General features: G+C 43.4%; 1 protein-coding gene across 3 annotated transcripts; it reads left to right on the top strand.

Moving 5' to 3' along the window:
• Nucleotides 1-23873: 23873 nt before the first annotated feature.
• LOC129863725 (noelin-like) lies at nt 23874-89475 on the top strand. 3 transcript variants are annotated; one of them, XM_055935922.1, is made up of 6 exons: nt 23874-23981; nt 67197-67346; nt 70939-71094; nt 73194-73413; nt 79249-79355; nt 87097-89475. In XM_055935922.1, the coding sequence occupies exons 1-6, from the start codon at nt 23955-23957 to the stop codon at nt 87769-87771; spliced, it is 1335 nt and encodes a 444-aa protein (XP_055791897.1). In that variant the 5' UTR covers nt 23874-23954; the 3' UTR covers nt 87772-89475. The 3 variants fall into 3 exon arrangements, with proteins under 3 accessions (XP_055791897.1, XP_055791895.1, XP_055791894.1); XM_055935920.1 differs by lacking the exon at nt 23874-23981 and adding an exon at nt 27490-27987; XM_055935919.1 differs by lacking the exon at nt 23874-23981 and adding an exon at nt 60086-60670.
• Nucleotides 89476-144179: the final 54704 nt, after the last annotated feature.

The following is a 144179-nucleotide window of genomic DNA, read 5'->3' as shown; positions in this document are numbered from 1 at the left end:
GAGGTATTTATAGAAGATTTTGAAACGACTATTGATAAAGTACAGCTAGAATTTATATATAAATGCCTGGACTCATTTATTTTCAGAGAATCACTTATACAATGGGTTAAAGTTATATATAGTAACCCTAGGTGTAAAATAATAAATAATGGCTACTTCTCAGAAATTATTAAACTGTCAGGAGGAGGAAAACAAGGTTGTCCACTGTCGGCATATCTATTTATTATAGCCATCGAAATGTTAGCTATTAAAATCAGACCCAACATTAATATAGAGGGGCTAGAAATGCAGGGCTTAAAAACAATGGTGTCATTGTACGCTGATGACAAATTTTTGTACGCTGAAGTTTCCTCTTAAATCCGCTATCAGGATCCCTGCATAGAGGGTCTAGATAATTATTTGAACCTCTCTGGATTACAACCGAAATGAAGATGTACCATGTTACGTATTGGTTCACAAAAAAATAAAAGTTTTACATTACCATGTACTTTACCAAAAAACATGTCTGACGGTGAAATGGACATACTCTGTATTCATATCCCTACAGGAATAAAGAAACTTACTACACAGAGATTCAAGTTAGCAAAAATAGATAAGGTCTTGCTGCCATGGAAAGGCAAATACCTGTCTATTTGTGGCAAAATCACACTAATTAATTATTTAGTCATATCCCAGTTTACCCATTTACTTATGGCCCTGCCTGCGCTGAACAACTTGTCTTTTAAATTATTTGAGCAAAAAATATTTCACTTCATTTGAAACGGCAAGCTAGACAAATTGCAACGTGCATATTTCTATAATTAATGTGACTTTGGGGGGCTAAAATTATTTAATATTAAAGCATTAAACCTCTCACTAAAAGCATCAATCATACAAAAGCTATACTTAAACCCACACTGGTTCTCCAGTAGATTAGTAAGAATGGTTCACCCCTTGTTTAAAAATTACCCTTCTCCCTTTATACAGATTACAACCCTTCACTTTCAGTTAATTGAAAATGGAACCATTTTTAAAATATCGCCCTTTCTAAAACAAAACATTGAAAAAGGAAATATCTTTGTTAATAATATTATGAATAGGAAAGGTGGAGTTACGTCACAGGACTTCAACAGAAGTCTTCTTCACCTGTGAGATCGTCTGAGACCAGCAACCCGGACAGCTGATGAAACTGAGGGTTTGCTCAACTGAAGAATTTTTGCACAAACTGTCAGAAACCGTCTCAGGGAAGCTCATCTGCCTGCTCATCGTCCTCACCGATTTCAGCGGCAAGATGCTTGACACTGGCACCCTGCTGGAGTTAAGTGCTCTTCACGAATGAATCTCTCATTCGTGAAGAGTCTTCTTCTTCATTCTTCAATCTCTTTGAAGATTTTCAAAAAGTAAGTGAATATTTAATCGCTATTTGTGAATTGCACAAAGATAAAGAGCATTCATTTTTAACTAATCCAATCAGTTAGTTGGACCCGTTAGTGAAATGGTTGTTCCAGTTTACCGTAACAGAGTTCCTAACCCTTGTAGTTATTCTGAATGCATGTTGCGGGTGAATAAAATTATGTTGGGATTTCGAAAATAATTACACATCACTTCACCAGCCAGTATAATGTGACTTGAAGGCCTGATGTGTAACACCACTGTATTACTGACTCAGCCATGCCTCCTTTCCCGTCCAACATTTCCTCATCTCCCACCCCTTCTAATGTGACTATCCCTGATGCTTCTCTTTCTTTTTCCCCTGCCCCGCTACAAAGTTTCTACCTGCAGGAAGTCACCGAGTCTGAGGTGCTAGAGGAGCTCCTGAAACTTGACCCCAAAAAAACATGTGGGTCAGATGGTTTAGACCCTTTCTTCTTTAAGGTTGCTTCCCCTATCATCGCCGAGCCCATCTCCAACCTTTTTAACCTGGCTATCCTTTCTTGGGAGGTTCCCATTGCTTAGAAGGCAGCCACAGTTAGTCCTTTATTTAAAGGGGGAGATTAAGCTGATCCTAACTGTTATAGGCCTATTTCTACTTTGCCCTGTTTATCAAAAGTTTTGGAAAAACTTGCCAATAATCAACTGACTGGCTTTCCTGATTGTCTATAGTATTCTCTCGGGTATGCAGTCTGGTTTCCGCTCAGGTTATTTATCAGATCATCAAGAATTTCAAGGAGAGTGGTTCAATTGTTGTGAGGAAGGCTTCAGGGTGCCCAAGAAAGTCCAGCAAGCACCAGGACCGTCTCCTAAGTTGATTCAGCTGCGGGATCGGAGCACCACCAGTACAGAGCTTGCTCAGGAATGGCAGCAAGCAGGTGTGAGAGCATCGGCACACACAGTGAGGCAAAGACTTTTGGAGGATGGCCTGGTGTCAAGAAGGGCAGCAAAGAAGCCACTTCTCTCCAGGAAAAACATCAGGGACAGACAGATATTCTGCAAAAGGTACAGGGATTGGACTGCTGAGGACTGGGGTAAAGTCATTTTCTCTGATGAATCCCCTTTCCAATTGTTTGGGGCATCCGGAAAAAAGCTTGTCTGGAGAAGACAAGGTGAGCTCTACCATCAGTCCTGTGTCATGCCAACAGTAAAGCAACCTGAGACCATTCATGTGTGGGGTTGCTTCTCAGCCAAGGGAGTGGGCTCACTCACAATTTTGCCAAAGAACACAGCCATGAGTAAAGAATGGTACCAACACATCCTCCGAGAGCAACTTCTCCCAAAACATCCAGGAACAGTTTGGTGACGAACAATGCATTTTCCAGCATGATGGAGCACCTTGCCATAAGGCAAAAGTGATAACTAAGTGGCTCGGGGAACAGAACATTGATATTTTGGGTCCATGGCCAGGAAACTCCCCAGACCTTAATCCCATTGAGAACTTGTGGTCAATCCTCAAGAGGCGGGTGGACAAACAAAAACCCACACATTCTGACAAACTCCAAGCATTGATTATACAAGAATGGGCTGCCATCAGTCAGGATGTGGCCCAGAAGTTAATTAACAGCATGCCAGGGCTGATTACAGAGGTCTTGAAAAAGAAGGGTCAACACTGCAAATATTGACTCAGCATCAACTTCATGTAATTGTCAAAACAAGCCTTTGTCACTTATGAAATGCTTGTAATTATACTTCAGTATTCCATAGTAACATCTGACAAAAATATCTAAAGACACTGAAGCAGCAAACTTTGTGGAAATTATTATTTGTGTCATTCTCAAACCTTTTGGCCACGACTGTATGTCAGCTTGTGTATCTGTGTTTTCGCCAGTGTGTGTGTATGTGTGTGCATCCCTGCCTATCTAGTATGGGTATGCTTCACGGTATATATGTGTGTGTATGCACATGCCTGCCTGTCTGTAGGCTACATGTTATATGTGTGTGTCAGTGAGATGGATGCTTGGTGCTCCAGAGGTATAATTGGATTCTGCAGGTGCCTCTGGGTTGGTCATTGATCTCTCCCCTGCAGCAGACAGTCCTCCGTACTGTGGGGCTATGGGGAGGAGGCTGAGAGCTGAGTGACTTTATTGATTTTACCCGTGGCCCATCAGGAGAGGATGGACACGTGATCAACACTAATCCCTGTGGTCGGCTAAAGCTGGGTGCTGGACTATAAAGGCCGACCATCTACTCTTCTCTATTTCACCCACGTCATGTGTAGGTAAGAAGTATAGTGTCGCAGCTGCCTCACAATCCGACCAAGGTCGATGTGTAACGGAGGGGATTTAGACAACCCAACCTCCAGCTCAAAACGAGCCCAGGGCATATTTTTACAGCTGAGAGATAAAGTCCTGTCTGCGTCTGCAATGAACAACCTTGCACTTGAATACTTGTGTTATCTCCCCAAGCTTAAGCATGGGCTTCAGTTCAGTGGGCTAACAAAGTCTTGTAGCGCCGGAGTCCTGTGTTCAAGCCATAGTCAGCCACATATGAACTGAGAGCCAAACTGAATATTTTTATTCAGTTAACCATGGAGAGCAATGGAAGTTCAATGTCATTTTATTCTTTGTCAGACAAAAACTCATAGGCCTATTGGATATTGCAACTTTCATTCTCCTTCTTCACCGAATAAATGTTTTCTACAGAGTGAAATACTGAACAGCGACTGTCTTAGCTGCCGCATACATCTAATGGTAAGATAAGTAAAAAAGGAAGCAAAAAGGCTGAGGTGTGAATGAAATAGAAGATAAATCAACAATCTTTAGGGTATAGAAAATGTAAAGGGGCCACTGTGCTATAAAATAACAAACAACCAAACTGCAAGGTCATTGTTCAGACTTCAAAGGGGAAAGTTCATTGGAGGGATACATTGTTTCGCCACCCAATAGCAGAGGTGGGACCAAGTCACTATTATTCGAGTCACGAGCAAGTCTCAAGTCACAAGGTTCGAGTCTCAAGTCGAGCACCAAGTAGAATGGGTCAAGACTAGAGTCAAGTCCAAGTGGTGCGTTCTAAGAGCAAGTCACGAGTTTTGTAAAAAAAAAAAATTATAATCTGTACACGCAAATCTTTGCCTATTTATCGAGGCTAAGAAATTGTTGGCTATAAAATGAAAATGTATCGTAGGCCTATCAAACATGAAACAGAAATGTCTATGTGTTGCAATAAATGGTATGGGATGGAAGGATGAAACGCTCGCAATTGTTGTAGTATTATATGGAATATAGATTTACCACATAGGGCCTATGCATTTAAATGTGTGACAATAACAGCAAATATTTCAACAAGAGAAAAAGAGCACTCTCCACTGGCGGGAGTTTGGAGAGTGCAAGTGAACAGCCACAGTACTATTTGTTTTTAACAACAAATTCTAAATGAATGCCAGCGTCATAAGTAAATTATAAATATCAAGCAATTTTTACATACCAAAAATACCAGTAGACCTATGCTGGTAATTGTTACCCCAATGCTGGTTAGCTTGCAAAGTAAACAGTTAATATTCTTGATCATCAAACAATTTTTGGAACTACATATTACTTCATTGTGCCAATCCTCTCTCCCTACAATTTGATGTTTACACTGCACCCGATCATATAACTGTACAGCAAAATCAAAAATCTGTTCTCTAGCTCACTCAACCTGTGTTGATTGACAGTTTGCTGGTCCAATCAGAGTGCTGAGTGTGCGTTTCACTTGCCAATCTGTTGCATATTTTTTTTGCAAGGACGATGCTGAGGCTACTGTCTGGCTGTGTGTAAATGAATCCACGTAGACTCTGGTCAACAAAATGAGTGACGAAACATTACAAAACCTGGACAGATCATTTCAAGTCATCAGTCTCAAGTCAAAGTCAAGTCCCAAGGCATCAAATTTTTATATTTTTGTTTCAAGCCTAGCCCAAAAATATAAAAAGCAACTTTCCAAAAACAGATGCTTACACCCATCCCCATCCACAACGCCCTAGCAAAACGGAAACCTACTTAAAGGTAAAAGCTCTCAATGTTGCCCTTAGAGGCCAGTTTCCACATCATTGCCCGACGTCCTCAGACATCGATGGACGTCGAATGCTAAATTGTATTGTGGTTGACCCTTGGGCTTGTGCAGTGGAGGAGATCTTCATGGGCTATACTCAGCCTTGTCTCAGGGTAGTAAGTTGGTGGTCTGTTGATATCCCTCTAGTTGAGTGGGGGTTGTGCTTTGGTAAAGTGGGTGGGGATATATCCTGCCTGGTTTGCCCTGTCCGGGGGGATCCTCCTCCTGTCTCAGCCTCCAGTATCTATGCTGCAAATGTCTATGTGCCGGGAGGCTAGGGTCAGTCTGTCCTATCTTGTGAAATTCTCCTGTCTTATCTGGTGTCCTGTGTGAACTTAACTATGCTCCCATCTCTCCCTCTCTCTCCCTCTCTACCGCACCTGCTGTCTTGACCTCTGAATGATCAGCTATGAAAAGCCAACTGACATTTACTACTGAGGTGCTGACCTGTTGCACCCTCTACAACCCCTGTGATTATTATTTGACCCTGCTGGTCATCTATAAACGTTTGAACATCTTGCGGAACGATCTGGTCTTAATGGACATGTACTCTTATGATCTCCACCTGGCACAGCCAGAAGAGGACTGGCCACCCCTCCGAGCCTGGTTCCTCTCTAGGTTTCTTCCTAGGTTTCTGCCATTCTAGGGAGTTTTTCTTAGCCACCGTGCTTCTACATCTGCATTGGTTGCTGTTTGGGGTTTTAGACTGGGTTTCTGTATAAGCACTTTGTGACATCTGCTGATGTAAAAAGGGCATCATAAATACATTTGATTTGATTTGACTAACAGAGCTAGCACCAATCCAAGGACGGGACTGCCCCGCCTGGGGCATCCACAAAACACACACAGATTTCAAAAGGCATCGTTATCATTCTCTGGTGCAAGGAAAAAAATATGTAATTTATTATGTGTTATGTGGGGGTGTAGAGGGTGTGGCACAAGAAAGATGGGCCACAACAATGCATAAGGATTTTCATTTCGTTTTGGTTCAGAGATTCATGTGAGTGCATGTCTGTGTTTCTTTGTGCCTTGTGTGGTTGTCTTGAGCACGTGTGTGTGCGTGATGTGTGTGTGTGTATATGTGCGTGGCCCTCTAAAGATGCATGATATTCCTGTGGAAATTTCATTTGGATTTGGTCCATGTGTGTTTGTATGTTTGTTTCTCAGTCAAAAGGAACAGCATGAGACTGAAGATCATTTCTTGAGGATACGCTGTAGATTTATCTCAAGTTTCATATCGTCACCTGCACAAGTACAGTGAAATGCCTTTCTTGCGACCTCTTTCCCAACAATGCAGTACTCAGTATCAGTAGTATGTCACATGAAGTAAAGTAGAACAGAAACATACAAGAAATAGAATAAGAAGAACACGGGAAAGTAAGAAGCTCTATACAGGGTCAGTGCCTATATCATATTCCCAATGTGCAGGGATACTAGAATGGTAGAGGTAGATATGTATAGGGTGTTAAGGTGACTAAGCATCAGAATATATGATAAATAGAGTACCAGCAGCGGATATGATGATTTTATGTGAGTGTGTCTGTGTGTGTGTGTGGAGTCAGTATGAATGTGTGTGTGAGTATGTGTGCGTTGGATTGTCAGTGTGCGTGTGCGTGAGTGTGCATAGTCAGTGCAAAAATACAATAGAAAGGTCAATGGAGATGGTCCGTGTAGCCATTTTTTGGCTATTTAAAAAATAAAATAATAATCATTTCACCTTTATTTAAACAGGTAGGCTAGTTGAGAACAAGTTCTCATTTGCAACTGCGACCAGGCCAAGATAAAGCATAGCAATTCGACACATACAACAACAACAAAGAGTTACACATGGAATAAACAAAACATACAGTCAATAATACAGTAGAAAAATAAGTATATATACAATGTGAGCAAATGAGGTGAGATAAGGGAGGTAGCAATAAATAGGCCATGGTGGCGAAGTAAATACAATATAGCAATTAAAAACACTGGAATGGTAGATTTGCAGTGGAAGAATGTGCAAAGTAGAAATAGAAATGATGGGGTGCAAAGGAGCAAAATAAATAAATAAATACAGTAGGGGAAGAGGTAGTTGTTTGGGCTAAATTATAGATAGGCTATGTACAGGTGCAGGAATCTGTGAGCTGCTCTGACAGCTGGTGCTTAAAGCTAGTGAGGGAGATAAGTGTTTCCAACTTCGGAGATTTTTGCAGGTCGTTCCGGTCATTGGCAGCAGAGAACTGGAAGGAAAGACGACCAAAGGAGGAATTGGCTTTGGGGGTGACCAGTGAGATATACCTGCTGGAGCGCGTGCTACGAGTGGGTGCTGCTATGGTGACCAGTGAGCTGAGATAAGGCGGGGCTTTACCGAGCAGAGACTTGTAGATAACCTGTAGCCAGTGGGTTTGGCGACGAGTATGAAGCGAGGGCCAACCAACGAGAGCGTACAGGTCGCAATGGTGGGTAGTGTATGGGGCTTTGGTGACAAAACGGATGGCACTGTGATAGACTGCATCCAGTTTGTTGAGTAGAGTGTTGGAGGATATTTTATAGATGACATCACTGAAGTCAAGGATCGGTAGGATGGTCAGTTATACGAGGGTATGTTTGGCAGCATGAGTGAAGGATGCTTTGTTGCGATATAGGAAGCCGATCTAGATTTAATTTTGGATTGGAGATGCTTAATGTGAGTCTGGAAGGAGAGTTTACAGTCTTACCAGACACCTAGGTATTTGTAGTTGTCCACGTATTCTAAGTCAGAGCCGTCCAGAGTAGAGATGCTGGACGGGCGAGCAGGTGCGGGCAGTGATCGGTTGAATAGCATGCATTTAGATTTTTCTTGCGTTTAAGAGCAGTTGGAGGCCACGGAAGGAGAGGTGCATGGCATTGAAGCTCGTCTGGAGGTTAGTTAACACAGTGTCCAAAGAGCGGCCAGAAGTATACAGAGGTGTATCAGATAATCACCAGCAGCAAGAGCAACATCATTGATGTGTACAGAGAAGAGAGTCGGCCCGAGGATTGAACCCTGTGGCACCCCCATAGAGACTGCCAGAGGTCCGGATAACAAGCCCTCCGATTTGACACACTGAACTCTATCAGAGAAGTAGTTGGTAAACCAGGCGAGGCAATCATTTGAGAAACCAAGGCTGTCGATTCTGCCAATAAGAATGTGGTGACTGACAGAGTCGAAAGACTTGGCCAGGTCGATGAATACGGCTGCGCAGTAATGTCTCTAATCGATGGCGGTTATGATGTCGTTTAGGACCTTGAGCGTGGCTGAGGTGCACCCATGACCAGCTCGGAAACCAGATTCCACAGCGGAGAAGGTACGATGGAATTCAAAATGGTCGGTGATCTGTTTGTTAACTTGGCTTTCGAAGACCTTAGAAAGACAGGGTAGGATAGATATAGGTCTGTAGCAGTTTGGGTCTAGAGTGTCACCCCCTTTGAAGAGGGGGATGACCGCTACAGCTTTCCAATCTTTGGGAATCTCAGACGATCTGAAAGAGAGGTTGAACAGGCTAGTAATAGGGGTTGCAACAATTTCGGCAGATAATTTTAGAAAGAAAGGGTCCAGATTGTTTAGCCCGGCTGGTTTGTAGGGGTCCAGGTTTTGCAGCGCTTTCAGAACATCAGCTATCTGGATTTGGGTGAAGGAGAAATGGTGGGGGCTTTGGCGGGTTGCTTTGGAGGGTGCCGATCTGTTGACCGGGGTAGGGGTAGCCAGGTGGAAAGCATGGCCAGCCGTAGAGAAATGCTTATTGAAATTCTCAATTATAGTGGATTTATCGGTGGTGACAGTGTTTCCTAGCCTCAGAGCAGTGGGCAGCTGGGAGGAGGTGCTCTTGTTCTCCATGGACTTTACAGTGTCCCAGAACTTTTTTGAGTTAGTACTACAGGATGCAAATTTCTGTTTGAAAAAGCTAGCTTTTGCTTTCCTAACTGCCTGTGTATATTTGTTCCTAACTTCCCTGAAAAGTTGCATATCACGGGGGCTATTCGATGCTAATGCAGAACGCCACAGGATGTTTTTGTGCTGGTCAAGGGCAGACAGGTCTGGAGTGAACCAAGGACTATATCTATCCCTAGTTCTAAATTTTGGGAATGGAGCATGCTTGTTTAAGATGGTGAGGAAGGCACTTTTAAAGAATAGCCAGGCATCATCTACTGACGGGATGAGGTCAATGTCATTCCAGGATACCCTGGCCAGGTCGATTAGAAAGGCCTGCTCACAGAAGTGTTTTAGGGTGCGTTTGACAGTAATGAGGGGTGGTCGTTTGGTCGCAGACCCATTACGGATGCAGGCAATGAGGCAGTGATCGCTGAGATCTTGATTGAAAACAGCAGAGGTGTATTTGGAGGGCGAGCTAGGAGTGCTATCATCTAGCTAGGAGTGTTATGGATTGGGGATAGAATCTGTTCAAGAGCCTGTTGGTTTCAGAATTGTTGCTCCGTTATTGAAAATGTGAAAGTTGCCCCCCCATTTACTGTAGTCCAAGATCAACTCTTTGGTCTTACTGACGTTGAGGTTGTTGTCATGGCATCACACTGCCAGGGCACTGACCTCCTCCCTATAGGCTGTCTCATCGTCGCCGGTGATCAGGCCTACCACCGTTGTGTCGTCAGAAAACTTGATGATGGTGTTTGAGTTGGACTAAGAGGGGGGGGCTAAGCACACACCGCTATGGGGCCCCCGTGTTGAGGGTCAGCATGACAGAGGGGATGATGCCTACCCTCATCATCTGGGTTCGACGTACTCATGGCGGCCTCTGCGAGCGAGATCACCCAGTGCTCTGGGTCGGCGGGGCCCTCATGCACAGATAGATGTTGTTTTTGTCGAAGCATGCATAAAATGCATTGAGTTCCTCTGGTAGAGAGGTATCACTGGGCAGATCACTGCTGTGTCTTGGTTTGTAATCCGTAATGGACTGTAGACCCTGCCACATGCGGCGGTGTATGTATGCAGGTGTGTGTGCTCTTAGGATGGAAAACATGGAGCAATTTAATATTGTTCTACTTGTATGTGTGCATGATTTTGTGTGGTGCTTGCAAAAGGCTTCATTAGTATATCACATTAGATTCGCTTTAGCTATAGATTCTGATGTGTGTGTGCCTGTATGGGTGTGCTTGTGTGGGTTTTTGTGTGTGTGTGCACAATTTTACTCACATAATTTGAGACGCATCTCTTTGGCTTGGGTGGTCACACATTTTGAACAGCCGGCTCTTACCTTGGAGTTCCTACAGGTTCTGTTCTGATTTCCTGCTTTTCAATTATGCTCTTTTGACCGACTGCACAAGTTGCCTATGGCAAATGCAGCGGGAATATTTTAATCATAATGAATATAGAAAAAAAGCAATACAGAGGTTTTAACAAGGTCTTCTACACGCTGTATTAGTGTGATTAATTCTTCCATCTGGCTAGCCTCCAGACACAGCACTGTGAAACAGGCTGAGAGAGAGAGAGAGAGAGAGAGAGAGAGAGAGAGAGAGAGAGAGAGAGAGAGAGAGAGAGAGAGAGAGAGAGAGAGAGAGAGAGAGAGAGAGAGAGAGAGAGAGAGAGAGAGAGAGAGAGAGACAGAGAGACAGAGAGACAGAGAGACGAGTGTGAGGTAGGGGAGACAAAGCTGGAGTCATGGTAATATAATCATACAGTAAATAGACAGGCACTCGTGGCTTATGGAGAATGTACTTGTTCTGAGAAGAGGATGTCTATTTACCTAGAATTCACTTTTAATGAACTCGTCTTTGGATATGACTCTGGTGTTTAAATGAATTGGATTAAAGTTAGACTGTGCCCAAACCAAAATAAGGAACTACAAATAATAATTTGCACTAGGCTTTGTTTCAATTTGTCAGTTTCAAAATTGTTTTCTAGCAAGTTTTATTTTCTATTTGCAGTTTTAATTGAGGCGTGTTCCGCCTCCTCATGAATTCACACAAGAAGTAGCCCATTTCACTGTAGCGGATCATTTATTTTTGAGCCGGACTAACTTCTCTCTTCAACGGGACCTGAAGCACTTCCTCAGTGTTTCCCCGGATCAAGTATGCAGACATTTTCTTATCTCTTGTCAGAACAGGCCTTGCACAAACGTTTTATCCCTGGCACATTTTCTGGCTGGCGCCCTTCATTATTCTTTTCCTTACAAATAATAACTTTGGACATGTGTGTGTGTTCCTTTCAAAGTAACTGCCTCATTTTCTGTATATCGTATTGTCGTTTCTACTGTAGCATAGCTGCTGTTAGAAAAGAGAAGCGTGTCAGCTAAGCTAACTAAAATTACATTTCTACCTTGTGCTCACCAGAGATATGGTGCATTGTAAACAAGTCTAGCTGTTAGGTCGCTAACTTATGTTTCGTTTTTTTGTCAGCGCAACCTGTTATTTACACTGGTTTATGGATTCAGTTTGGCTCTGGAGGTGTTCCGTTTGATGCTTGGATGATGAAATTAGCATTTATCTATTACAATAAAGGTGACATTGAGGAATAGAGTTGTGAATCCTTTATTTCCCATCAGTACAATACATTTTTAGTTGCTTTTCAGACAACAATGCGCTTTAGACACGCTTGTTGCATCATACGTTCTGTTGCTACTGTTCCAATCACATATTTGCGATGGTACGCTTCAGGGACCACTCAACAATGATCACAAATATGTGATCGTACACGTCAAAGGGCTAGAAAATACTCTATAACTGTTTTATACTTTGATGTGTTGTGCTGCAGGAAGAGCCTGTCAAACAGATCTGGATCTTTGGTCTAGGTATAATTCCTTCCGTGTCTTCAGACAGCAACACAGAATGTGTCCCAAATAGCACCATATTCATGGGGCACTACATTTGACCAGAGCCCTATGGGCCCTGGCCCAAAAGTCGTTCACTACATGGGTCATAGGATGCCATTTGGGAAGGAGCCAAAGTAAAGCGATAAATTCATCAGAAATAAACTGAGCTCTCACTTTGATGTACTGTATAACTGAACTCCGGGGCGCTGGTGTATTGTGCTGCGCTGGAAATCGTGAGCTGAATCACCAGCTGCATTCAAATCACTACCTAACTGAACCGAGGAGGCAATTTGAACTGGCATAAACAACGCAGGCCCATTTTACCTGATAAATCATCAGAAGAGGTGTGTGCGTGTGCGCGTGCGTGCGTGTGCGTGCGCGCTCTGGACCAACTTTCAACACCAACCAAGATGGAGGTGTTACCATCCTAACAAGCCTTTATATCCCCATGCACCACGCAAGCTACGATTTCGTAACGGTGTGATGTGCTGTATAGACTACTGATAATGCAACAGCCTAACAAGGCCAATTCCATCCCTACCCACCGCTGATCACAACTGATTGAGGGAATGATTTGTTTGTCATGAGAAGTAGTGATTTATCTGATGTGTGGAAGTGGCAGCCTGGTATTGTGTACAGGCAAGAAGGGGGAGTATACTGCCCCAAGTTCTATGATTGTACAGGCAATCCATACAATAGACGACACAGAGGATCTTGCTAATGAGTTTGGCAACCCATCAGAAGTAACACATTATCGCTGTCTGATGAAAACCTCTTATCTTTAAAAAAAAAATAATCAGGAAATTGAAAATATATTCCCATTAACGAACATACAATTATGAAACTTCAGTATGACATTTTGAATAGATTTTCTTGGTCCTAGAGTCATGAAATGGTCAGAACACTGCTTTAAATAAAATGTTTTTTTTTTAAAATACGTTTTTCTTTAGACAGCGAAGACGTACTCAAATAGGGCGACGGACAGCAAACAAGACTTCACCAACCAAGTCTGCAAGTCATTCCTAACCCATTCAGACCCATGGAGAGCACCCCATACTACACCAACACATTAACTGGAACACAGTTAGTTCTATCATGAGAGTGACGTCTGTGTCCTGTGCTATACTAGAAGAAATTAAGAGATCTGAGAATCTGGCAACCCAATGGGTTGAGGAGGAAATGCAGGCAGAGGGGAAGAGCTCGGAGCTTATGGGCCATAATTAAGAAATGTGCAAATCTGGCAACTCAGCAGGGAAAGGCGATTTGCATAGAAAGAGCGGCTCTAGCCTCTAACTGATAATGAGTTCTCACAACCACAGACATAGATAAAGTACATTCGGATAGTATTCAAGCCCCTTCACTTATTCCACATGTTGTTACGTTACAGCCTTTTTCTAAAATTGATAACATTTTAAAAAAAAATCCTATTCAATCTACACACAATACCCCATAATGACAAAGCGAAAACAGGTTTTTAAGACATTTTTGCAAAAGTATAAAAAAAAATTTTTTTATATAATTATTCAGATCCTTCTGCAATGAGACTCAAAATTGAGCTCAGGTCAAATCAAATCAAAGTTTATTTGTCACGTGCGCCGAATGAAACAGGTGTAGACCTTACAGTGAAATGCTTACTTGCAGGCTCTAACCAATAGTGCATCCTGTTTCCAATGATCATCCTTGAGAGGTTTCTCCAACTTGATTGGAGTCCACCTGTGGTAAATTCAATTGATTGGACATGAGATGGGAAAGGCACACACCAGTCTGTATAGGGTCCCACAGTTGACAGTGCACGTCAGAGCAAAAACCCAAGTCATGAGGTCGAAGGAATTGGCCGTAGAGTTCCCGAGATAGAATTGTGTCGAGGCACAGATCTGGGGAAGGTTATCAAGAAATTGACGGGATTGTAGGTCCCCAAGAACACAGTGGCACAAGTTTGGAACCACCGAGACTCTTCCTAGAGCTGGTCGCCAGGCCAAGCTGAGCAATCGGGGAAGAAGGGCCTTAGTCAGGGATGTGAACAAGTACCCGATGGTCACTCTGACAGAGCTCCAGAGTTTCTCTGTGGAGATGGTAGAACCTTCAAGAAGGACAACCATCTCTGCAGCATTCCATCAATCAGGCCTTTATGGTAGAGTGGCCAGACGGAAGCCACTCCTCAGTAAAAGGCACGTTAATGCCCGCTTGGAGTTTTCCAAAAAAACAAGATTCTCTGGTCTGATGAAACCAAGATTGAACTCTGGCCTGAATGCCAGGCGTCACATCTGTAGGAAATCTGGCACCATCCCTACGGTGAGGCATAGCGATGGCAGCATCATGCTGTGGGGATATTTTTCAGTGGCAGGGTCTGGGAGCCTAGTCATGATCGAGGGAAAGATTAATGGAGCAAAGTACAGAGAGATACTTGATGAAAACCTGTTCCAGAGCGCTCAGGACCTCAGTCTGGTGTGAAGGTTCACCTTCCAACAGGACAATGACCCGAAGCACACAGCCAAGACAACGCAGGAGTGGCTTCGGGACAAGTCTCTGAATGTCCTTAGAGTAGCCCAACCAGAGCCCGGACTTGAACCAGATCGAACATCTCTGTAGAGACCTGAACATAGCTGTGCAGTGACACTCCCCATCCAACCTGACATAGCTTAAGACGATCTGCAGAGAAACTTCCAAAATACAGGTGTTCAAGTTTAGTCATACACAAGAAGACTCAAGGTTATAATCGTTGCCAAATGTGCTTCAACAAAGTACTGAGTAAAGGGTCTGAATACTTATGTAAGTGTGATATTTCAGTTTGTATATTTTATAGATTTGCAAATATGTCTAAACCTGTTTTTCCTTCATCATTATGCAGCAAAAACAGTTTTATAATTAGGGTGTAACGTAACAAAATGTGACTTACCACCTGGATTCGGCCTTACGTAGCAAAATTTGAAGTTCTGTTTTTTAAATTGGATAAAAGTAGAGACTCAGAGCTACAACATGGTATATAATACACTGCATTTGAGGAAGCAATGGGAAAGTAATTCTGCTTTGAAAATTGATCAACCTGTAAACTCACATTTGAGAAAAGCCTCTTTCAATGTTTTGGCACCATCTTTGGAGAGCCCTTTGTCTACACCCATTCAGCATTGTTCACACCCTCTTGAGCCTTAGCCCCACCCATCTCTTTAAGGGTTGATCTGAGCGTTCTGTACTAACTTACCAGCTACTTCCAGACATCTAAGAGAGAGAGAAAAGCTCACTGAACATTACTAGCAGAGCTGGTTAGGCTGTTATGTTATCCAGAGCGTGGCAGCTACAACTGTGCTGTCAGATTTTTCGTTTGTAAATTCAGACCTCCGTCCCAGTTTCAAATCTCTTGAAGACTGAAACAGGTTTCCCTAAAGAATTTCCCTGTGTGTAGCGCTATCCATCATTCCTTCAAGTCTGACCAGTTTCCCAGTCCCTGCAGATGAAAAAACATCCCCACAGCATGATGCTGCCATGCTGCCATGCTGAGATGGTGTTCGCGGGTGATGAGAGGTGTTGGGTTTGCACCAGACATAGCATTTTCCTTGATAGCCAAAAAGATCAATTTTAGTCTCATCTGACCAGACTACCTTCTTCTATATGTTTGGGGAGTCTCCCACATGCCTTTTGGCGAACACCAAACGTACTTCCTCATTTTTTTCTTTAAGCAATGGCTCTTTCTAGCCTACTCTTTCGTAAAGCCCAGCTCTGTGGAGTGTACGGCTTAAAGTGATCCTATGGACAGATAGTCCAATCTCCGCTGTGGAGCTTTGCAGCTCCTTCAGTCTCTTTGTTGCCTCTCTGATTAATGCCCTCCATGCCTGGTCCGTGAGTTTTGGTGGGCAGCTGTCTCTTGTCAGGTTTTGTTGTGGTGACATATCCTTTACATTTTTTAATAATGGATTTAATGGTGCTCCTTGGGATGTTCAAAGTTTCTGATATTTTTTTATAATCCAAACCTGATCCACAACTTTGTCCCTGATCTGTTTGGAGAGCTCCTTGGTCTTCATGGTGTCGCTTGCTTGGTGGTGCCCATTGCTTAGTGGTGTTGCAGACTCTGGGGCCTTTTGGAACAGGTGTGTATATGCTGAGATCAGGTGACAGATCATGTGACACTTGCACACAGGTGGACTTTATCTAACTAATTATGTAACTTCTGAATGTAATTGGTTGCACCAGATGTTATTTAGGTGCTTCATAGCAAAGGGGGTGAATACATATGCACACACCACTTTTCCGCTTTTAATTTTTCAATTTTTTTGAAACAAGTGATTTTTAAATTTCACTTCACCAATTTGGACTATTTTGTGTATGTCCATTACTTAAAATAAAAATCATTTTAAATTACAGGTTGTAATGCAACAAAATAGGAAAAATGCCAAGGGGGATGAATTATTTTGCAAGGCACTGTGCTGCTGGCAACAATTGAATTACGCTTTGTTGCCAACGTTTACTGACTATGGACATATTCAACAGTTTTGAGCGTTCAAAAAAGAATCAGTTATTCTGCACTCTGGCACACTAAGATGAGTATTTTGTTAATAAATGTAGCTAGATATCTAGCTAGGTAAACAATGAATCCCAACGCATGACAAAATGTTAGTTAGCGAGCCAGCCAGCTAACGTTAGCTAGCTAGCTAACAGTACACTTTAACTTCTTAGGGCTGCAATACCGGGATCGATATAACAACAGCCAGTGAAAGTGCAGGGCGTAACTTGAAATGAAAATACTTTGTGAAAATTAGAAAAGCGTAATATCTGATATTGTAGCTAGCTAGACTATCTTACCCATGGTCTGAAATCGGAGTAGAAAGCCAGAGCAAATGTATGAGCTAGTAGGTCTATCAACAGTTGCAGTGACATTCTATTGAAATGGATACTTGCATAGTGGGGTCTTTTGTTAAGACATGTAGCTAACTAGCTAAACAATGGCCCATAATCACAACTCATGGCGTTACTACACTGCATGAATCTGCATATAGCTAACCATATAGGTTATATGGCTATAACTAGTCAAGCAAATGTGTCTGAGATACAAAGAATAAGATCATACACATTACGTTAGCTAGCGACCCAGCCAGCTAACGTTAGCTAGCTAACAGTACACTTGAAATGAAACCACTTTCTGTCAAAATTACAAACGTGTATTATCTGAAAATGTAGCTAGCTAGACTATCTTACCCATATACATCATGCTTGGATGTGTCTCCTGTCTGATGCCGTGCATGGTTGACCTTGGTTTGAAGATGCAATCCAGACTGGTGTTTTCTCCATCTCCTTATCTATCATACTCGAATTCCACTGATTTCAAAACTTCAGACAGTGGAGAGCATGCACATAATGTTAGCTAGCGAGCCACGTTAGCTGGCTAACAGTACACTTTAATTTGACATTAGGTTCATGCAGTTTTACTACGTGATAAAAAAAAAATGTAAAAGCTGCTTTCAACACAATTACCTAAACACACTGACCAGCTCCAATAGACAGACCAGTGCTATATGGCAGACCAATCCAAACTCATCTCTTGGCATGTCCAGCCCAATCATTATCTCAGCCAATCATGGCTAGCTGGAAGGTTGCTCCCTTCCTCTGGGGCTAAACCAACTAGGCTCGTAATTTAACCATTTTATTCGTATTTACAGATGGCATACAAGTTTGATATTAAGGCACATGAAAGTTTACATGTTCGAGAAGGCATTTCTGGCCCAAAAACGCATTTTGATTAAAAAATAATCAAACGGCTCTCCTGTGAAGTCGTGACTTGCCACATACACCTAGTTTCCTGAATCGGGTCACAAATGTGTTAAAAGGGAAGGGGTCTGAGTACTTTTTGAATGCAATCGTCTATGACACGAGAGTGAGAGTGAGAGTGAGAGAGAGAGATCAAACGGATTGCACCGCAACGACGCTCAAGATCCAACATGGCCTCCCTAAACCTTTCTCTCACTCTCTCCCACCTAACTTTCCCCTACTCTCTTTCCTCAGTTTATTCCTCTCTTTCTCTCTGTCAGTAGGCGATCACTCTCTTTTTCGTTTCCTGCATCATACTATTCTGACCTACATAAACCCAGTTTATACAATATTGCATATATCTGGATGTGAGGGACGTCCCCTGGCTACCCACTGCAGCCTGCATGTGCACACACACACACACACACACACACACACACACACACACACACACACACACACACACACACACACACACACACACACACACACACACACACACACACACACACACACACACACACACACACACACACACACACACACACACACACACACACACACACACACGAGAGAGACAGAGCGAAATGCACAAATACTATGCATATACACACATAACACAGACACTTATCCCCATTCATTAACACAAGCCCGGAAGCAAATTCATACATGCACAGTACATCTCACCCATACAAAAACACACACAAATCACCATTCAAACACAGAGAGAGGAGTATAGAAAATGGCCAAGGAAGTGGAATGGAATGTCATAGAGAGAGAGAGAGAGAGAGAGAGAGAGAGAGAGAGAGAGAGAGAGAGAGAGAGAGAGAGAGAGAGAGAGAGAGAGAGAGAGAGAGAGACCAAATTAACAACCCAGCGCTGGATCACTTAGTTGGGTAATTGAGTTATGATCCACCGGGTCAGAGCCGGTGAGAGTATATTTCATTCCGGTTCATCTGTTGTGCTGAGTTGTCGACACATGCTAGGGTTCAGCATTGACACATGTAGCCCATTGAGACTTACGCAAGTTGACTACGGCAAGTTCCTATGTGTATGCTGGGGTAGTTACAACTGTGTTATGAGATTTAAATATTGATTGTACATATAAATATGCAATGTGCAAAAATACTGAGGGGAAGTGGACAGGAATGACATAGAGCCATGACTACATGGAACTTTATTTCACACCAAGTAACTCATGCCTGCAGTAAAATTAGATTTAAAAAACAGACAAAAAACACCTTATGGAACAGCGGAGACTGTGAAGAAACACAAACATTGGCACAGACACATGCATACAGACACACACACACAATTACATACACATGGTGTCACGCCCTGGCCTTAGTATTCTTTGTTTTCTTTATTATTTTAGTTAGGTCAGGGTGTGACATGGGGAATGTTTGTGTTTTGTCGGTTTTGGGTGGTTATATGGTAAAGGGGGTGTTGGGTGTAGTGTATGGGTTTGTGTTGAGTGAACGTGTCTAGCTGTGTCTATGGTTGAGTGTAGGTTCTAGGAAAGTCTATGGTTGCCTGAATTGGGTCTCAATTAGAGACAGCTGGTTATTGTTGTCTCTGATTGGGAGCCATATTTAAGGCAACCATAGGCTTTAGCTGTTTGTGGGGAATTGTCTATGTATGTGTTTATGTTGCATGGTTTTTGCACTTAGTCATTTATAGCTTCACGTTCGTCTGTTTGTTGTTTTTGTTTCGTTTTGTCATTCTTCTAATAAAGAGAAGATGTACTTTCCACGCGCTGCGCCTTGGTCCTCTCTCAGTCCCTTTGACGATCATGACAGAATTCCCCACCAATGCGGGATCAAGCAGCGCGAAAAGCGGCAACAGGAGCAGCGCAAGGAGGAATGGAAATGGGAGCATAATCTGGACTACACTACGTGGGAGGAGATCGACAGGTGGGCGATGACCCAGGGCGAGTGCCGGAGCCAGCCTGGGATTCTCTGGTGCAGTGTGAGGAGGGATACCGGCGAATGGAGGCAGCACGACGACGCGGTAGGAAGCCTGTGAGTCAGCCCAAAACATTTCTTGGGGGGGGGGGCTTAGCGGTAGTGGGCCGAGGGCAGGTAGGAGACCTGCGCCCACTTCCCAGGCTAACCGTGGAGAGCGGGAGTACGGGCGAACACCGTGTTACGCAGTAGAGCGCACGGTGTCTCCTGTACGTGTTCATAGCCCGGTGCGGGTTATTCTACCTCCCCGCACTGGTAGGGCTAGATTGGGCATTGAGCCAGGTGTCATGAAGCCGGCTCAACGCGTCTGGTCTCCAGTGCGTCTCCTCGGGCCGGCATACATGGCACCAGCCTTACGCATGGTGTCCCCGGTTCGCCTACATAGCCCGGTGCGGGTTATTCCACCTCCCCGCACGGGTAGGGCGACGGGGAGCATTCAACCAGGTAAGGTTGGGCAGGCTCGTGCTCAAGGGAACCAGTACGCCTGCACGGTCCGGTATTTCCGGCGCCACCTCCCCGCCCCAGTCCAGTTCCACCAGTGCCTACACCACGCACCAGGCTTCCAGTGTGTCTCCAGAGCCCTGTTCCTCCTCCACGCACTCGTCCTATGGTGCGTGTCTCCAGCCCGGTACCACCAATTCCGGCACCACGCACCAAGCCTCCTGTGCGTCTCCAGAGTCCTGTGCATCCTGTTGCTGCTCCCCGCATTAGCCCTGAGATGCGTGTCCCCAGCCCGGTACCACCAGTTCCGGCACCACGCACTAGGCCTAATGTGCGTCCCCAGGGTCCAGTATGCCCTGTTCCTTCTCCCCGCACTAGCCTGAAGGTGCGTGTCCTTAGGCCGGTGCCTCCAGTTCCGGCACCACGCACCAGGCCTACAGTGCTCCTATTCCGGCCAGAGCCATCCGTCTGCCCAGCGCCATATGAGCCATCCGTCTCCCCAGCGCCATCTGAGCCATCCGTCTCCCCAGCGCCATCTGAGCCATCCGTCTCCCCAGCGCCATCTGAGCCATCCGTCTCCCCAGCGCCATCTGAGCCATCCGTCTCCCCAGCGCCATCTGAGCCAACCGTCTGCCCAGCGCCATCTGAGCCATCCGTCTGCCCAGTGCCGTCAGAGCCGCCCGTCTGTCCCGAGCCGTCAGAGCCGTTAGTCAGTCAGAAGCCACTAGAGCCATTCGTCAGTCAGGATCTGCCAGAGCCGCCAACCAGACAGGATCTGCCAGAGCCGCCAACCAGACAGGATCTGCCAGAGCCGCCAACCAGACAGGATCTGCCAGAGCCGCCAACCAGACAGGATCTGCCAGGGCCGCCAACCAGACAGGATCTGCCAGAGCCGCCAACCAGACAGGATCTGCCAGATCCGCCAACCAGACAGGATCTGCCAGAGCCGCCAGCCAGCCATGAGCGTCCAGAGCCATCAGCCAGCCATCAGCAGCCAGATCCGTCAGCCAGCCATGAGCGGCCAGATCCGTCAGCCAGCCATGAGCGTCCAGATCCGTCAGCCAGCCATGAGCGGCCAGATCCGTCAGCCAGCCATGAGCAGCCAGATCCGTCAGCCAGCCATGAGCAGCCAGATCCGTCAGCCAGCCATGAGCAGCCAGATCCGTCAGCCAGCCATGAGCAGCCAGATCCGTCAGCCAGCCATGAGCAGCCAGATCCGTCAGCCAGCAATGAGCAGCCAGATCCGTCAGCCAACCATGAGCAGCCAGATCCGTCAGCCAACCATGAGCCGTCCAGCCAGGATCCGCCAGAGCCGTCCAGCCAGGATCCGCCAGAGCCGTCATCCAGCCAGGATCTGTCCCTCAGTCCGGAGCTGCCCCTTATCCCGGTGCTGCCCCTTATCCCGGTGCTGCCCCTTATCCCGGTGCTGCCCCTTATCCCGGTGCTGCCCCTTAGTCCGGTGCTGCCCCTTAGTCCGGTGCTGCCCCTTAGTCCGGTGCTGCCCCTTAGTCCGGTGCTGCCCCTTAGTCTGGTGCTGCCCCTTAGTTCGGTGCTGCCCCTTAGTCCGGTGCTGCCCCTTAATCCAGTGGGGTTAAGGTGGAGGGTGGCCATTTGGAGAAGGCTACGAAAGCGGGTAGTGACTATGGTGGGGTGGGGACCAGTGCCGGAGCCGCCGCCGTGGACGGACGCCCACCCAGACCCTCCCCTAGACTATGTGCTGGTGCGCCCGGAGTTCGCACCTTAAGGGGGGGGGGTTATGTCACGCCCTGGCCTTAGTATTCTTTGTTTTCTTTATTATTTTAGTTAGGTCAGGGTGTGACATGGGGAATGTTTGTGTTTTGTCGGTTTTGGGTGGTTATATGGTAAAGGGGGTGTTGGGTGTAGTGTATGGGTTTGTGTTGAGTGAATGTGTCTAGCTGTGTCTATGGTTGAGTGTAGGTTCTTGGAAAGTCTATGGTTGCCTGAATTGGGTCTCAATTAGAGACAGCTGGTTATTGTTGTCTCTGATTGGGAGCCATATTTAAGGCAACCATAGGCTTTAGCTGTTTGTGGGGAATTGTCTATGTATGTGTCTATGTTGCATGGTTTTTGCACTTAGTCATTTATAGCTTCACGTTCGTCTGTTTGTTGTTTTTGTTTCGTTTTGTCATTCTTCTAATAAAGAGAAGATGTACTTTCCACGCGCTGCGCCTTGGTCCTCTCTCAGTCCCTTTGACGATCGTGACACATGGATTTAGTACTGTAGATATGTGGTGGAGTAGGGGTCTGAGGGCAAATGACATTTATTCTAATGGTTGGCCAAGGAGACCCATCGGCAATCCACGGCCACAATTGGCCATGCTTCCTGAAAATAACCTATGGATTACATTAAAAAAAGACCCATCTGCCGGGTCAACCCAGCATGAAGGTAAATAAAAACCCAAATGATGATAATTAGTGACGTTACGTTTGATACCAAGGAATGCATAGAAATTGCTAATAAAGGGTACTTCGAAGCAGTGCCGATGCCTGTATCACTTTATCAAAAGCACGTGATCGTTCAATGTCCAACGTTTCGTTTTCTCGAACTACGTTTGGTATTAGTTTGGTAGCAGACAAAAAAGACTACGCTGTGCACTCGCTACGGGGTTTGGGACGTCATCTATAATCATTTTACCAGGTGGTGCCACTAGTGTGCACTGTGTTGATCAAAGCCTTGTGTAATGAACCTATTTTACGACACAATTGGCTGGAAAACCTCAATACTTCAGAAAGCCTTGTTTCCCCATCAGTGCTATATACAACGTTTTTTAATGGCTCTTCATGGAACCTTAGGTAACTTGTCTTTATAGCACCATACAGGTTCCCTATAGAACCTTATGAGCATGGTTCCATACAGCACCAAAAAAGACTTCCGCTATGGTTACAAGCCAAAGAACCCTTATTTGGCACAACATAGAACCATTTCCTTTTAGAGTGCACACAGAGTAACCCAAAAAAACAGCGTTGCTTTCAGTGTTGATGCCTGCTAGGTGTGTGTGTGTGTGTGCGTGAGAGAGAATGCTTCTGTCTGAGACTAAATGCCTTTGTTTCATTTTGAGTGTGACCACAACACTAACAGCCCATAAAAAATCCCCATAAACATCCCCTATAATCAACAGTTTTATCGTCTGCCTGAGTGGCTTCGCGATACTATCATTCCCCCCCAATGTCCTGTATGTGTGAAAATTAAACCATCAAAGTAGACAGAAAAATAGAGACAAGCCAAAAACAAAGACATAACCCTTTAATTTCCCCTTTCCCTTCCCTTATTCCTTCTTTACTTCTTCCTCTCTCGCAGGAGAGTCTGGAGCACAACTGAAATGAGAATAATTAGCGGACTCGTTAGTACTTAGTCATATGATGCTGCCTGCCCCACTCTTCCCCTCTGGGCCTTCCGTCCGGTCCCGCTGTTCAATCAGACTTTTGTGGAGCTCTCTCTCTCGCTCTCCCTTTGTCTCTGTCTGTCACACACACTCTCTGTCTCTCTTTCCCCCCTCCTCTCTCTCTTTCTCTCTCTGCCAGGCCCGGATTGATCGTGACCCAAAGCAACGGGCTGCATCAGTGGCTGCACAGCTGCCAATTTGAATGAATGGGACATCTCAGAGGCATAAAAGGGGTGAGAATCATATTTTTTTTTATATCTGCCTCTGTGTCTCCATGGAGGGGGCTGATAAGCACTGAGAGGTGGTGATGATGGCTGGGGAGTGTAATGGCCGACTGCCTGGAGAAAGGGACGTGAATTCTATTTGGACAGAAATGTCACAGACCAAAACTCTCCCTCTGTCTTTCTCTCTTAATCGTCTCGCTCTCTCGCCGTGACTCCAGCTCTGTCTCCAAGTTAATACAGAATGTAATGTATCTATCCTTCTGTCTCTCCTCCTCTATCTCTCCTGCTCACCCTTTATTCACACTTCTCTTCTCTTTCTCATTCTCTCTCTCTCTCTCGCGCACTCTCTTTCTCACTCTTTATTAGCTCAATAGGAAAGGATAAGAGGAGTGACAGAGAAAATTATATGCATTCATTAAAGGCCCAGTGCAGTCAGAAAGGGAGAATTTCATGGCCTACGCTGTAGGCCACAACATGGTGATATATAATTCAAGTCCCATGATAATGGAGGCTCCATAAAATGTGTTTAGATTGTAGGCATATTGTATTACTGTTTTCAAGACTGAGAGTAGAGCGGCTCAACCACTCTAAACAGAACCAGCAGAGCATTACCGCCTAAGTCCCAAATTGCACCCTATTCACTATATAGAGCATTACTTTTGACAACGGCGATATTGGCCCAGGTCAGAAGTAGTGCACTATATGGGAAATAGGGTGCCATTTGGGACTTAGGCGGTAATGCTCTGCTGGTTCTGAACAACAATAGCTTTTAGGCTACATGCAGTCAAGCTTTTCCACATTAACCTCTCAGCTAATTGGAGAGCACCTACTGTAGCTAGCTTTTCCTTTCAAAAGCCCACCCGTATAAAACACTATTTTGTGCACAAAGCAATAGAGGGTAAAAGTGAAATAGGATGTTTACCCGACTTCACTATGTTAAGGAAAAATAGTTAGTAAAACTAACAACTAGTAGTCTATGCAGCATGTTACGCAGCATGTTCTCCACATTACATTACCCCACAGTATCTCTCTGGATTCATCCCGTGGCACCCTATTCCCTATTTAGTGCACTACTTCTGACCAGAGCCGTAGGCAGGCTCTGGTCAGAAGTAGTGCACTATAAAGGGAATAGGGTGCCATTCGGGAAATACACTATGTACATACGCTCAGTCCTTTTGTAGCCAGAGTAGATGTAAGTGAACACATTTAGCCAGCTACAGCTAGCTGGGTCCCTCTGTAAGCTGTTTAACAAATTAAGGCGTGTGTGTCTGATGCTACATGCCTTTAAGCTGTTAGTGTATGATACAATTCCACCGAGACGCAGGCAGCCTGGCGGCCATGGAATCGCATCAAAGACTTCTGGGGCAAGCAATTGACAGAGGAATTACTTTTGGTTTGCATCTGAGAGAAAAGAGGCCATTACTGAGGCACACAATGAAATGAGCTCGGTACAGAGGGAGAATGCTAAATAGACCACTAAAGTGACAAAGCACATAGGCTTACACACAGCGGGCCAGCACTGTGGGCTACTGCCTACACAAACAAGACCCCCTGTGCACTAATATACCCAATCCAAATAGTTAGATTCTCTCCATGCATAATATTGTAGCATAGAAAGTCAGTCACACACACTTACCTGTGGCTCGCCCCCCCCCCTCCCCCACACACACACACACATACACACACCCCCACACACACGTACCCCCTCTAGACAACACATACACACAGACACACACACACCGCCAACATATTTTCACTTTAGTTTGAGGGAGGACATGAGCCAGCTTCCAGTGACAGTCTATAAAAGTCTATAAAACCCTCGTCAAGCTGACACAGAGTACGTTAACACGTTGTACATCCCATGTGGCTACGAGAGGAAGGCATTCGGATGAAAAGTGTTGAACTGCACTTTCAATTCCATGAACTGCGATATCCCCAGCGTGCAGCTGGGTGAAGCATATCAAGAACAGGCTGTAGTTGCAGCCGACCACACAGTATGAACACGGTTAAAATGAAGTGCTTCGTAACACCAAAACAAGTGGCAACTGAGCCATAACCAATGCGAAGGAGCCTGAAACCTTAACTTTGGTGGAGTATTGAAACACATTATCCTGAGATGTTTTGAAACGTTACTTGGTGTGTTTTAACACCACTTAGTCAAGTGTTCTGCAACACCTATTTTGGTGTTTCGAGTTTGGTTAGATACTGCCTCTTTTGGTGTTGTTTCCTCTCTCTGAAACTCCTAAACATTATTATGGTGTTTCAAATCCTGTCTAGTGCATAATTAGATCACTTCTTTTGGAGTATTTTAATGTTTAACATTGATTTATGTATCTGATCATTTGCCCGTTTAACCCATTTTGGCAGGCACAGTTGAGCACAGTTCTCGATCCCCCAGGAGTAACTGCAGGTTTTCCAGAAACATTGCAGGATACAGTATTAGCCTCCAATATTACAAGCTAGAAATGTGGGAATGGGTCGTCTCATCGTTGAACCTCATTTTGCCTGACTGTTTTTAAATCTGTTCATCATGAGCAATTACGCCTCATGGCACAACAAGCTGCTTAATATAGAGGTATACTTTTCTTTCTTCAAACATGCATACAACATTGTGTGAAATAATAATGAAGTCTGAACATTTTTAATTACCTACAGTCCTCTAAAAACAGAGCCACAGGGCAAGATAGGAAGTGCAAGGAGATTAAAAAACAGACTTCCAATGAGTTCAATAACTTAATTTTCTCTATTTTTGGTTATCCTCATAAAATATAGTTAGAATTAGAATTCCACAGCAAACATTTCTTCATAGACCCTTATCATTAATCAATATTTAAGGTAGAAACCGTTTGCATTTCTCAGTCTCACAGTCTGCTAAAACATATTTATTTGTTTTGATGCTGCATTTTACATACACTGAAACTCAAATTGTTTTCAAATCCTCTCTTAAAAACACTACTATTCAGATTGAAGAACCACTTTGGGTGTTTCAGAATAATGCTATTCCATTTTTTAAAACCACTTTCTGTGCATCGTAACACTTACATTGGGTTGACGTTCAAACACCTTCCAAAAACGAGATCTCAGCACTACTTTTCATGGTTCCATGAAACACAAACAACATTACACAATCCCAGAGTCTTTCTATTTTTACAGTGAAGCCACTGTTGCCGCCAGTGTTGCTTGATCAATTTCTCAATTTAGAAACCAACACATGATTTCAGCCTTACAGACTATGATCATGTATTATTTCAATATCAATGAACAGAGGTGTATGTGAAATTAATACCATTATTTTGGAATATGAGCCAAATCAAAGAAGAAACTCCCAATGGACTAAATAGGCTATGTAGAACACAGACAGGACAGCTTTAGTTTAATAAACCTGTGACAAATAAATGAAATACTAGAATTGAGGGACATGTTTTCTTAATAATAAAAATCATCAAATATTAGGCCTCCTTCCATATCTCTCGTGCGCTCCCTGTTTGAATTTCCCACGCTCTGGCATGTCACTTCCTGGTTCAACACCGTGGACAGCTCCGCCGTCTCTCACATTTTTTCACCAATCGCTCTTCTGAGGCTCGAGGCAGGGGAGCAAAGTTTTGGCAAATTCTGAGTAACCAGTGCAGCTTTCCGTAAACCAACGTCTTCCTTCGCAAATGTTTATCAGAACCCGTAGTGGCGATTAGAGGACGAAAGGGAGAACGAAAGAGGGAAAGCAGAAACACGGAGACCGAGAGGAGCCGAGATTTTTTTTTTTTTTTAATATGCGAAGAGACTGTGATTCCACGCAGATTTATCGCTTTCTACTATTTGATTGCTGAGTGATAAACAGACGGCGAGCGACCTCAGAGCTAGGAGGGAGCGGAGAGGACTGCCGTGCGGGGGACGCAAAGGAACCGATCTGCATGTGAGAGCATTGGTACGTTCCACACACCAGAGGCAAGAGATGCAGCCCTCAAGCAAGATCCTGAGTCTTATCGTCCTCGTCTTGATGGGCACAGAACTCACCCAAGTAGGTTTGAACACACGCCATTTTCCCCTCTGTATTAGAGCTACAACGTGGCGGGCGGTTAATTGGTCCGATAAAAGATTAAGATTCTACCCAGTGGCTACTCGCTAGACAGAGCTCCGGTAAATCAGACAGTTTCCGCACTTAAACAGATTAACGGGTGGGATTACATGGCGATGATGTGGATACATTGTGCTACACGGGCGCAGATAGCGCCAGAAGCGCCCAATGAATGTCACACAGACTGACCCTACCGGGTCTCTCTGTCTAACGCGCAGGGATACAGAGATATACAAAATCCTAAACGCACAAATGTGTGTCAATATACAAATATATTACACACGTATAAATAATGAGCAAATGTAATAAATGAATGACAAATATACCTATCCAAATAATCAATGTGCGGGTTAGGGTTATGTCAGAATGTTTTTCATCCCAAATCGAATCGTTGTGCTTTGTCTGGTATAGATGTATCGTTATTCTGGATGTGTCGTTTTTTTTGAATAACAAACAGCCAAAGATGATTGCATATCAAGTAGCACAGCACAGCTGGTCTTTTGAAGATGCCCAAACGAGCAGTAAGGATTTGACTGCTGAGAGGAATAGGGAGGTCTTCATTCTAACCAACCTACATTTTATTTGTGTGGCATAAACCATTATACAACATTTTGATCCAATCACCAACGATGTATCCAAGGCTGTAATGTAGGAGTTGACAATGTGATTGAAGAATGTTGTCAAGTGTTGTTCTCTGCCTGAACCACCCACACAGCACTTCTGGGAGATGCTTATGGTGGTGCTGTCCATGGTGCTGATGGTTGGTTTATTGTTGTTAGGAAGTTGCCTTTAACTCACATTGTGCACATTTTACTCTATAGTTTAAAGTAAATTCCCTAATTTTTAGCACACATGTTTACATAAAGAGTTACACAGATATTCTAACAATTATTTATGTTTCTCAAAACTGTAGGTCTCTGTTCATTCCCAGAGACCTACAGACAAAAAACATTTTTTCTAAATAGTACCAGATTGGGGTTCTTTGTCTTGTAAGTATAGTGGAACCATTTTTAGTGCTATATAAAGAACACTTTTTTCAAGGTTCTATAAAGAACCATGCTCATGAGGTTCTAAATGGAACCCGTATGACGCTATAAAACACCCTTTCCCAAGGTTCTATAAAGAACCATTAAAAAGGTTCTTTATAGAACCAAAAAAGGGCTCTGCTATGGTTACAATCCTTTTTGGGGCTATATATAACACTTTTTGATGGTTATTTTTTAGAACCTTTATAAATAACTGTTTATTTTATGGAGAAGGGTTCTATAAATAACCTATATCAATCTGAAAGTTTCTGTGTAGATCCTTTTGAAGAACCACACTTTTATTGTCTTTCTGGTAAGCCCTATTATATTGCTTTAAATCCATAGGTGTTAGAAGATGAGTTGAATCAAGTTAGCTACCCCTGGAACAGCTGGGGGTCCACGAGGAGAGATTTGAGGAACTCTGACTGATTTAGTCAACCATTTTCAATTGACGCAAGGCCATGCAAAATCTTTCACAAGATATGCCACTGCCCATAATCATATAGAGGAGTATAACACAACACATTAGATGAACTCGAATGACACTCACTCACGGTTGCACAAAAAGAGCCCCAAAATATCTTAATGAGCCACCTCCCCTACATTTCAATTATCACTAAAATAGCAAAGAACCCTTATGTGAACAGTAAAGAACCATTGAAGAGCTCAAAGGGTTCTTCAGTCATTATGGTTCCACATAGAACCAGCACCCTTCCCAAAGAACTCTTGAGGAACCCTCATATTTGTTTTGTCTGTACACCGTCCTATCTCCCTAGGCATGAACAAGTTGACAACTGGTTAACAAGCAGAATGGACATTAGTTCAACATAATAATCCTGTCAACATGAATACATTATGACATCATGCAAAAATCAGAAGAAATCAGCCATGATGGTGTTCTTCGTCTTGCAAGCATCCCCCGTTTTCCTCAAAACATAACAATGGTCATTATGGCCAAACAATTCTATTTTTGTTTCATCAGACCAGAGGACATTTCTCCAAAAAGTACGATCTTTGGCCCCATGTGCAGTTGCAAACCGTAGTCGGGCTTTTTTATGGCAGTTTTGGAGCAGTGGCTTCTTCCTTGCTGAGCTGCCTTTCAGGTTATGTCGATATAGGACTCGTTTTAGTGTGGATATAGATACCTTTGTACCTGTTTCCTCCAGCATCTTCACAAGGTCCTTTGCTGTTGTTCTGGGATTGATTTGCACTTTTCGCACCAAAGAACGTTAATCTCTAGGAGACAGAACACGTCTCCTTCCTGAGCGGTATGACAGCTGCGTGGTCCAATGGTGTTTATACTTGCGTACTATTGTTTGTACAGATGAACATGGTATCTATCTTCAGGCGTTTGGAAATTGCTCCCAAGGATGAACCAAATTTGTGGAGGTCTACAATCTTTTTTTCTGAGGTCTTGGCTGATTTCTTTTGAATTTCCCATGATGTCAAGCAAAGAGGTACTGAGTTTGAAGGTAGGCCTTGAAATACATCCACAGGTACACCTCCAACTGACTCAAATGATGCCAATTAGCCTATCAGACGCTTCTAAAGCCATGACATCATTTTTTGGAATTTTCCAAGCTGTTTATAGGCACAGTCAACTTAGTGTAAATTAACTTCTGACCCACTGGAATTGTGATACAGTGAATTATAAGTGAAATAATCTGTCTGTAAACAATTGTTGGGACAATTACTTGTGTCATGCACAAAGTAGATGTCCTAACCGACTTGTCAAAACTATAGTTTGTTAACAAGAAATGTGTGGAGTGGTTGAAAAACGAGTTTTAATGACTCCAACCTAAGTGTATGTAAACTTACGACTTCAACTGTGTATGTGTTATTTTAATTAACTGACAAATAAAATTAATCAATCCAAACTGTGCAGCAGCTGGTTGATGAATGGAAAGAGACATCTATTACAGAAAACCGAAAAGTTGAATGACATTCGGACATTGTCAAGCCAAGGCTTTGATAGTGGGTAAGCCTAGAAGGTAGGGATGTAGTTTCTGTTTGTCGAGATTGACATTATCTATTTATTGTGGTGTTGAAAATGCAAACCGTGATATTGAATTGCCCAATGTCGACATGCTTTGTTTATTAGTTGTGTGGTCCATTAGCACAGAAACCGGTTGGTGGAAAATATGTTGCATACATTTTATATAATTATAAATGTTGAAAATGTGACTTCCCCCTAGCTGATCGTGTCTGCAGCCAACTCTGACCGTAGTGTAATCACTCAGGCAGGGAGAGTTAACTCGTCTGTGGTGGTCGGCGAACCCTCAACCTTCTGGCCCGTAGCCCTCCGTGGAATCGACTGTACCACAAAAGAATGCTGACGTGGCAAAGTCGATATCCCCGTTTATAAACACAGGATCCCTACAGTTATTGTTATTTGTGGTCGTAAACACATTATTTTGAGTTAATTCTATGAGGGTGGAGGGTGTTCAATATATTTTATAGTACAAGGGGAGGGTCAAGTGAAAATATGTTTTACTTTGGGGAGGGGGGTGCATTTTTTTTATGACACCTTGAGGTAGACCAGTCCCTCCCTAGTAAATTCCGTTCTGCCCCGAACATTAATCCAATCTGAAATTAATTAAATGTTGAGGCCTGTGGTTGAATTTTAATTAAAATAAGGTTAAAATTTGGTAGAATATTGTGTGGTCTATGTTTGTGCATTGCCAAATAGATGTCCACATAATGTATGCATGTTGACAGGATTATTATGTTGAACTAATGTCCATTCTGCTTGTTAACCAGTTGTCAACTTGTTCATGCCTAGGGAGATAGGACGGTGTACAGACAAAACAAATATGAGGGTTCCTCAAGAGTTCTTTGGGAAGGGTGCTGGTTCTATGTGGAACCATAATGACTGAAGAACCCTTTGAGCTCTTCAATGGTTCTTTACTGTTCACATAAGGGTTCTTTGCTATTTTAGTGATAATTGAAATGTAGGGGAGGTGGCTCATTAAGATATTTTGTTGTGTGGTATGCGCACAGCTCTTTTTGCGCAACCGTGAGTTAGGTCATTACAGTTCATCCAATGTGTTGTGTTATGCCATTGGATATTACGTCTATGGTTAGTGATAGGGTTGTGCGAAACACCCATGTATGGACTTCTGTCAATTGAGAATGGTTGTTTTTAAATGTATTTCTTTACTCTCTCCTCGGGGACCCCCAGCTGTTCCGGAGCTAGCTCTCTTGATTCGGCTTGTCAATTAACACAATAACACCTATGGAGTTTTAACAATATGACATGGCTGACCAGAATGAAAAACAACATGTATGGTTCTTCAAAAGGATCTACAGAGAACTTTTCAGGTTTGAGAAATGTCAATAAGTACCACCTTGTAACCTACATCAGAGAAGGCGTGTTTGGAGAGGGTCATGGTTTATATAGCTAGGAGCTACTCTACTGGTGCCCACATTTGACTGTAGTGTCTCTGCAAATAGTGCATAATTAAAAGTTGACCAAGTTCATCTATGGAAAAGATGCGTATAGGTTTCCCCTTTCATCTGTGTCTGGTGTTCGCTAGTTACTGGCGAGCTAGGTCTTCAGCTAGCATAGAACAAAAGTGGGGAGGGTTGTTCAAAACTGACGCAGTTGTCAAGTCAACACATCAATCAGTGTTGCTGTGATAACATCACAAGAGACATGCCCAAATGGGAAATGCAGTGCCTTTGAGAAGTATTCAGACCCCTTGACTTTTTCCCCAATTATGTTATATTACAGCCTTATTCTGACATTAACTGAATCTAAACTTAATACCCATTATTGACAAAGCAAAAACAGGTTTAGACATTGTTGCTAATTTATTAAAAATACAAAACTGAAATATCACATTTACATAAGTATTCAGACTTTTTACTCAGTGCTTTGTTGAGGCACCTTTGGCAGTGATTACAGCATCAAATCTTCTTAGGTATGACACTACAAGCTTGGCACACCTGTATTTGGGGAATTTCTCCCATTCTCTACAGGCACTGTCAGGTCGGTTGGGGAGGGTTGCTGCACAGGTTTTTTCAGGTCTCGCCAGAGATGTTTGATCGGGTTCAAGTCTGGACTCTGGCTGGGCCACTCAAGGACATTCAGAGACTTGTCTGGAAGTCAGTCCTGCGTTGTCTTGGCTGTGTGCTTAGAGTTATTGTCCTGTTGGAAGGTGAACCGTCGCCCCCAGTCTGAGGTCCTGAGCAGGTTTTCATCATGGATCTCTCTGTACTTTGTTCCATTAATCTTTTCCTCGATCCTGATTAGTCACCAAGTCCCTGCTGCTGAAAAACCTCCCCACATAATGATGCTTTCACCACTGTGCTTCACCGTAGGGATGGTGCCAGGTTTCCTCCATACGTAACGCTTGTCATTCATTGGTTTCATCAGACCAGAGAATCTTGTTTCTCATGGTCTGAGAGTCTTTAGGTGCCTTTTGGCAACCTCCAAGCGGGATGTAATGTGCCTTTCACTGAGGAGTGGCTTCCATCTGGTTACTGTACCATAATGGCCTGATTGGTGGAGTGCTGCAGAGATGCTTGTCTTTCTGGAAGGTTCTCCCATCTCCACAGAGGAACTCTGGAGCTCTGTCAGAGTGACCGTCAGGTTCTTGGTCTCCTCCCTGACCAAGGCCCTTCTCCCCCGATTGCTCAGTTTGGTCTGGCGGCCAGCTCTAGGAAGAGTCTTGTTGGTTCCGAACATCTTCCATTTAAGAATGATGGAAGCCACTGTGTTCTTGGGGACATTCAATGCTGCAGAAATGTATTGGTACCCTTCCCCAGATCTGTGCCTCAATGCAATCCTGTTTAGGAGCTCTCCGGACAATTCCTTCAACCTCATGGCTTGGTTTTTGCTCTGTCATGCACTGTCAACTGTGGGACCTTATATAGACAGGTGTGTGCCTTTCCAAATCATGTCCAATCAATTTAATTTACCGCAGGTGGACTCCAATAACTGGACTCCAATCTCAAGGATGATCAATGGAAACTGGAAGCACCTGAGCTCAATTTCGAGTCTCATAGCATAGGGTCTGAATACTAATGTAAATAAGGTATTTTTGTTTTTTAATACATTTGCTAACATTTCTAAAAACCTGTTTTCATTTTGTCATTATGGAGTATTCTGTGTAGATTGGTGAGGAATTTGGAACGTAATAAAATGTGGAAGAAGTCAAGGGGTCTGAATACTTTCCGAAGTTACTGTGTATATAAAAACACATAGATCTTTTTTTTAACCTGACCTCATTTACGTAATTTTGATGTTGTATGAGTTTCTTTGTGTATCGCCAAATTTGCTTGAGATGATTTTACTGCAACACTGCTCACTGCATCCAAGTTGCTTGACATGGGTGTTTCAAAGAGCTGTCAGTCAAGGCGAGTTAATAAATTTAAGCTCCATGCCCACTCAGCCTGTCTTTTTAAACTTCCTGGTAATTAGCAATGAGATAAAAATCACTTTTTCTCTAATTTTGAGCATTTCTATCCAAAACAAATATTATGGGTGATTTTTTAAATTCACTCTAAAGGCTATTTTACCTGGGAATCAGTCCTCAACTGGCAGCTTAATTAAATAGTACCCGCAAAACACCAGTCTCAACGTCAACAGTGAAGAGGCGACTCCGGGATGCTGGCCTTCTCGGCAAAGTTGCAAAGAAAAAGCCATATCTCTGACTGACCAATAAAAAGAAAAGACGGGATAGAGGAACTCTGCCTAGAAGGCCAGCATCTCGGAGTCGCCTCTTCACTGTTGACGCTGAGACTGGTGTTTTGCGGGTACTATTTAATGAAGCTGCCAGTTGAGGACTTGTGAGGCGTCTGTTTCTCAAACTAGACTCTCTAATGTACTTGTCCTCTTGCTCAGTTGTGCACCGGGGCCTCCCACCCCCGTTTCTATTCTGGTTAGAGCTAGTTTGCGTTGTTCTGTAAAGGGAGTAGTACACAGCGTTTTACGAGATCTTCAGTTTCTTGGCAATTTCTCACATGGAATAGCCTTAATTTCTCAGAACAAGAATAGACTGATGAGTTTCAGAAGAAAGTTCTTTGTTTCTAGCCATTTTGAGCCTGTAATTGAACCCACAAATGATGATGCTCCAGATACTCAATTAGTCTAAAGAAGGCCAGTTTTATTGCTTCTTTTAATTAGAACAACAGTTTTCAGCTGTGCTAACATAATTGCAAAAGGGTTTTCTAATGATCAATTAGCCTTTTAAAATGATAAACTTGGATTAGCTAACACAACGTGCCATTGGAACACAGGCGTGACGGTTGCTGATAATGGACCGCTGTACGCCTATGTAGATATTCCATAAAAAATCAGCCATTTCCAGCTACAATAGTCATTTACAACATTAACAATGTCTACGCTGTATTTCTGATCAATTTGATGTTATTTTAATGGTAAAAAAACTGTGCTTTTGAACGTTAGTGTAGCCGTTGCCAGAGAATTGACTGTCCATTTTTTTTTACCATAAGCCACCTCCATTTTAGAGAATTTGGCAGTACATGCAATCGGCCTCACAACTAATTGTTTTAATCATTATTTTCTCTCTGACAAAAAGCTTCCTTCGGCCAAATGTAGTTGCGTACTCCTCCCCTAGAGCACTACATATCCCATAGTTCCTTAATGAAGATGTACTCAGAGCATAGCTAGTATGTGGGCAGTATGCATTCCAGAATTCCTTAATTCATATGTTTTTAGAATAGATAGTGAGGGCAGTATTTGTTGTTGTTGGTTCAGGTTTTCAGTCATGCAGTGAAAGGCCAGCTGTTCACCTGGCAGTTCCCTCAAGGCTTTAGGCCCACTACATCTCCCTGCATGGCAGGTTTTAGACCCCTCTCCCTGCCTGCCCTCTCACAGAGACCTGAAAAGCAGCTGCTGCTGTTACAGTAATATAACAACCCTCTGTAACCCTCAAGGATTCAGGCCCACCTCTCCCTCCAGCTTTATGAAGTGATATACAAAGTAACACAGCGATCATGGGCCCATGAGTTCTTCTGCAAAAATATGGAATTAGAGTTGGATAAATGTAGTTCAACTTTAATTTTTTTGCAAGGAATTTTACAGGATACTAACCTCAACATCAAAACCTTTTTGTATTTATTACGGATCCCCATTAGCTGCTGGCAGCAGTAACTCTTCCTGGGGTCCAGCGAAATTAAGGCAGTTTAGACAATTTAAAAAAACATTACAATACATTCACAGATTTTACAACACACTGTGTGCCCTTAGGCCCCTATTCTACCACATCTACAGTTCTAAATCCATGTGTATGTGTGTGTATAGTGTGTATGATATCTTGTGTGTGTATGCATGTGTCTTTGCCTATGTTTGTGTTGCTTCACAGTACCCGCTGTTCCGTAATGTGTTTTTGATCTGCTTTTTTAAGTATAATTTTACTGTCTGCATCAGTTACTTGATGTGGAATAGAGTTGCATGTAGTCATGGCTCTATGTAGTACTGTGCGCCTCCCATAGTCTGCTCTGGACTTGGGGACTGTGAAGAGACCTCTTGTGGCATGTCTTGTGGGGTATGCATGGGTGTCCGAGCTGTGTGCCAGTAGTTCAAACAGACAGCTTGGTGCATTCAACATGTCTGTCACGTGTGCTCCCACTCCGGCCTCTAGGTCACCAGGCTGCTCATTATGGCGCACACCTGTCACCAGCGGTACACGCATAATGACACTCACCTGGACTCCATCACCTCCTTGATTACCTGCCCTTTATATGTCACTCCCTTTGGTTGCTTCCCCAGTCGTCATTATTCCTGTTTCTTGTCGGTGCGCTGTTTGTGTGTCTTGTTTTATTCATTTATTCATTAATTAAATGTATTCACTCCCTGAGCTTGCTTCCCGACTCTCAGCCTACATCGTTACAACGTCAATACCACTCATAAATACAAGTAGTGATGAAGTCAATCTCTCCTCCACTTTAAGCCATTAGAGATTGACATGCATATTCTTAATGTTAACTCTCTGTGTACATCCGAGGGCAAGCCGTGCTGCTCTCTTTGTGGCACCTGACCACACGACTGAACAGTAGTCCAGGTGAGACAAAACTAGGGCCCGTAGGACCTGCCTTGTTGATAGTGCTGTTAAAATGGCAGAGTGTGCATATTTATTATGGACAGATCTCTCCCCATCTTAGCTACTGTTGTATCAATACGCTTTGACCACGACAGTTTACAATCAAGGGTTACTCCAAGCAGTTTAGTCATCTCAACTTGCTCAATTTCCACATTATTTATTACAAGATTTAGTTGAGGTTCAGGGTTTAGTGAATGATTTGTCCCAAATACAATGCTTTTAGTTTTAGAAATATTTAGGGCTAACAAATTCCTTGCCACCCACTCTGAAACTAACTGCAACTCTTTGTTAAGTGTTGCAGTTATTTCAGTCGCTGTGGTAGCTTACGTGTATAGTGTTGAGTCATCCGCATACATAGACACTCTGGCTTTACTCTAAGTCAGTGGCATGTCATTAGTAAAGATTGGAAAAAGCAAGAGGCCTAAACAGCTACCCTGGGGAATTCCTGATTCGACTTGGATTATGTTTGAGAGGCTTCCATTAAAGAACACCCTCTGTGTTCTGTTAGAATAGTAAATCTTTATCCACATTATAGCAGGGGGTGTAAAGCCATAACACATATGTTTTTCCAGCAGCTGACAATGATCGATAATGTCAAAATCTGCACTGAAGTCTAACAAGACAGCCCCCACAATCATTTTATCACCAATTTTTGTTGTGTAATTGCTGTGCTTGTTGAGTGTCCTTCCCTGTAAGCGTGCTGAAAGTCGTCAATTTGTGTACTGTGAAATAGCATTTTATCTGAGCAAACACCATTTTTTTACAGAAGTTTACTATGGGTTGGTAACAGGCTGATTGGCCAGCTATTTGAGCCAGTAAAGGGGGCTTTACTATTTTTGGGTAGCGGAATGACTTTAGTTTCCCTCCAGGTCTGAGGGCACACACTTTCTAGTAGGCTCAAATTGAAGATGTGGCAATATCGTCTGCTATTGTACTCAGTCAATTTCCATCCAGATTGCCAGACCCCGGTGTCTTGTCATTGTTGATAGACAACAAAAGTATTTTCCTCTTCCCCACTGACTTTAGGGAAGTCAAAATTACAACGCTTGTCTTTCATAATTTGGTCCAATATACTTGGATAACCTGGATTAGTGTCAGCGTTTGTTGCAATTCACAATTCCATACCTAAAACCTTGATTTTGGACAAAATTACCTGAATGGACTATTTACTACCGAGTACTATCAAGGAAAAATACTTCTAACAATCCAAGACCTGCAGAAGAAACACAACGGAACCTGGAAATACCATCCAACACAAAATTGTGTGAGTAATGTTCAGACTGAACCTACTTTCTGAAGCCAAAAAGTAAAAGACAATATCGAGGTAATTTTGTTATATGAAGTTTAATAAATATGCCTACTAATCTGCTAGGAAATAATCTGACTGAAATTAGCACTGAAGTGTGGAGTGAGAGGTGTGAAAACTAAAAAAATGCTGGAGAGTTTCACAGCCTCTCCCTCTCCATCTGTGCAGAGAATCCCCAAAATACAGAATCCCAAAATACAACAGCCACAGGACAACTTTGTTTGGACGTCGTAAAGGAACATTCGCCAACACTGACACGATAAAGCTAGCTAACGACCTCGTTTTCCACGTGGGAAAGATGGACAGAAACATATTAGCTACGTTAGCTGGGATTTTCTACAAGGAATCTGCCTCCCAAAAATAGCTTCTCCCAAGTGGGTCTGACACCTACTCCCATTGCCTGCTGCACTGCTGCTTGGATTCTACCTGGCGATCTGTTCACCATTTGCCCTGGCCTGTCTCCCCCTATCTGGTATAGGTACCCCCGCCACACCCCCCTCAAGCTTTCTCTTGCCTCCAGCAGACATGCACTGTTGAGGCAAGTGACTCTGAACTTACAACGGCTAGCCCAAAGTTATATTTTTCGCTTGTGCTTTATGCTATTTGCCTCGTGACACCTGCATGCTTTGTTGACTATGAACTTGCTTGTTTACCCAACCGTGGGAAAGTCTGTTTTTTTCCACACTCGGGACTCTAACTCTCTACTGGTTACACGGACTCTTGGCCTCTCATCCTATTCTAACCACCTCTTGCTGGCTTTGTATTCATGTTACCTGATGAAATTGCTGTACAATATGATCTTGTTGCAATCTAATGCACATTCAAATGTTATAAATCAGCACAGGGAGAGACAGGGAGAGCTGTAGAGCTCTCCCTTTCCTCTGCCGTTCCCTGATTGTATTACTGTTGATAATATCTGGAAATGTGCATGTACACCCTGGCCCATCCACTGTTGCTAGACCCAATTCTGATTTGTGCTCTGCTATCTGCTTCACTGATTTCTGCTCACGTAAAAGCCTGGGATTTCTGCACATTAACACCAGAAGCTTACTACCCAAAATGTATCAATTGAAAGTGTGGGTTCACAACTCCATTCCAGATGTGTTGGTCATTACTGAGACGTGGTTAAGAAAGAGTGCTTTGAACACTGATGTTAACCTTTTTCGGCAAGACAGATCTTCCAAAGGTGGTGGAGTGGCAATCTTTACCAAGGAACACTTTCAGTGCTCGGTTGTCTTCACCAAGTCTGTTCCCAAACAATTTGATCTGCTGGATTTACACATTAAACTTTCAAATAACTCTTTGTTGACAGTTGCTGGGTGTTATCGGCCACCATCAGTACCAGCCTGTACCCTAAATGACCTAAACTCTCTCCTGGCCCCTTAGAATAAGTCTTAATTTGTCCTGCTAGGTGACCTAAACTGGGACATGTTTAAACCACCTAACCAAGTCCTAAAGCAATGGGGCTCTCTAAATCTTCCTCAGATTATAACCAATCCCACACAGTATGACACCAAACACCAAGAAATGGCTACTCTCCTTGATCTTATCCTTACAAATAATCCTGATAGGTATCAGTCTGGTGTTTTCTCCAACCACAGTGTCAGATTTCAAAAAGGCTTTACTGCGAAAGCATACCATGCGATTATCTGAGAACAGCGCCCAGCAGACAAATCATTACAAACAGTTACCAGCCAAGTAGAGGAGTTACACAAGTCAGAAATAGTGATATACTTAATCACTTACCTTTGATCTTCATATGGTTGCACTCACAAGACTCCCATTTACTCAATAAATGTTTGTTTTGTTCGATAAAGTCCCTCTTTATATCCAAAACCCTCCGTTTTGTTTGCGCGTTTTGTTCAGTATTCCGCAGTCACAACAGACAGACGAAAAATCCGAAAAGTATCAGTAAAGTTCGTAGAAATATGTCGAAAGATGTTTATAATCAATCCTCAGGTTGTTTTTAGTTATAATAATCAATAACATTTCAACCGGACAATAGCTTAGCGTTGACAATAGCGTCAATATAAAAGGAAAACAAGAAAGGCGTGCTCTCGGTCGTACGCATGAAAACCTCTGGGACACTGCAGTGTCCACTCATTCAAAGTGGTCTTACTCCCTCATTTTTCAGAATACAAGCCTGAAACAATTTCTAAAGACTGTTGACATCCAGTGGAAGCCATAGGAAGTGCAATTTGAGTCCTAAGTCAATGGATACTGTAATGGGATTCAATAGAAAACTACAACATAAAATAAAAAACTCAGGTTTTTGCCTGCCATATCAGTTATGTTATACTCACTGACATTATTTTAACAGTTTTGGAAACTTTAGAGTTTTCTATCCAAATCTACCAATTATATGCATATCGTAGCTTCTGGGCCTGAGTAGCAGGCAGTTTACTTAGGTCACGCTTTTCATCCGGAGGTGAAAATAGTGCCCCCTACCCTAGTGAGGTTAACGTTGATGATGTGGTTGCTGCTGACAAGGAGCACATGGCTGTGCTCTTTAATCACCACTCCAATAAGTCAGGATTCCTATTTGACTATGCCATGTCTCCTTGCCCGTCCAACATTTCCTCATCTCCCACCCCTTCTAATGTGACTATGCTCCTCCCTCTTTTTCCCCTGCCCCACTACAAAGTATCTCCCTGTAGGCGGTTTCTGAGTCTGAGGTGCTAAAGGAGCTCCTTAAACTTAACCCCCAATTAACATCTGGTTCAGATGGTTTAGACCCTTTCTTCTTTAAGGTTACTGCCCATATAATTGTCAAGCCTATCTCTGACCTTTTTAACCGGTCCCTCCTCTTTGGGAGGTTCCCATTGCTTGGAAGGCAGCCACGGTGCGTCTTCTATTTAAAGGGGGATATCAAACTGATCCTAACTGTTATAGGCCAATTAATTTTTTGCCCTATTTATCAAAAGTGTTGGAAAAACTTGTCAATAATCAACTGACTGGCTTTATTGATGTCTATAGTATTCTCTCGGGTATGCAGTCTCGTTTCCGCTCAGAGTATGGATGTGTCACTGCAACCTTAAAGGTCCTAAATGATGTCACCTTGGCCAAAGCTTTTGATATGGTAGACCATTCCATTCTTGTGGGCTGGCTAAGGAGTATTGGTGTCTCTGAGGGGTCTTTGGCCTGCTTTGCTAACTGCCTTTCTCAAAGAGTGCAGTGTATAAAGTCAGAACATCTGCTGTCTCAGCCACTGCCTGTCACCAAGGGGGTACCCCAAGGCTCAATCCTAGGCCCCACACTCTTCACAATTTACATCAACAACAGAGCTCCAGCAGTAGGAAGCTCTCTCATCCATTTATGTGCAGGTTATACAGTCTTATACTCTGCTGGCACTTCCCCAGATGTTGTGTTGTACACAATAGAACAATGTTTTCTTAGTGTCCAACAAGCTTTCTCTGCCCTTAACCTTTTCTTGAACACCTCCAAAACAAGGGTCATGTGGTTTGGTAAGAAGAATGCCCCTTTCCCCACCGGTGTGATTACTACCTCTGAAGTTTTAGAGCTTGAGGTAGTCACTTCATACAAGTACTTGGGAGTATGGCTAGACGGTACACTGTCCTTCTCTCAGCACATATCAAAGCTGCAGGCAAAGACTAAATCTAGACTTGGTTTCCTCTATCGTAATCGCTCCTTTTTCACCATAGCGACTGGAACGAGCTGCAAAAAACACTCAAACTGGACCGTTTTGTCTCCACCTCTTCATTCAAAGACTCAATCATGGACACTCTTACTGACAGTTGTGGCTGCTTCGCGTGATGTATTGTTGTCTCTACCTTCTTGCCCTTTGTGCTGTTGTCTGTGTCCAATAATGTTTGTACCATGTTTTGTGTTGCTACCAATGTGTTTTCATGTGTTTCTGCCATGCTATGTTGTTGTCTTACGTCTCTCTTTATATAGTGTTTTGTTGTCCCTCTTGTCGTGATGTGTAGTAGTCCCAAAACTGTAAACCCACATTTTGGCACTCTATGCAGGCTAGATCAAAGTATATTTTTCATGTTTTCAATGATTATTTGAACCCAGGTATGCTGCTGTTACAGTAATATACCAGACCTCTCCTCTATAAACCTTAAGGTTTCAGGCCTACATTTCCATGCTACATATCATACACCTACAATCTGCAGCAAAGTGCAAACCTCTACATATTGTCACACGCCTACAAACAAATACAAACCCGCACACATTTACAGGCTAACTCAGAGTGATATGTAACATACTCCCACTAATGTAAACACACGTGGACTCCCTCATAGATCAAATTAAATGTATTTATGAAGGCCTTTTCACATCAGCAGATGTCACAAAGTGTTATACAGAAACCCATTCTGAAACCCCAAACAGCAAGCAGTGCAGATGTAGAAGAACGGTGGCTAGGAAAAACTCCCTAGAAAGGCAGGAACCTAAGAAGAAACCTAGAGAGTGCTGGGGTAGGTTCCTTGTTCCTTGTCAATCATTGGCTTATTGGTAAAATCAGCAATCAGACAATATCTTCTTTAAGTAAATCAATCAAACCTTTATTAATGCAATTGCAGACAGAAGTTGACAATGGAAACACAGCATGTATGTTTCAGAGTAAGTTCTGCACCCCACCTAAGGGCGCAGCTGATTTTATACATGTGATCACTCCCTAGTGGTATGAGCACCTACGTCAACATATGTATACGGCAATATGCTGAGGTTACCTTATAAGGTAAACTATTATAGTACATTCTCTGAATTCATTAGCATTGTTCACTGTCACACAAGATCAAAATGTCAAAATCAGACAGTGGTTCAAAATGTCAAAATCAGACAGTGGTTACTTCTCTTTATCTAGTTTCGGTCTGACTCAGACCCAGCCAGCAAGCAAGCTCTTGCAACAGCTAGGGTATAACCACAAAGACTAAAATAGATGACTTGAGGAACGTATAGTGGAAGAGTTTTTAGGCACATAGCAACCGTATCTATTATAAGGCCTGCAGAAAAACATATGAACCTTAAGGTCCCCTTATTAATCAATAATGTGAAGGGTCTTTGGGACCCTAACCCCTTCAAGAGGAACCAGGCTCTGGGGGGCGGGGGGGGGGGGGGGGGGGGGTAGTCCTCTTCTGCCTGTTCCGGCTGGAGACTATAAGAGTACGTGGCCACAATATGTTCAAATATTCAACATCACAACCAGGTGGACTGGGGACAGCCAGGACTCATCAAGCCAGGTTGTCCTAAGGCATGGTCCTAGGGCTCAGGTCCTCTGGGAGGGGAGGGAGAGAAAGAGAATTAGAGGGAGCATACTACAATTCTCACAGGACACCAGACATAACAGACTGCTCCTAGCCACCCGACACAGACTATTGCAGCATAGATACTGAAGACTGAGATGGGGGAGTCGGGGGACATTGTGGACGATACCCCTGGACAGGGCCAACTAGGCAGGATATAACCCCACCCACTTTGCCAAAGCATAGCCCTTACACCACTAGAGGAATATCAACAAACCACAGATTTACTACCCTGAGACAAGGCTTAGTATAGCCCATGAAGATCTCATCCAACGCTGAGCCCAAGGGGATGCAAACCAGACAGAAAGATTACGTCAGTGACGCAACCCACTTAAGTGATGCACCCCTCCTAGGGAGTGCATGGGAGAGCACTAGTAAGCCAGTGACTCAGCCCCCGTAATACGGTCAGAGGCAGAGAATCCCAGTGAAGAGAGGGGAGCTGGCCAGGCAGAGACAGCAAGGGCGTTTAGTTGCTCCACTGCCTTGCTGTTCTTCGTCGCATCCCTGGGACAGACTACACTCAATCATAGGATCTACTGAAGAGATGAGTCTTAAGTAAAGAGTTAAAGGTCGAGGCCGAGTTTGCATCTCTCACATGGATAGGCAGACCATTCCATAAAATTTTGCTCCATAGGAAAAGCCCTGCCTCCAGCTGTTTGCTTCAAAATTCTAGGGACAGTAAGGAGGCCTGCATCTTGTGATCATAGCATACGTGTAGGTAGAGTTCAAGTCGGAAGTTTACATACACTTAGGTTGGAGTCATTAAAACTAGTTTTTCAACCACTCCACAAATGTCTTGTTAACAAGCTATAGTTTTGGCAAGTCGATTAAGGACATCTACTTTGTGCATGAGACAAGTAATTTTTCCAACAATTGTTTACAGACAGATTATTTCACCTATAATTCACCGTATCACAATTCCAGTGGGTCAGAAGTTTACATACGCTAAGTTGACTGTGCCTTTAAACAGCTTGATGTCATGGCTTTAGAAGCTTCTGATAGGCTAATTGACATAATTTGAGTCAATTGGAGGTGTACCTGTGGATGTATTTCAAGGCCTACCTCCAAACTCAGTGCCTCTTTGCTTGACATCATGGGAAAATCAGAAGAAATCAGCCAAAACCTCAGAAAAACGATTGTAGACCTCCACAAGTCTGGCTCATCCTTGGGAGCAATTTCCAAACACCTGAAGGTACCACGTTTATCTGTACAAACAATAGTACGCAAGTATAAACAGCATGGGACCACGCAGCCGTCATACCGCTCAGGAAGGAGACGCCTTCTGTCTCCTTTCGCACCAACGTACTTTGGTGCGAAATGTGCAAATCAATCCCAGAACAACAGCAAAGGACCTTGTAAAGATGCTGGAGGAAACAGGTACAAAAGTATCTATATCCACAGTAAAACGAGTCCTATATCGACATAACCTGAAAGGCCGCTCAGCAAGGAAGAAGCCACTGCTCCAAAACTGCCATAAAAAAGCCCGACTACGGTTTGCAACTGCACATGGGGACAAAGATCTTACTTTTTGGAGAAATGTCCTCTGGTCTGGTAAAACAAAAATAGAACTGTTTGGCCATAATGACCATAGTTATGTTTGAAGAAAAAAGGGGGAGGCTTGCAAGCTGAAGAACACCATCCCAACCGTGAAGCACGGGGGTGGCAGCATCATGTTATGGGGGTGCTTTGCTGCAGGCAAATTAATGTTTTCCAACAGTCTTGATGGAGTTCCCACATATGCTGAGCACTTGTTGGCTGCTTTTCCTTCACTCTGCGGTCCAACTCATCCCAAACGATCTCAATTGGGTTAAGGTCGGGTGATTGTGGAGGCCAGGTCATCTGATTCAGCACTCCATCGCTCTTCATCTTGGTCAAATCGCCCTTACACACCCAGGAGGTGTGTTTTGGGTCATTGTCCTATTGAAAAACAAATACTAGTACCACTAAGCGCAAACCATATGGGATGGCGTATTGCTGCAGAATGCTATTGTAGCCATGCTGGTTAAGTGTGCCTTTGAATTCTAAATAAATGACTAACAGTGTCACTAGCAAAGCACCCCCACACCATCACACTTCCTCCTCCATGCTTCATGGTGGGAACCACACATGCGGAGATCATCCGTTCACCTACTCTGCATCTCACAAAGACACGGTTGGAACCAAAAATCTCAAATTTGGACTCATCAGACCTGTGGACATATTTCCACCGGTCTAATGTGCATTGCTCGTGTTTCTTGGCCCAAGTTAGTCTCTTCTTCTTATTGTTGTCCCTTAGTAGTATTTCTTTGCAGCAATTCAACCATGAAGGCCTGATTCACGCAGTCTCCTCTGAACAGCTGATGTTGAGATGTGTCTGTTACTTTAACTCTGTGAATCATTTATTTGGACTGCAATCTGAGGTGCAGTTAACGCTAATGAACTTATCCTCTGCAGCAGAGTTAACCTGTTGGGGATGGGGGCGCTGTTTAGACTATTTATGCTAATGTGGCTAATTTTTGAAACGGCTTCCCACAAAATCCTTGATCGTACAATATGCATATTATTATTATTATTGGATAGAAAACAGTCTATAGTTTCTATAGGAGTTGAAATTTTGTCTCTAAGTGGAACAGAGCCCATTCTACAGCAATTTCCCTGACATGGAGTCAGATTTGAGAAACGTTGGCCACTTTTCTGAAGTCAGTTAAAACGGCACTGATTTTGCTATGACTATACGGACACTTCTTACGTCTTCCCCTGGATGCCTTTACGTGATGACGATTCCAATGGGCTCGATTGCTCGTTCACAGGCCCTACAAATGAAAAAAACCTTTAGCTAGCAAGTCTTTTCTTGCTGCGTAACGCGCGTGGAAGACACCGACCCTCTCCTGTTCCAAGCGTTAGTTTAGCCTGTTATATTTCTCCGGTCATCTTTTCACTCGTTATAGGAGTTACAAACATCACAAAGTAGTTAATTTAAAGCGTTTTATAGCAATTTATATCCGTTTAGTGCGATTTTGGGACATTTATTTTTGCAACGATGTGAAAAGTTGGGCACGCTTTTCAGTTCATCCCGAACGTAGTTGACATTTCCACATGGCAAGAGGACAGCTTTCCACCAAAAGACGATTTCTCCCAAGAAAGGATCCTTTGCCCAAGATACTGATGGAAGAACAGCTCAAGGTAGGACATTTTTATTATGATAAATCGTGTTTCTGTCGAAACATTTTAGTGGCTTAGGACGCCATGTTTTTTGACGTAGCTTCGCTTGGCGCAAACTGTATTGAAAAGTAAGGATAAATTAAAAAATGTAATAACGCAATTGTATTAAGAATTAAATTGTCTATCAATCCCTGTCCACCCTATATTTTTTAGTCACGTTTATGAGTATTTATGTATAAGAGTAGATCACTGTCTAAGTGGCGCAAGGACGTTTTCTTTACCAGCTTGTCTACATTTCACATTGTCTAACCATGATTTTGGTGGCTAAATATAAACATTTTCGATCAAGGAGTGTCATCGGAAGAATTCTGAGAAGGTTAGTGAAAAAGTTAATATCTTTTGGCGATGTTGACTTTTATCGCTCACTTTGGCTAGAATCAATGCTGGGCTGCTAATTGCTATGTGCTAAGCTAATATAACGATTTATTGTGTTTTCGCTGTAAGACACTTAGAAAATCTGAAATATTGTCTGTATTCACAGGATCTGTGTCTTTCGATTCGTGTATGCTGTGTATTTTTACGAAATGTTTGATGATTAGTAGTTAGGTAAACACGTTGCTCATTGTAATTATTCTAGTCCATTTGTGATGGTGGGTGCAATTGTAAACTATGCCATATACCTGAAATATGCACTTTTTTCTAACAAAACCTATCCCATACCATAAATATGTTATCAGACTGTCATCTAATGAGTTTTTTTGTTGGTTAGGGGCTATAAATATCTTAGTTTAGCCGAATTGGTGATGGCTACTGGTGTTGGTGGACAAATAAAAGATGGTGGATTATGCTAATGTGTTTTTAGGTAATAGATGTACATCTTTACATATTGTGTCTTCCCTGTAAAACATTTTAAAAATCGGAAATGTTGACTGGATTCATAAGATCTGTGTCTTTCATTAGCTGTATTGGACTTTAATGTGTGAAAGTTAAATATTTTAAAAAAATATTTTTTTTGAATTTCGCGGCACTGGTTTTTCAGTGGGGGGGGGGGGGGGTGCCGCTAGCGCCACGCTGATCCTAGACAGGTTAACTCTGGGTCATCCTTTCCTGTGTCGGTCCTCATGAGAACCAGTTACATCATAGCGCTTGATGGTTTTGCGACTGCACTTGAATAAACTTTAAAAGTTCTTCAAATTTTCCAGATTGATAGACCTTCATGTCTTAAAGTAGTGATGGACTGTTGTTTCTCTTTGCTTATTTGAGCTGTTCTTGCCATACTATGGACTTGGTCTTTTAACAAATAGGGCTATCTTCTATATACTATCCCTACCTTGTCACAACACAACTGATTGTATCAAACACATTAAGAAGGAAAGAAATTCCACAAATTAACTTTTAACAAGGCACACCTGTTAATTGAAATGCATTCCAGGTAACTATCTCATGAAGCTAGTTGAGAGAATGCGAAGTGTGTGTAAAGCTGTCATCAAGGCAAAGGGTTGCTGCTTTGAAGAATCTCAAATCTAAAATATTTTTTGATTTGTTAAACACTTTTTTGGTTACTACATGATTCCATATGTGTTATTACCTAGTTTTGATGTCTTCACTATTATTGTACAATGTACAAAATAGTAAAAATTAAGGAAAACCCTTGAATGAGTAGGTGTGTCCAAACTTTTGGCTGTTATTGTAGGTCCGGAGACATGTTGGACAAAACCCACTGAGTGTATGATGGTTCCGAAAGCCTTTTTGGAGTAGGTCTGTGAACTTTTCCATGTGAATATTGAAGTTACCAAAAATGTGAATATTATCTGCCATGACTACAAGGTCTGATAGGAATGCAAGATACTCAGTAAAGAACGCTGTATATGGCCCACGAAGCCTGTAAACAGTTGCTATGAAAAGTATTTGAGTAGGCTGCATAGATTCCATGACAATAAGCTCAAAAGATGAAAACAGTCTTTTTTTTTGTTGGTACATTAAAATTTGCTGTCGTAAATGTTAGGAACACCTCCATCTTTGCGGGATGCGTGGGGGATATGGTCACAAGTGTAGCCAGACGGAGAGGCCTCATTTAACAGAGTAAATTCATCAGGCTTGAGCCATGTTTCAGTCAGGCCAATCACATCAAGGTTATGATCAGTGATTGGTTCATTGACTATGCCTGCCTTGGAAATGAGGGATCTAACATTAAGTAGCCCTATTTTGAGATGTGAGATATCACAATCTCTTTCAATAATGACAGGAATGGAGGAGGTCTTTATTTCAGTGAGATTACTAAGGCAAACACCGCCATGTTTAGTTTTGCCCAACCTAGATCGAGGCACAGACATGGTCTCAATGTGGATAGCTGAGACTCCACTAAGCTGGCAGGCTGGCTAACAGCCTGCTGCCTGGCCTGCACCGTATCTCATTGTTTAGATAGAGGAGATATAGCCCTGTCTATGTTGATAGATAAGATGAGAGCACCCCTCCAGCTAGGAAGGAGTCCGTCACTCCTCAGCAGGCCAGGCGTGGTCCTGTTTGAGGGTGAGTCCCAGAAAGAGGGCCTATTGTCTACAAATTCTATATTTTGGGAGGGGCAGAAAACAGTTTTCAACCAGTGATTGAGTTGTGTGTCAGGTTCTCCCTAGGAGAGGTGGGTGTGAAGAAAAGGGATCGGTGGCAGCTAGTAGACCGGCGGCCAATCCACGAGGTACTGCAGGCCCCTCACCCGACGCCTAGAGTCCAGGATGGAACCTACAGTGTACGCCGAGCCCCCCTCGATGTCCAGGGGGGGCGGAGGGACCTCCCGCACCTCAACGTCCTGCAATGGACCAGCTACCACCGGCCTGAGGAGAGAGACATGAAACAAGGGGTTAATACGATAGTAAGGGGGAGCTGTAACCTATAACACACCTTGTTTATTCTCCTCAGGACTTTAAATGGCCCCACAAACCGCGGGCCCAGCTTCCGGCAGGGCAGGCGGAGGGGCAGGTTTCGGGTCGAGAGCCAGACCCGGTCCCCCGGTGCGAACACGGGGGCCTCACTGCGGTGGCGGTCAGCGCTTTCCTTCTGCCGCCCACCGGCCCGTTTCAGGGATTCCTGGACGGCTCTCCAGGTCTCTTTTGAGCTCTGCACCCTTTCCTCCACCACAGAAGCCTCGGTCTGGCTCTGATGCCACGGTACCAGGACCGGCTGATAGCCCAACACGCACTGAAACGGAGACAGGACCGTGGAGGAGTGGCAGAGTGAATTTTGAGCCATCTCGGCCCATGGGACGAACCTCGCCCACTCTCCTGGCCGGTCCTGGCAATACGACCGCAGAAACCTGCCCACATTGTCACGTTCCTGACCTGTTTTCTGTTGTTTTTGTATGTGTGTGATGGTCAGGGCGTGAGTTTTGGGTGGGCAGTCTATGTTTTCTGTTGCCTGGTATGGCTCTTAATTAGAGGCAGGTGTTTTGCGTTTTCCTCTAATTGAGAGTCATATTTAGGTAGGGTGTTCTCACTGTTTGTTTGTGGGTGATTGTCTCCTGTGTCGTCCATGTCTGTACCATAGGGGACTGTTTGGCTGTTCGTTCGTTTGATGTAGTCTGTTCCTGTCCGTGAGTTCTACGTATAGTTGTGTAAGTTCATGTTCAGGTTTCGTCTACGTCGTTTTCTTTTTTTGTTAGTTTTGTAAGTGTTTTGTTTTGTTTTGCCGTTGTATTCAATAAAAGAGATGGCTTATTTTCCTACTGCTGCGTATTGGTCCACTGATCCTTCTCTCCTCTCCTCGTCCGAGGAAGAGGAGGACAACAGCCCTTACAGAATCACCCACCAAACTAGGACCAAGCGGCAAGGGAAAGCTCAACAGAGCAACCAGGACTCCTGGACTTGGGAGGAGATCCTGGACGGTAAAGGACCCTGGGCTCAGCCAGGGGAATATCGCCGTCCCAAGGCGGAGTTGGAAGCAGCGAAGGCAGAGAGGCGCTGGTATGAGGAGGCAGCGCGGCGACGTGGTTGGGAGCCCATGAGTCAGACCCAAAAATTTCTTGTGGGGGGCACACGAGGAGTGTGGCAAAGCCGGGTAGGATACCTGAGCCAACTCCCCGTGCTTACCGTGGAGTGAGAGGGCGTCGTACTGGTCAGACACCGTGTTATGCGGTAAAGCGCACGGTGTTCCCAGTACGCGTGCTTAGCCCAGTGCGGGCTATTCCACCTTGCCGCACTGGGAGGGCTAAGTTGGGCATCGAGCCGGATGTCATGAAGCCGGCCCAACGCATCTGGCCACCAGTGCGTCTCCTCGGGCCGGCATACATGACACCAGCCTTACGAATGGTGTCCCCGGTTCATCAGTATAGCCCAGTGCGGGCTATTCCACCTCGCCGCACTGGCAGGGCTAGGGGCACCATTCAACCTGGTAAGGTTGGGCAGGCTCGGTGCTCAAGAGCACGTGTCCTCCTTCACGGTCCGGTATACCCGGTGCCACCTCCATGTACCAGTCCTCCGGTGGCAGCCCCCCGTACCAGGCTGTCTCTCCGGGTTCTCTCTCCAGCTGTTTCCTCCTCTCCAGCGCAGCCAGTGCCTATACCACGCACCAGGCTGTCTCTCCGTCTCCTCCCTACAGAGCTGCCCGTCGGGCCAGAGCCGTCCAGCCGGGACCAGCCAGAGACGTCCAGCCGGGACCAGCCAGAGACGTCCAGCCGGGACCAGCCAGAGACGTCCTGCCGGGACCAGCCAGAGCCGTCCTGCCGGGACCAGCCAGAGCCGTCCTGCCGGGACCAGCCAGAGCCGTCCTGCCGGGACCAGCCAGAGCCGTCCAGCCGGGACCTGCCAGAGCCGTCCAGCCGGGACCTGCCAGAGCCGTCCAGCCGGGACCTGCCAGAGCCGTCCAGCCGGGACCTGCCAGAGTCCGTCCAGCCGGGACCTGCCAGAGTCCCTCCAGCCGGGACCTGCCAGAGTCCCTCCAGCCGGGACCTGCCAGAGTCCCTCCAGCCGGGACCTGCCAGAGTCCCTCCAGCCGGGACCTGCCAGAGTCCCTCCAGCCGGGACCTGCCAGAGTCCCTCAGCCGGGACCTGCCAGAGTCCCTCAGCCGGGACCTGCCAGAGTCCCTCAGCCGGGACCTGCCAGAGTCCCTCAGCCGGGACCTGCCAGAGTCCCTCAGCCGGGACCTGCCAGAGTCCCTCAGCCGGGACCTGCCAGAGTCCCTCAGCCGGGACCTGCCAGAGTCCCTCAGCCGGGACCTGCCAGAGTCCCTCAGCCGGGACCTGCCAGAGTCCCTCAGCCGGGACCTGCCGCCCCTTGTCCCGGTGCTGCCCCTTATCCCGGTGCTGCCCCTTATCCCGGTGCTGCCCCTTATCCCGGTGCTGGCCCTTATCCCGGTGCTGCCCCTTGTCCCGGTGCTGCCCCTTATCCCGGTGCTGCCCCTTATCCCGGTGCTGGCCTTTCATTTAGGGGGTTTTAGTTGGAGGGTGGTCATTGGGAGGGGAATACAGAAGCGGGGAGTGACTATGGTGGTGTGGGGACAGCGTCCGGAGCCTGAGCCACCACCGTGGTCAGATGCCCACCCAGGCCCTCCCCTGGACTTTGTGCTGGTGCGCCCAGCGTTCGCACCTTGAGGGGGGGGTTCTGTCACGTTCCTGACCTGTTTTCTGTTGTTTTTGTATGTGTGTGATGGTCAGGGCGTGAGTTTTGGGTGGGCAGTCTATGTTTTCTGTTTCTATGTTGGTTTTGGGTTGCCTGGTATGGCTCTTAATTAGAGGCAGGTGTTTTGCGTTTTCCTCTAATTGAGAGTCATATTTAGGTAGGGTGTTCTCACTGTTTGTTTGTGGGTGATTGTCTCCTGTGTCGTCCATGTCTGTACCATACGGGACTGTTTGGCTGTTCGTTCGTTTGATGTAGTCTGTTCCTGTCCGTGAGTTCTACGTATAGTTGTGTAAGTTCATGTTCAGGTTTCGTCTACGTCGTTTTCTTTTTTTGTTAGTTTTGTAAGTGTTTTGTTTTGTTTTGCCGTCGTATTCAATAAAAGAGATGGCTTATTTTCCTACTGCTGCGTATTGGTCCACTGATCCTTCTCTCCTCTCCTCGTCCGAGGAAGAGGAGGACAACAGCCCTTACACACATCCTGGTTCACTCTCTCCACCTGCCCATTACTCTCGGGGTGAAAACCCGAGGTGAGGCTGACCGAGACCCTCAGACGTTCCATGAATGCTCTCCAGACCCTGGACTTGAACTGGGGACCCCGATCAGAAACTATGTCCTCAGGCACCTCGTAGTGCCGGAAGACGTGTGTAAACAGGGCCTCCGCAGTCTGTAGGGTCGTAGGGAGACCGGGCAAAGGGAGGAGATGGCAGGACTTAGAAAACCGATCCACAACAACTAGGATTGTGGTGTTCCCGTGACAGAGGAAGATCGGTGAGGAAGTCCACCGACAGGTGTGACCAAGGCCACTGTGGAACGGGAAGGGGCTGTAACTTCCCTCTAGGCAGGTGTCTAGGAGCCTTACTGGGCGTACACCGAACAGGAGGAAACATAAACCCTCATGTCCTTGGTCAAGGTGGGCCAAGGCCACCAGTACTTCCCCATAAGACCCTGCACCGTCCTATCGATCCCCGGATGACTAGAGGAGGGTAGCATGTGAGCCCACCTGATCAATCTATTGCGAACACCAAGTGGGACGTACCTCCGAGCAGCTGGACACTGTGGTGGAGTGGGTTCTAACCGTGACGCCCGCTCGATGTCCGCGTCCATCTCCCATACCACCGGTGCCACCAGACAAGAGGCCGGAAGTATGGGGGTGGGATCGATGGACCGCTCCTCGGTATCGTAGAGACGGGACAGTGCGTCGGCCTTAGCGTTACGGGAACCTGGTCTATAAGAGATGGTGAAACGAAATCTGGTGAAAAACATCACCTACCTTGCCTGACGAGGATTCAGTCTCCTCGCCGCCCGGATGTACTCCAAATTACGGTGGTCAGTCCAGATGAGAAAAGAGTGTTGCGCCCCCTCAAGCCAATGTCTCCACATCTTCAGAGCTTTTACCACAGCCAGCAACTCCCGGTCCCCCACATCATAGTTTCGCTCCGCCGGTCTGAGCTTCCTCGAAAAGAAAGCGCAGGGGCGAAGCATCTGGGGCGTACCCGAGCGCTGTGATAGCACAATTCCAACACCAGCCTCGGACGCGTCCACCTCCACTATGAATGCCAAAGAGGGGTCCGGATGCGCCAATACGGGAGCATCGCTAAACAACGCCTTCAGACGACCAAAAGCCCTGTCCGCTTCCACCGACCACCGCAAACGCACCCCCCCCCCCCTTCAGCAGTGAGGTAATGGGAGCAGCCACCTGCCCAAAACCCCGGATGAACCTCCGGTAGTAATTGGCAAAGCCTAAAACCCGCTGCACCTCATTTATCGTGGTCGGGGTCGGCCAATTACGCACGGCCGCAATGCGGTCACACTCCATCACCACAGGCTCCTCCTCCGGTCACCCTAGCTGCAGCCCCTCCTAACTGCATGGGTGTCGGAGCGGGAGGGCTGGGAGGTGGAACGAACAGAACCCTATCTGGACGCCCGCGAGCAGCCAGCAAGTTGTCCAGCCTGATGGACATGTCGATCAGTTGGTCCAGAGTGAGGGTGGTGTCTCGACAAGCTAGCTCCCTGCGGACGTCCTCTCGCAGGCTACACCTATAGTGGTCCATCAGGGCCCTGTCATTCCACCCCGCGCCGGCGGCCAGGGTCCGGAACTCCAGCACGAAATCCTGTGCGCTCCTCGTCTCCTGCCTCAGATGAAACAGCCGTTCACCCGCCGCTCTGCCCTCCGGTGGGGATCCCTCTCCCGAGGGAGTCGGGTGAACGGTCCCCAGGTAAAGCTTCAGCTGGAGGAGGAACCCCTTGCACCCGGCAGCCGTCCCATCGTAGTCCCTCGGGAGCGCGAGCCGAATCCCGCTGGGGCCGGACGCCGCCGGAGAAGGTGGTGGTGCAGGCTGGAGAGTGGCTGAAGATGGGGTAGGGAGGCCACTCCTTTCCCATCTCTCCATTCTCGCCAACACTTGATCCATGGCCGTCCCCAGACGGTGTAGCACGGCTGTATGCTGGAGGACACATTCCTCCATGGACGGGGAAGGCGCGTCCGCTCCTGCTGACTCCATGATTTCGGTGCGGGATTCTGTCAGGTTCTCCCTAGGAGAGGTGGGTGTGGAGTCAGGCGCAGGAGAGAGCAAATTGCAAGAAAGGGTGTTTTATTTACAAGTTCAAAGAACAGGAACAGGACCACAACAGTAGCCACAAAACGACAGGAACGCAGTCCAGGAAAAAAAACACCTGTTCAACAGAACAAACCAAAACGCAACCCAAACAAATGACAGCTACACGAACAATCCCGCACAAACCCAAGAGGGTAGGGCGAGATTAAATAGCCCACTAATAATCTAAACTAGAACCAGGTGAGCAGCAAGACAGACAAAACCAAACGAGAAAAAAAAGGGATCGGTGGCAGCTAGTAGACCGGCGACGACGACCGCCGAGCGCCGCCCGAACAGGGAGAGGAGCCACCTTCGGTGGAAGTCGTGACAGTGAGACTCTGTTGTAGAGCTCATCACTCCCCCTAACTGGGAGGGGGCCAGAGACAATTACATGATGTTGACACATCCTTCTAGCTAATTTACATGCTGAAGCACATTCAAATGCATTCACTAAACACATACATAAATCCTCAGCAAATGTACACATATCCACAAACACACTCATGCAGACAAGACATTCACTTATAGAGACACAATTCCAAACACTTATGTCCCGTGTGCTGTTCAGCTTCAGCTACATCTCTCACCCATCTAGAAATGTAGGGATACAAGAGATAGAGAGCGACAGTGAGAGAGAGAGGGAGAGAGAGCGAGAGTGGGGGGGGTTTACACTATAATCAATTCAGTTCTTGGGAGTGAGAAATATGGAGAGAAAGATGGAGTCTCTCTGCAGCTGCATTGCATTATGTGATTGACATCTTGGATTTGATTCAGTGTGAGTGAAAGAAGTTGTCCATTTTAATTGGCACAGCTCCATCTGACTCAATGGGAGAGATCATTGACGATCATATGTCATACTGTACATGCACAGTTGTGCATGTAGTAGTAGCAGCAGTAGTTATACATGCCATGTGGTCATAGTGATCATATAACATGGGAGAATATAGCCGTTTGAAATGACATATTCTAGTCCGACTAAATGAGCGACATAATTGGGGATGTGTGAACCTCAGGCTTTCTGCATGATACTTACTGTGATGTTCCTTTTACTCCTTACTTTCCTCTCTGCCACTCTGTGAATCGGTCTGTCAAGCCAGCCTGGCGTGACAAGCCCGAGCAAGTCCTCCACTGATTGATCTGTTCCAGTGGTTTATCCCGTATTTGCTGATCTGTCCAGGGCATAGTCATAGGGACGGTTTCCCATACACAGAATAAGCATAGTCGTGGACTAAAAACCATGCTCAAGGACTAGGTTGAATTTGTGTTGGGGAAACCGACCCAGTTAAAGCAGATTATTAATGCTTAGTACTGCTATGCAAACTGACTGGCAGAGATGAGATGGCCCTGGGATGGGGTGAGCAGAGCTGAGCTGGGCAGGAGAGGACAGGACTTGGATGGGTTGGGCTGGGATGGGCAGGGTAGGAGAGGGCACACACAGAGGTGAGCTGACCCCCTCTGATACCTCACACTGTCCTGTAGAGTCACAACTGCTGTGTACTGTACACTGAGAAAGGTCAAAGAGAGAGGGAGGGATGGAGAGACAGATACATAGTAGGAGGGGGGGAGAGGGAAAGGGAAAAGGAAGGAGAGACTGAAGGTGAGAGAGAATGGGAGACTGAGTATTATTTATATCAGCATACTGCATTACTGAGAGGACATAAATAGCCCATATAACACTGGATATTTTGGCTCTTGATGTAATATCTTGCAGTTACAGCTAAACCTTTAGGTTGAGCACTACCCAGGTAGGGTGATGCTCTGCACAGTGCTTTGATTCTTTACTTCAGGGTTGGTCCAGTCCTCGGGGTGCTGATTGGTGTCACACTTTTGCTCCAGACCCAGCTAGCATACCTGAATCCAATAATAATCGAATCGTGATCTTTGGTTTAGAATGCAATTGGTCTAATCAGCTGTGTTTACTAGGGATGGGAAAAAAAGTGTCACATGAACCAAAGCGCTGTTATTAAAATATGTATTGAGTAATATTAAGGGAATTATTAAAGTGAGGATTCAAAATAGTCACAAGGTGATGGGAGAGAGGTGATAGGATAAAAGAAGGAGACAGGTATGGGGCCTACAGTACTGGTGTGTCATCCTGCTGCTGTGGATATGGCTGTAGTTCAGGGGCCGTATGTAGGGCCGGCCCTGGGCATAAGCAACATAAGCGGTTGCTTAGGGCCCCGGACGATAATCGAAATTTGGTAGTGTATCAGCAGTTTTTCTCATGTAATGTCAGTCACTGACAGCCACTCAATTAGCCCATGTCAGCAAACATTGATAGCCATCTATCTACACCTTGTAGTAATCATGTCCAAATTACTGACCAGGCACACGGGGCATGTGCCTAGGGGCCCTGACCTATAGGGGGCCCTCATTGATTTTGTTAGTCATTCTCACTCAGGTATCATATGAACATGGGATAAGTCATGGTAAAATGTGTAGAATTGCAGGAAATTAGCTATAAAACTGCAAAAATATATCTCCACCGTGTGGCAGAATTTGTAGAATTGCAGGAAATTAGCTTTAAAACAAGAAAATGTTCTGTTCAGCCCCATGGCACAATGAGTAGAATAGCATGAAATGTGTTTTAAAACGGATAGATTTTCTTTCCGTCCTGTGGCAAAATGTTGCAGAAAATGTCCCTTAAAACTGCAACATTTTCTCTATGCCCCATGGCAAAATGTGTAGAATTGCAGGAAATTAACTTTAAAACATAATTTGTTCTCCTCCCCATCAAAAGGGGGACCACTAAAATGCTTTACCCGTAAAGTGGGGGGGTCCCAAACCAAATCTCGCTTTTCAGAGTAGGAGTGCTGATTTAGGATCAAGTCCCCCTTGTAATCTCATTCATTGTGAGCTTGAAGGCAAAACTGATCCTAAATCAGTACTTCTACTACTCTGACAAGGTTGATACTATATATATATGGCCTATAGCAGAGTTTCCAAAACCATCACTACAGAGCTTATTCAAATAATGAGAAAGAGAGAGTGTGAGTGAGGGATAATCAATTCACCTGAACCTGTATGTCAGGGGTAGGCAACCCTGGTCCTGTAGTGCTGTAGGCACTTCATGTTTTTTGTTTAAACGACCTGGAAGACCAGGTGTGTTGAATTTAGGCAATCACTGAACTGATCAATTTGCTCAGTTGGTCAGGTGTGGTGCCTCGTTGGAACAAAATCCGGCAGTACCTGCGGCACCCCAGGGACAGGTTTGCCTAACCCTGCTGTGCTTGTCTTTTCGCCTGTAACACCTACAGAAATAATTTTTGGTGACGCAAATTAGGCACACATTCCAACACGAAATGAGTCGCCAACCGTTGCGTGATTCATTTGCACATTTAAATTGGGTTGTGACATGTATGTGATATTTCACGGCTATTTAATGAAGAACAGTATTGCCTTATGACTACTGTCCCTTTAAAGGACAGTTTGGAGGACCAGCAACACCAAAAGCAGCTACAAGATGGTGCCAGAGTCTTCAACATCATTCGTTTTAGATTATACTGTAAAGGCAGTGTTGATAATGAGAGTTGTGTGCTTTGGGGATTTTTGAATTAAACTTGGTTTTGTGTTAAAATCGTCGATGTGTTTTAATGCACTTTTTTTTCATTATTGGATAATAAATGCATGTTATCTTTATTGTGTGCCCTATTAGGCATCTCTACAACCCTTATTTGCCTATCTCACCACTTTAATATGCCCACCACAACTTCTGATCAAATTCTGAACTGGTGGAGTATTTAAATCAAATCATAATGGACTTTAATTGCATGAGGTTGTTCATTATATTAAGGTCAACTTGAGTAATTATCGGTACCTTAACATCTTGGGGTCCATGGGGGGTGTGGAAGTGAGAAACGTCACCTGCTGCGGCCCGGGATAATTGCCGTGTTCAAAACAACTGGGAACTCAGAAACAAATTATCCCTGACTGAGAAAAATCGATTTGAACGGTCATCCAACTCGGAATTCAAACTCGGGAATTTGGGCCTCTTTCTAGAGCTTCAACTTTCCGACTTGAAGATCACTTACTTCCTGATTTGACCTCGTATTTTTTCGAGATAACTTTTTTTTTTTTTTTTACTTGGTAATAGAAGCGTTCAGCATCTTGCGAGCGAACAAGTGGAGCAATTTTACCGGGAACTGCTCTTTCCCCTATTTCCTCTGGGGGCGCGATTGAGGACAATAACGGCGCGCAATACGAGATTACACCAGCCAAACAGACACCGAAATAATGTGGTTTCCTCAATGGTACTTTGGGAAAGGTGATGGTTCTATGTGGAACCACAATTATTTAAAGAGCTCTTCAACGGTTCTTTACGGTTCACAAAAGGGGTCTTTGCTCTTTTAGGGAAAATTCAAACATAGTGAAACGGCTCATCAGAATATGTCGGGTCATGGTATGCGCATAGTTATTTTTGTGCAACCGTGAGTGAGAGTGTCCTTCCAGTTTTGCAATCGGTTATGTTGTGGCATTATATATAACTAGGGACGGCAACGGTGTTTTTTGTATTAATTGAGAACGGTTGTCCGTTGGTCGCAATTGTTCCAGAGGTAGTTCACTTCATATCCACCTTGTCAATTAACACAATAATAACAACACCTAAGGAATGTTAGCAATATGATATGGCTGACAAGAATACAAAATAAAAACGGCGCTTCTTCAAAATGATCTAGAAAGAATCGTTCAGTCTGAGAAAGATTCTTTATGGAACCATTATCCACAAAGTTAAATAAATAACCGTAATAAAGGGTGCTATACAGCCCCGAAAAGAGTTGGAACCATAGTGGAACCCTTTTTTGGTGCTATTTAGAAAACATTTGAATGGGTCTTCATAGCACCGTACATGTTCCAATTAGAATCTTGAAAAAAAAAGGGTTTTATATTGCACCAAAAGGTTTCCACTACGGTTACAAGCCAAATAACCCCTATCTGGCGGTGTACAGATCCATTGTTTTGTGTGTACATATCTGCAGGCACCCCCTTTTCCTTTTGGAACAGCCTGTGTGTAGTCACTCGCACTTATATTCAGGAGGCGGACTGAGGGCGTGAACGAAAGAGGAAGGGAGAACGGGAAAGCCACCAGAGCGCGGGACAGCACAGAGAGAGAAAGCCCTTTGACTGGAATTGAAAGAGATAGGCCTGTCCATCCGGATTTCTCCATCTCTAACCCACTCCTCAATCTCACTTTCTCACGACTTTCGGGTCTGTCCGATTGGTTATCGAGGGTTTATTCTCATTAACGTGATCCATACCTGCTCCTCCGAGCTTTTTCCAGCTCCGAACCATTCCGCCATTCACCAGTGATGTCCAAGAAACGACCGACCGACCGAAACGGGGCTACGGGTGTTACACCAGCAGGCTGTGGCTTCACCAGGCAACATGGATTGCCTTGCTCGTTTCTCACCGGATTGTGCTGAAATAGAATACAGCTAATTTGGGTTAAACACAGCGTGAAGAGATGTCGGTACCGTTGCTGAAGATCGGTGTGGTGCTGAGCACCATGGCGATGATCACTAACTGGATGTCGCAGACGCTGCCGTCGCTGGTGGGGCTCAACACCACCAAGATCACCGCGGAGAGGGCAGGCTACCCGGACAGGAGCACCGGAGTAAGTGTCAACCCCAACTTTTCGTTTCGCGCGGCTTAATTTCGGCTGCATATCATTTCCCCAACTATTACTTATTTTGTTTTATTCGCTCTCATTGGTTCATTAATTATTAAACGTATAAAAGCCCTTCGCTTTAAGCTCTTTTTTTGTTGTTGCTTGACATGGTTACTAGTGTATTTTTATGCTGTGCTGTCTGTTTCCAGCGTTTGGTTGGCTCTCAGATCTTAGAGCAAATGGAATTGCAGAGGCATGGTTGATATCGCCTTTTTCAGTTTGATATCACTCGAGAGAGAGAGACTAGTTGTAGATTACTGTATTTTCGAGGTGAGGCGGGGGAGCGCGCTGAGAGGTGGAGGAGAACAAGGGCGCGCGGTGGAAACTGAGAGCGGTAATGGACTTGGATGCTGTCATTGATAAAACGCTGCAAGGTGAAAATTGAGTGAAAATGAAATTTCGCGGCCAGACCTTTACACTGAAAGCAGCTGGGTTCATATTTGTCCCCGGATTTCAGGCACCCTCTGTGGGGTCTCTGATTCTCTGATCATCGAATGAAAAGCGCACCAGATAAATAATTGGGTCCTGTTATTACTCGGGGCAGAAGGCTTCTCCTCTTTGTATTTTTGTCAAGCACAATCTGACCTTTTGGTTAATCGAAGAAAATGTAATTATTATTCAACATAAATAGGCTAATACTTTGTGAAATAAATGTTGAAACCTATAGAAAAAAAAATTCGATGTGATTTTACGCAATGAGGTTGAGTAAGAAATAATTAATAAAACGCACTCCTTAATGGTTTACATTTTTGGCAAAAAGCTGTTTGATTAGAGCATAAACCATTTCAATAATTAAACCATAAAACAATACTATCTGGTCCGATATAAAGGCTGCACTGTAATGAAGGGCCGACATTACAATATTACATAGTAATTTTCGCTTATTACACGATGATCTGATTGACATGTTGTGTTATTACATTGTAATAACCAGAGCCATGTGTTTAGATAAGACATGGCTCTGGTAATAGCATCCATGAGTGTTTGCGCTCTGACTTTGAGCTGTTCTCTTGTGGGATTATTGATATCAAAAACTTCCTCTTAACCATCCATTTCCTCTTATCCAACCATCTAGGGGGCACAAAGTACATGAGAACGGCTGGGGGGGGGGTGGGTGACGTTGGAGAATTAGACATTTTTCAAACACCTGAAATAGCTTTTTATTGTAGTCTAGAGGCATAATCATAATGCTTAATTATATGTAAAAAAATAAAAAGGTATATAATGACTAAAATAACCCTTTGAGCTCTTCAACGGTTCCTTACAGTTCACAAAAGGGTTCTTTACTCATTTAGTGACAATTAAAATGTAGGGGACGCGGCTCATTAGAATATTGTTGTGTAACCGGGAGTCAGAGTGTCATTCCAGTTTGTCTGATGTGTTGCGTTAGGCCAGTATTTGACTTTAGCCGGTGGCAGTGTTTTGTGAAAGACTCGTGTATGGCCTTGATAATTGAGAACGATTGATGAAATCAGTCAGTTCTCAATTTTTTCTTCAGGGACCCCCATCTGTTCCAGCGGTAGCTCACTTGATTCAACTTGTCGATTAACACAGTAATAACACCTATGGAATTTTAACAATATAATATGGCTGACCGGAATTTTAAAAAACGGTATTGTTTTTCGAAAGGATCTACAAATGACCTTTCATGTTGAGAAATGTTCTTTATATCACCGTACAGGTTCCATTTAGAACCTTATTAGCATGGTTCTTTATTGAACCTTCAAAAAAGGGTTCCCGCTATGGTTACAAGCCAAATAACCCCTATCTGATATTATTTAGAACCGTTCTTGTCTTGTGTGTAGTTGAGCATCTTTTCATTATATTCAGCCAATGCCTCTGTGAAGTGAATATGGAAAGGTTGCCAGGTTGCCTTTAAACATTCAAATTGATTTACCACACTAAGTTAATTGTTGGTGACCTTTTTGGTTTCCTTTAGGGCTCTGCATCCATGCACTATCCAATTCACTCTCAGCAGTACTCCGGCCACCGGACATTTGACTCAGATTAATATTCACTATTGGAATAAGGCTTCCCTTGCACCCTGGTCATGATGTACAGTCAAACGATGGATTGTGGAATGAGTGTGTGGATTCAGGATCAGGCCGCTGTTGGCTTTTATGTGACAGTAGTAATGAAAGTGCTATTCTTTCAGATTAGTCCTGCAGATATGTAATGGCCCAGGTAGAGAGACTGAATGGAAGTGCGACGGTTTCAGATGACCAATGCAGATATGTATTGGCTATTTCCTATGTTCGTGCCACCAGAACTGTAGATACATTTACATATGGAGCATGAGTCTTTGGCTGAAAGGTTTTGTGATTACTCATTTCTATGCTATCTGCACTCTAAAAAATTCTGTGTTAAAACAACCCAATTGATGTAAATATTGGACAGAACACACATTGGTTTATTTTGACCCAGCCACTTGGGTCACAAATAACCAATTATTTTCTTTAAATTGGGTTGTTGAGCTATGATCCACCAAGGTCAGATAAGAAGACTGGAGGCGTGGCTTTCCGGTAGTTATTTCTGGCCAACCGTGAGAGTGAATGCCATTCCAGTTAATCAATTCTGTTGTATTGCCAAGGAATTATAAGGGTTGAGTCAGTCAGTAAAATACTTGGTGGAGAGTGTGGTGAATCGGTGGCGATGACGTTGTCTGTCCTGCAAAATTTTGATATGTCTAACCCTGACAAGATCAAGTTAGGATGTTTATCCTGTGAGAGCTTTTGTTCTGAAAACACTGCAGTGTATTATGACCCAAGCGTATGCTTATGTTGCAGCAGTGTGTATGAGGGAGATTCCTACATGTAACAAGTGTGCAGGAGGGCATGAGACGAAGGAATGTGTAGTATCGGTGGAGAAAGTTGTGTGTTAGCTGTGGCGGTGCCCATGGGGCTGGAGATCGGGCCTCCAGTGAGACAAAGGCAGGTTGAGGTTGCCAGGGTCAGAGTAGTACAGAAAGTGTTGTATGCTGAAGCAGTGAAGAGAGTGGGTACAGCGTGAGGGATCCTGAGAGGATTTCTGCGAGTAGGAAGAGACCATTAGAGAGGGATGGGAATAATATGCGCTTCAGTAAGGTGGGTTTCTTAGCATTCATAGACGTGGTTGTCAACTGAACCGCAGAAATGCAACGTGAGTCACAGAAAATTGCAGGTTGTGGTGGCAGCTGCAGAGAAGTCCCTGGGATTGTGAGGTTTTACTGAAAAAAGATTTGCAGGGGGTGTTGAGTGGTAGTTTTTTCCCTCCCAGACCTTTGGCCTGGAGAATGATTAGATAGGGTTAAATAATGGAATAGGGTAGTATTTTTTTTAGTGAGGGCTAATAATTGTCAGGGTCATTTTCCTTTCGCCTAATTTTGTATTACCGGATGTTAGTAGTAGGTGGCGATGTATGCAACTAGAAGTTGGACGCCAACCGCCAACCCAATCCCAAAGTAGAAGAAGAAGAGTCAGTGAAAGTAAGTTGAAGTGGACTCGTGATGATTTTTTTTGCGTTTCTTCCATCCAGAGGACACAGGCGCTCACAACCACGCACATTGGGACAATAACTACGACTTGCTTTGCTCTTTGGAGCAGGGTGCCATTAAAAGGAGTGACGGTGTTAAGTGTTGAGGAGGATCAACTGAAATGGAAGATTCCAGGTGGTATGTGACGCCCGCCATTTGGTGCGACGCAGACCCCGTGGAGAGCGTGGTGAAACGGAGAAGACACTGTCTGTCCTGCCGAGTTTTTACCTGACAGCCACGGTTATCGACTGCACAGAAGATATGGAACGCGAGTCACAGAAAATACACGTTGTGGTGGCAGCTGCAGAGAAGTACTTGGCATTACACAATTATTTCTGCAGAAGAGTTACAGGGGATGTTGATTTGGTAGTGTTCTGTCAGCCTACAAAAGTGTCCGTGCTCAACCTTAACATGTGTTGACTATACAACAGAAAAGATGAACTGGAATGACATTTACTCTAAAAAAAAAGAAGTACTATACGTAAGTCATGCCCCGACTAATCCATGGCTCTAGTCTTCGATTATATTTTTGTTCATTATTGCGCTGACCCGGTGGATCATAGCTCAGTAACCCAACTAAGTGAGTCAACAGGCTGGGTCAAATATAACCCAACGTGTTGTCTGTCCACTATTTACCCAACACTGGGTTGTTTTTAACCCAGCATTTGTTTGAGTGTGGGCCTCAGCTTGTCAATCACTCAGGGACAAGGATAGAGACATGTCAATCAACACCGGTCAGATCCCGATCAGATTCTGGTCAATTGGTTGTGAGATCAGCATCAGCGCCACATTCAGTATTCATTGATGGCCTCTCAAGCTTTGTAGGATTCTGCATACCCAGCTTTGCCCTGTCTCAATGCAAACATGATTGGACTGTGTTCATTGTTTAATCTTGACAATCTCACACCACATCCTTGTATTGTTAAATACACTGCTCAAAAAAATAAAGGGAACACTTAAACAACACAATGTAACTCCAAGTCAATCACACTTCTGTGAAATCAAACTGTCCACTTAGGAAACAACACTGATTGACAATAAATTTCACATGCTGTTGTGCAAATGAAATAGACAAAAGGTGGAAATTATAGGCAATTAGTAAGACACACCCAAAAAAGGAATGGTTCTGCAGGTGGTGACCATACACTACTTCTCAGTTCCTATGCTTCCTGGCTGATGTTTTGGTCACTTTTGAATGCTGGCGGTGCTTTCACTCTAGTGGTAGCATGAGACGGAGTCTACAACCCAAACAAGTGGCTCAGGTAGTGCAGTTCATCCAGGATGGCACATCAATGCAAGCTGTGGCAAGAAGGTTTGCTGTGTCTGTCAGCGTAGTGTCCAGAGCATGGAGGTGCTACCAGGAGACAGGCCAGTACATCAGGAGATGTGGAGGAGGCCGTAGGAGGGCAACAACCCAGTAGCAGGACCGCTACCTCCGCCTTTGTGCAAGGAGGAGCACTGCCAGAGCCCTGCAAAATGACCTCCAGCAGGCCACAAATGTGCATGTGTCAGCATATGGTCTCACAAGGGGTCTGAGGATCTCATCTCGGTACCTAATGGCAGTCAGGCTACCTCTGGCGAGCACATGGAGGGCTGTGCGGCCCCACAAAGAAATGCCACCCCACACCATGACTGACCCACCGCCAAACCGGTCATGCTGGAGGATGTTGCAGGCAGCAGAACGTTCTCCACGGCGTCTCCAGACTCTGTCACATGTGCTCATGTGCTCAGTGTGAACCTGCTTTCATCTGTGAAGAGCACAGGGCGCCAGTGGCGAATTTGCCAATCTTGGTGTTCTCTGGCAAATGCCTAACGTCCTGCACGGTGTTGGGCTGTAAGCACAACCCCCACCTGTGGACGTCGGCCCCGCATACCACCCTCATGGAGTCTGTTTCTAACCGTGCACCTCCTTGCACAAAGGCGGAGGTAGCGCTCCTGCTGCTGGGTTGTTGCCCTCCTACGGCCTCCTCCACGTCTCCTGATGTACTGGCCTGTCTCCTGGTAGCACCTCCATGCTCTGGACACTACGCTGACAGACACAGCAAACCTTTTTGCCACAGCTCGCATTGATGTGCCATCCTGGATGAACTGCACTACCTGAGCCACTTGTGTGGGTTGTAGACTCCGTCTCATGCTACCACTAGAGTGAAAGCACCGACAACATTCAAAAGTGACCAAAACATCAGCCAGGAAGCATAGGAACTGAAAAGTGGTGTGTGGTCACCACCTGTAGAGCCATTCCTTTTTTGGGGGTGTCTTACTAATTGCCTATAATTTCCACCTTTTGTCTATTCCATTTGCACAACAGCATGTGAAATTTATTGTCAATCAGTGTTGCTTCCTAAGTGGACAGTTTGATTTCACAGAAGTGTGATTGACTTGGAGTTACATTGTGTTGTTTAAGTGTTCCCTTCATTTTTTTGAGCAGTGTAGTTGGACACCAATAACTTTGATAAGGTATACGTACATGAGTATTTCAACGTCTCGGCCAGTTCGATTGGCTGCTGTTCCCCTCTGTTTGCATTTGATGATTGGACGGAGCGGGGTGGGAGGTTGGAGGAGTTTAACAGTTCTCGTCATGGCCATATGTCCCCGTGCTTAATCCTTTGTTCGTGTGCATCCCACAGAGAGACATTATGTAAGTGCCACGGTGGAGAGAAAATAAACACGAAGTACTGAGGGTTTAACACAGCTCCACCACTTCAAATGGTGCTATATGTGACCACAAGCCTACAGTGTAGGTTTGAAATGTGCGGCCAAGCTAAGCCAACGCAGTCAGAGAGCAGGCGAGGATGGAAGGGGTAGAATAAGTTATTTTGTTCAACAAATCCCTGACAATTGGATTATCGGATGGATGCTTTTGTTATTCTCTCACCAGTTTTTTCCCCCGAACACCCACCCACCCACCCTCCCTCCCACTCTCTTTCTGTCTCTCTATCTCTCGCTTTCTCTTTCTTCCAGGTGTTGCCAGCGAACCCAGAGGAGTCGTGGCAGGTGTACAGTTCAGCCCAGGACAGTGAGGGGAGGTGTGTGTGCACCGTGGTGGCACCGCAGCAGTCCATGTGTTCACGAGATGCCCGCACCAAACAGTTGAGGCAACTGCTAGAGAAGGTAACTACACTGAACAAAATATAAAATGCAACATGCAACCATTTCAAAGATTTTACCGAGTTACAGTTCATATAAGGAAATGAGTCAATTGAAGTAAAAAAATGAGGCCATAATCTATGGATTTCACATGACTGGGAATACAGATATGCCTGTGTTGGGCACAGATTCCTTAAAGAAATGAAGGTAGTGGCGTGGATCAGAAAACCAGTCAGTGTCTGCTGTGACCACCATTTGCCTCATGCAGTGTGACGCATCTCCTTCGCATAAAGTTGTTCAGGATGTTGATCGTGGTCTATGGAATTTTGTCTCACTTTGTCTCACTTCAATGGCTGTGCAAAAATCTATTGATATTGGCGGGAACTGGAACACGCTGTCGTACATGTCGATCCAGAGCATCCCAAAGCGGCTCAATGGGTGACGTGTCTGGTGAGTATGCAGGCCATGGAAGAACTGGGACATTTCTGGGACAGCTTCCAGGAATTGTGTACAGATCCTTGCGACATGGGGCCGTGCATTATCATGCTGAAATGAATGGCACGACAATGGGCCTCAGGATCTTGTCAGCGCTTCCCTGTGCATTCAAATTGAGTCCGTTGTCTGTAGTTTATGCCTGCCCATACCATAAACTCACTGCACCATTGGGAACTCTGTTCACAACGTTGACAAACCGCTCACACACAGCGCCATACACACTGTCTACCATCTGTCTGGTGCAGTTGAAACCGGGATTCATCACTTCTCCAGTGGCCGTCGAAGGTGAGCATTTGCAAACTAAAGTCGATTACGACGCCGAACTGCAATCAGATCAAGACTCTGGTGAGGACGACGATCACGCAGATGAGCTTCCCTGAGACGGTTTCTGTCAGTTTGTGCAGAAATTCTTGGGTTGTGCCAACCCACAGTTTCATCAGCTGTCCGTGTGGCTGATGAAGAAGCCGGATGTGGAGGTCCTGGGCTGGCGTGGTTACACGTGGTCGGTGGTTGTGAGGCCGGTTGGACGTACTGCCAAATTCTCTAAAATGACTTGAGGTGGCTTATGGTAGAGAGATGAACATGACATTTTATGGCAACAGTTCTGGTGGACATTCCTGCAGTCAGCATGCCAATTGTGTGCTCCCTCAAAACTTGAGACATCTGTGGCATTGTGTTGTGTGACAAAACTGCAGATTTTTGAGTGCAGCTGTGTAATGATCATGCTGTTTAATCAGCTTCTTGATATGCTATACCTGTTAGGTGGAAGGATTATGCTCACTAACAGGGATGTAAACAAATTTGTTCACAAAATTTTGAGAGGTATGCTTTTTGTGCGTTTAGAAAATGTCTGTGATCGTTTATTTCAGCTGATGAAACATGGGACCAACACTTTACATGTTGCGATTATATTTTTGTTCATTTTATTATTACTTCGTGTCCAAAGCAACACCAACCAATGACCGGTCAAGTCTTACCTCGCAGACTTCAAAGAGATTATTCAACTACCCCACCACCACACAACCCACAGCCCACACATACCAGCAGCAGTCCAAGACAACACACTACTTCAGCACCCTGATAACACATTGGTTATTTAGCATTGTTTTCTTGAACATGCATTGACAATAAAACACAACAGAAGCATCAGTGCCTTTAGTGATTCGAAATTGATGGAACTTTCCATGCCTTTTATTCAGACCAGTATTAGGAATGTCTGTCACCTTTCCGACATTTCAGCGCAGGCGAATAGGACGTTGGATTCAAGACATCTTTTCAATCGCATGGCGTCGTTGTTACCCGTGTTGAATTAATGTCCGTTAACTCTCTCGGAGTGAAAAAGACGTGGGAGGGGTGTCATGATCATGTATCTCCCAGCGTGATTTGTTGCAGGTTCATTTTTTTAGAGTAGTTTGTCTTAATATCTATTGATCTTATACTATACAAAAGACAAATAACTAAACATCTTCTAAACTAATCCAATCGCTAAGGGTTTTGATTTATTGCACCCATTGCTGAGATGGTTGTTCCAGTTGAGATGGTTTAGGTACTGTAATCGTCTTCGTTATGTCCGCCGTCATAGCAGTCATTCTGAGTGCAGGCTGTGGGTGATAAAATAATCAGGTTGTTGGATGTTCTCCCACTGGTTTGATTCTGATAGTAAATATTTACTGCTTCACTGACTTGTTGGTTTTATGTAGCCTGTGAGTCAGGATTTTCAGATGCGAATGGCCAGGATAGCTGATTGCTTTACGAAATGTATTAAATATGGTCATAAAGGTTTTACATTCAATTGAAATACTTTCACTTTAGGCAGTCAGGTGAAGGCTTCGGGGGTAGAAGGTTCTGAATGTGACAACCACGTGTCTCTCAGTAGCAAACACGGTCATACTGTAGGTGGGTATTTCTTGCATTCATTCGAAAGGCATGCAGGGAAATACGCAAATACAGCTTTACACCCTACCTACAGTGTTAAAATAACATCCCCAGTGTTAAGTGTTTAAAATCTAAACACCTTGTTTAGAATAAACGTGTTCTAGTGTTTAAAAAGTGTTACAGCGAAATAACACGTTCTGGTATGGACAAGCTAAACACTGTGATGCATTTTCATTGAAATTCAAAATGCCTTGACGTGTTTCAAAAAAAAAGTTGTCCAGAAAAGTGTTCAGTTGCGTTTAGATGGTTGTCACCCACACCCACCTGCGGCCCCATCCTCATCCACCCTGTTGTTCATAGGACAAGAATGGGAACCGGGAGCCAGTCAGCCACTAATGAGTTCCATGGAAACCTCAGGCAAGAAGCAGGCATTATGGGAGTCACTATTACATCACCGCACACTAGCCAAACAACACTACAGATGATGCAAGCCAGCTCAATGCACATACAATACAGCAGGGATTTACGAACTCGGTCCTGGGGGCCCCTGGGTGCACGTTTTGGTTTATGCCCTAGCACTACACAGCTGATTCAAATAACCAACTCATCATCTATCTTTGATTATTTGAATCAGTTGTGTAGTGCCAGGGTAAAAAACAAAACGTGGGGGGGCACAACTGCGTTTGGAAAACCCTGCAGTACAGTGCTTAGAGAAGGAGCCATTGTCAAATGGTTGTGGTGTTTATGATGCATGGTTTTGGCTAACAAAGGGTAAAAGCTCATCTCTAAATAACCCAGAGTGTATTAGAACAGTTGGTGAGTGTCCATAGTATTGCTCAAGCTGCCAAGAAGTATGACAGACGCATAAAGATCTCTCTTCCTTAGACTAAGTGATGTGTTGTCCAGTCACGTCTGTGGAGTTGTCTGTGGCATACAATAGGCAACTAATAATACATTACATTATTATGGACAAGTATAGAAATAGAGTACAATACAATTTGACATAACAACATCACATACAAGAGAGGATCAGGCACTTCCTTGTGCCACCAGTTTGTACCAATCAATGATTTCCCACAAAGCTAAGATGTGTTCTGCAGAAGTCAGACTCTGAGCCCAGACCATAGAAATAGAATTGCTAGAATGAGCATCCTATTCAAGTCAATGTTCTGTGATGGAAGAATCGGTGGCCGTATTGAGTGTAGGCATACCCATCTCCATGTCTTCCCTGTTCTCCCCTATGTAGGTCCAGAACATGACCCAGTCCATCCAGGTGCTGGACCAGCGGACACAGAGAGACCTGCAGTACGTGGAGAAAATGGAGGTGCAGCTGAGAGGTCTGGAGACCAAGTTCAGACAGGTGGAGGAGAACCACAAGCAGAACATTGCCAAGCAATACAAGGTACAGCAGCAGACCAGTACACCTTAGCCCCTATATCCCCAGCAGGGTGGGTTATCATCATCACCATCACCACTCATCTGATAAAAACCACCTCCATCCACCATGGATTGGTTTATGTGTGTGCCCACTGCCCACTCTGGATACGGTTCAGCATCAGATGATAAACAGCGACATTCGCAATCGAAAAAGCCGTGGATGTGCTGGATCCTCACAGATAATCAAATGGATTACCCCCCCCCCCCCCTTAAAAGATTTAGATGCACTATTGTAAAGTGGCTGTTCCACTGGATATCTTAAGGTGAATGCACCAATTTGTAAGTCGCTCTGGATAAGAGCGTCTGCTAAATGACTTAAATGTAATGTAAATGTGGAGAGCACTCCCAAAAATGTCATTCCAATCCTTATCTATGACCCGTGTTTGACGAACGAGTATTGATATTGAACCATTGGAGCGCTGCATATCTCCTTCTTCTATAGTTCGTCTGGAGTTCTTTTCACATTCGCTAGGAAAAGCTCTCAGAATTTAATGCATCAGTATGTATCAAAAGGAACCGTTTTGGGATTTAAGACTTTTGAATAGGAACATTTGGGATTCTCTCTTACCGAGAAACAGTCTTCTTCCTCCACAACAATAACCATTATCACAACAACTACCACTGCCACTAATACTAGTACTACTAATACTAGTAACGATAATGAATTATAGTGTATGAGCTGGTATTGGGGGGATTCTAGAACATTCAGTGGGCACATGCAAAAACTTTTCATCAACTGGATATTAATTCATTGCTTTGCTCTCCTTCATTCCTTCCCTCTGCTTCCTTCCTTCCCTCTGCTTCCTTTTAAATGACGATCAACAATGCAAGTTTAGCACCACGCATTTTTTTATTGATTTGATTTGACTAATCAATGACAGAGTAGATCCACCAGTAAGGTCATAGCTAACCAACTACACCTTTTTAAACCACACAATCATAAGCTACACCTGCACACTGACGTTACTTTCCTGGCACTCAGAAAAACACATTTTGTACATATTGTACACATCAACATAAACAGCGGTGTCGGTGACACCAATTTGCGAAACAACATTTTCCAACCCCTGCGTTCCTTTCGGAGTGTGTGCATTTCCAATGCATGCCCCCCCCCCCCCCCACCTTCATATCACGAATGCAAAATAATCAAAGCCTGTTTAACATGCTCTCTAATCCAGTGGGTGCATTACTGTGTGTTGTTCTGTGTCTGTTAGATAGGTTAGTGAGCTAGATGTCAACAGTGTGTTATTTTCTTGCTTGCAGGGCTAACTTTAGGACATGTAAAGAGAGAAGAAGAGGCAGGTCAATCCCATGTTCCACCTGAACTGGGCTACCACAGTACTGAGCATCAAATAGTTGAATCGTTTACCTTTAGCACCATTAGTACTACTACCAAGAAACCCCACCTACCGCCTTTCCCAACCAGCCAGTCTACCTACCTATCTACCTACCACTGATCACTTCCTGCATGTTACTGTTACAATGTTTTCCATCCAGAAGCTTTCTCAAAAAGTAAACATTTAGTTATTCACAATTATTGATATTGTTATTTTTATGATTATTGCTATTTTACTTTCGTTTTTTTGTCTATGTATATTTACTAAAGACGACAACGTACCTATAAACATTAGTGATAATAAAACCCAAAACACTTTGTTGTGTGTGACATGTAAAAGCATGTAACCTTTTAAAGATGTTGCATTTTAAACGGTGATGACCAATAAAGCGCTTTCCCAATTGTTTCCTGGTGTACCGAGAGCTTGTGTTTAACGCACCGGCTCGTCTCCATTAGGACGGAGCCTCTGCTATCTCGCCCATACGGTGGAGCACACACTGGGTTTGTTCCCACACACACACACACACACACACACAGGTACAAACACTGTACACCCACACACACTAACAAACAGGGGGCTGTTACAGAGTTGTCTATTGTCAGAGAGTAAAGATAGGCAAGGCTAGAGTAGTCAGGGTCAGATAGGTGTTTTTTGTTGCTCTTTTGGACTCTCTTCTTTTTTTGTCGCCAAGCATGACACTGAACCCAGCTTATTTTAATCCTTTCAGGCCATAAAAGCGAAAATGGAGGAGCTTAGGCCGTTGATACCAGTGTTGGAGGAGTACAAGGCCGATGCCAAATTGGTATTGCAGTTTAAGGAAGAGGTCCAGAATCTGACGTCAGTTCTAAGCGAGCTCCAGGAGGAGATGGGAGCCTATGACTACGAGGAACTCCACACCAGAGTGTCAAATCTTGAGGAGAGACTCCGAGCATGCATGCAAAAATTAGGTAGGCGGAGAAGGTTTCTGACACACACTCACACGCTATGGCTGCGTTTACACAGGCAGACCAATTCAGATCTTTTGCCAATAATGTGTCTTTTGACCAATCAGATCAGCTCTTTTGCCAATAATTGGGCGAAATATCAGAATTGAGCTGTCTGTGTAAACAGCCTTTGCACACTTCCATTGTTCATGGACAAGTTCTTTATAGTTTTAGACTAAAGTGAGAGCGTCAGGCACATATAGTACACACCTCAGAAACGTTCAACATCAAGGCGCACGATGTACGCAATGGATACACCTGAAAAGAAACACATAATCCTTTTTTTTAACACATTGGAACACACCTTAGCTTCTTTGGAGATCTCATGAGCAGACAAACTAGTACAAACATTTTATCTGTGCATTATATCGATCTTCCACACAGGAGTTTCAAAACAACTGTTTCTCAACATTCTATAGGCCCACCTTTGTTTAATCTCATTTTACACTGAGAAAGAAAACATGATCCCATATGTTTGCCTCAATCTAGCCTCTGTTTAGCCAACGTGGTATAGGTGCATTTGATTGACAACATAGGTGAGTTGTATGCACAACCTACACCCAATTTAAAGTGTGATTCACTTATTCATAAACATATTCTGTCACACATGTGCTAAACACACACACATTACTCTCTGCAACATACACACTCTCACTCTCCCTCATTTTCTATTTCATGTTCCCTATCTCCCCCCCTCTATTTGACAGTGATGGCCCCCTGCTTACAGCCAGCACATGATTATTCGAGCACCGGTCGTGGTGTCGTCACTCACAGTTTGTGTCCTCAAAGGGCTCCCTTTTTCCTGTAACACCTATAGTGCGCTACTTTCGACCAGAGCTCTAAGGGCTCTCTGGTCAAAGTAGTGCACTATATTGGGAATAGTGTGCTATTTGGGACACATTCACCGATATCAATCCACATGCAAAGCCTCTTATCTATGTAGAGTTCTGTGAGGACGACGAGACACAACCGCAGGAGACAGTCCACCAAGTATACAGTAGTTACGAAAACATTTAATTCAATGATTTTACCGTTTTTAAAAGGAAATGACAAAAATTGCTAAAACATTCAATTGCTAAAACATTGTAAAATATTCCACTATCTCTGTCAGGTCCACATTGGGTAGACATCAATAGAAAGATAGGATCTATATTACTTCGTTTTTTATTTGATGACGGTTATTTTTCATTCCTTAAAAGTCAATAGTCTGATCTCTGCTCAGGCAGTAGCAGACAAACAGCCAGACAATGTTCTCTCTGCTCCCTATACTGTAGGTCTACTGTCTTTAGTCATCTTATTTAGCTAGGCTAGCCTGCCTAAGTACGCTAGGCTAGCCTGCCTAAGTACGCTAGGCTAGCCTGCCTAAGTACGCTAGGCTAGCCTGCCTAAGTACGCTTGGCTAGCCTGCCTAAGGGCGCTGCAGAGCTGTCTGCCGAAATCATTTGACTAGTTCTTCAAAGTAGATCAGGCATACTTTCCACAAACTGTCTCCGTCACGCTCTCTCTTCATGGTGTTGTGTACTTTCCTCTCTCATGCGGTCTGTGTGTATCCAACGTAACTTAGCAGGCGTAAAAGTGTATCCTAGTGATGGGTTGTTCGGTCGCGAATGACTCTTTTTGAACGGATCTTTTTGGTGAACGTCGGGAACCGAATCCCTTCGGTGAAAGAGCCGATCATTTGACTCCCTGATTTCCATACTTACTACTGCTTTTTGAACTCAGAACAATGTTTTTCTTCAGATATGTTACAAAAGAATTCAATAAAGAGGGTGAATCCTCACTGCAGAAACAATAAATAGTAGGGAGAGCGCATCAATCTGGTCCACGCCGATTTTGTCAGTGCCTAAAAACAGGCCGTCTAATAATTTGGCCAGGTAAAAAGAAGTTTACTTGCATTTCATGATCTGACATAATGGTAGCCTAACTTTTGGGCTTTACAATGGAGATTTGCATTTTTTTGATTGTTCTAGATCGTTTTTTTTTTATATACAAAGAGCCTAATGAGCTGTCTCTTTTATGTGAACGGTGCCAAATGAGCCGGCTCACCGAAAAGACTCGGAATGTACATCACTAGTGTAAAAAAAAAAACGGCGCAATGGATTATGGTCAATGTAGTTAATTGCCATGTTTCTGCGCTGAGCTAGGCTGAATATTTGCTTAATGACCAGACCAGTGTCCCACTCTCTCGTGAATAATTCGATTTCTCTCTAGAGAAACAACGCGTTCGGCTCAGAAAAAAACATAACTAAATGGAATTTAAGTAAATGAACCGAAGTTGGGCAATTAGTTGACCTCCCCCAACAACAAAAAAATATATATGTTGGTTAATCGCTCAACACTTATGACAGGTCAGTCAGCATGGGACTGATACAGTAGTATAAAGAGTGGTTATCACTTTCATCATCACATAAGTACAAGCACTTTTACACACACACACACACACACACACACACACACACACACACACACACACACACACAGAGGAATGCATGCACGCAAGAACACACACACACAGAGGAATGCATGCACGCAAGAACACATGCACACACACACACACACACACACACACACACACACACACACACAGGCACTGAACGCATTTTGCAGCCACTCCCAGGAAACACAGGACACTCATACTCATTGGGACTGACCCTGAGCAGGGTAAACAAAAGAGAGAGAGGGGAGAGAATAAGAGACAAATAAAAATACTAAATAATAGAGCGACTGACAAAGAGAGAGAGCAACTCCGGAAAGAAGAGACATGAGGGAGTGATGGAGAGGGGCATAGGGAATGAGTGAGCATGGAGAAATAGTGAAGGAGAGTGGTAAAGGGAGAGAGAGAGAGAGAGAGAAGGAGAGTTAGAGCTAAATAGAGTGCAATAGAGAGAGAGACAGAGGGAAAGAGAGAGAGAGAGAGTGAGATAAAGAGAATGGATCGCTGAAGGCCTTTCCTTCAGGCTGTTTTGTGGCAGACAGAGTAACAGTACTGTGACGTTGGCGACACAATGGCCATCCATCACGGGGACATGGCATCTCACAGGGATATAATCAAATAAATAAATCATCCTGTAGTGCTCTGGGCTCCTGGCTCTGGTTGGGCCGGTGAGGTCCCTTGTTCTGCAGGACAGGGTGAACGTGCAGTAGCTCTTGTCAGACCTGGGTTTAAATACTAGTTGATATAATTTAAAATTCTTTAGCTGGGCTTGATTGAGCTAGAGTAGTTGCCAAAGTGCAAACCCCGCCCATCTGGCACCCCAGGCAGGCTAAAGCAAACACTATTTTTGGGTGAAAGATTTTAAATAGGATCTGAACCCAGGTCTGACTCCCGTGTGTGACATCACAGGGAGTGGAACGACACCATCACATAGTGATGGATAGAGCAGAAAGGCAATCTCTCCTAGGTCCCCAGGCACCGACAGCTCTCTCTCGCTCATTCACTGCTACACCTAGCCCGGATATACCTACATCTCGCCCCCTATCACTGCTTCACATAGCCCCCAGACACTTACGGTACATCTTGCTCTATCACGCTCCTTCTCCCTCCCTCTCTCTCTCACCCTCTCTTTTCTATTGTCTCTATATTTACACTCTTAGAAAAAAAGGTGCTATCTATAACCTAAAAGGGTCCTTCGTCTGTCCCCATAGGAGAACACTTTGAAGAACCCTATTTGGTTCCAGGTAGAACTCTTTCCACAGAAGGTTCTACATGCAACCCAAAAGGGTTCAACCTGGAACCAAAAATGGGTTCTACCTGGAATCGAAAAGGATTATCCAATGGGGACAGCCGAATATCCATTTGGTACCCTTTTTTCTAAGTGTAAACATTACATCATTGCTATATCTTCCTATTTATCACTGCTGTCCTTTCTTTTTCTCGCCTTCTGTTATTTCTCTCTGTCTCAGTAGACAATCCTCCTACTCTCTCCGATCGTCCGTCTTTCTGACCCCAGCTCACTATATAAAACCTAAAGGTGATAAAACCAGTCTTCTCTCTCTCTCTCTCTCTCTGAAATATCTCTGATCCCTTCACACTAGGATCAGGCTGTTCCCTCTTTTATGTGTCCACGTTCATTCGCTGATTCGATAATCCTCAAATCATCATTCCATTCCACAATGACTGACTGATGGTGTTTGGGTTATTTCAACGTTATAGTCTAGTTGTGATTTCCATTAGATTTCCCCTAGTCTAGCTCTGGTTGGCTGGAGCCATATTCAGGCCAAGAGGGGATTAGATTTGACCTGATGTGCATATTTCTCCCAGAGGTCCAGACCAAAAGGTCATCTAAAGATAGGAAGGATTAGAGGAAATGAATAAAGAAATAAAGGTCCAGATTATTACTATAGTCTGGTACTCCCACTGAAGTGTTATGTAAGGGGCTGATGGTAGTGGTGCTTGTTTGCTCATGTGATGCCGCGTTTATCTCGCTGCTGCAGATGCTGAGGTGTCATAGTCACAGCAGTCATACACGTGAGGGCATGAACAAATAATACATATATACAGGAGCACACACACACACACACACACACTCACACACACACGCAGGGAACACACAGGAATGTGCACGTTGTACGCAAACCTCTCTACTTGATATGTGAACTGTTTTGTTTTATGTAACCAATGTGCTAAAACACACAAAGGATCCGGTTTTCACGTCAAAAACATTCAAAGTGTGACTGGGAAAGAAAGGAACAGAGTTGTCGCAGAAATTGTGAGAGATGACGATGGTCATGGGAGGGTGAAAGGAAAAGGAAAAGGAGGAGCAGAAGTTGTGAGAGATGACGATGGTCATGCGAGGGTGAAAGGAAAAGGAGGAGCAGAAATCTGATCTGGATTCTATGACTCCGTCCTATAAATTGCATTTCACAACCACTTTATTGCCAGAGAGAGAATGGGAAAAGGAGGGAGAGAGAGGGATAAAGGTATAGAGGGCAAGAGAAGGAGAGAGAGAGAGAGAAAGAGAGTGTATAGTTGGGGACGGGACCCGATAGCAAAAATAAAGATGTATAGAGAAAACGAGACCTTTTAAATGTATAGATTTTTTTTGTTACTCATTAGCATACAAAACAAGTTCAGTGATATAAATAAACTCATAAAAAAAAAAAAAAGATCGAATTCACCTTTGCCTCGTCGAAGCAAAGTGTTAAGTCAATTTAACAAAATACTGCCTTTCAAATTAAGAAACAATAATGTCAGAGTGTTTGAGCTGTTTGCTCGTTAGCTGACATTAAGATCTAACCACAGAATCGAGGTTGTTCCCCATCTGTTTCAAAATAACAGCCCATTAGTCCAACTACCTGGCTGTCATCAGGGAGGGAGGCACAGCCGAAGTGTTCAGAGCTAGATATGTCAACTTCACATTAATTAACACCTCAATCAAGCCTAATTAACGATATGCTCAGCTCACACAGCTTAGAACAAATAGAAGCAGGAGCAACAGCACACTCCTACACGACTTGAATAACAATGAAATCTCTCTCTCTCCATCCCTCAGACACAAACACAAACATAAGCACAGAATACCAAAGACCATTACGGTACCTTTATTCTCTCAGGATGGCAGGCAGATGGAGGGAACCAACATAGAGACACACACACAGCAATAAAATACACACATTCCATTCTCCTTTTGTGAATGAAGGCTACAGTTGCATGTTTTGTAAAGGATGTTATAATGTGCTTTCTTTATTACGGCACGCTAGACAATAGAAATCATACAGATGTGCCCGTGAATGCTGAATCTATGAGAAGTAGATGTTGTATCTATGAGAGGTATTTCTATGTCCGCTATTCCTTCACAGCATGTGGGAAGTTGACGGGCATCAGCGATCCTGTCACCATCAAGACCTCTGGATCCAGGTTCGGATCCTGGATGACCGACCCTGCAGCACCGGAGGGAGATACACGGGTAAGACACAGACAATCAATCACATTTATTTAGAAAGCCGGTAGGGTAGGAAAGACATTTCAATATATGATATCTACCAGTAAATGCTAACTAAGGCAACAATGGACATGCAACCAGGTATTGAAAAAGTTTAGTCCGAAGTGTTGATTAGTAGGCTATTTGTGATGCGCAATTGTCCTGATGCACTGTTTGCATCAGGGGTGTAGACATGGGTGGGCCTGGGTGGATAGAGGCCCACCAACTGGGGAGCCAGGCCTTTACTGCCCCACCCAATCAGATTGATGTGGTTTAAGCTTTGTTGTGGACTTAGACCATCAACATTTTTTGAAAATCTGAAAAAGCTATAGAAAGACAAACAAAATAACATAGGACAACATAGGATCTTTCACACAGGGAGCCTTTCCATTGCTGGGCGTGCCACTTGGGAATTTTCTGGCAAAATTAGAGTAAACCCACTTCTCCAGGCACCACTACACCACTGCATAGGGCCGATGGAAAGACAGTCACACACATCATGATCTTAAAGGATCAGCAGTCCATAAACCTCAACATAATAAGCCAGTAGGTCGCAATCATAAGAATACAAAAACACAACCATTAACTATTTCCCAATCTAAATGTACAACTATTACTTACCATTGCAAAAAACACATTTCACTTTTAGCACACAAAGTAACCAGTGGACTAAAAATTACAGTGGGCGGCCTCCTGAGTAGCACAGCAGTGCTAGAGGCACCACCACAGATCCGGGTTCAATCCCAGGTTGTGTCGCAGCCGGCCGCGACCGGGTTGAGCCATGAGGCAGCGCACAATTGGCTGTGTGTCGTCTGGGTTAGTGGAGGGTTTGGCCGGCTGGGATGTCCTTATCCCATCATGTTCTAGCGGCTCCTGTGGCGGGCCTGGCCGCCAGTTGGATGGTGTTTCCTCCGACACGTTGTTGCGGCTGGCTTCCGGGTTAAGCGAGCAGTGAGTCAAGAAACAGTGCGGCTTGGCATACCGACTGTTACTTTTGATTTTGACCCCCCCCTTTGTTCAGGGACACATTACTCCATTTCTGTTAGTCACATGTCTGTGGAACTTGTTCAGTTTATGTCTCAGTTGTTGAATCTTGTTATGTTCATGCAAATATTTACACATGTTGAGTTTGCTGAAAATAAACACAGTTGACAGTGAGAGGACGTTTTTTCTTTGCTGAGTTTATGTAGCAAACTAAAAACACGGAGCTCAATGTTAGCTACTGTAGATAGCTAGCTAGCTGCTAGGAGGAATTCATGCCATTGGAGGAGTGGGTGAATGACTGACTTTCCCCTCATATTGTTTTTTGGTGGCTATATACAGCTAGAGATGCAGGTGTCATTTTGTTAGCTAGCAAGAACTTGAACGACTGTTATCCAGTTAGCATATCTCTTGTGTTCGCAAATTCACTGTGGCTATCTACTCCGATTTCAGAGCACTCTCGTCTGAGTGTGCCAGAGCGCAGAACAACTGGTTAATTTTCTAACGCGCAACATCCACTGAGTATGACCGGTGTCAATAAACATCTGCAATTATTAATTTTTTTGTCAAGAACGCTCCAGATAACATGTAAACAGCCTAACCAGCTCTGCTAAGATGAGTAAAATAGTCAGTAAGGTGTCTGGAAGTAGCTAGCTAGCAAGCTAGACAACTTTAGCCAGTTAGCTTGGGTGCTTGGTTGGGGACAAGAAGGCATCGGCAGGCACGCTGCAGAAGGGCGAGGAGGCTACAATTTCCCATTGTTTATCATTGGAATTTTGACAGTCAGCTAGCTGAAAAAGTTTGAGAGGGTTTATCTAATGTTCCTTCGTTAGATTTTGCTAATCTTGCTCTGGCTAGCATTAGTTATTGATCTCGTTGTTGTTGATGATGTGCATAACAGAGAGAGAGAGAGAGAGACTACCTTTTCATGGTTGTTTGATCAATAGGACTGTAAAATTCCCAAATGTTAGAGGAATCCTGTGGTGTTTACCTACAGTATTTGCAGAAATCCATTCACGTGTATTTTGTGGCTTTTAGTGAATGCGTTCTATTAATCTAAAGTCACACTGTTGTAACTGCCTGTAAACACACAGTCCAGTTCAAAGTGAATGATGGCAGATGTGACAATTGGCTTTTTTGTATAAAGGCCTACTGTAGCTCTGATTGGCTATTGCGCACCTGCCTGTGTAAACTCTGGTCCTGGACAAGACAGATGTTTTTATTTGGTTTTATTTACTGCAATGTCTATTAAATGTCCAAACGCAAGGCCGCTTTCCCACTCTATGATACTATAGAATTTTCACAAATGCCTTAGAATACATCATTCCTAAAAATTCTATGAATTTATGAAATCGTGGAAATGACCATATTTAAGTGATCGCTTATCAGAAAATGTTTTTAAAGTGTCATATTCTTCCTGGGAGTGTACTGTATATGAACATTTGAAAAAGATTTAATGTTGCTAAACTGCTTTCAGTTTCACTTAAAATGCAACAATGTTTCACAAACATAGCTTCTGATGGACTAGCCAATGGGTGACTTAGCTAGCTAGATTTATCTCCCCAGAGACCAGCAGTGTTAACCCTTTCCTTTCCAGCAAAAACTGAAGAGATTAAATCAGAGCGTTATTGAAAATAATATTATAATTATTATAATTATTGACTATTATTTTAATCATTAATTTATAAATCCTTAGCCCTTCTCTGAATGCGCAGAAGGCCCATTGTTCCCCACTGTGTTTGGGTTAGTAATGATTTGTAGAGTGGCTCTATTTCCCCTCAGCATGCATTTGTTCACTATTCTGAATGTCTGAAGAATCCATGTTGTTCTGAAATATGAACACAGAAATACTGGACATTTTTAACTCTTACTATGTGTTGATTGGACAAAATAACAACTAGGGTCTTGAATTGGACTCGCATTTTCCTGGTCTCGGTCTTGACTCGGTCTCGCTTTAGGTGGTCTCGACACAATACTGGCTAAGACACACACACACAAACACATACAGACACACACACACAGACACAGGCACAAACATATAGTATATATACACACACACACACAAACACACACACACTTTAGCCATCCATCAACATGGAAAGTCCAGCTCCATTAAGGTAATGATTTCATGACCTTGGTACTGTGTTTCACTCCTGTTGCTACTGGAAGATCAGACTAAGTGCTTGACAACATTGCATTACCCTCACTCAGATCATGCACACACACACACACACACACACACACACACGTTTGTTTTACTATCCTTGTGGGGACCAAACAATTGATTCCTATTCAAAAGCCTATTTTCCCTAAACCTAACACGAAACAAAAACCGGCTGCACGCGTGCGCCATCATGCAGCAATTTATTTTGTCCCCCCACACCAAGCGGGATCACAACACGCAGGTTCAAATATCAAAACAAACTCAAACAATTACATTAATTTGGGGAGAGGTCGAAAAGCATGAAACATTTATGGCAATTTAGCTAGCTAGCTTGCACTTGCTAACTCATTTGTCCTATTTAGCTAGATTGCTGTTGCTAGCTAATTTGTCCTGGGATATAAACATTGAGTTGTTATTTTACCTGAAATGCACAAGGTCCTCTACTCCGACAATTGATCCACATAAAACGGTCAACCGAATCGTTTCTAGTCATCTCTCCTCCTTCTAGGCTTTTTCTTCTCTGGACATTATATTGCGATTGGCAACTTTCATAAATTAGGTGCATTACCGCCACCGACCTCGTTCATCTTTCAGTCACCCACGTGGGTATAACCAATGAGGATATAGCACGTGGGTACCTGCTTCTGTAAACCAATGAGGAGATGGGCGAGGCAGGACTTGTAGCGCAATCTGCGTCACAAATAGAACTGACTTTCTATTTTAGCGCTTGGTAACGCAGACGCTTGTTGGCGCGCACGAGCAGTGTGGGTGCAATAATTGAATAATGTAGATTTCTAAATGTATTTTGCATTCCTAATCCTAATCCTGATTCTTAACCTAACCTTAACGCCAAACCCCTAACCATAACTATAACCCTAAACCTAACCCGAACCCTAACTCCCAAGCCAAAAATTGCATTTTTCCTTTTGGGGACAGGCAAAATGTCCCCACTTGTCCAGATTTTCCTTGTTTTACTATCCTTGTGAGGACTTCTGATCCCCACAAGGATAGTAAAACCAAAAACACACACACACACTTCATTACCCTCACTCAGATGACATCATTAATGTTGCTGAGTTGAGGTGGCCAGGCTGATGAAAGCCCTGACACACCCACACACCTGTCTGTCTGTCTGTCTGTCTGTCTGTCTGTCAGTCAGTCGGTCTGTTGTTCTTCTACTAAGCTCTCCTGGGCTGGTCATCTGTTGAAAAAATAAAAAGGCGAGACATTCATTACTGAAACACATTCAAATTCAAATGCAGAGGATACATCTGTGTGGTTTTCACCTTAGCCCAGACGGCTAGGTCACTAATGAAGGGAGGGAGTCAGCGAAGATGTTTATACAGTATTTCAGCCAAGATGTTTTCTTTAAAACATACACATGATTCTTTCATAGTCTTACTCATGTGTACATCAATGTGATTTGCACATTTCATTATTAGGTCATATGTGGGTATCCTTGCTATTGCTCTTTACCCATGGGTTTTCTGTGTATTGTTTAGGGTTGGGCAGTAACAGATTACATGTAATCCGTCACATGTAACTGATTACAAAATTCAAAAGATAATCCATTACGTTACCAGCAAAAATATTGTAATCAGATTACAGATACTTTTGAAAAACTATATGATTGCTTCTAGATTTACTTTTAAATTCAGAAACGATGTTTGAGAAACCCAAATATTTTGACACCTTTTTGTTTTCTCAATGACATTCAAATCAGCATTTGTAAAAATGGCCGAGTTTAAATTTGTTCCACCTGAGCGAGTCTGACCACAAATCAGAGACCACTATGATGACAAACCAAATGTGTTTTGATGGATCACAGGAAAAGAGCAGGAATCGGCTTTTGTAGGCTACAGTCCAAGCTACAGTATGTTTTCAAATGATGTGACTGCTGTCAGCGTTCAAAGATTATACATCCAACTTGAATAAACGCTTGAAGATATGGACTAGAGCAGTGGTGTAGCGTACTGGCAATACGGATGGCTTATTATTGATATTTACATGAATCACATCGCTTCTCTCTCTCATCTGAGATTTACGGATTTTGGTTGTTGTGGATGGCTGTTCACAAATGTTTATGTGTATTAAATGTACGAAGTTTAAACTGCGACCAGTGGACCGCCAGTGAGAAATGTGATCTTGCAGATCCCAGCCTGTGGAATAAAAGTTCCTCCCCTCTAAACTCCTCTGTGATATTGTAGTCCAGCGCAATGAATGCAGGAGCTATGGATTCAAGGACTGACCATCCATGATACAACATTTTATATTTAATCATGTTTTGAGGCTATAAAGTGTTTGTTTACATTTACAAGCTTATATTTGGGGTTCTGATGGAGTACAACAGTAGAACTAAGCTAATGGGGCATTTATAAGTTATATTCTTCAGGAATCAATGGGTACATATCATTAATATTTAAGTTAAAAAATGTATGTAGCAACTAAAGATTGCCACTTTAAGGGGAAAGTAATCTGATTACGTTACTGAGTTTGGGTAATCCAAAGGTTACGTTACTGATTACAATTTTGAACAGGTAACTGTAACGGATTACATTTAGAAAGTTACCTACCCAACCCTGGTAACGTCGGACCATGCACTATAAAACCGGATAAGTTTTGGCTTCTCAAACATTTTGAGGATACCAAATATCTTGTGGTGGAGGAATCATAATTAGCTCGGTAATATAGATAATTAAGATGTCTTATCTGCATAATATGCTTATATAATTGAACTGTTGAACTCTTGTTATTAGAATGGATCCCTTCGGACTCTGGTGTTGGCAGTTGCACTTCCTCATATGGGCCTCAGTCACCTGGGGTCCAGCGAGGGTAGGAGTCAAGCTTGTCTATCACATGTCCCTGGTGCTATGCAGAATATCGGAAAGATAAGAGGACAGGAGGGAACATTGTCTTCATGTGTGAATGTCTTTACCTATTTTAAACCATGTGAAGGGATGGCTTGATTCATGGGGAACCAATTACTTGTCTCCGCAATGTCTGTGCGCCAGTCACTTCCTCCTTTGGCCTTGGGGGAGATAAGGTCTGAGACAAGATGTATGGGGTAGTGTCTGGAACCGTTGTACGTCATCTCTGATGTTGCACCTATCCTGGGATAGTGTATGACCCAAAGGCTCACTCACCTCAGGACATTACAATTGATTTATTCCATAGAATGAGTTGGTGTTTCTGGACTGTGAAGTACCAGGGACGAGATCTTAGGAGCCCAACTCTGTACAATAAAAATAGTCTTCATAACAAATGCTACCTGGCTGGGGGGTACTCCTTTCTCACCTTGTGACCCATTACATACATCTGTTGTTTGTCATGTAGACTAAGAGGGTGTATCTGCTAGAAAACATATTTTGCATACTTTGTATGTCAGAGCTACTCTCCACAACACTCAAGGGCGTTGAGTCGACCAGCCTCATTATTGTAGAAGCAATTACTCTATGCTCCCTTATTAATAAGGTTTGAATAAAGTAATATCCTCATTGGTGATTGACCTTGTCTCTCCTCATTATTGATTAGAATTTCCATGACAACCAAACAAATATAAGTTAAGAAACTTAAATAGCTGAAGTGAGTAGTACTACTTTCATATGAGTAAAGCAAATGCAGTTTTTTGAGTAACGTATACTTAAATGTAACGCCCCCACTAAGCCACACCTCCAATAATTTCCCAGTGTGCCTTGCCTTTTCTATTGAATTGTAGAGATACAACCCATGAATGCATTTGTTAGTGACAGTAACATGGTTGTTGAATTCGAAAATGTTCAATCCTGTGGCCTTCACTAAGTGAGTTTGTAGGCTAATGGTATCATTATTATTGAATCATTACATGTATCATAAGGCTCTATACAGTGGCCAGAAACTCATAGTCTATAGGCTGTATCAGGCCTGCAAGTAGGGTTGGAAAATTCCACAAACATTCCAGTAATTTTACAATGTGCTGCTTGTGAGTGGTAAGGTGGTGTGAGAGTGTATGAGACAGTAAGGCAAGATAAAGTAGCTAAGTGGGACCGGAAAATATGTGCTATGTATCGTTTACATCTGTGAGACCACGTGTAATGTGTTCTAATAGTACCAGGAAGACAGATTAGATGTGATTGATCACAACAGAGAGGTCCTTTCTTTCTTTTTCTTTCTTTTGTTCTTTCTTTTGTTCTTTCTTTCTCTCTCTCTTCTCCAAGAGCCATAGGGAGAATGCAGCTGAGACGAGCATTTTATCCGGAATGATCCGCATTATTCCCAAGAGGCTCATTCCCGATCCCTGACGCCGCCTGCAGCTGCCTGTCATTCCTGACTGTTTGTATTCACAATCTCGTCTTGGTCTGCTCCATCAGGAGACAGGAACACTGCTTCCCGCTCCGCTCGGAACTGAGGCTCCGATTTAATGAGGCTTTCTGTGAGCCACACGTTTATATGGCTCCCATCTACATAATGGTGCACTGAGGAGTTTGATATGAGGGTTTTAAAAGGACTGCAGGGTGTGTTTTATCTTGTTTGTATTATAAGGTTGCTTCTGACTCTGCGTTAATGTTTCCCCTGTTCTTCCTTCTCATCTGTTCTGTCTGTTAGGTGTGGTACATGGATGGTTACCACAACAACCGCTTTGTGCGGGAGTACAAGTCCATGGCGGACTTCATGACGACGGACAACTTCACGTCTCACCGTCTCCCCCACCCATGGTCCGGTACAGGTCAGGTGGTCTACAACGGCTCCATCTACTTCAACAAGTTCCAGAGCCACGTCATCATCAAGTTCGACTTCAAAACCTCCACCATCAGCAAGTCCCGGCAGCTGGACAATGCCGGCTACAACAACATGTATCACTACGCCTGGGGCGGCCACTCCGACATCGACCTCATGGTGGACGAGGGCGGGCTGTGGGCCGTCTACGCCACCAACCAGAACGCGGGGAACATCGTGATCAGCAAGCTGAATCCCAGCACGCTGCAGATCATCAAGAGCTGGACCACCAACCACCCCAAGAGGAGCGCCGGCGAAGCCTTCATGATCTGCGGTACTCTCTATGTCACCAACGGCTACTCTGGAGGGACCAAGGTGTACTACGCCTACAGCACTAACTCCTCCACGTACGAGTACATAGACATCGCCTTCCAGAACAAGTACTCCCATATCTCCATGCTTGACTACAACCCTCGGGACCGTGCGCTCTACGCCTGGAACAACGGACACCAGGTTCTGTACAACGTCACACTGTTCCACGTCATCAGCTCACAGGAACTGTAACCACAGAGGCAGGACTATATACAACATAATATATCCACACAATAGAAAGAGAGAGATCATCCTATATATGAACATATATCTATGAGAGACTTTATGGAAAGAGTATCATATATAGTATGTCGTAAGACTGTACTACGAGAGATTCGATTAAACGTGACTGGAACTGCAACGTAGATGAATGTGCTATAGTCTATTGGAATTAAAAAGATAACTGTTTGCTAAAAAGGAAAGGAACATGATACATCTAGAGTTCAACATGATATATTGGACTGGAAAGAACAGATGCCAAATAAACATCACGCCTTTTTTAATAATGAATAGTAACTATCGTAGAAGATTGTCTTTGTGGCTCTGTGTCTGTCTCTGGATGTACTGTACCTCCTTCCTCCTCCCTGGACTTATCTCAGGGTCAGGGAGGTCCTAGCAATGGACTATGGGATTGGTTATTAACTGTTTGCCAACCAGGACCCCCTGGCCCCTCAGACAGAGAGGGAGAACCTCGCCCCTCGAACAGATAAGGGGAAAACAGAGGAGAACCTGGTCAAATGGTTAGAACTAGGACATTATTTGGAGAACTGTGGGAAGAACCAGGATATTATGTCCAGAAGACCACTGAGCCTATGACCACAGTCTGTCACACACACTTGTATCCATTCAGTAGCAAATAAAGAAGTCTGTAAACAAGTAAACAACAACAACATCAACATCCATGAGAAGACCTGGGCCTGTATTCACCAAGAGTCTCGGAGTAGGAGTGCTGATCTAGGATCAGGTCCCCTCTCTTATGCGTCATGTTTGAAGGGCAAATCTGATCCGAAATCAGCACTCACTTTTTGAATACAGTCCCTGAAAGCACTGACTGCTGGGGCGAACTGTTGTATTGTACAAGAAGAAGGCCGGGATTCAATCAGAGCCGTGTAGTAACGCACTTGACCTTTAAAGGTAAACTGATTGAGCCAACATCTGCAGCGTTTACGTAGACGCAATCGCCGCGAACTTTGCCTTTAAACGCCGAATTGTCGACTGCGCTAAGACGCGCCTATTGGATTGAATCCCGTTTGAAGACTCTCCTGTGTTTGTGACTCCGTGTGAAACAGCCTTGATTTGCATGCGTGTTTTTTTTACCATTCGGGTCTGCTACCTTCTGAATGTCGTTTTGCTGTATTATGCTATACCTATAAAAGGATTTGGGATTTCAGGGGAGGGGAGTTACAAGCTGTTTGCTTTTTCACTTGTTTGTTTTTAGAATGTTTTTTTTTCTTCCAATCAGAGAATTTTTTCCGGGGGGGGGTAATGTTGTTGTATCACCCCCTAACTGTTGGCACCGGCTTTGCTTCTCTGTCTGTGTTTAGTTGGAACATGCGTGGGAGAACCCTAGCTCATATCCAGCTTATATATTTCAGAAGATTAGAAAATAATAGAATGTATCACGTAATATATCCAGGAGACCTGTGCTCAGTCCTATGGCTTCAACTTAATCATCATCAGCCTATTGTTTGAAGTATCCCTCTTAGTCGAGGGTAATGATGTTAAATGTATATCTCCCCTCCCACCCACCTAGCAAAGAATAATGCTGTTTAAATGTAAATCACATCGCAGAGGACAATGGCTTTTCACTCTTTTTGCGCTTTTGCTGGACGTGTGTTGTACCTGAGATGAGATAGTTAATGATTTGTGTCAATAAACAGAGAATCTTTGTTCCGAGCTGATGCCTCACACAGTTTGAATGGCAAATTATTGATCGCCATGGAGCCACAAAGGGGGAATTGAAGAGCCACACATAACCACAGGTTGCAGACCCCAGGTAATGGCTGCTGTTTCTGTGCATGTGACTGACTGCAAGACCACCTCATGGGTCTTACTCTAAAGTCATGTTTTTTGGGTGTATTCTGCTTCAGATAAAAGTTAAAGAAAGATGATTCCCTAAATGTAACTCATTTACAGTATATAATTTCCTGTATGTGGACAGGTTTTCAGAATCAGTAGTGAGGAGTAGTGAACCACATGTAGTTCAACTAGTAATTGAACTACATGTTGCAGTAGCTTGGTGGTAGTTGAACTACATTCAAATCTTGTTAGTGTTTTCAGTAGTTGACTACTTTTCTGCCATGTTAGCGGTGTACTTAACTACTGGAACTACAAAGTACTTTTTTTGCAGAAAGAAAAGATAGTCAGAACTGCCTTATACTCACTTGAAACATTGTTTTTGTGTTTAATAGACTACATTACCCATTCTGTAACCATCTGACTCCAGAGTGAACTGTTCTTGCAATTTGTAGTCTGACATTTTTTTTTTTTAATTTCGTTTCATTACAAAGTGGGATTGAAATAGATTAGCGATTTTTTTTCATTTGATCTACCCAAAAAAGACAATTCTACACATTTTTACAAATGAATAAAAATTATACAAATATATATAGGTGTTGCATAAGTATTCACCCCCCTTGTGTAGGTAAGCCTAAATAAGTTCACAAGTAAAATTTGGGCTCTGTGAAATAATAGGGGTTGACATGATTTTTGAATGACTAACCCTTCCTCTGTCCCCCATGCATACAACATCTTTAAGGTACCTCGGTCAATCATTGCATTTCAAGCACAGATTCAACTACAAAGACCAGTAGGCTTTCAAAAAGCTCATAATGAAGGCCAGTGATTGGTAGATGGGTAACAATAACAAATCAGACATTGACCATCTGTTTAAGCAGAGGTCAAGTTAATAATTATGCTTTCGATTATGTATTAAACCACCCAGACACATCAACGATACAGTCGTCTTTCTGAACTGAGCTGCAGGACAGGAAGGAAACAGCTCAAGGATGTCACCATGATTTTAAAACACCTACGGAGTTCAATGGGTGTGATGGGATAAAACTGAGGATGGATCCACAACATTGTAGTGACATCTCAAGCATGACCTAAATGACAGAGTGAAAAGAAGAATACAAATATACAGAATAAAAAATACTCAAATAAATGCATCCTGTATGCAATAAGGCACTAAAACAACTCTGGAAAAAAACAGGGAAAGGAATACACTTTTTGGCCTAAATACAGAGCCTTATGTTTCGGGCAAATCCAATACAATACATCAGTGACTAACTGCCTCCTTATTTTCAAGGTGGTCGATGCATCATGGTATGGGTATACTTTATATTGGCAAAGACAGGAGATTTTCAGGATACAAATTCATGGGGTAGAGCTAAGCACAGGCCAAATCCAAAAGTGAAACTTGCTTCAATCTGCTTTCCACCAGACACTGGGAGACGAATTCACCTTTCAGCAGGATAATAACCTACAACACAAGGCCAAATCTACATTGGCATTGCTAACCAAGAAGACAGTGAATGTTCCTGAGTGGCCAAGTAAGTTACAGTTTTGACTTAAATCTGCTTGAAATTAGCTGTCTACACATGATCCCGAACACCTTGACAGAGCTTGAAGAATTTAGAAAAGAATAATGGGCAAATATTGAGTAATCCCAGTCTGCAAAGCTCGTAGGGACTTACCCAAGAATACACACAGCTGTAATTGCTTCCAAAGGTGATTCTAACATATATTTACTCAGGGGGTTGAATAATTATGTAATCCAAGTATATTTGTGATTTATTTTTAATTCACTTTTTTTAATTTTTTTTTTTTTTCCACTTTCACATTACAGAGTATTTTGTGTTGATCATTGACAAAAGAAATGAGAATGACCTCCATTTTAATCAAATTAAATGTAAAGAAATCCAAGGGGGGTGAATACATTGATGCCCACTGAAGATATGAAAATTTTTCACAAAGTAGCTTTGATGTACTGAACTACTTTTTCAAAGTAACTTTAGTTAAATTAATTAAACTATATTTTTCATAAGGGTGTATCTCGACATCTTCCCGTTTGAAGTAATCGGTAGCTTGGTAAACTATATTTTCAGAGTACTTTCCCCAGCACGGGTTCAGAATGGCAGATTAGACTTCCTGTGCACTATCTGCTTGCCTGTAGGTCACAATCACAACACTGTGGGAGAACACTAGTCCCTTAAAATGCTAATCTCCCAAACATCATTACCGTTAAGTGTCATAATTAAGTTATCAGACGTCTAACATCAAACATCACAAAGCACAATGTAACCCATTAAAAAGAGTATTTATTTTAAGCATCTTTTTTTATTTCACAGTGGGCTCCCAGCCATTCCAGATAGCTAAAAAGCCTGCTCCCTTTCATAGTAGCTTACCATTTTTTAATTTTTACATTTGTAATAAGAAATTATTACGAATTATTATTCGTTTCCACATTGTTGCAATAATAAATGAGAGTGATTCTTGCTAGGAGATCAAACGTTCACAGGGACTGGTAAGGACTGTTCATGTTTCCTTCCTCAGCATAAGTATTTCTCAACAATCTGTTGAGTCTCCTTAAAATGGGTCAAATCAAATCTCTTGTGGAGATAAAATACTTTGGTGTAAAGTGACTTTGGTGTAAAGTTATCCAAGTCTACCATTCTCACTCTCTGCCTCTATTGCTCTCTTTCCCTCTCTCTATCAAACTCCTCTCACTCTCCCGATCTTGTTTGATTTCTCTGCCCGTCTCCATATAGCTCCTCTTTCTCTACCTCCTTCTGTATTTTGCCTCCAACCCTTTCTCTCCCCTCTCCCTGTTTAACCCTCTTTCTCTCTCCCCTTCCTCTTCCTGTCCACTCTCTCCCCTCTCCATCCTTCAGCCATTCTCTCTCCCCTCCCTCTTCCTGTCCACTCTTTCCCCTCTCCATCCTTCAGCCATTCTCTCTCCCCTCCCTCTTCCTGTCCACTCTTTCCCCTCTCCATCCTTCAGCCATTCTTGTTTACATATGTTTACATTGCCAAAGCAAGTGAAATAGATAATAAACAAAAGTGAAATATCCAATAAAAAATCAACAGTAAATATTACACTTACAAAAGTTCCAAAAGAATAAAGTAATTTCAAATGTCTATATTACAGTCGTGGCCAAAAGTTTTGAGAATGACACAAATATTAATTTTCACAAAGTCTGCTGCCTCAGTTTGTATGATGGCAATTTGCATATACTCCAGAATGTTATGAAGAGTGATCAGATGAATTGCAATTAATTGCAAAGACCCTCTTTGCCACGCAAATGAACTGAATCCCCCAAAAACATTTCCACTGCATTTCAGCCCTGCCACAAAGGACCAACTGACTTCATGTCAGTGATTCTCTTGTTAAAACTTCTTGCCACTAGGGGGGTGCCATTTCGACATAGCACAAATTCGTATCCAAATTAAACTGCCTCGTACTCAATTCTTGCTCGTACAATATGCATATTATTATTACTATTGGATAGAAAACACTCTCTAGTTTCTAAAACCGTTTGAATTATGTCTGTGGGTGAAACAGAACTCTTTCTGCAGCGAAATCCATGACAGGAACTGCGAAGGTCTGAAAACGAGGCTCTGTTCTCAGATCAGTTTAAAGCTCTGTATGTATCCTATGGGTCGACATGAACTGCACCCGCCTTCCCCTGGATGTCAGTAACCAATGAGAAGTGGAATGGAGTTTCTACGTAGTTCTCAGAGTTTATAAAAGGCCAAGGAACGAGGGGAGCTCTCTTTTCGACGTTCGTCATTACGCAAAGCAAGACCTCAGGATGGCATTTTGAAACGCTCAGTTATCGACCTTAGATATATCCGTCTGTAATTTAATTCGATATAGGTGTTAGAAACATCATATCGAAGTTATTTTAAACCGAGTTATATCAGTTATGCGAGTATATTGCTATTTTCGGAATTTCCTTAGTATTGCGTTTTGAGGATTTGGGCATGTTGTGGCAACATAGCTATTGTTAGCTGCTAATTCCGAAGTTGAAGACGACGTTTTACAACCAAGCAACGATTATTTTTGACAAAGGACCACTTGCCCAAGATTCTGATGGAAGCTCGTCCAAAAGTAAGAGCTATTTATGATGTTATTCCGTATTTATGTGGAAAAATGTAAACGGATGTGTCCGCCATTATTGCGGCACTAGTCTGGCTGTAACGCACACTGTATGTCTAGTAACGTTAATTTTAAAAATCTAACTCAGCGGTTGCATTAATAACTAATGCATCTTTCATTTGATGTCCAACCTGTATTTTTTACTCAAGTTTACGATTATTTATTGATTAGATTAGGTGCCTTTCCAAGATGGCGCCGGCCAGAATGCATGACCTGTTGCCACTGATCACATTGTATAACCACGATTTGTGCTGCTAAATATGCACATTTTCGAACAAAACCTATATGGATTGTGTAATATGATGATATAGGACTGTCATCGGAAGAATTCTGAGAAGGTTAGTGAAAAATTAATTTATTTTGGTGGTGAATACGTTATCGCTATGTTTGGCCGGAATCAATGCTGTTGTCTGGTTTGCTATTGTGTTAAGCTAATATAACGATATATTGTGTTTTCGCTGTAAAACACTTAGAAAATCTGAAATATTGTCTTGATTCACAAGATCTGTGTCTTTCAATTGCTGTACGCTGTGTATTTTTAAGAAATGTTTTATGATGAGTAATTTGCTAATACACGATGGTCTCTGTAGTTATTCTAGTCATTTTAGTGAGAGTTGTGATGGGGGCTGCAATTCTAAACTATGATTTATACCTGAAATATGCACATTTTTCTAACAAAACCTATGCTATACAATAAATATGTTATCAGACTGTCATCTGATGAGGTTGTTTCTTGGTTAGTGGCTATTTATATCTTTATTTGGTCAAATTTGTGATAGCTACTGATGCAGTAAGAAAATGGTGGAGTATGGGAGTGGTGTCTTTTGCTAACGTGGTTAGCTAATAGATTTACATATTTTGTCTTCCCTGTAAAACATTTTAAAAATCAGAAATGATGGCTTTATTCACAAGATGTGTATCTTTCATTTGGTGTCTTGGACTTGTGATTTCATGAACATTTTATTATATGATATCCCAGTGGCTTTAGGCTAGGCCATGCTAGTCAGCTTTTGTGATGGGGGGGGATCCCGGATCCGGGTTTGGGAGGTGTTAGAGGTTAACACAGGTGTGAGTGTTGACGAGGACAAGGCTGGAGATCACTCTGTTCACTCATTTTGTGGGCAGTGTGCACATAGCCTGTCTTCTCTTGAGAATCAGGTCTGACTTCGGCGGCCTTTCTCAATAGCAAGGCTATGCTCACTGAGTCTGTACATAGTAATTTCCTTCAGTTTGGGTCAGTCAAAGAGGTCAGGTATTCTGCCACTGTGTACTCTCGGTTTAGGGCAAAATAGCATTCTAGTTTGCTGTGTTTTTTTGTAAATTCTTTTCCAATGTGTCAAGTAATTATCTTTTTGTTTTCTCATGATTTTGTTGGGTCTAATTGTGTTTCTGTCCTGGGGCTCAGTGGGGTGTGTTTGTGTTTGTGAACAGAGCCCCAGGACCAGCTTGCTTAGGGAGCTCTTCTCCAGGTTCATTTCTCTGTAGGTGATGGCTTTGTTATGGAAGGTTTGGGATTCGCTTCCTTTTAGGTGCTGGTAGAATTTAACGGCTCTTTTCTGGATTTTGATAATTTGCTGGTATCGGACTAATTCTGCTCTGCATGCATTATTTGGTGTTTTACATTGTACACATGTCACGTTCGTCGTCCTCCTCATCTGAGGAGGAGTAGTAAGAAGGATCGGAGGACCAAAATGCAGCGTGATGATTATCCATTTTAATTAGAAAACGTGAAAACAAAGAACAAAACAATAAACGGACAAACGAAAGAAAACGCAACAGTCCCGTATGGTGATATACAAAAAGACACAGAAACAGGAACAATCACCCACAACCCACAATACAAAACAGGCTACCTAAATATGGTTCCCAATCAGAGACAACGACAAACACCTGCCTCTGATTGAGAACCGTATCAGGCCAAACACATAGAAATAGACAAACTAGACATACAACATAGAATGCACACTCAGATCACACCCTGACCAAACAAAACATAGAAACATACAAAGCAAACTATGGTCAGGGCGTGACAACACAAAGGATATTTTTACAGAATTGCGCATGCAGAGTCTCAATTTGGTGTGTGTCCCATTTTGTGAATTCTTGGATGGTGAGCGGAACCCAGACCTCAAAACCATAAACTGCAATGGGTTCTATAACTGATTTTAACCGCACACTTGTTGTTTGTGTACATGGATTTTTTCCCCATACCACTTTCCATCAATTTGTATAGCAGGCCCTCATGCCAAATTGAGTCGAAAACGTTTTGGAAATCAACAAAGCATGAGAAGACTTTGTTTGTTTGTCAATTAGGGTGTGCAGGGTGAATACATGGTCTGTCGTAAGGTAATTTGGTAAAAAGACAATTTGACATTTGCTCAGTACATTGTTTTCCCTGAGGAAATGTACGAGTCTGCTGTTAATGATAATGCAGAGGATTTTCCTAAGGTTGCTGTTGACGCACATCCCACGGTAGTTAGTGGGGTCAAATTTGTCTCCACTTTTGTGGATTGGGGTGATCAGTCCTTGGTTCCAAATATTGAGGAAGATGCCAGAGCTGAGGATGATGTTAAATAATTTAAATAAAGCCAATTGGAATTTGTGGTCTGTATATTTTATAATTTCATTTAGGATACCATCAGCTCCACAGGCCTTTTTTGGGTTTGAGGGTTTGTACTTTGTCATGTAGTTCATTTAATTTAATTGGAGAATCCAGTGTGTTCTGGTAGTCTTTAATAGTTCTAAGATTTGTATTTGATCATGTATATGATTTTGCTGTTTGTTCTTTGTTATAGAGCCAAAAAGATTGGAAAAGTGGTTTATCCATACATCTCTCAGTTTTCTAATTTTCCCAGAAGTGGTTATATTCTATGGATTATTCAATTACATTGAGTTGATTTCTGACACACTATTCCTTCTTTTTCCGTAGTGTGTTTCTGTATTGTTTTAGTGATTCACCACAGTGAAGGCATAGGCTCAGGTTTTCTTGCTCTCTATGTTTTTGGTTGGATAGGTTTCTCAATTTCTTTCTTAGGTTTTTAAATTCTTCATCAAACCATTTGTCATTTTTGTTAATTTTCTTAGGTAGCCTGCTTGATATTTTTAGATTTGATAGTGAAGCCGAGGGGTCAAATACACTGTTTAGGTTTTCTACTGCCAAGTTTACACCTTCACTATTACAGTGGAACATTTTGTCCAGGAAATTGTCTAGAGGCATTGAATTTGTTGTTGCCTAATTGTGTTTTGTTAGATTTCCACACTACTTTCCTTCCATCTACAGCATGTCTTAATATTATTCAGTTCCTTTGGCTTTGATGCCTCATGATTGAGCAAAGCTCTGTTCAAGTAGTGTGATTTTGCTGTGATCTGATAGTGTTCACAGTCAGTCCACTGACACCCTTAAGAGACTCTGGGTTGAGGTCAGTGATAAAGTAGTCTACAGTACTACTGCCATGAGATGAGCTATAGGTGTGCCTTCCATAGGAGTCCCCTCGAAGCCTACCATTGACTATGTACATGCCCAGTGTCCGACAGAAACACAGGAGGTGTGACACGTTTTTGTTGGTTATGTTGTCGTAGTTGTGTCTAGGTGGGTATGCTGTCACCTCCAGGTAGCAGGGAATGCTGTCAACTCCAGGTATGTGTTTGTCCCCCTGTGTGCTGAGGGTGTCAGGTTCTTTTCCAGTTCTGGCAGTTAGGTCACCACAGACTAGTACTGGAAATGGTTGATTTCCCCCTCTAGGATGGAGAAGCTGTCACCGTTAAAGTACGGGGGTTCTAATAAGGGGGATGGATATAGGTTGCACACATGAGGACGTTTTTCTTTGTTGAGATCATGTCCATATTGATTTCTAGCCAGATGTAAAATGTTCCTGTTTAGACTAATTTAATAGAGTGGGTTAGGTCTGCTCTATATCAAATTAGCTTACCCCCTGAGTCTCTTCCCTGTTTCACACCTGGTAGTGTGGTGGATGGGACTATCAGCTCTCTGTAACCTAGAGGGTACCCAGTGGGTCTGTCTCCTTTATACCATGTTTCTTGTAGGATGACAATGTCTGTATTTCCAATTTCTTTGATGAAGTCTGTTCCTGCTCTTTAGGCCAGACAGACATCTCTCTCTCTCTCGCTCTCTCTCTCTCTCTCTCTCGCGCTCTCTCTCTCGTCCTCTGATGTTTCAATCGATGAATAAATGATTGCTTCTATTTTTAGTGAGAGTGCTTGGCCAGCACATGCGCCCTTGTTCTCCACAAGGAAAGTTGTTGCGATTGAGAAAAAGAGAAAGAAAGAGAAACAAAAATAATAAGAAGTAAGATAAAAACCTGTTCTGAACGAGGTCTCTGACTGTGTGTTGCAATGCACCGAATACATTACCATGTTTAAGAATGTGATTGGCAGGCACACTGAGACGCACAACACCCCTACAACTACCCCCAAAATCATCTACTCCCCATTTCTCACACACACATACACGCACACACACACTGCTGCAACTATCTCCCGCCACCACACACAACATACCCCCTGACAGTTGCATTTAATTTCATCATGCTGCATAATGTTTGTTTCCTGTGTCTATTGTCTTGTGTATTCCAGATTCCTCTAGCTATGCCGCTGGCTAATTATTTAGCAACAGTAATAATGAAGCCTGCCACAAATGAGAAGCATCAGGTGTCCGTTGTGACTTTACCAGGAGTGCAATCACACAAAGCAGACCAGAGTGGAAGCAGAGGCGAGGTGAAGGATACAATGACTGTGGCCTGTATGTCCTTGTTTGGGTGCGTGCGCACGTGCGCATGTGCTTCTACAGGGCTGTCCATGGTGCTGAAAATGAGAAGGACATTGGTGCCTTGTCAGAGGTCGCTGTCCAAGGTGTTGAATGGAGAGCTCCCGCATCACGGTTCAGGCATGCCCTCTCATGATGCCCTACACTTTCAGAAAATGCTGAGTTAAAAAAACAGCCAGTTGGGTCACAAACAAGCGCAATGTTTTGTTTAAGTTGGGTTGTTGATGCTGGGTTCTTGAGCTATTATCCACCGGGTCAGATCAGAAGAATCGATGCATGGCTTTGTAGGGGCATGGCTTTCAGATAACTTAGCCACCCATGAGAGTAAATGTAGTTCTAGTTAATCTGTTCTGTTGTATTGTCAACTCATGCTAAGGATGACCACTGACACTTTTTCAGCTTGAATAACGCCATGCCCAAACCGGACGCACGAGTGCGCCATCGCGCCCAAATTGATTTTGTTCCCCCCACACCAAACGCCATCACGACACGCAAGTACAAATATCAATACAAACTCTGAATCAATTATATTAATTTGGGAACAGGTTCAAAAGCATTAAACATTTATGGCAATTTAGCTAGCTAGCTTGCACTTGCTAGCTAATTGCACAAGGTCCTCTACTCCGACAATTCATCCACACATAAAACGGTCGACCGAATCATTTCTAGTCATCTCTCCTCCTTCCAGGCTTTTTCTTCTTTGGACTTTATATGGCGATTGGCATCTAACTTTCATAGGTGTATTACCACGACCGACCGACCTCAGTTAATCTATCAATCACCTTGGCAATGCAGACACTCGCTGGCGCGCGCGAGCTATGTGGGTGCAATGATTGAATAACATGTATGTGTACATTTATTTTGCAACGCTCACGTACGCGATGCAAGCGGTGTGGTCAGCATGTAAGGCTTACACATGAGTATGAGTTTCCTATAGCATAGCACATTGTTGGGGTAGTTACCACTTGTATTGAAAGCCACACCCCCAAAAGGCCAAGCCTTTTTGGATTGACCAAACATGGGTTAAATTAACCATCAGTTGGGCCTCCCGAGTGGCACAGTGGTCAAAGGCACTTCGATCCCGGGTTCAATCCCGGGTTGTGTCGACCGGAAGACCCATGAGGCGGCGCACCATTGGGCCAGCATCGTCCATGTTAGGGGAAGGTTTGGCCCATCACGCTCTAGCGAGTCCTTGTGGCCAGCCGGGTGCATGCACGCTGACTTTGTTTGCCAGCTGTACGGTGTTTCCTCTGACACATTGTTGCAGCTGGCTTCCGGGTTAAGCGAGCAGTGTGTCAAGATTGTAGCTTTGCATGGTCGTGTTTCGGAGGACGCATGTCTCTCGGCCTTCGCCTCGCCCGAGTCCGTACGGGAGTTGCAGTGATTGGACAAAACTGCCAATTGTATATACATTTACATTTTAGTCATTTAGCAGACGCTCTTATCCAGAGCGACGTATAGTAGAGTGCATACATTTTTATTACGTTTTACATACTGAGACAAGGATATCCCTACCGGCCAAACCCTCCCTAACCCGGACGACACTATGCCAATTGTGCGTCGCCCCACGGACCTCCCGGTTGCGGCCGGCTGCGACAGAGCCTGGGCGCGAACCCAGCCCAGCCTGGGCGCGAACCCAGAGACTTTGGTGGCGCAGCTAGCACTGCGATGCAGTGCCCTAGACCACGCAGTATCAGGGAAAAGGGGTGAAAATTATTCAAATAACCATCAGTTGGGTTTGTATTCACTTTCATGTGGGTTGACCCAGGGTCTTTTTCTAGGTAAGCCATAGGTTATTTTCCAGAGGCATGGCCTATTAGGGGCATGGATTTCAGATAGGTATTTTTTCCACCTGTGAGAGTAAATATCATTGGTATGCATGATGTTATGTCTGTACTCTGCAAATTTGAATTCCCCTCGATGTTTTTGGCACATATTTTAATATAGAAAAGCAAGCCACATTTTCAACTGCAATGTTTTGGAAAAACACATACATTCATCTTTTAATAGACAATATAATTATTATTTTATCATAACAAAGTGGTAACTAGCACATCACCAGAATACACATATGCATCTCAGAAACTCTAAAGTAAACTTTATTATAATACAAAAGTGTCAATGATTTATCTATACATGGTTCATTTTCAACAGAAGAAAATGAACCAGAATGACATTTGCTCTCACGGGTGGCAAAAAATAACAATCCGAAAGTCACACCCCTACTAAGCCACACCTCCGTCTTCTGACCTGATCCGGTGGATCATCGCTTAATAACCCAACTGAGTGACCCAACTAGCAAGATATCAAGTTTCAATCAAGTTTATTTTATATAGCCCTTCGTACATCAGCTAATATCTCAAAGTGCTGTACAGAAACCCAGCCTAAAACCCCAAACAGCAAGCAATGCAGGTGTAGAAGCACGGTGGCTAGGAAAAACTCCCTAGAAAGGCCAAAACCTAGGAAGAAACCTAGAGAGGAACCAGGCTATGAGGGGTGGCCAGTCCTCTTCTGGCTGTGCCGGGTGGAGATTATAACAGAACATGGCCAAGATGTTCAAAATGTTCATAAGTGACAAGCATGGTCAAATAATAATCAGGAATAAATGTCAGTTGGCTTTTCATAGCCGATCATTAAGAGTTGAAAACAGCAGGTCTGGGACAGGAAGGGGTTCCATAACCGCAGGCAGAACATTTGAAACTGGAATAGCAGCAAGGCCAGGTGGACTGGGGACAGCAAGGAGTCATCATGCCCGGTAGTCCTGACGTATGGTCCTAGGGCTCAGGTCCTCCGAGAGAGAGAAAGAAAGAGAGAAGGAGAGAATTAGAGAGAGCATACTTAAATTCACACAGGACACTGGATAAGACAGGAGAGGTACTCCAGATATAACCAACTGACCCTAGCCCCCCGACACATAAACTACTGCAGCATAAATACAAGATATAAAATAACCCAAAGTGTCTTCGGGCCACTATATAGCCAGCGCATAAAAAACATGTCTCAATTGAATCTATATCGCTGAAGCGTTACAGATTTAGCAAGAGAAATGTTAAAGTCATTTCCAATTGAGCCGACATACACTATACAAAAGTATGTGGACACCTCTTCAAATTAGTGGGTTTGGCTATTTCAGCCACACTGGTTGCTGACAGGAGTGTAAAATCGAGCACAAAGCCGTGCAATCTCCATCTTAAATAAGCATGCCCCATTAAAAAAATGTAGAACCAGGAACAGATATAGCCCGTGGTTTCACTCCAGACCTGACTGCCCTTGATGTCACGTCCTGACCCCTCACTAACTTTAAGCACCAGCTGTCAGAGCAGCTCACAGATCACTGTACATAGCCCATCTGTAAATAGCCCATCCAACTACCTCATCCCCATACTGTTATTTTTTGTTGTTGCTCCTGTGCAGAAGTAGAGATACTGGGGTGCATATCTATTGCTCCAGTGTTTAATTGCTATATTGTAATTATTTTGCCACTATTGGCCTAGTTATTGCCTTACCTCCCTTATCTTACCTCATTTGCACACACTGTATGTAGACTTTTCTCTATTGTGTTATTGACTGTATGTTTGTTTATTCCATGTGTAACTCTGTTGTTGTTTGTGTCGCACTGCTTTGCTTTATCTTTGCCAGGTCGCAGTTGTAAATGAGAACTTGTTCTCAACTAGCCTACCTGGTTAAATAAAGGTGAAATAAAAAATAACAAAAAAATAGACAAACATTGGCAGTAGAATGGCCTTACTGAAGAGCTCAGTGACTTTCAACGTGACATCGTCATAGGATGCCACTTTTCCAACAAGTCAGTTCATCAACTTTCTACCCTGCTAGAGCTGCCCCGGTCAACTGTAAGTGCTGTTATTGTGAAGTGGAAAAGTCTAGGAGAAATAACGTCTCAGCCGCGTAGAGGTAGGCCACACAAGCTCACAGACCGGGACCGCCGAGAGCTGAAGTGCTTGGCGTGTAAAAATTGTCTGTCCTCGGTTGCAACACTCAATACTGAGATTCAAACTACCTCTAGAAGCAACATCAGCACAAGAACTGTTCGTCGGCTTTTTCGTGAAATGGGTTTCCATGGCCAAGCAGTCGTACATAAGCATAAGATCACCATATGCAATGCCAAGTGTCGGCTGGAGTGTTGTAAAGCTCACTGCCATTGGACTCTGGAGCAGTGGAAACGTGTTCTCAGGAGTGATGAATCACGCGTCACCATCTGGCAGTCTGACGGACGAATCTGGGTTTGGCGGATGCCAGGAGAACCCTACCTGCTCCAATGCATAGCGCCAACTGTAAAGTTTTTCATGGTTAGGCCCCTTAGTTCCAGTGAAAGGAAATCTTAATGCTACAGCATACAATGATATTCTAGATGATTCTGTGCTTCCAACTTTGTGGCAACAGTTTGGGGAAGGCGCTTTCCTGTTTCAGCATGATAATGCCCCCGTGCACAAAGAGAGGTCCATACAGAAATGGTTTGTTGCGATCGGTGTGGAAGAACTTGACTGGCCTGCGAGCCCTGACCTCAACCCCATCGAACACCTATGGTGGGAAAATTACAAGATTAGATTATAATAGCTTTGATTAGTACTCTCATCTATGTCTGTGTGAACTGAGAGGAGCTTAAAAACCTACAGCTGGCATTCCATAGATAAGATGTGGTGGGTGTAACCGAGATAGAGAGCCTGGAGGAATAGAATAAAACCCTTATTATGTCTAATCATTCTTGCATCTGAGAAACAACACCAGAGGCAGATAACCAGGAGATGAACCCAAAGTGGCATATGGTGCCTCCCAATCTGCATGAGGGGAGTGGAACCAGCCATGACTAAGCATTCTTAGTGTCAGCTATATAAGAAACAACATTTTCTGTAAAGGTTAGGCTGCTCGGCCCAACAGTCAAGAGTGTTTGGTTGCCTATTCTCATTTTTGCAATAGTAATCAATATTGAATAAAGATGATTGTTTGAAGAAATGACAAAGTCTCTCTCACTTGATTAGAATATTCAACGACACACCTTTGGGATGAATTGGAACGGCAACTGTGAGCCAGTGACTGACCTCACTAATGCTCTTGTGGCTGAATGGAAGCAAGTCCCCGCAGCAATGTTCCAACATCTAGAGGAAAGCCTTCCCAGAAGAGTGGAGGCTGTTATAGCAGCAAAAGGGGGACCAACTTCATATTAATGCCCATGATTTTGGAATGAGATGTTTGACGAGCAGGTGTCCACATACTTTTAGTCACGTAGTGTATTTCAATCGCACTGTAATGCTAAACATCCCCGATACGGGTTGAGTAGAGTCCCTAGTCTTCTAAACCAGTGTTTTCCAAACCTCTAATTTTGTCTGTTTCAATCTGACAGGCCCAGTTGACAGCATACTCCCTTTTTTCTATTTTCTAATAGTGTTTGAAAGTGATGGCCAATCCGGCTCTTTCCGTGAGCCGGCTCGTTCTGCTCAGCTCACGAAAAAGAGCCGGCTCTTTTGACTCCCAAACAGCTCTTTAAAAAAAATATATGTTTTTATATTATTTCAAGTCAAACAGTTTGCGATCGTTTAACTATGATTGGTGTTAAAACAATTCTAATAAAATCATTAAATGAAATCATACTCTACCGTAACCACAATGTATTTAAAAATGCATTGTTTTGTTTTGAAAAAGAATGCTATTAACCATTTGCATTTAAAGTATAACTTTTTAATGTATATAAACAAAGCGCATATGAATCTAACCATTCAAAACTAATACAATCTGAACAACATAATATTAGAATATTGCACCATATCAAAGAAAAATAAATAAGAATGTGCAAAACTGCAGCATCCCACTTAAAACATTAAACTGGTCCCTCTTTTCTTCTTTATTGCCATGTTATAACCAGCAGCACACAGCAATGCTGACCCTATTTTGCTTTTATGAGAGATTTGCATTCAGAAATGCAAGCTGCCTCACTTTCGAGGGGCTGATGCGGTTTCTTCTCTCGTTGTGGCACTACTGCTACTGCTCTTCTTCCTGTTGCCCTGGTGCCTGAGCCAACTGACTGCTGGGGCTGTCCCTCCCTGCTGCTGAGGTTATGCTTTGAAGAGCCTCATCAATCGCTCTGGCATCACTGAAGGCTAACTTCTGAAACCTGGGGTCAAGTGCAGTCGTTTCTGATAGCACGTGATTATAATCCATTCTGTGGAACTTTCTGTCCATTGATGAACATAGGGTGTCCATCAACTCTGTCACATGTCCTGTGGTTACATTTGCTTGTCTCTGGCGGCTGGCTGTGATTCGCTGCAGACCCTTACACAGGAGTATCACTTTTGAGGCTGTCACATAGCTGAAAAGAGAGAACAGTAGTTCAGATTAGTTCAGGTTCATGTTTTGTCTACTGATACTACATTCTCATCTACTGCTCATATACATGTATAGTACTGGATTACATAGATGTAGTAATAACCAGAGGTGTGGACTCGAGTCACATGACTTGGACTCGAGTCAGACTCGAGTCACAAATATGATGACTTGTAACTCGACTTTGACTTTAACACCAATGACTCGTGACTTAACTTGGACTTGAGCCTTATGACTCGAACTGACTTGTTACCCTCCCCCAAGCCCAGATATTAAAAATGATGCTATTAAAAAAAGTGTACAGCGCATCAACTCTTAATTTTAACGGATTACAGTTTGAATCGGACAGCAGCCAATCAAATTGTGCCAGCTGAGAAAAAGTTGCGCATGGCAGTGCAGAGGAACGTCGGCGGGTGAATTCAGATGGAGCCCTTGGAAAGATGATACCCCAAATTATTATTTTTCGGATATAAAGACTACACTGTATCAACAGAAAATGGATTACAACTTGCAAAACATGCAGTAAGAAAATTACAGATGGAGGCGCAACAACTTCCAACTTTGTTCGATATTTGAAGCTGCAAAAAGAAAGGTAAGTCGTGGCTAATAGAGCCGACAGCTATATAATTTATATATTTGCTAGTGTAGCATGTAGGCCAATGTAACGTTAAATCAATGAGCCTCCACACAGTCAGTGAGTGCGGGAACGTGAACTTTGTTGTCACGTTCTGACCATAGTTCTTGTGTGTTTTACTTGTTTTAGTGTTGGTCAGGACGTGAGCTGGGTGGGCATTCTATGTTGTGTGTCTAGTTTGTCTGTTTCTATGTTTGGCCTAATATGGTTCTCAATCAGAGGCAGGTGTTTTGTGTTGTCTCTGATTGGGAATCATATTTAGGTGGCTTGTTTTGTGATGGGGTTTATGGTGGTTGTCTTCTGTCTTTGTGTTCTGCAGGACTGTCTCGGTTTTCACGTTTGTTATTTTATATTTTGTATAGTGTTCACGTTATTGTCTCTTTGTTAATTAAACACGTTGAACACTAGCCGCGCTGCATTTTGGTCCTCTCCTTCACCAACGGAAGAAAACCGTTACATTTGTACCCAAGATTGAGCTACAACTGGCTAGGCAGTTGGTAGCCTAAATCCTGCCTGATGTTACCGCTGTTCCAAAAACCATTGACATACGTTAGCCTACATTAGCCTACGAGAGAGAGAGAGAGAGAGAGAGAGAGAGAGAGAGAGAGAATAGTTTGGGCGATATAAAATGGTATTACATTTGGTGAAGAGAACATTATGACTTGTTCAGGAATCGAAACTCAAAGTTTAGGACTTGAGACTTGTCGGTCTTGACTCGGACTTTCCTGTCTTGACCTGGGACTTGAGTGCTAAGACTTGAGACTCACTTGTGACTTGTAAAACAATTAATTGGTAATAACTTCTTACTGTACCTCTTCCACTGATCTCCACAGTTACCTGCTCAAAGGGTTCCAGGACTCTGCACACCTCCTCCATCACCTCCCATTCCTCTTGGGTCAGAGCATCAACAGGTGCATTGACAATGGCCAGGGTAGAGATGATGGCATCCTTTGCCTCAAGAAACCGCTTCAACATATAAAATGTTGAATTCCACCTTGTAGTGCAGTCTTGTTCAAGCCTCAGCTCAGGCATCCCCATCTGGTGTTGTGTAGACTTTAGTTTTTCAGCACCTACTATGCTCCTGTGGAAGTATTCCACAGCTGCTTTCACTTTGTCCATAGTGGGCTTCATCACCTTCAGACCATCTCTTACAATCAGGTTGATTGTGTGGGCAAGACATGAGATGATGGGTTCATTTAAAAGATGTCATAGCTTTGGTTATGTTAGCTGCATTGTCGCTAACACAACAGACCACTTTTTCATCTACTTGCCATTCTCTGGCCACTCTCAACAGTTCCTCTGCTAACTTCTCTAAGGTGTGTCTTGTCGCTGAACTCAAAGCACTCCAGAAGACAGCTAGACATCGACAACTCTTCAATGAAGTGACATGTAACCAACATGTAAGAAGTGGTTACCCTTGATGTTCAGCAGTCAGTGGTAAGGCAAACTGTGGCCTGTGTGCTCTCGTACAGTTGTGGAATAAGTGATTTTGAAAGTGATTTTTTTTCCTGCTTGGAATTGTGTACATTTAAACTATTGAAATATAATTTCTAAAAACCTCTGTCCTCCACGATTGAAAATGGCTGGAAATTGTTGGCAATCATTTTAGCTAATATAATATCAATTTGGCCTTGTTTTGCTACAGACATAGACTTTGGCATAAACTGGTCCATAGAGGACTGTGTTGCTGTGGGTCGCGGAGTAGGCCTACTTGACTGAGTGGATACATCTCCACGTGTGGAGGTGCTGGCTCCACCACTATCACTAGCAGGCCCGCTAGTTTCTCGAAGCTCCGCTACAGCTAGCTTCACAGTTGGGTGCACAGTTCGCATATGCCGGTGTAGGTTGTTTTTAGAACCGACTTTATATGAGATTTTGTTTTGGCAAACTCTAACACTGTCTACATTATTAAAATTCATCCAAATGCTACTGTGCTTCCGACTCATTTTCCAGCTGTTGTTTTCACAGATGTCCTTCCTCTCTCTCCTCGACTGCTAAGTGTGTGACTGTGAGTGAGTTGGCTCGGCCCTCCCTCACGCATCTTTGGTTCATTGGTTGACATTGCGTGTCTGATTGACAGGAACAACAGGTGAGGCTGTTAGTCTGAGTAGACAGTGTTATAGAATTTTGTAATCAATGTTCATAAATTTAAATGATCTTAATCGGTCTGCAACCCAGAGGTTGTAAAGTTCTGGTTTTAAATTAAACAGACAGAATTCCCAGCTCACAATTGATCAAATCCAAGTGTAACGGTTGTCGAAGGCGTTCTCCTCCTCAGACGAGGAGGAGCATGGATCGGACCAACGCGCAGCGAGGTATGTAGACATGATGATTTTAATAATAATAACGAAGACGAAAATACACTTGAACAAACTACAAAACAATGAACGAAGTCAACAGACCTGAACAAACAAACTTACATAACACGAAGAACGCACAAACAGGAACAGACTAAACAAACGAAACAGTCCCGTGTGGTGACGAACACAAACACGGAAGACAATCACCCACAAACAAACAGTGAGAACAGCCTACCTTAATATGGTTCTCAATCAGAAGAAACGTCAAACACCTGCCTCTAATTGAGAACCATATCAGTCAACACATTAAACCCAACATAGAAACACAACACATAGAATGCCCACCCCAACTCACGCCCTGACCAACTAAACACATACAAAAACAATGGAAAACAGGTCAGGAACGTGACAGAACCCCCCCCCCCCTCAAGGTGCGAACTCCGGGCGCACAACCAAAGTCTAGGTGAGGGTCTGGGTGGGCATCTGTCCACGGTGGCGGCTCCGGACGTGGTCCCCACCCCACCATAGTCAATCCCCGCTTCCGTAGCCTCCTCCCAATGGCCACCCTCCAAATTAACCCCACCGAACTAAGGGGCAACACCGGAATGAGGGGCAACACCGGACTGAGGGGCAGCTCCGGACTGAGTGGCAGCTCCGGACTGGCTGGCGGATCCTGGCTGGCTGGCTCTGGCGGATCCTGGCTGGCTGGCTGGCTCTGGCGGATCCTGGCTGGCTGGCTCTGGCGGATCCTGGCTGGCTGGCTCTGGCGGATCCTGGCTGGCTGGATCTGGCGGATCCTGGCTGGCTGGATCTGGCGGATCCTGGCTGGTTGGATCTGGCGGATCCTGGCTGGCTGGCTCTGGCGGATCCTGGCTGGCTGGCTCTGGCTGCTCATGGCTGGCTGGCGGCTCTGGCTGCTCATGGCTGGCTGGCGGCTCTGGCTGCTCATGGCTGGCTGGCGGCTCTGGCTGCTCATGTCTGGCGGAAGGCTCTGGCTGCTCCTGTCTGGCGGAAGGCTCTGGCTGCTCCTGTCTGGCGGACGGCTCTAGCGGCTCCTGTCTGGCGGGCGGCTCTAGCGGCTCCTGTCTGGCGGACGGCTCTAGCGGCTCCTGTCTGGCGGACGGCTCTGAAGGCTCAGGACAGACGGGCGGCTTTGAAGGCTTAGTACAGACGGACGGCTTTGCAGGCTCAGTACAGACGGGCGGCTTTGCAGGCTCAGGACAGACGGGCAGTTCAGGCGGCGCTTGGCAGACGGACAGCTCAGACGGCGTTGGGCAGACGGGCAGTTCAGACGGCGTTGGGCAGACGGGCAGTTCAGACGCCGTTGGGCAGACGCCGCAGACGGAACAGGGCTCTGGAGATGCACAGGAAGCCTGGTGCGTGGTGTAAGCACTGGTGGTACTGGGCTGGGGCGGGGAGGTGGCGCCGGATAAACCGGACCATGCAGGCGTACTGGCTCCCTTGAGCACTGAGCCTGCCCAACCTTACCTGGTTGTATGCTCCCCGTAGCCCGACCAGTGCGGGGAGGTGGAATAACCCGCACTGGGCTATGTAGGCGAACCGGGGACACCATGCATAAGGCTGGTGCCATGTATGCCGGCCCGAGGAGACTGGTGGCCAGATGCGTTGGGCCGGCTTCATGACATCCGGCTCAATACTCAATCTAGCCCTGCCAGTGCGGGGAGGTGGAATAACCCGCACCGGGCTAAGCACACGTACAGGAGATACCATGCGCTATACCACATAACACGGTGTCTGCCCGTACTCTCGCTCTCCACGGTAAGATCGGGAAGTTGGCGCAGGTCTCCTACCTGACTTCACCACACTACCCTTTATCCCCCCCCCAAGAACTTTTTGGGCTTGACTAACAGGCTTCCTAACGCGTCGTCGTGCTGCCTCCATTCGCCGGTATCCCTCCTCACACTGTGCCAGAGAATCCCAGGCGGGCTCCGGCACTCTCCTTGGGTCGATCGCCCACCTGTCGATCTCCTCCCACGTAGTGTAGCCCAGATCCTTCTCCTGCTTCCGTGCTGCCTCCTCATACCGCCGCCTCTCGGCTTTAGCTGCCTCCAGCTCTTCACGAGGGCGGCGATATTCTCCAGGTTGAGTCCATGGACCTTTACAGTCCAGTATTTCCTCCCATGTCCAGAAATCCTGCGATCGCTGCTGTTGCTTTTCACGCTGCTTGGTCCTTGTTTGGTGGGTGATTCTGTAACGGTTGTCGAAGTCGTTCTCCTCCTCAGACGAGGAGGAGCATGGATCGGACCAACACGCAGCGAGGTATGTAGACATGATGATTTTAATAATAATAACAAAGACGAAAATACACTTGAACAAACTACAAAACAATAAACAAAGTCAACAGACCTGAACAAACGAACTTACTTAACACAAAGAATGCACGAACAGGAACAGACTAAACAAACGAAACAGTCCCGTGTGGTGACGAACACAAACACGGAAGACAATCCGTGTATAATTTGTGTCTCCTCGGGCCGGCATACATGGCACCAGCCTTACGCATGGTGTCCCTGGTTCGCCTACATAGCCCAGTGCGGGTTATTCCACCTCCCCGCACTGCTTTTGGAGAAGTCATTAGTCAAGGGGTTCACATGCTTTTTCCAACCTACACTGTGAATGTTTAAATGATTTATTCAATATAGACAAGAGAAATACAATAATTTGTGTGTTATTAGTTTAAGCACACTGTTTGTCTATTGCTGTGACTTAGATGAAGATCAGATCACATTTAATGACCGATTTATGCAGAAAACCATGTCCTTCCAAAGGGTTCACCTACTTTTTCTTGTCACTGTATAAACACTCTGAATAGGTCAGGAGCCAGACAGGGAGCCTAAGGAATGAAAATGAATTATTCAGGCTATATTATTTCAATTATTTCAAGGCTATAACCTCGAGAAAAAAATATATTGCGAAGCATTTGCGAATGCGACACATTAGGCTAGAAGGGACATAAAGCACTCAGCATTTAAACACCATTTTGTTGTATTAAATCATTATAGTCTACAAATTGCCCATATAGGCTGTGACTTATTTAGAAGTGAAATGGACGACAAAAACAACTGGATTCGTTATCCCTTTCATGCCTTGCTTCCAGTCCACTTACCGATATCTGAACAAGAGAGCCTCATCAAAATTGGAACAACATTTTTGTCACGTTCCTGACCTGTTTTCTGTTGTTTTGTATGTGTTTAGTTGGTCAGGACGTGAGCTGGGTGGGAATTCTATGTTGTGTGTCTAGTTTGTCTGTTTCTATGTCAGCCTAGTGTGGGTTCTCAATCAGAGACAGATGGTAGTCGTTGTCTCTGATTGAGACTCATATATAGGAGGCTTGTTTTGTGTTGGGATTTTGTGGGTGTTTGTTACCTGTCTCTGTGTTTGTGGTCTGCACCAGATAGGTCTGTATCGGTTTTGCACATTTGTTATTTTGTATGTTGTTTGTAGTGTTTCACTTGTTCTTAATTAAACATGTTGAACACTAGCCGCGCTGCACTTTGTTCCAATCCTTGCTACTCCTCTTCGGATGAAGAGATGGAGGAAGCCCGTTACAATTTTATTTAATCAGAAGCCACTGCCAGATTTCTGGATAGGGCTGTGCTCAGAGTTTGTTGCCTTGGCAAATTGCGCTGTTAAGACACTGATGCCCTTTGCAACCACGTACCTATGTGAGAGTGGATTCTTGGCACTCACTAGCATGAAAACTAAATACAGGCACAGACTGTGTGTGGAAGACTTAGACTCCCTCGCTCCGCTCGAGCTTCGCTCCTCTCACATACTCTGGTGCAGATGCCTGTATCACTTTATCAGAAGCATGTGATCAATGACATTAGAAGTTTAGTTTCATCGAACAACCACCTGATTTGGTTTGGTATAACACAAAAAGGCTATGCTGAGCACGTGCTACGGGGCGTCATACATAATTATTTTGATCAGGAGGTGCCACTAGTGTACACTGTGTTGGTAAAAGCCTTGAGTAATGAACCTATTTTCAACACAATTAGCTGGTGAACCTCAATACTTCAGGAAGGTTTGTTTCCCCATCACTATACTACTGAAACTGGTACAATATTTTTACTGATGGTTGACACAAATACAACAGATTTTAAACCCCCAAATATGCTACTGCGCCCCACCAGCACGTTGCCTCCACCTACATTTCAAAGTGCAGTAATGATTGTACCTAAAACTGTGTTCGTAACCAAGTGGGAATTTACCACATAAGACTGGGAAAAATCCACGGCCCTACAACAGATAATTACTCATCCCTGAGCTACAACTTCTCCCACATGCTGACCTCTGACGTCACCTACTAAGGAAATGACCTCAACAACAGCATTTTCAGCAGATAAATGTAACAACACTTTTATTTCATTAAAAGCAATCTATTAATATGTTTTTTGAACTTTAGAATATGTTTAAAAGCATGATAGCTGTACTTTTAGTTTATGGTTGACGTAGCTTGTTGGCCATTAGCCAATTGACGTTTTCCAACTTGAATTTACAACTTCACAACTAGTAAATTCCCACCTTCCACATGGTTATGAACGCAGCTTTATATGTCATATATTTTTGATGGAAAATTCACCATTATACTAGATTATCTGCACATGTACCCAAAAAATAAATCATAAGGAATAAGGTTTTGAAGTGCCTGGTCTATAGCTGAGATATATATACAGTACCAGTCAAAATCATCCGACCTCAACCCAATTGAGATGGTTTGGGATGCGTTGGACTGCAGAGTGAATGAAAAGCAGCCAACAAGTGCTCAGCATATGTGGGAACTCCTTCAAGACTGTTGGAAAAGCATTCCAGGTGAAGCTGGTTGAGAGAATGCCAAGAGTCTGCAAAGCTGTCAAGGCAAAGGGTGGCTACTTTTTTGGTTACTCCATGATTCCATATGTGTTATTTCATAGACTGATGTCTTCACAATTATTCTACTATGTAGAAAAAAATAGTAAAAATAAAAACCCTTGAATGAGTAGGTTTGTCCAAACTTTGGACTAGTAGTGTATAGATATAAATATAAAAGACACATTTTTGGTCATGTCATTAAGGGGACTATTTAACCCTTATGCACATTGTGACACTTTTATAGACCGGTCCTGGTTTACTTTCAGGCGACTCCCCTGAAGCTTGTGTGTGTCGCTAAACAGAGCAAAATAACAATCACTTTCGTATTCTTGAGTCTCCCCTTTCGAAATTGGTGAGATATTAATTTGTAGCTCCAACTGTTCGGTCTGGACAGTATTTTTTGTTGCTGTAGAAGACATCTTTGAAATTAGGACAGAAAAACTGACACTGTCGTATTCGTGAGAATCTTATCTTTCGATGGTGGTGACTTATTCATTTGTAGCTCAAGCCGTTTGGGTTTTACATACTATTTCCTGATGATTTTCTTGTCCTAATCCTCTCATGTGTAGAAAAAGACTGTCTTTACAAGCCTCATGTTATGGAATAGGCACAAGCTTTATATTGGCGGAAAGAGGGGGATTGAGCTGCAGCCTATACAAAAAAATGTTAAGTCTCTAGCCTAAACACACAAGGAGCTATTCAACATTCCAAATGACGTCACTGTGTGTCGCTAGGGAGCGTCAATCGACTTTAGGGGGTTAAGTTCCCGTCATTTCAGAAAGTAAACCAAATTGCTAATCCAAATTTTCCGCTATTGAAAATACTGTAAAATAATTCAAATTTACATTTTTGTGTACTTCCTGTACACAGTTCATTGCGGTATATTTACTGACAAAATACAGTTCAGCTGTAGAAATACACAAGTTGTTTCCAATATTTTCACTGCAACTCAGTGGCCGGTAATTTACTATAAAATTAAAGGATTTTAAAAATATAATTTTTTTACCATAAGCGCATGTAAGTATCCTATAGGTTTAAATGCAATTGCAAGTGAGGCATTCCAAGTTCATTTGGATGAGCCAAAAAGTACCCAAGTGCATTGTGATTGTAAATACACTGCTCAAAAAAAACGGGAACACTTAAACAACACAATGTAACTCCAAGTCAATCACACTTCTGTGAAATCAAACTGTCCACTTAGGAAGCAACACTGATTGACAATACATTTCACATGCTGTTGTGCAAATGGAATAGACAAAAGGTGGAAATTATAGGCAATTAGCAAGACATCCGCCAATAAAGGAGTGGTTCTGCAGGTGGTGACCACAGACCACTTCTCAATTCCTGCATGACTTTAAATACATCTCTGCAGTTAGCAACAGATTGCCATCTGCACTGCTATCAGTTTTTCGGACTATTTTCTGATCATTGATTTATTTTACTTATTTGATCAATTTTAGTGTTTTCTAATCTAATGTTGGTGGGGTATATTATCCAGTTTTAATGATACTCCTGAATCACTATGATAAATATTATTGTTTTTCTTGAGTTTATTATTAACAAAGCTGAGATTTACTTTGAAGACCAAAGTGTAGGAAAGTGTAGGTGAAATCAGTTACTGGCACAGCAGGAAGATCGGAATGCCGTGAACTATTTTTGTTTGCTATTTTTGTTTGCATGTGATCATGTGAAACTTCATGTGAAATGCCATCACGTGAATTGTTCCAAAAACACATGGTTTCACATGATTTCACATGTACAAAACACATGGAAATGTCACGTGAAAACATGTGATTTTCCACATATGAAATCATGTGGTTTTTCCCGTAAGAGGAGTCACTGGTAGTAAAGGATGACGCACACATGCTGTGAACCACTTTCTCTGTTTTGTTCTGGTGTCTATTCTAAATTCATCAATTTGAGAGCAGCAGAACGAAGCAAGAATAACAAAAGTTCCACGTCTACATTTGTGCTCAGTGGGGATCTTGCAAAGCTAAAACTATTACCACCCCAGCGTAGATTGGAATACCAGCCTATGATAAATCAGTAGAGCCGAATAGCTAGAAGACTGGGAGGAAAAACAACAGCCATAAAAAGCAATTCATTTTAATTATGCGCAATAGAAAGGAAAAGTCAGGAGAACTTGGGTGTCCCTGTTGGTATTCTCTCTCTGCACTGATTCCATTTAGAATGTGTCCTTGTCAGCACTTCAAACACCTGCTACACCCCCCCAAAAAACAACCGCAAACACCAACCAAACAAAATGTCTACCTCCCTATCCCCAGACACAGCAACAGACAGAATAGTCTCAGACAAAACAACAACTTGATTGCCATGGAGAGGACACACACGCTCACACACACACAGACATGACATGAAACATTTTCAGCATAGATCCCATTTCACGTTACTTTCACTTTGTTGACCAATACATTTAGTTTATGCCAAATAAAAAAGAGGATTATATTACTGCATCACCATTTGTATTGCACCACCAGCTCTTTTCACATGGGAATGCTGCATTACTAGCATATAGAAACTATTCCATGAATAACAATAATATGCGTTATTTAGAAAGACCATTTCTCATAGTACCCAATGCATCATAAGGGATTTACATTTGCACAAAAAAAGTCAGTTTTATACCCTAAATCCCAGGAAGCCCTGGGGCGATGTGTAGATCTGAGGCAGAAAGCAAATTGTGTTTGTTTGTGTCTCACCCATTCCTGCATATTCTATTTTGCATATAGATTGTGTGTGTATGTTTGCATGTGTGCGCGTGAGTGTGTCTGGCGTGTGCGTCTGCGTGGGTGCTCGCGTGTGTTGTGTACATACGGGTGACCGAGTGACCATAGCTGTGCATTTTCATGCATATAGTACACATACTTTCACACTCAAATAGTCACATGTGTAGACAACAGGCTTGTATTAAACCCACGCTCTGCTGTGACAATACAGTTGGCACTCTACCAAGGGTCAAGTTGTGTGTGTGTGTGTGTGTGATCGCACGCACACGTCCACGCTCACAACACAAGCTGTGGTGACAAAATGCATGCCATCTGTGCACACAGGAGATTTGTCCGTGTATAAACCTATGCCAGTATTCCCAGGGGACTGTGACCAATGAGCACATAGTGCCACAGAGCAACCAGTAAAAACCTGTTGTGTATGGCACGCACCGTGAAGAACCCTGCAGTGAACAGATTGGTGTAAGTAGATATGGTCAGTGTTTATGGCACATCCACTCTATGCTGGATACTTGGCAATACTGGGTAAATGCAATGGCATTTGGCTGCTGTGAACTTACGAAAACATGAGTAATGATCTATCACAGTGTGAGTGGCAGTTGGTGATTCATCATGACTCAACATTTTCCTCCATACTTTCTCTCAGCTCATATAAGGACGATGGTGGATGGGGCCGTAGATCTAAAAATGAATAACTCAGCCGATGCTATTCGATTGGAATGAAACTGAAAGTAGAAATCCAACGAGATGTGGTTGGGTTTTAAATGAAAATGAACTAGTGACAAAGCACACTCTCCCTCCACACTCATTTCAAAGTAAACACAGGGAGACCTATCCAGCAGACGTACCTGGGTTCTCTGATATTGAAAATCAGATTAACCCAGACACACGCCTCAACCTGTAGAGATTCATTAAAACAGCATCGTTCTCATCTCTATGTCCGTGTGTGTGTGTGTCTTTCTTTCTCACCCTCACCCCTCTCTCTTTCTTTCCATCTTTCTCTCTCTCTCCATGTCTCTCAGTGTTGAGGCCTGCACTGATAGTGTTAAGTTTAACACTGGTCCACTGTCTATACGGGTCCGCACATTTCAGTATTAAATCAACACACTGCTTAATGTAAAGCATTATTTGCATATTTCCCTGAGTGCCTTCCATTTCAAGTGAATTTTAGTGTTACCACCCATTACTTTATTTGTTAGTGACAGAGACTTGGTTGTTGCTTTAATTTATTTTCTAGCCTAACAATTTACAGGCAACATCAGGCCCCCGGCCTGCAAGTTACATCATGCTGTTTGAAAATCCAGACAAAGTGGAGGTATTTAATATTTTATTAACCTGCATTCAAAATGATTGCTGGGTTGTGAAAACTAAGATATGATATCATCTAAACCATTTAAATTGTAAAAAAAAAAAAATCATTTTAGTAACAGTGCAAAAAATCCACGTTACAGATTGGATTACTTTAGAAAAAAGTTTTTTTTTTGTATTTGAGTAGCATAAGATGAATTAATCATCTAATGTACATAGACACGGAAACAAGCAATTCTAAAAACAACCTGCTGTAGACCATGCTGGGAAATACGATAAGGTTGGTCGTGGTTTTGGTTTAACGCTCTTAATTAACACCGACACAGGGGTTATTTTACACCAATGCGTGTTCATTTAATACTTACAGAGTTAATTTAACACCTGAATAAACAATATATCAACAATGTTACACTGAAAAACCAACACTAGGTAACACTGGCCAATTTGCTCCTGTCCTCCCTGTCACTGTATATTTCTGTCTGTATCTCTCTTTCTCTGATCTACATAGTGCGTATTCATTAGGCAGAAGTCACTGTCACTGTTTAAACACTGAACTACCCTTTCGAAAAACTGTAGTTCATATACTATTAAAAATAAAAAACTCCAACACACTGGTCATCTTGATACATCCAATAAATGAATAGATCTTATTTATCAAAAATTCGGTCTGAAGCGACCTCCATCGGGACATTGTTCTACTATTGAACCATCACTACTAAGCCAGCTACAAAACGGACATTTTACTTACTTTGTAGCTAAATGGTCTAAATAGTATCAGATAGGGATTGTTTATATTTACATTTGAGGCATTTGGCTGCCACTCTCATCCAGAGTGACTTACAGTTAGCGCATTCATCTTAGGATAACTAGGTGGGCCAACCACAAATCACATTTATAGTAAGTACATTTTTTCCTCAATAAAGTAGCTATCAGGAAAGTCAGAGCTAGTAACAGGGAAAATAGTCAAGTGTGAGTGTTAGTTCACAAAAAGCTTGAGGTGGTGAGCCGACATCCAAGCTGAGATATCTGCCAGACACACAGAGATGTGTGTTGCCACCTGGGTGTCAGGAGGAGGAAGGAGAAAATTAGTTGAGTGTTATCCGCGTAGCAACGATAGGAAATGTGAAGATATGGTGCAGCCGAGTGACTTAGTGTATATAGAGGAGAGGAGAAGGCCTAGAATCGAGGCCCGGGGGATACCAGTGCTGAGAGTACGTGGTGCAGACACAGATCCTCACCTAGCAGCAGTCTGCCAGGTAGGATGAATTCCAAGAGTGTGCAGAGCCTGAGATGCCCAGCCCTGAGAGGGTGGAGAGGAGGGATCTGATGGTTGACGGTGTCGAAGGCAGCGGATAGATCTAGGAGGATGTGACTTGCAGGCCTGCTGTGGCCTGTAAACCGTGAGTTTCAGACCATTGTATTATACTTTAAGAAAAAAAAGGTTTAGAATTGTTCCCAAAGTGCTACAAACACTTGTCTCTGTAGTGATACGCAGTAAGTTTATCCTTTAAGCTACATGCATAATTGTAGGGTTGCAAAAATCCCGATTGAATGATTATGGATTTCCTGCTTCCATTTCCAGGAAACCTCCATCCAGGATTTTTGGAAAACTTGCAAAAGTTAGCAGAGTTTATGCTGTTTAACTGGCTTTGTCTTCACTGACATTTTTAACATGTCCCTGATTGAGTCTGTAATACCAACATGTTTCAAGCAGACTAAGAACACAAAGGCAACCTGCCTAAATGACTACAGACCCGTAGCACTCACGTCCGTAGCCATGAAGTGCTCTGAAAGGATGGTAATGGCTCACATCAACACCATTATCCCAGAAACCCTAGACCTACTCCAATTTGCATACCGCACAAAAAGATCCACAGATGATGCAATCTCTATTGCACTCCACACTGCCCTTTCCCACCTGGACAAAAGGAACACCTATGTGAGATTGCTATTCATTGACTACAGCTCAACATTCAACACCATAGTACCATCAAAGCTCATCACTAAGCTAAGGATCCTGGGACTAAACACCTCCCTCTGCAAAAGGATCCTGGACTTCCTGACGGGCCACCCCCAGGTGGTGAGGGTAGGTAGCAACACATCTGCCACGCTGATCCTCAACAATGGAGCACCCCAGGGGTGTGTGCTCAGTCCCCTCCTGTACTCCCTGTTCACCCACGACTGGATGGCCAGGCACGACTCCAACGCCATCATTAAGTTTGCAGACGACACAACAGTGGTAGGCCTAATCACCGACAATGACGAGACAGCCTATAGGGAGGAGGTCAGAGACCTGGCCGGGTGGTGCCAGAATAACAACCTATCCCTCAACGTAACCAAGACTAAGGAGATGATTGTGGACTACAGGAAAAGGAGGACCGAGCACGCCCCCATTCTCATCGACGGGGCTGTAGTGAAGTAGGTTAAGAGGTTCAAGTTCCATGGTGTCCACATCACCAACAAACTAGAATGGTCCAAAAACACCAAGACAGTCGTGAAGAGGGCACGACAAAGCCTATTCCCCCTCAGGAAACTAAAAGATTTGGCATGGGTCCTGAGATCCTTAAAAGGTTCTAGAGCTGCAACATCAAGAGCATCCTGACTGGTTGCATCACTGCCTGGTATGGCAATTGCTCGGCCTCCGACAGTAAGGCACTACAGACGGTAATGTGTACGGCCCAGTACATCACTGGGGCTAAGCTGCCTGCCATCCAGGACCTCTACACCAGGCGGTGTCAGAGTAAGGCCCTAAAAATTGTCAAAGACCACAGCCACCCCAGTCATAGCCTGTTCTCTTTACTACCACATGGCAAGTGGTACCGCAGTGCCAAGTCTGGGACAAAAAGGCTTCTCAACAGTTTTTACCCCCAAGCCATAAGACTCCTGAACAGGTAATCAAATGGCTACCCGGACTAACTGTGACTATTTACATTGTGTGCCCCCCCAACCCCTCTTTTACGCTGCTGCTACTCTCGGTTTATCATATATGCATAGTCACTTTAACTATACATTCATGTACATACTACCTCAATTGGCCCGACCAACCAGTGCTCCTGCACATTGGCTAACCTGGCTATCTGCATGTGTCCCGCCACCCACCAACCCCTCTTTTACGCTGCTGCTACTCCCTGTTCATCATATATGCATAGTCACTTTAACCATATCTACATGTACATTTTACCTCAATCACCCTGACTAATCGGTGACTGTATGTAGCCTCTCTACTTTTATAGCCTCGCTACTGTATATAGCCTCGCTACTGTTTTTCACTGTCTTTTTACTGTTGCTTTTTTTTCTTCACTTACCTATTGTTCACCGATTACCTTTTTTGCACTATTGGTTAGAGCCTGTAAGTAACCATTTCACTGTAAGCTCTACACCTGTTGTATTCGGCACACTTGACCAATAAACTTTGATTTGATTTTGCAACCCTACCTACAAGTCACATTACGCTGATTAGCAAAGTAATGTTTCATTCCGATATACATTTTCACAGAGTTAGGATATTCAACAGTTGGAAGGTTTAATGACCTGCAACCTTCGTTCAGAATGAGTGTTTAGGTTAGGAACATTGTGAGAAGACTGAAGAATCTAAACTGGAACAAACATTTCAGTAGCAGGTGCAAAAAATCTACATAACAGATTGGATTAGTTTAGAAAATGTTATTTGCCTTAATGCTAAATGGAAATATACTATAAGTGCAATATAATTTCATTCTGTGCTTATCGTTTCCATTCATTTGGGAATGAGGGATATACTTGAACCTACATAACTGATGGCATTGGACAGTTGCATTTTAATAGCGGAATAAGAAAATTGCTTATTTCCGCATCGCTGGAAGAACGTTCAGGCCTGACCGTTGCTCAATGAGTAACAAAACATTTGATGTTAATCAAATGCAATCGCTAGCTTACAAGATTAACCATGATCTAAACTCTTAAAGAAACATAGGCTATGACAATGATGTAAAGAATCATATTTTTAAATGTTTTTATTTAACCTTTATTTTTATTTATTTATTTATTTATTTTTTACATATTGAGACTTGTATATACACACACACAACATAGATATGCACATTAGACCCAAACATATACACATTAAAATACTAAAATACAGTCATGGGAAGCACAAATATAACATCACAAATAACCCAGAAAAACAGTTACATTGCTCAACAAATAAGTCCCCAATCAATATTTTAAATTGCCCTTAGCATCAAGATGAAATGCATTTTGAATTTGGTTCCAGCATTACGGTGCATTAAAACTAAAAGCAGATTTATCTTGCTTTGTGAGATCATAGGAACCTCGAGAGTTAACCAATCACGTGAACGGGTTAGGCAACTCAGGTGTCTATACTTCAACAGCAAAGTTAGACAAGACAAACGTTTGTGAAGTAGGGCTTTGTAATCAAAAAGGGAGTAATGTAGAGATCTATGGATCTTTAGCGAAGTCCGGCCAACCATTTGATACAGTATGCAGTGATGAGTATCAAAACTGTCACCTGTAACAAAACGAAGGGCACTATGGTAGATGCCATCCGAAGGTTTAAGAGTAGTAGCAGCTGCATTTTGATAAATAATATCCCCATAATCAGGAACAGATAAAAAGGTTGACTGAATAATCTGCTTCCTACCGTTTAGAGGAAGGAACGATCTGCTTCTAAAGAAATAGCCAACTCTATATCTTAGTTTCTTAACCGACATATCTATATGTTTTTAAACGTCAAATCAATATAAATCCACATGCCTACATTTACATTTACATTTAAGTCATTTAGCAGACGCTCTTATCCAGAGCGACTTACAAATTGGAAAGTTCATACATATTCATCCTGGTCCCCCCGTGGGAATTGAACCCTGGTCCCCCCGTGGGAAATGAACCCACAACCCTGGCGTTGCAAGCGCCATGCTCTACCAACTGAGCCACACGGGACCAAGTATGTAAGTATGCCTAAGTATGTATACGCAACCTGCAACAATTTCAAAGATTTTACTGAGTTACAGATCATGTAAGGAAATCAGTCAATTTAAATCAATTTATTAGGCCCTAATCTATGAATTTCACATGACTGGGAAGGGGCGAGACCATGGGTGGGCTTGGGAGGACACAGGCCCACCCACTGGGGAGCCAGGCTCAGCCAATCAGAATACGTTTTTCTCCACAAAAGGGTTTCTTCATAGATAGAAATACTCCAAAGTTTCATCAGCTGTCTGGGTGGCTGGTCTCAGACCATCAAGCAGATGAAGAAGCTGGATGTGCAGGTCCTGGGCTGACGTGGTTACACGTGGTCATTGGTTGTGAGGCCGGTTGGACATACTGCCAAATTCTCTAAAATGACATTGGAGGTGGCTTATGGTAGAGAAATTAGCATTCAATTCTCTGGCAACAGCTTGGTGGAACTTCATGCAGTCAGCATGCCAATAGGACACGCTCTCAAAACTTGAGACATCTGTGACATTGTGTTATGTGACAAAACTGTACATTATAAGCTCAAGGTGTACCTGTGTAATGATCATGCTGTTTAATCAGCTTCTTGATATGCCACACTTGTCAGGTGGATGGATTATCTTGGCAAAGGAGAAAGGCTCACTAATAGGGATGTGCCAAAAATTTGACATTTGAAAAAAAGTTAGTGTGTATGAAACATTTCTGGGATCTTTTATTTCAGCTCATAAAACATGGGACCAACACTTACTGTTGTGTTTACATATGCGGGCACACGTTCGATTGGAGAGCCATCTAATGAGTACAGTTAATCTGAAACATTCTTACGAGAGTTTGAAAACAACATGCATTTTGTTTTTCCTGTATTAAGCATACATTTAAATCAGCAAAGGACTCCTGCATAGCTGGTTTTTGACACAGTCAGATTAACAGTCAGGGAAATGGCATACATAATAGTACCATCCGCTTATAAACTCAGCAACAAAAAAAACATCCTCTGGCTGTCAACTGAGTTTATTTTCAGCAAACTTAACATGTGTAAATATTTGTATGAACATAACAAGATTCAACAACTGAGACCTAAGCTGAACAAGTTCTACAGACAAGTGCCTAACAGAAATGGAATAATGTGTCCCTGAACAAAGGGGGGGGGTCAAAATCAAAGTAACAGTCAGTACCTGGTGTGGCCACCAGCTTCATTAAGTACTGCAGTGCATCTCCTCCTCATGGACTGCACCAGATTTGCCAGTTCTTGCTGTGAGATGTTACCCCACTCTCCCACCAAGGCACCTGCAAGTTCCCGGACATTTCTGGGGGGAATGACCCTAGCCCTCACCCTCCGATCCAACAGGTCCCAGATGTGCTCAAGCCTGGATTGAGATCCAGGCTCTTCGATGGCCATGGCAGAACACTGACATTCCTGTCTTGCAGGAAATCACACACAGAACGAGCAGTATGGCTGGTGGCATTGTCATGTTGTAGGGTCATGTCAGGATGAGCCTGCAGGAAGGGTACCACATGAGGGAGGAGGATGTCTTCTCTGTAACGGACAGCATTGAAATTGCCTGCAATGACAACAAGCTTAGTCTGATGAAACTGTGACACACCGCCCCAGACCATGATGGACCCTCCACCTCCAAATCGATCCCGCTCCAGAGTACAGGCCTCGGTGTAACGCTCATTCCTTTGATGATAAACGCGAATCTGACCATCTGACCATACAAAACCACGACTCTTCAGTGAAGAGCACTTTTTGCCAGTCTTGTCTGGTCCAGCGACGGTGGGTTTGTGCCCATAGACAACGTTGTTGCCGGTGATGTCTGGTGAGGACCTGCCTTATAACATGCCTACAGCCTTTCTCAGCCTATTGCGGACAGTCTGAGCACTGATGGAGGGATTGTGCGTTCCTGGTGTAACTCGGGCAGTTGTTGTTGCCATCCTGTACCTGTCCCGCTGGTGTGATGTTCGGATGTACCGATCCTGTGCAGGTGTTGTTACACGTGTTCTGCCACTGCAAGGACGATCAGCTGTCCGTTCTGTCTCCCTGTAGCACTGTCTTAGGCGTCTCACAGTATGGACATTGCAATTTATTGCCTTGGCCACATCTGCAGGCCTCATGCCTCCTTGCTGCATGCCTAAGGCATGTTCACGCAGATGAGCAGGGACCCTGGGCATCTTTCTTTTGGTGTTTTTCAGAGTCAGTAGAATGGCCTCTTTAGTGTCCTAGGTTTTCATAACTGTGACCTTAATTGCCTACCGTCTGTAAGCTGTTAGTGTCTTAACGACCGTTCCACAGGTGCATGTTTATTAATTGTTTATGGTTCATAAAAACAAACATGGGAAACAGTGTTTACTCTTTACAATGAAGATCTGTGAAGTTATTTGGATTTTTACAAATTATCTTTCAAAGACAGGGTCCTGAAAAAGGGACGCTTATTTTTTTGCTTACAGATTGAACAATGGTGTTTATATAAATAGTGAAGACAATAGGTCCCAAAATCAACCGCTGTGGTACACCTTTATCTATGGTACCAGTCAAAAGTTTGGACACACCTACTCACTCAAGGGTTTTTCTTTATTTGTACTATTTTTGGGATTGTGGAGGCCAGGTCATCTGAAGCAGCACTCCATCACTCTCCTTGGTCAAATAGCCTGGAGGTGTGTTGAGTCATTGTTGAAAAACAAAATCATAGTCCCACTAAGCACAAACCAGATGGGATGGCATATCGCTACAGAATGCTGTGATAGCCATGCTGGTTAACTGTGCCTTGAATTCTAAATAAATCACAGACAGAAAGCACCCCACACCATCACACCTCCTCCTCCATGCTTCATGGTGGGAACCACACATGCGGAGATCATCCATTCACCTACTCTAAGTCTCAATCTCAAATTTGCACTCATCAGACTAAAGGACAGATTTCCACCTGTCTGATGTCCATTGCTTGTGTTTCTTGGCCCAAGGAAGTATCTTCTTCTTATTGGTGTCCTTTAGTGGTGGTTTTATGCAGCAATTCGACCACGAAGGCCTGATTCACGCAGTCTCCTCTGAACAGTTTATGTTGAGATGTGTCTGTTACTTGAACTCTGTGAAGCATTTATTTGGGCTGCAATTTCTGAGGTTGGCAACTCTAATGAACCTATCCTCTGCAGTAGAAGTTACTCTTCGTCGTCCTTTCCTGTGGCGGTCCTCATGAGAGCCAGTTTCATCATAGCACTTTTGCAACTGCACTTGAAATTTTCCGGATTGCCTGACCTTCATGTCTTAAAGTAATGACGGACTGTGTTTTCTCTTTGCTTATTTGAGCTGTTCTTGCAATATTATGGATTTGGTATTTTACCAAATAGAGCTATCTTCTGTATACCACCCCTACCTTGTCACAATACCACTGATTGGCTCAAACGCATTACAAAGGAAAGAAATTCCACAAATGAACCTTTAACAAGTCACACCTGTTAATTGAAATGCATTCCAGGTGACTACCTCATGAAGCCGGTTGAGAGAATGCCAAGAGTGTGCAAAGCTGTCATCAAGGCAAAGGGTGGCTACTTTGAAGAATCTGAAATATATTTCGATTTTTTTAACACTTTTTCGTTCCTACTTGATTTCATAGTATTGATGTCTTCACTATTATTCTACAATGTAGAAAATTGTAAAAATAGAAAAACCCTTGAATGAGTAGGTGTGTCCAAACGTTTGACTGGTACTGTACATCAAGTAATTCAGGATTAACCCCATCAATCACAATGGGCTGAGTTCTGTCACTAAAATAATCGTGAAACCATGACCAGGCATCCGAGATCAGGCCATTTGAGGACAACTTATTCAATAAAATAACATGATCAACAATATCAAAAGCTTTTGACAGGTCCACAAAGAAAGAAGCACATTTCATTTTAGGGTCTAAAGTGCTGACAAGACCATTCCAAACTAAAGTGGTAGCTGTAATATTGCTATGCCCAGGCCTAAACCCTGATTGGTTTACATTCAAAATACATTTCGCAGATAGAAAAGGGCAAAGTTGTACATTTACCAAGGATTCAAGAATCTTAGCTAGGCAAACAAGCCTTACAATGGGGCAATAACTATCAAGATCACTACTATCCCTCTGTTATGGTGTGGCAGCACGAGCTTATTTCCTGATAACAATGTTAAATAGAAAATATGGGTTATTGAACCAACATTCATGGCCACTGCACATTTAATCAGACCGGGATCCAATTGTTCGGCCCCTGTGTATTTCTCGTTGTCTATTGCTAGCAAAGCATTAAGGACTTATTTTTCTGTAAATAGCCTAAAAGAAAATATTTGACTATCATTTCTCTGATCATTCAGCAAGTTTTCCCTATCAGCATCCAGCCCAATATTAATATGAATAGCCTTAGAAGTTCTTTCAAAGAGGTAGCCTGCTGAATTAAAATGGTGGCATTTTCTTCTGTAACGAGGCTAGCGTCTGAATTTGTTATGGCAGAGAGGAGGAAATAGAACCCTTCATGGATTTGACAGTTTTCCTGAATTTAGCCGGTTTCCCATTATAATCCGAAAGAGCGGTTACAAAATAATCAGATTTAGCCTTTCTGATGTCTTACACAATGATTCCTCAGTTGCTTAAAGGCTTGCCAGTCCGAGCCTAAGCCTGTGTTCTTGGCCTTGACCCAAGCATCATCTCTAATGAATGAATTCTGATAATTCCACTCGATCTACCTTTAACTCTTAATTTTTTGAAGGGCGCATGATTATCCACAATAATATTGAAGACATCGGCAAAAAGGCTGAAAGTTAAATCAAGTTCAGGGATAGCTGAAATACAATCAAAGTAAGTAAAATAAAGATCACATAAAAAAAAAACCTGTTCACTGAAGTTAAGGTCCTCTTTGTGATGACAATGATTTTTTTTATTTTCACTCTAACACAAACAACTGGGCAATGGTCACTAATGTCTTGGGCGAATACACCAGTAGAAAGATATTTCCCTGTTGTATTTGTTAAGATATGATAAATCAGAGTTGACTTTGAAGGATCTTTAGGGTTGGGCTCTGTCACCAGCTGGGTTAGGTTTAGAACATTACACGTCTTTTAGATTGTCTGAAGCATTTCTCAATAATAATTTAGGCCACACAGGATAATAACGTCTGATTTAACCCTCCTGTTATGTTGTGGGTCAATTTGACCCATTTCCACTTTTGAGTTGTCTAAAATTCTAGTTAACCTCTCTTTTTCTCCATGAAATTAAATGAAATGAAATTACCTCACTTCAAAATGTGGACATACTGATGTGTTGTGGAATGTCTGTGCAGATGTTGTATACAAACATGATGTTGTGGGTCATTTTGACCCGAAGGCATTCATGTGTATCGATGTTTGCACGGGTCCAAAATACGTGTCTGATGTATTTTGCTTCGACTGGTTCTGGTTGCACTTTTATAATTATGTTTGGGTTAAAATGAGTTTCCCAAGCTTCTCCTTCTCAGTGCGAGAGCAGCAGATCTCAGACACAGACAGTCAAAAATGAGCTCTGAAAGATTTTCAGTCAATGAAGCCTTATCACAAATTCTGGAATGTGACAGAAGAAGAGGTTTCAGAGATTGAGGAAAATGCTGTTGATCCAGATTGTGCATTTTTATTTGGTGAAGAGGATTCAGAGGAGGAGTCTTCCATACCATCCCTTCCATCAAATGAGAGAGGGAGAGCAAGCGACAACCATCATCCAGAGAAGAGAGGACATGGAAGTCTAAAGATTGTAAAATAGAATGGTCACCACAACAAAGTCAAGGTAGACTGTTAGCTTCCAATGTAAGCAAAATTGCTCCAGGACCTACACGATTTCCCCCCCTCGCCAAGACAGTAAAACCAACACCACTTGTGTAGAATGCAGTAAATACATCTGCAGAAAGCACACACGTTCATGTGTAAAGACTGGAGGGATACTTTTGACCAATAGGGTCAAATCACACCTAAGTGTTACAGTTACAGGGAAATACAAAACAAAATGTATTTTTGAATGAGCGGCTGTGCATGTTCAAAGTATTACCATTTCCATGAGTGTAGTTATCAACTGTATGTACGTGGGTCCACTAAGTTTCCTGCTCTTGAGCTGTCCCCAACCCTTTCCTTTGTCTACCAAACCGTCATATCAGTTTTGTCCACTAGGGACTTTTCTTTGTGTCATGTTAGTAACCAATGTGTGACCTGTGTGTGTGTGTGTTTAGGTAATTCTGTGTTTAGTTAGTCAATAAATAATTAAGCCACTTTGTATATTGCTGAATTATGCTAGGGTTCGTGCAGATATCAAAGAGTTTGATACATTCAGAATATGACTGAAGAGGTAATAATACATTAATAAGTGACTGTAATCGACTAGATTTGAAAATGTCTGAAGAGTAAAATTTGGGAAATAGAGACTCTAAACATTTTCCCGTGGTGCCCTGACTTCCTAGTTAATTAAAGTTTACATGATTAGTTTAATCACATAAGGAATAATTACAAATAGAGAATTGATTTGATATAATAGGGTTCACTTTTAATGACAGCAAACATTACGACAACAACTTTAGTTGGCATGCCTTATCTGATTTCGTTTTGCTCCACCTTTTTGGTTTGCTTCCTGTCTTTAAGTTTGGTATGGGGTTTTCTTTTGTTTGCCTCATCTTGGGCAAATTTAGTGGGTGTCTTTTAGGTTCCAGTTGTTGTTGCTAGTCAACTTTTAGTGGACACTCCCATGAGTGTCTTTCAGAACTCTTCCTAAACCACACCTGTTTCGTTTTGGTTGTTAGTCAGTGACTCTGTTAATTCCCCCTTCTATTTGTGCATTTTTTGGTTTTCTTGCTGGGGAACGTAACAAAATGGGGGCTCATCTGGCATCTTGTTTCCGTTGAGTATGGTAGTCGCTCTAGTCACCTACTCTGAAGCGCTGCTGTGCCCAGATATGAGCGTTCTAAATACACTTTTGGGTAGAGTTTCTGTCCACCTTGAGAGGTAATAAGATTTGTGGATTAATTTTGAAGGTTTCATAAACACAAAGGCTAATAAAAAAATTTAAAAGCCATGGACTTCAAGTTGGAAGCATTTGTGGAAAAACCTACATGGGAGATGTTAGATAAATGTATAAAGGTGAATCTGCTCATCATTTCAAAGGATTTTGACATCACGGTGGCATCTGGCAATCCCAAACGCTGTCAAAACGTCGATCAGTACTGCTTTGGTGGAGGAAGAAATCCTTCCAGAGAGGATGATAAAAAGGGTCCTACGGTGGTAGAGTACACCCCATAGACGTGCAACAGCTAGAGGTAAAACTAAAGGCAAAATTGGAACAGAAGTTTGAGTTGGAGCACAGGGAAAGACAAGATGAACAACAAGAACATGCAGCCAGACTAGAACAAGAACAAGAAGAACGTGCGTATGCCATTTGGTTAAAAGAGATGGAGCCACGACAAAGGGAGATAGATCTGGAAGTACTCAGAATCTAGTCAGGCCATCCAACACACTCAACAGAGTTTGATCTTGGTTGAAACAGCCGGCTTGTACTGCCTTTCAATGAAAAGGAGGTGGATGTATAGTTTACTGTTTGAGTGGATTTCCACTTCTAAAATGGCACAAAATAGTTGGTCCTTGCTCCTCCAAAATGTACACCGCTTTCTCTTGACCAAAGTTCAGATTATGACACTGGTAGTTGCTATCCGTCAGGCTTACGAAAGAGTCACAAAGCCATGTTGAGTTCACAAGGGAACAAGCATGTCTATTTGATCAGTGGTGTGGTTCTCAAGAGGTCAAGGACCTTAAGAATTTAAAGACACTCATACTTCTTGAGCAGTTCAAGAATTGCCTTCACGAAAGGGTTGTAACCTACATTTATGAGCAAAAGCGGTTTGCAGCGGTTCTTGCAGATGAGTTTGTGCTGGAACAAAACTACCTTCACAAAAAAGCACCCAGTAAATATCCCTAAGCAAAAATCAACCCAGAGAAGTCACCTGCTGAGAGATTTCAATCCTTTTCTACTGTGTCCAAAGACAAATTGTCGTTTCAGTTATGCTTCGACAAGAGATACTGAGGTTGGCTCATGATGGTAGTATGGCATGCCATCTTTGGGTCAACAACATGTATGACCATATCTTGAATAACTTATTCCGGCCTGGTCTGAAACAAGATGTCTTACTGTAAATTCATGTTTGCCAGCGAACGTGTAAACTGAACCAAGCTGTAGGCAAACCTTTCAGCAGGGTTCTGGTGGATTGTGTTGGTCCTTTGCCCAAAGATAAGCGTGGTAACCAGTATCTCTTGACCATCATGTGCAATGCCACTCATTTCCCTGAGGTCATTCCACTGAAGAAAGTCACAGCTCCCAGTATTGTTAAGGCAATGGTAAAATTATTTTCCATGTTTGGACTTCCACAGGTGAAGTAATTGGGTGTTACCAATTGACCCTCTAGTGACTTCCACCCAATCTCAAGGTGCTCTTGAGAGATTTTAGACTGTTGAAGCTTACTGCTTTGAGTCTGAGAATGATTGGGATGAAGGCGTCCATATTGTACTCTGTGCAGTGTGGGAAGTTGTTAAAGAATCTCTCGATTTTAGTCTGAATGAGCTTGTTTGGACATCATATCAGAGGTCCTTTGAGCTTGCTGAGAGAGGTTGTTGCAGGGTAACACCTTAAAAACAAAAGCAAGTCTTTTGGAGTGCGTTAGTGCTTTTCAATAGTTTTTCGATAGTGTGCCAGTTGAAACCATAGTTCACCCGCTACGATCGGGCGGCAAAAATTGGTGGAAACCAGTAGTGATATTCTGCCTGTGGCCACTGCTGTCACTGTTGACTATAGTCTTCCCCAAGAGTATGAGGAAAGTCCAATACACCGTTTGCCGGTTGGACGGTTGAGAACCTCAGAGAATCTAAAAAATCCTGCTAAAATTTGCTAAATCCTGTCTTTTTGGCACACTTGTCTCCAGAGAAAAAGGAGACATTGTTGCACTGCTTTTAGAATATCAGGATTTAGTCTCAGATGTGCCAATTCAGGCAAATGTACTAGAGCATGACATTGGCGTTGGGGACTCTGCCCCAGTCAAACAAATTTGACTGAGGAAAATGAAGGAGAGGAAAGTTACTATGGATATTGAAGGAGTTACCCCTTGAAATGTATTTTGTTGTGGTTGGACTCATTTATAGAAGCATATGTGAGTTTTTCCAAAAAGTTTTAGGCAACTATAGAAAGAGAAATTAAATATAAACAAAATGTATGTTTTGTCTTAATTGTTGACAGCCAGTAGACACCATGTTTACATAGGAGACGGTGACACATTTAAGTGGATTTTGTTCTGAAAAGGAAGTTATTGTCTGATGGTTGTGAGCAAACTTATCCAACAGAAATATAGGATATTTGTTATCTTAAGGGGAAGGTGTAACAGTCTTAGTTTTTTCCCCATTTATATTTCAGTTGAACGTTAGCACGTGGGGCTCACCGATTGGTGTCACCTCGTTAGTCAGTATGTGTTACACCTGTGCTGGCTTGTCCATCTCGTTAGTCGGGAGGCGTTTCACCAGTGCTGGCCCAGGTGATATTTATGAGCGTCTGGCACAGTGCTCCAGTTGGCTTGAGAGATGTGGAGGGTTAACACCTTCAGTTGCCACTCCCAATTCAATTTCTAAAAAGACAGTCATTTATTTGATCTTCCATGTTTTTGTTTTTGCTCCACTTTTTGGTTTGCTTCCTGTCTAAGTTTGGTGTGGGTTTTTCTTGTTTGGCCCTTCTTGTAAAAATTTTGTGGGCACTCATGTTGGGTTTTTTAGGTTCCAGTTGTTAGTCAACTTTCAGTTGACACTCCCATGAGTGTCTTTCAGAACCCCCGTGTAAACCCCCCCCCCCTCTTTTGTTTTGGTTGTCAGTGACTTTGTTAGTTCCCGCCTCTGTTGGAGAGAAATTATTTGGCTTTCTAGCTGAGGAACATAATGTGAAACATCAATGTCATGGAACAACTCAAATTGTTGTCTTTAGTCTACAGTGGTAGTCAGCTGGTATAACATGTTAGGTTAAAGGTTGTTGGCTAGGGAAAATTTGATTTTGAAATTGACAAACATAATTGTGAGAGCGGATTACAAATCAACGAATAACTAAAGTTGATTACATACTTTTACCTTTTCTGTTTTATTTCAGAAATGCATCCCAGGAGTCCAAGTATTTCATTTCATTTAAACAAACATGTTACATTCAGTGGCGGCTCCTCAGAGGAGGAAGGGGAGGAACATCCTCAGTGAATTAAATTAAAATTGTAAAATGTTTTTAGATAAAACTACTAAATATAAATCACATGAGCTAGGTTGTAGCAACCTCATGATGGATATAGGGAAAATTTGAGTATCGTGTAGTAGCCTAAACCTATCGATGTTACATTGAACTGGGTGAATGGAATATGAATGACAGTCATCCAACATGCTGTAATAGATGGGCCTCATAAAGGCCATGCTCAACAACAACAAAAAAGTCCTCATCGTAAACGGCACCACCACTGGTTACATTTGTATCTTTGACATACGGTGGAACATTTCCCCAATCCCTCCCTACCCACCACCCATCAAAAACCTCAAGTCATATTTCAATGTAGGCCTAGTTTCCACTCAGTGGTGCGTCAGGGTGTGGTACTCGCCAAAACAAGGAACTGCACACAGGGCTGTGTTACAAGGCTAGTTGTATGAGTAGGTGTCCAAACTTCTGACTGTATATCTGTGGCGGTGCCGGTGTAGATAAAGCAACGTGACCAGGAACGAATACATCTCACTGATGCTAGTGTTCACCCTTTCTGAGAGCTTATCTTCCATGCCAGGGGCAGTCTTCTCTTTCAGTTCATGAGAATACCTGCAAAGAAATATGCATATTTAGGAGAATTTTGATACATTTTGAAGAGAGGCTTTGTTTTTTCTGTAATATGATAATTGTTGGTTTTACTGCGCCACTCTCCACCAATTCCTTATCAAGGAACAGTTTTTAACACAATGCATCTGAGGGGGTAGGCAGGGTGCTTTGTACGCCACACGAGGTGTCATTGAAGTCTATCTGATGGTGTGAAGTGACAGGATCTCCAGCGGTGACCAACTTCAACCTCTTCTCCCTTACAGACGACAACATTGGCGGCAGCACCGCCATCTTGGGAAGATGTGGGATGCTCATGGCCTGCACGGTTGGGGTGGCCACCATTTGTCATCAGACATCTCACGCTCACAGTCCTACAGATTCTATATCAGAATTAGAAAATATTTATTGGATCTCATCAGTGAGGCTTTTCCTTTTGAAACTGGACTATCGCTATACCCAATGGCTATCAGTGTCTGTCAAGCGGTACATTTTTCTGTCAGGACTGACTTAGATTGCAACTATGGTTACTCAGGGTTGCCAGCTCAGAACTCTTTTTCCAGAGGTTTTATTTTTATTCAGCTTATAAACTTCTCCTGTGTTTACGCCCCTTTATTGATAAATCCCCCATTTTTATAATATTTCCTGCATCATATCTCACCATGATAGCTTCCCCCATTTCTAACCTCCATGGCCTTGAAATCCCCCTTGAAATGGTCTCTCCCAAATCTGGCAACCCTGTTTAGCTTTCGTGCTACAGCTAGGCTAGGCAGTAGACTTGTATTTGGGGTGAGGATCTGTGAGTGGATATCATTTTATTTGCTTTGTGATTTGTCAAAAAACATAAATGACTTGTCAAGTCGTGGTCCAGTTCTTGTATACACTGTAACAAGCACATCGAAGATTTGTAATATGCTGAAAAGTGCCCAATCTAAGTTGATCTTTTTCAGGCAATGGCTGCAGCCATCTTTGAATTTGACTTCGCTTGTCAAACATGGCTGCCATCAAAGAATTTATCTGCTGTTAGCTTAGATGACATCTCTTTTCTAAACAATAGTACATTTCTCCCTTCTGCTGACTAGAGATGTGGTACATTGTATACAAGTCTAGTTGTTAGGTCGCTAACTTATGTTTAGTTTTGTCAGCACAAACTGTTATTTAGACTGGTTTGTGGAATGAGTTTGGATGTGTTCCCATGTGATGTTTGGATGATAATCTTTCCATTTATCTTTTACAGTAAAAGGTGAAAGTGAGGAATAAAGTTGTGAAGACCTGTATTTTCCATCAGTACAAAACATTTTGTAAGTGCTTTTTAATAGTGATGTGACGTTTGATGCCGGAGCTCTGAGGCATTGTCAATCTCTAAGCAGTTTACTTCGAAGCAGTGCCGACGCTTGTATCAATTTATCAGAAGCACGTGATCAAATCAAAGTTTATTTGTCACGTGCGCCGAATACAACCTTACAGTGAAATGCTTACTTACAGGTTCTAACCAATAGTGCGAAAAAAAGGTGTGTGTGTGTGTGTAGGTAAGTAAAGCGATAAAACAACTGTAAAAATACATTTGAAAATAAGAGTAGCAAGGCTATATACAGACACCGGTTAGTCAGGCTGATTTGAGGTAGCATGTACATGTAGGTATGGTTAAAGTGACTATGCATATATGATGAACAGAGAGTAGCAGTTGCGTAAAAGGAGGGGTTGGCGGTGGCACACAATGCAGATAGCCCAGTTAGCCAATGTGCGGGAGCACTGGTTGGTCGGGCCAATTGAGGTAGTATGTACATGGATGTATGGTTAAAGTGTCTATGCATATAAGATAAACAGAGAGTAGCAGCAGCGTAAAAGAGGGGTTGGGGGGGGACACAATGTAAATACTCCGGGTAACCATTGGTTACCTGTTCAGAGTCTTATTGCTTGGGGGTAAAAACTGTTGAGAAGCCTTTTTGTCCTAGACTTGGCACTCTGGTACCGCTTGCCATGCAGTTGTAGAGAGAACAGTCTATGACTGGGGTGGCTGGGGTCTTTGCCAATTTTTAGGGCCTTCCACTGACACCGCCTGGTGTAGAGGTCCTGGATGGCAGGCAGCTTTGCCCCAGTGATGTACTGGACCGTACGCACTACCCTCAAGTGCCTTGCGGTTGGAGGCCGAGCAATTGCCGTACCAGGCAGTGATGCAACCGGTCAGGATGCTCTCAATGTTGCAGCTGTAGAACCTTTTGAGGATCTCAGGACCCATGACACATCTTTTAGTTTCCTGAGGGGGAATAGGTTTTGTCGTGCCATCTTCACGACTGTCTTGGTGTGTTTGGACCATTCTAGTTTGTTGTTGATGTGGACACCAAGGAATCTGAAGCTCTCAACCTGCTCCACTACAGCCCCGTCGATGAGAATGGGGACGTGCTTGGTGCTCCTTTTCCTGTAGTCCACAATTATCTCCTTAGTCTTGGTTACGTTGAGGGATAGGTTGTTATCCTGGCACCACCCGTCCAGGTCTCTGACCTCCTCCCCTATAGACTGTCTAGTCATTGTCGGTGATCAGGCCTACCACTGTTGTGTCGTCTGCAAACTTAATGATGGTGTTGGACTCGTGCCTGGCCATTCAGTCGTGGGTGAACAGGAAGTACAGGAGTTGACTGAGCACACCCCTGGGGAGCTCCAGTGTTGAGGAGCAGTGTGGCAGATGTGTTGCTACCTACCCTCACCACCTGGGGGCGACCCGTCAGGAAGTCCAGGATCCAGTTGCAGAGGGAGGTGTTTAGTCCCAGGTTCCTTAGCTTAGTGATGAGCTTTGAGGGTACTATGGTGTTGAACGCTGAGCCGTAGTCAATGAATAGCATTCTCACATAAGTGTTCCTTTTGTCCAGGTGGGAAAGGGCAGTGTGGAGTGCAATAGAGATTGCATCATCTGTGGATCTGTTTGAGCGGTATGGAAATTGGAGTGGGTCTAGGGTTTCTGGGATAATGGTGTTGATGTGAGCCATTACCAGCCTTTCAGAGCACTTCATGGCTACAGACGTGAGTGCTACGGGTCTGTAGTCATTTAGGCAGTTTGCCTTTGTGTTCTTGGGCACAGGGACTATGGTGGTCTGCTTGAAGCATGTTGGTATTACAGACTCAATCAGGGACATGTTGAAAATGTCAGTGAAGACACCTGCCAGTTGGTCAGCACATGCCCGGAGCACACGTCCTGGTAATCCGTCTGGCCGCGCAGCCTTGTGTATGTTGACCTGTTTAAACATCTTACGTCGGCTATGGAGACCGTGATCACACAGTCATCCAGAACAGCTGATGCTCTCATGCATGCCTCAGTGTTGCTTGCCTCGAAGCGAGCATAGAAGTGATATAGCTCGTCTGGTAGGCTCGTGTCACTGGACATCCAAAGCTTCGTTTTTTTTCGACCAACCACCTGATTAGTTTGGCATTGGTTTCTTTAGAAGACAAAAAGGCTAAACTGCCCACACACTACGGGGTGTGGGATGTCATCTATAATAATTTGGCTGCTCTAAATGATTTTGACCAACAGGTGCTACTTGTGTACACTGTGTTGATCAAAACCTTGAGTAATGAACCTTTTTTTGACACAATTTGCTGGAAAACCTCAATGCTTCAGGAAACTTAGTTTCCTCATCACTATTGGATAGTTCTTCCTAGAACTCACTATGAACAGTTCCACCAGCCTTATTAGCCTTAAACATTTGATTATTTATGACAATACATTACATAAATCATAAGGCCTTTGAGGGCCTACTTATACCCTAACACAGTGGTGTTAGGAATCTCCTGGTATATAGGCGACATCAAACCTGCAAGTCTCATTATGCTGGCTTGCAAGGGGGTGTGTAATTCCTATTGGAATCGAGCCACACTTCTGTCTCTGTCGCTTTGGCTCTCTTCCTCCTCTCCACCTCTATCATAGGGAATGCAAATTGGAAGCGACAGAGCATCCTGCAATCCATCAGAGGAATTGAGCCAACCTGTTTGCCTGGGTCTGTATGAGAGGGCCACGTCACTAGTAATTTACGTGTGTATATGTCTGTGCATGTATACTCTCCACTGTCTAATTTTCACCGATTCTTAGCCTAGTGTCAGTCCCAAACTACAAAAACGCTATTATCTTGAACACATTAAGATCATCAGGGTTACATCCAGTCATAGCGGTCTACAGCAGTCATTCACTGTGGCGTCACACATCGCAAGGTTGAGCGGCATTTGATTTATGCTGGAGTCAATTAAGGTTTGACAGAGTCAAGTCACTCAGCAGTTGGAACTATGAGGAGGCTCACATCTATCCCTACCCCCACCCTATCCTATCTCTCACTCCCTCCCATGCTACAGCCAAACGATAATGACACATAGTCAATGTATACTAATCAAAAAAGCCCTTGACTACTGTACCTTGCCGTGTGACAGCATCGCAGTGTTGGAGCTTTTAATATCACCTCTGTGATTGGTTCCACCTGCCAAGGAGAGCTCTGGGGTCAGGTAAGGAGAGGGGGGAGGGAGCTTGGGTAAGAGGGAGGTGATGTGGGGTATATCCATCCATCATGCACAGAATGAGGATGCCTCCCTAGATCCCCTATGCTGAGAGGGGTGAGGGGAGTACCATTATGCAGTTGCAGACCCTGAACCCGCCTCTTCCTCTTATCCCCCCTCTCCTCCCCTCCACCACCACCCTACAAGCGTCATCAAGGCAGAGCGGATACCGGAGAGTGGGGTAGGGGCACGACGACAGCAACATCCATCGCATGCAATGAATAATCAATGAACACCATCTGGTGAAGCAGAGCTGGAGTCATTTACTCTCAGGTTGGTCTTTCTGTCTCTCTCTCTTCCTGTGTCTCGCTGTGTCTCTCTGTGTGTCTATGGGCCTGTGTCCTCTCATCTGTCCCCTGTAGTACTCTGACCTCTCGATGTCAGACCCAGCGATGGGAGTCCTCATTTTAATTCAGCTGTACTATCTGTTCTATCCAACAGGAGCTGACAAGGTGAACCTTCACCCTTTAAAATACATCCCCCATATTATTTATATTGTAATTGACTTGCTTATTAAAAATGGGATTTAATATAATGTTAAAGAGCTCTGAGCTGGTTCTTAAAGGACAACCAGATGTAATAAATAGTCTAATCTAGTCATTTTGCTGAGGGCTTTATTCAACTGCAGTATTAGAGGTTTGAGATCCATGACATTTGCTTTGAATGACTGTAATAGTGAGTCTCATTTTAGGATGTTTGGAGCTGTGTGATGTTCGACTTTATGCTGTGTTGCCCTTGAATTCAAATCACACTGTACTTTCATAGATCTTTATTTATTCTGTAAGTCTTGCATAAATTGTGGCAACAGCAGCACTCATGGATGTATGCCATCTTGTCTGTGTTGAGACAATTGGGACCAATGGAAATCAAAAAGCATGCCCTAAGCACAAGTACTGAAATATTAAGCGTCACATAGCAAACCGAGTTGACAGTCATGGTAGTATTAGTGACATATCTCAGTGGTTTCTCTTAAATGAACATTTCACAAAGAGCACTTCTCTTTTAATATCGACGGTGCTGTAGTGGAGCGGTTTGAAGTACCTGGAATTTGAAAATGTATTAATAAACCAATTAGGCACATTTGGGCAGACTTGATTCAACATTTTGAACAGAAATGCAATGGTTCATTGGATCAGTCTAAAACGTTGCACATACAATTGTGGCAAAGTTTTTTAGAATGATACAAATATTAATTTTCACAAAGTTTGCTGCTTCAGTGTCTTTAGATATTTTTGTCAGATGTTACTATTGAATACTGAAGTATAATTAAAAGCATTTCATAAGTGTCAAAGGCTTGTGTTGATGCAAAGAGTCAATATTTGCAGTGTTGACCCTTCTTTTTTAAGACCTCTGCAATCCGCCCTGGCATGCTGTCAATTAACTTCTGGGCCACATCTTGACTGATGGCAGCCCATTCTTGCATAATCAATGCTTGGAGTTTGTCAGAATTTGTGGGGTTTTGTTTGTCCACCCGCCTCCTGAGGATTGACCACAATATCTCAATGGGATTAAGGTCTGGGGAGTTTCCTGGCCATGGGCCCAAAATATCAATGTTTTGTTCCCCGAGCCACTTTATCACTTTTGCCTTATGGCAAGGTGGTCCATCATGCTGGAAAATGCATTGTTCGTCACCAAACTGTTCCTGGATGGTTGGGAGAAGTTGCTCTTGGAGGATGTGTTGGTACCATTCTTTATTCATGGCTGTGTTCTTTGGCAAAATTGTGAGTGAGCCCACTCCCTTGGCTGAGAAGCAACCCCACACATGAATGTTTTCAGGATGCTTTACTGTTGGCATGACACAGGACTGATGGTAGCGCTCCCCTTGTCTTCTCCGGACAAGCTTTTTTCCGGATGCCCCAAACAATCGGAAAGGGGATTCAGAGAAAATGACTTTACCCCAGTCCTCAGCAGTCCAATCCCTGTACCTTTTGCAGAATATCTGTCTGTCCCTGATGTTTTTCCTGGAGAGACACGGCTTCTTTGCTGCCCTTCTTGACACCAGGCCATCCTCAAAAGTCTTTGCATCACTGTGTGTGTAGATGCACTCACACCTGCCTGCTGCTATTCCTGAGCAAGCTCTGTACTGGTGGTGCCCCGATGCCGCAGCTGAATCAAATTTAGGAGACAGTCTTGGCACTTTCTGGACTTTCTTGGGCACCCTGAAGCCTTCTTCACAACAATTGAACCGCTCTCCTTGAAGTTCTTGATGATCCGATAAATGGTTGATTTAGGGGCAATCTTACTGGCAGCAATATCCTTGCCTGTGAAGCCCTTTTTGTGCAAAGCAATGATGACGGCACATGTTTCCTTGCAGGTAACCATGGTTGACAGAGGAAGAACAATGATTCCAAGCACCACCCTCCTTTTGAAGCTTCCAGTCTGTTATTCGAACTCAACCAGCATGACAGAGGGATCTCCAGCCGTGTCCTCGTCAACACTCACACCTGTGTTAACGAGGGAATCACTGACATGTCAGCTGGTCCTTTTGTGGCAGGGCTGAAATGCAGTGGAAATGTTTTTTGAGGACTCAGTTCATTTGCATGGCAAAGAGGGACTTTGCAATTAATTGCAATTCATCTGATCACTCTTCATAACATTCTGGAGTATATGCAAATTGCCATCATACAAACTGAGGCAGCAGACTTTGTGAAAATTAATATTTGTGTCATTCTTAAATTTTGGCCACAACTGTACACTGCTGCCATCTAGTGGCAAAATTCTAAACTGGAATAATACATTGTGGCCTTTCTCTTGCATTTCAAAGTAATAAAAAAAAACTTTTTATCATATTTTACCAGGTCTAATGTGTTATATTGTCCTACAATAATTTCACATTTCCACAAACTTCAAAGTGTTTCCTTTCAAATGGTATCAAGAATATGCATGTACTTGCTTCAGGTCCTGAGCTACAGACAGTTAGATTTGGGTATGTCATTTTAGGCGAAAAAAAAAAAAAGTCAGATCCTTGATAGTCACGTCACGACACAGTAATTAGTGTTGCAACCGAGAATCAACCATTTTTACGCGCTTCAGCACTCGGCGGTCCCATTCTGTGAGCTTGTGTGGTCTACCACTTCGTGGCTGAGATGCTGTTGCTCATAGACGTTCCACTTCACAATAACAACACTTACAGTTGACCAGAGCAGCTCTAGCGGTGCAGAAATTTGACAAATAGACTAGTTGGAAAGGTGGTATCCTATGACTGTGCCACGTTAAGTCACTGAGCTTTTCAGTAAGGCCATTCCACTGCCAATGTTTGTCTATGGAGATAGCATGGCTGTGTGCTCGATTTTATACACCTTTCAGCAACAGGTGTGGATGAAATAGCCAAATCTACTTATTTGAAGGGTTGTCCACATACTTTTGTATATATAGTTTGTGTGTGTTCCTCTCGTATGTTAGTGGTACAATGTTGTTTCTTATAGGGTTTACAATGTGAAGACTGCAGTCTGTTGTATTCTCAGCGGTGTTCTAGTTTAGAAGCACATGCTCCTGTTCATTGGTTCTTAGCCCCCGTCATATCGGACACATTCAACAAGCTATAGCGATTTCCTGTCTGCTGTGCTGGAAACTATTTGATGGAGAGGAGGCCTCTGCTCTGCTCTGAGCTGAATTGGACCAAACATTCTGCTTCCTCTAAAAAATAAGCCCAGCTGCAGGGTCTAGTCTTCTCAACAGCCAATAGAGCAGGAGATGAAATAGGCCTCTGGACATAAGGTATTGGACTGTCTGAGATATAGTGGGGAAGAAAGGGAAGAAAGGATGGCAGAGGGAAGGGCAGTGAGGAAAAGAGAGACAGAGAATAGTTATGAGAGTGAAATTGGATTGTAGACGCATGATTTAAGAGAGAAAGGATGCTGGTTTACACATTATTAAAAGGAGAGCGAGGGTGCAACAGACAGAAGACCATTTTATCTTAAAGGAAAAATAAGATATTACAGTAATATAGCATTCCTTTGAAATTCATTGCCTTTGGACATAACATACTGTGTTACACCATATAAAAAGGTTGCTAGTAAATGAGAAATAACAGGAAAGGATAAAAATGCAAAGCAGTTACAGTACGTGTGAGTTTGAATTGGCACCTTAATTCCTAAAAAGTGCCCTACTTTTAACCCTAGTCCTATGAGCCATAATTAAGTAGTGCACTATACTGTATATGGAATAGGGTGCCATTTTGGATGCAGCCTAGCGTATGTGCCTATCACACCAGCAACTCAGTTCCTCATTTACTGTCTAAGACTGCCCGGTTCCAGGAGAGGTCATTTTCTACACACAACAAAAAAGTAGTAAATAGTACAAGAGGGGTTCTTTGGCTTGCAACCATAGCGGAACCCTTTTTGGTGCTATGTACACACAATATAATATTTTTTGTAGGTTCAATAAAGAACAATGCTCATACGGTGCTAAAGGGCCCCTGTATGGTGCTATAAAGAACCCTTTCCTAGGGTTCTATAACGAATCATTAAAAAAGGTTCTGCTTTTTTTAATAGAACATTTTATGGAGAATAGTTCTAAAAAGAACCATTCTTTGTAGATCTTTTTGAAGAGCCATAAGTGGTTTTGTATTCTGGTCAGCCATATTATATTGTTAAAATTACCATAGGTGTTGTGTTAATTGACAAGATGAATCAAGTGAACTAACTCTGGAGCAGCTGGGGGGTCCCGGAGAGAATTGAGAACCATTTACTGATTTAGGCGACGTTCTCCATTGACACAAGACCATATCTTTCACAAGAAACCTTCACTAACCATAGTCATGTACAGCATACATTATGGTTCCACATAGAACCATCACCCTTCCCAAAGAAACCTTGAGGAACCCAACAGAGATCTGCTTCCTTTTCTCTCTTCCTCTCCCTCCTCTCCGTCTCTCAGTAGTTACTACAGCAGTGACCTGTGCATTAATTAGCAGATACCCTCGTCCCTGAGCCGTCGTGTTCCTCCTCAATACACTGGGGTCACTACACACAGACTTTTTCCGCTCACTACAGTGGGGTCTGTGACAGTGACAGAAGGGGTAGAGGGGAGTAGGGGCCTTAATTCCCCTATTAATACAAGTAGGAAGTGACAACATAAGAGAAGAACAGAACGGGGCCCGGTTTCCCGAGAGAACTTAGACTTACGAGTGTTTTAACGATGCATCTTTCCTACAATAGCCCGAAGATGTAACATGAGTTTCCAAAAAACACCATGCAGAGAGAATGGTCGCTAAGTGCGTCGTTGGAGCATGTGCCTATACTGATAGGATCGAAAGGAAGGGAGCGCTGTTCTCAGATCAGCTTTCTCCATTCAAATATTTCCTTAACATTATAATTATTTCACAGTACTGACGACGGATCAGCTCCTAGAGAGATATTACTACCTACGGCTACAAATAATGAGGAGGCTTATTCTATGTTTAACCAATAAAAATGCACAAAATCACAGATTTGGCACATTATTGCGCTAATATTAGGCTACACATCATGAAATGTATTGAGACAAATTACAGACTGTAGCCTACAAGTAGCAAAATAGAACTAGATTGAACCAAATGTGTTTCAATAGGATTACTGTTAGCTTACTGTTTGTACGTCGCTTGCTTGTATCAATTGCAAAGACATTGGCAACTTTGTAAACTTTGTTCTGAAGTTATTGTGGGCACAGAAAGATGGATAAATGTGGTTCTATGTTAAACTGAGATCTTGTGTGTGTATAAAGTGACACGCGAGGGCAAAAAAAGCATCCAACGACGCACTTAGCTCTTCTGCGAGTGGTCTGAGGCAGGCGTTAGATAGCAAGAATCTTTCACAATTCCTGACATTTAGTCCTAGTAAAAATACCCTGTCTTAGGTCAGTTAGGATCATCACTTTACTTTAGGAATGTGAAATGTCAGAGCAATAGTAGGGAATGATTTGTTTCAGCTTTTTTAATGTCTTTCATCACATTCCCAGTGGGTCAGAAGTTTACATACACTCAATTAGTATTTGGTAACATTGCCTTTAAATTGTTTAACTTGGGTCAAACGTTTTGGGTAGCTTCCCACAATAGGTTGGGTGAACTTTGACCCATTCCTCCTGACAGAGCTGGTGTAACTGAGTCAGGTTTGTAGGCCTCCTTGCTCGCACACACTATTTCAGTTCTGCCCACAAATGTTCTATAGGATTGAGGTCAGGGCTTTGTGATGGCCACTCCAATACCTTGAATTTGTTGTCCTTAATTTTGGAAGTTTGCTTGTGGTAATTGTCCATTTGGAAGACACATTTGTGACCAAGCTTTAACTTCCTGACTGATGCCTTGAGATGTTGCTTCAATATATCCACATAATTTCCCCTCCCTGATGATGCCATCTATTTTGAGAAGTGTACTAGTGTCTCCTGCAGCAAAGCACCCCCACAACATGATGCTGCCACCCCTGTGCTTCACGATTGGGATGGTGTTCTTCGGCTTGCAAGCCTCCCCCTTTTTCCTCCAAACATAACGATGGTCATTATGGCCAAACAGTTCTATTTTTGATTCATCAGACCAGAAGACATTTCTCCGTCCCCATGTGCAGTTGCAAACCGTAGTCTGGCCTTTTTCTGGCAGTTTTGGACCAGTGGCTTCTTCCTTGCTGAGCGGCCTTTCAGGTTATGTCGATATAGACATGTTTTTTCTTTGGCTATAGATACTTTCTTATCCGTTTCCTCCAGCATCTTCACAAGGTCCTTTGCTGTTGTTCTGGGATTGATTTGCACTTTTCGCACCAATGTACGTTCATCTCTAGGAGACAGAACACGTCTCCTTCCTGAGCGGTATGACACCTGCGTGGTCCCATGATGTTTATACTTGCGTACTATTGTTTGTACAGATGAACGTGGTACCTTCAGGCGTTTGGAAATTGCTCCCAAGGATGAACCAGACTTGTGCAGGTCTCCAATTTTTTTTCTGAGGTCTTGGCTGATTTCTTTAGATTTTTTTCCCATGATGTCAAGCAAAGAGGCACTGAGTTTGAAGGTAGGCCTTGAAATACATCCACAGGTACACTTACAATTGACTCAGGCTAATTGACATCATTTATCAGAAGCTTCTGAAACTATAACATAATTCTCTGTAGGTTTCCAAGCTGTTTAAAGGGACAGTAAGCTTAGTGTATGTAAACTTCTGACAC

Source organism: Salvelinus fontinalis, chromosome 10 (assembly GCF_029448725.1).
Source record: "Salvelinus fontinalis isolate EN_2023a chromosome 10, ASM2944872v1, whole genome shotgun sequence".
Taxonomy (NCBI): domain Eukaryota; kingdom Metazoa; phylum Chordata; class Actinopteri; order Salmoniformes; family Salmonidae; genus Salvelinus; species Salvelinus fontinalis.
This window is presented reverse-complemented; position numbering and strand designations above follow the sequence as displayed.

Bases quoted from the DNA above. Each gene is read 5' to 3' on its own strand.
- LOC129863725 (XM_055935919.1), top strand. From the start codon at position 60,521: ATGTCGGTACCGTTGCTGAAGATCGGTGTGGTGCTGAGCACCATGGCG. The intron at 67,347-70,938 runs GTAACTACACTG...TCCCCTATGTAG, and splicing joins TGAGGCAACTGCTAGAGAAG to GTCCAGAACATGACCCAGTC. The intron at 71,095-73,193 runs GTACAGCAGCAG...TAATCCTTTCAG, and splicing joins ACATTGCCAAGCAATACAAG to GCCATAAAAGCGAAAATGGA.